Below are 118,536 nucleotides of genomic sequence, written 5' to 3'. Positions count from 1 at the left end.
ATCCTGAAAGCTCTCCAGTATAATTTGAATCACACCAGAGTCCTAAGCAGACCTACTGTTCTCCTGGGTTCACACTGCAGTTGTGCCTTTCGAGGGGTGTTTATGTTGGGATGTGTGTGTAAGGTATCATGCCAGAGAGCCAAGAATAGCAGCAATGACTACAATGTTCTGGGGGTGTGATCAAAATAGAGATGAAGACGATGTTACATTGGTAAAACTGGAAGTGGAACAAGTGAACAGCTGGAGCCTTGTACTGCATGTGTTACAGAAACAAGATTGGCATGTAGTCAGCTGGGTACGGCATTATTGTGTCTGTATGTGAATGCACGTGCATTCACATACAGACACATGTGAATGCACTGTGTCTGTGTCTGTGGTCCTTGTATCTTAAAAGTGCATATGTGCACACTTTAACTGATTTTGGAAAACTCATGTGAATACATGTGACGTGAATTCGCTGTTCATTTGGTTTCGCAAATGATTATGCATGGTGTATGTAGGTGGTTGAGACTGAAATATCTCTAAATCCCATGTACCATGATGTTAGTAATGGCCAAGTGACGATACCTATGATCCCACTATATGTTAATCTACTTAGTGCAATGGCAGAAAATTGCTTTTGAGGATCCCCTGCTTTTATTATTATTTTTTTTCCACTAGCAGCACAGGCCAAATGAGATTATTATCGGAATTAAGTCAAACGTTTTTGATTTACTTCCATGCTGCATGTGATAATCATCAAAGGCCATTATCAGATCAGAATGAAAAAGAACCTATTATACTAGCTTGGTTTTGATTGTTGTTTCTCTTCTGTTAACCTTGCCAAACGACATATTCAACATTATGCTTTGATGTCCTCCAGCAACCATGGTTAACAGCCAACTAATAATGGCCTAAAGGACATTTTCAGTCACGAATGGATTCCAGGATCTGTGCGTGTATTTTTGCAAGGCTTCTTCTTGTGGAGAGATGAAAAACAGATCATGTATTTGGTGTCGAGAGCTTTATGAGTACTTGACATTTTCTTTGTGACATTTTGCTTTGGTGCCTGTTTTTGGGTTAGGTCACAGTGACATCCAGCTGCTACTGCAATGTGGTTACTCTGCTATCTGTTGTTAGCTGCTTCATTAATAAAAAAAAAATCTTTTAGTTTCAGTAAGTGTAATTACATGATTTATGCAAATAGGAAACACAAAATGAATGTTTTCATATTCTGAATGAATGTGGAAATGCAAATGTGATGATTCAGGACTAGCAAGTATTGAAATTTGCAACTTACTGCACTAGTTTACATAAAATATAGGCAATATAAATGGGATTGTTTTTGTTTCCGTGTAAATTGGTCCTTAGCCTTTTGAGGCTTTATGAGTGAAGCCCCATAACATCATATTGTTCCAAAACGTGCAGCTGTGTCTGTGAGCAAGGGAGACACTGCCTTTGCATGCAGCAGTACAGTACGTGAGCTATGTCACCAAGCACCCAGTGAATGGAAACATTCAAAGCCATGGTGTGCCAAGCTTTAAGTACGTGTGGTACTCTGAGAGAGAGAAAGGGGTGGGAGGGGCTGAGGGGCATGGTTACATAATTCAAACAATTATTATATAGGGCAGATTGATTAACTATTAAAATTCTGTTTTTGTTCATACTATGTATATGCTTTCTTTGACGTTCTTTTAAAATTCGGCTTCAGTGAGAGGCAGAAATCATGAGACACAGAGTCATGCATTAAGAGTCACCTGGCTGGAGTTGTACTATTAATCATACAGTGATGTCATGCACCTCAGCCATTGGCCAGCTAAGAGATACAATTTTGTGATATTTTGCCTGTTTATTGTACCTACATTGTACTGTGGCACTCGATGACACAGTGCGCATACTAAAAGTGCTAATGTTAAAGCGGACATTTTTAACACCTGGCAAAATATTCATTTTCCATTTTCTTGTACTTTTATAAACATGTTATAATGAAACTGACTAAAAAAATACAGTATATATATATATATTTTGGTTTATATGCATGGGATACTTTGGAAAACTAATATAATTTGTAGCATATGCAATAACTATGCACTTAATTCTTCATACTTTAAATATTTCATAGCAGCTAAGAATTTTTCAGTCCTCGACATTTCCTGCGACATTAAGGGTTCTGACCCTCTTTTTAGTGCCACTGGACTTATTTTTATTATTTACTTTGTGATGCAGTCGTAGTGCTACTGCACACTTTTTAGGTTAAATGTCCTGCTGCGTTGTGGACGGAGGTGTGGCTGTGACATTAGAGAGCTAAAGAGATTAGAAAGGCGTGACAGGCACATGGTGTGGAAGGGTGGAGAAATGGCTTAGTATGGCGTTGTCAACAAAACGTCAGCTGAGGGGGACTGGCTCGTAGTCCTGACACTGGAGAAGCTTCCCTCTGTAGAATCAAAGCAAATAGAAATACTTAAATACATCCCACTTATCTTTTTTAGTGCTAATCATAATGCTTTTCTCTAACTTTACCATTTCAGCAGAAGACTGGTGGAGACTCAGAGCTAACAGAGTAATTAATGTTTTGATAAGATTAAAATCAGCTGTGCACTCTGAATGTCTATAGTTTACATTCATTGCAGACTATTTTATAACTGTCCATGACCTCTGACCTCTCAACAAAAATAAAAGCTCCTTAAAATAGTTCCTGCTTCTGTTTTATTATGGGTATGAGGGACTTAATAGGAGCTTGCACTGTCTTTTGTCTGATGTGAGTACAAACACTGGTTCTGATTGCTTTAGTTCTGTGGTATCTTGTTGGCTGTCCGTGGGCTGGTCTCAGTCCTCTCTCCAAAAGAGGCTATGGAGATTCTGACGTTAGACGCTAGCACTCCTTATAAGCACCTGTCCATTCATGTCACGCCATGCTCCCAATATGAAAAGCGTGTGATTGTTTTCCGAATGAGACAGTGCGCGTAGATAGTAAAGTGGTACTATTTATCCTGCATATACAGTTCTTTTCTTCATTTCACTGCAAGCAAGACAGCCGAGGTTTGTTGTTTTTCTTCCAACATAATATGGAGGTAAGGGATCATTTTTCCTAATGTACATTTGAAATAGTATGTTTGATCAGTTTAATAGTCAGGTATAAGTTTGGAGTTCAGGGTAGATTTTTAGCATTTTTGTTGTATATTAACAACAAACAAAGACATTTATTGACAGCTGTGTGTATTTAAAATCAGATTTTTTCCTATGTGCTTAAAGTAGTTCTAGAAATTTGGAAAACCTCATAAAGAAATGTCTTATGATTTTAACAGCTTATAAATTTAAGAGAAAGGCAGTCTGCTTTTATATTCTTCGTGTGTGCACATTTTCTTTAATTTGGCAGAAATGGGGACATAAAGCTCTGGAATACATGTCCTTACTAAGTTTTAACATCTGTTGGATGGTGCATTTTAGGACAAAATCTTTAAGCCATCAGAGAAAGCATTAAAATATGCTTTAGATAGTGAAATGTTTAGGAAGCACACCCAGCTTTTTCAGATTTGTTTTGATCACTTTAATTATTCCTTCTGTTCAAAGTAACCTAACCTTGCCACTGTTCAGTGATGGGTGATACAATCCAAATCCAATCAATACAAAAATGTAACCCCGCTTATCTGAAGGCAATAAGGCGCTTTGGCAGTGTGAGCAAAATTATCAGATGTATTTACTCTTTGCAGTGACAAACTGCAAGTAATAAACTGACAAAATGTGATAATTAAGGAAGTGTATTATTGAGATTCGCCGCCCTAGTTTATCACACATGGACAGTGGAATCATCTCATTAGCTTCAATGCACTGATTTTGATTAATTTGATTTTGTCACCTGATTAATGCTGTGTCAAGTGTCTTTATGAACATGTTCGTACTAGTACTTGATTTTAATAAGCGAGAATCTATTTTTACTGACTGCTCTGTACTCTCCAGGTGGCACCTTGTGCTCAGGAAGTTGGTAGACATGCAGCATTACTGTTGGCTTATCTGAACTTGCAGAGAAAACAAGGCCACTTTTGTGACCTTGTGCTCAGACCGGGACAGAATGCAGGTCAACTTTACCCCGCACACAGGTGAGAAAAATAAGCTAATAACAAACAAAAACACCAACATATACATATCATCAAACTGCCCAATGATATCATGATTATAATAACAGTGTATGTCTTACACGATGTTCATGATTTCAGACCTCACCACAAAACTGCTCTTTTTTCCCCCAGATGTGTGCTGGCAGCCTCTAGTCCAGTGTTGGCATCTGTCTTGTCCTCTGCTGGCGCTCTGGTGGAGCTGCAGGCCAAATGTCTCTCTGACTCTGTATTAACACCTCTTTTGGACTATATTTACACAGGGGATTTGCCCTACAGTTACGGCCAGCAACAGTATTATAGTTTGCTCACAGCTGCCTGCTACCTGCAGATGGATGAACTGCAAAAGGCTCTGAGGGCTCAACAGCAGACTGAGGTTTGCACTGCAAATGGCGCAGAGGCTTCTGCTGAAGCTGAAAACAATTCTTATAGGACAACTGTGAATACCTCCCCTCATATGCCATCAACATCCAGCATTTTTACCTTTAGAAAACCTGACGAAACAAACATCTCCAGTGAACAAAGTATGACAACCTCACCAGAGAGAGATATTCAGTATCAGGATTCAGACAATGTGGATCAGTTTAGTGAAAGTCAGATGCTCTCAGCTGCTATGGATTGCAGCACTGATGAAGTAGAAATAGATACAGGAAGAAATAGCAGAGACCACTGCAGTGGAAGGGATGCAAGGACTTTAAGCTATCCAAGTGCACCCTGTGGTATACTTGAAAGAACTGAAAGGAGCACAAATGCAAGACATGCCAGACAAGCAACTTATCTAACGCCACATCATTTGACTCTAAATGTCCCTAGCATTGCTGAAGTGTATCACACGTCTAAAGTGGACAAAGAGGTGGAAAAGGATCGGCTTAATCCAGCTGGCATCTGGCAAAGGTACACAGGTGACACTGTGGTGAGGACAGCTGAAAATAGGAAGAGCTCATCTTCATCCCCACATTCATATTGTGGGGCAGTACCTGTCATCTGTCACAGCAGCAGAGCAGCTATCCCCCAGCTAGCAGATGTGTCTCCTGTGTCTCCCTTCCATTCAGCCCTCCAGGCTTCAAGCAACTCCAGCAGGTCTCCAGTCTCACGTTCAGCGAGCATAGAAAATGACAGCGTTGTTGAAGGTATTACATCTAAATGCAAACGTCAAAGCCAGGAATACGGCCACAATAAAAAACACACTATTACACAAAATCTGAATAACAAGGATAATTTAGATCAATGTGCTTTACAAGATTTATATTACAAATCCAGTGGAGGTAGATCTCATTTTGATAGCAGCGATTCAGATCATTTTACAATGCAGGACAATGAACGTGTTGACAGAGGATCATCTCACTTTACCAACAATAATGATCAGCATGCTTATTGTGATTCCTTTCAGAAAAATACACACAATCTTAGAGAAGATTCAGTGCTGCAGAGTAAGGACTGGAGCCAAGAATTGAAGCATAAAATTGATCTCAGGTTTGATGATTTCTCACCCCAAAAAAAGCAGCTGGGTTTCTTTGAATCCTACAATGTCAGCAAATTGGCAACAGCAACAGCAGAACCAGGAGGTCTGAGAGCTGAAGTTCCACTTATTGCTCATCCTGTGGAGGACTTAAACACAGAACATCTAGGTCCAGAGGAAGAGGTGAAAGAGGAACACAGTTACTCTAATAGAGTTCCAGCTGAAAGTGATATACAGGACAGCCACTGCAACTATGAACCAAAGAAAGGGTACTCAAACATATACAGAACTGACAAAAGTGCAAACAATGCTCTTTCTAACCATGATTCAAACTACAGTCCTACAGCTGTGGAAACCAAAGAATACCATGCTGATAGCTTCCCTAAATCTCTGCAAACTGAAAAGACCACAGGCACTGACATCACAGAATCACATTCGATTTTTACAATGCCTGTGGACAGAAACATGTCTGACACCAGTGTTGACAGTGCTGTGGAACACTCTTATTATGGACATCTTCGTTATCATTGCCTACAGCATGATGATATGCAAGAGGATGTGCACTTATTGCAGGGAGGTTCTGATCACAAACATTCCCACTCAAACCACTTTGATGATTCTGATGGTTCAAGTGAGGAGGAAGACTTTGGTGCCTTTGAGAGTCCCCTAAAGCAGCACTATAGCTCAACAGAGACTACAGACCAGTTTCTTCTTCTGGATATTAGCACAAGACCTGCAGAACTATTAGTATCCTGCAAACACCAATCTGGCACAGAAGAGAAAGGGGATATGTTTGAAACTGGAATCTGGGCACATGATGGAGCAGAAAGGTACGAAAAAACATCTGTAGCATCTGTTGAAATGAAAAGAGTTACGGCTAGAGCTAAATTTGGAACTGGGAGACTTGATATGGGTGGCACACACTGGGCTGCAAAGACAAATGCTGAGGAAAGAAAGACTGTTGTTCAAAGTAATCCAGCTGTTGAGACTATTCAAAATTCTTGCATTGTGTCTGAAGTTTCCAACCTTAAAGAAGGTGAGAACCAAACCATTACCTCGACACACTGTTCACCTCCTGGAGTGTCAGACTCCGTGCAACCCTCTGTGTCTTTTTGCATGGCATCTGGCCTTTCAACCAGCATGTCAACCAATAGATCAGCTCATCTGTCATCTCCTGTTCACCACCCATTCCAATGCTCTCTATGCGACCGTTCCTTTAGCCAACGAGGTTCTCTAAATAGACATGTGCGGAGCCACCTTGGTGTAAGGCCCTTCCCCTGCCCCCGCTGCCCTATGACTTTTTCACGCCAATACCGTGTCACCGAGCACATGCGTGTTCATCAGCGATGTACCCCTGGGAATGATTTTCAAAAGCCCCCTGCTTCATCAACTTGAGAGTTTGAGGAAAATCTAGAAAACTGAAATGCATTTTTCATTATAATATAATGTGTGTTAGGATGACAGTTTCCTTTAGTGTCTTGCAAATATATGTAAGACAGGGAATTTTTTTACATGTTCGATTTTTAAAATCAGAACTTGCAGCTGAAAGTTAGTCACTTTAATGCAATTAATATAGGCTATTCTAAATAAGCAAAAAAGTAGGAGGCCAAGAAAGTAAAGAAAAATAAATGCTGTGGATCTTAATCCTTTTAATATACAGCAGTAGGTAATCCTGTTGATTCACAGCTAGAGCATCCTGGATTCAAACCAGGGCAGGGCCCTCCTGTTTGGAGTCTCTGCATTTCATCCGACCTCTGGGATATCTGGTTTCTGTCACCAGCAAAAACAAGTGTTCTTGCGCCCTTGACAAAGGTAATAAAACTGGTAGGAGTTGTTTCCCATAATGTGTTTAGTATAGAGAATTAGTTTTCCTACAGCCATTACAGTTTTTTCTGATTGCTTAAGCACATTTTTTGTAACTATTGGCTATTTTTGCAAAACTCTACACACAAATAAGAAAACCTGTCAATCAATTATCAAAACATTGTAGTTCTCTTGCAAAAGCGAACACAGCTAGATTAACTCTTCACACCTTCGTAAAAATGGTGTTTTCGTATCAAACAGTACACAAAAGCCATCATCTACTAAACACACAATGCGCCAACTGCACACTGATGGTATGAATACAAAACACATCTGGCTTTTGCTTTCTCTGTGCACAAGCTAGGCCATGTCAGTTTGAGCTCATACTTTTGTCATAGGTCTGTAAACATGGAGGGATCCAAACTTCAAGTACTGGTGTTTATTTACACACATCAAAACAAACACAAGTGTTTATTTCCAAGTATAGGATTATTTGCAATCGCCATATTGACTATATGGGTTTCTTGGTCTGCAGTGAACAGGCTTCCTCTGCCCCCAGCATCTGGTCATCTAGCAATTCTGTAAAGTAACAATTTCAGTATTTTTACATCTATGGTATTGCTGTGTTTCTCATTAGCATATGGCAGTGCTACAAATCTTAGTGCAAAGTGACTGTACTAACCGATTCTCATTTCAAAATGTCCTTATGATGCTTGCTACAGTGTAGCGGCTCGAGTTAGGCTGAACCCGTCGGCCAGCTTCCCTCAGGGTCATTCCACGGTTGATTACATGGCCCACTATTGTAGCTCTGATGTCATCAGCAATTCTATTTCTTACTCTTCTTACCCTTCCTCTGCCCCCTCCTCGTCCTCCTCTTGTTCCTCCTTGTCCTTGTCGTCCTCTTCATCCTACTTCTTCACCTCCACGTCCTCTTCCTCGGCCTCCTCTACTTCTCACTCTTCCTGCTCCCTCCATTGTACTCCACACACAGAGCTTACCTGTATTATAGTGCTTGGGCTGATTGCAAAGTGAACTAATTATCTAAAAAAGTTTTTACATGTGACAGTGTGCCAGACAGTTGGCAAAATAGTGTAAATAATAGCCATAAATGTGTATAGTTTTGCTAGGAGTGTGTTGATCATTTGGAAATTGAGTGTAAAGCAGTGAGTTGTGTTTACAGTTCTGCAAAAGGAGTGCTGTGCAGTGGATTGTAGCTACAGGTTTGCAAAGTGTGTGTTACAAAATGGCAAACTGAGTGCAAAGCAGTGTTTGTGCTTTTAGTTTTGCAAACTCAGTGAGTGGTTTTGCTATAAGTATTAATAGTTTTAGAAATTGTGCTATAAGAATCACAGTTAGGGTTTAAGCATTCAGAAAAAACTGTAAATAAAAGAACCTGTTAACTGAACATAGTGCAAAGGCAACATATCAAATGCATAAACAGAGAATGGATCAAATGAAATGCTTTTTTGAATTTGATGCCAGCAACACATTAAGAACAGAGTGCGAGACAAGGCCATGTTGACAGTGATGCATCATCTCTGATATCAGAAACCCTGTATAAGTATTTGGCAACTGAGGTAACTAAATGCTGAAGTTTTAAAGGCAATATGTTTTCCATTCTTACCTTAGTGGAAGATTTTAGCCTTTAAAGACTCTTTAATTGTTGCAATGTTATTTTGACATTCACTTGTTGAAATGAGCCTTTCCTTACAAGGGTATTCTTTTGGATGAAATGACTTATTCCAAAACCTGTGTACTAATCCACTAATACACCTCTATACCATGCAGTACTTTGAAATGTGCATTGATAACAAACCACATGGCCCCACTTCTCTTTACTGCAGATTTTGTTTTTCATATATACACTTGTGCATGTGAGGATGTTAATTTTTAATCTTTGCATTTTTTTTTTCGCTAACATTTGTGAATGCAACAACAAATCTTGTGCATAAATATTCCTGTGCTTATGCAGTTATTTCCAGTACAGAACAAATTTGGTTTTAAATACAGTTCTGCTTAGCTGCCATGTCACCATTGGCCTTTGTGAATACCTCTGCATACACAGATTTCTCCAGATTTTCTGTATCTTTCAGTGATATTATGTAGCTGTGTCTTAAATTGCAAATATTGTTCTTAAATTGTCTCTTACAGAGTTGTGAATTCCTCCATTCCTCTGAAAGATGTGTCCTCTTTTTTCTGTTCATTTTACAACCAGTCATGTTGTTTAGTCCATGTCATCCTATCCTAGCATTCTCCTGTTACCCCTAAATTTACATATCCTTCATTCTTCACCATTTTTTTTAAATTGCCCCATTATAACATTTGCTTACATCAGATTCAAAAGTATACAATTTTTAACAGTTGATATATTCCCTTTTTATTATTTTAAGCTAAACATATGGTATGACTGATTTGCAAATCAGTGTGAAACCCAGAAGCAATTGGCAGGCAGGCACAGAAGCAACCTGGAAAACAAGGTGGCATTTCCCTGCAAACTAAGTGTAGAACAAATGAATATTTTATGTTTATATATTTGATATTTCACAATAACAATGTGAAAATAATGGCCAAATCTACAGAAAATACCATTCTGAAGCTTCCCTCTACTTTATCTGTTCGGCTTGCAGTTTACTGTACTGGCAGCTATTGCATTCGCATATCAGTGTAAAACACTCTAAAAGATTGCAGTATACTACTGGCACCAAACAACAGACAGATACCAGCTCATGCACAAAGTAGATCATTTATTATCTAAACAGATAGATTTTATTAGAGACCAAACCGAGTAAAACTCAATAATGACTTCACATTCACCAGGTAGCCAGAACCATGACATTTCCTCTGTGTGTGTGATTTAATTTAAAGATATTACCATGTCAACTAACTGGCTGGTACATTATATTCCAAAGTTGCTTTCACGGCCTTTCACATCCACAGGTACCAGAGTTGTCTAGTCTAATGCAGAGAGGGAGACACACACATATTTTATGCTCTTATTAACTTTGCATGTTTAGCCATTAAGTAGTGTAGTAGATCTTTGACATAATGTTGACTTCATTCCATATAGTGTTGTGATTCTGAATCTCTCTATATGTATTAGTTATATGTCTCACATAGTGTTCCCTGTAAGAGAGGACAGCTTGTTGGGTGTCACAGTGTTTGTGCCAATGGTATGAAACATGAGTCAAGGGCAGCTATGAGGTTCTGTGCATGTTCTGTCTGGTCTATTCCAAAATATTTCTGTTAGGGACAGAAGGGTGAAAAAGGATCATATTATTGGGTATCTTACACCTGGTATGAACTATTGGTACCTTTGATAGGTAAATACATATATAAATAAAAGGGCAATGCAATTTATGAGAGGTGCTTTAAGTTCCTAAGACTGTGTTTTCATGTTCTGAAGTTCCCAACTATTTGAATTTTTTTTTTTAAGTTGAGTTATTAACTTGTGATGCTAAAAGAAAAACCTTGTAGGACATTTACTTGTGTACTTATGATTAATAAGGAGTGCTGTTAATATTGTTTTGTTATACTAATGTAATAGTTTGGGCTCTATGGCTTTTGAAACATTAGCTGTGAGATGAGCAGTCTCCAGGTAAAATCAACCAGCTGATCTAAGAACACTGGAACAGTCAAACTGCAAAGTGAGACAAAGACAAACATTTCTGATAAAACAGATGTAATTAATTTTGAGGTCATTTAACTTTAATATTATAAGAATGTAACATTGTACTTTAACTGCATTAAAAGGTTTCATGAAAAATGTTACGATACCTTAAAAATATTTGTGTGTGTGTATATTTCTTGCAAACATCCTTTCTATCTCCTTTCTGTTTCTTTACTAACATACAAACACATATATCAGCACACATTACAAACAAATACAATTAGTAGGGAAATATGAAAAAAGCAATGCAATTAATTAATTGTATTAATTTTATAAGGAACCATCAGAATATCTGCTAAAACTCAGTTGGGGAGGTGCCCCAACAGAATTAAATGGCAGTATCTAATTAATTAAGGTAAATTGGACCAGTAAATACATTTGTACATAAATTTGGTTTATTAAGGATAGTATTAGCATGTGACATGGAATATGAACCATACTTGTATGAAACAGATTATTAATTTGTTCCTTATTGATTTATCAAGTTTATGTTAGGCCATACACCATGCAATTTCAAAACGATGTATTGAGTCTGCCCCTTCAGCAAAACTAAATGGTTTGTTTATACAGTATATATATATATTTCTTCTCTTAATTTTTCACACTTCAGACAGTCCTCTTGTGCTTGCTATTCAACTGACGAATCAGGCGATGCAGCAGTCATCACTACAATGGCCTGAAGGAGGAGAAAAAATCATTAGCGTAACTTGACCTTTTGCAACTTTTTAAAACAAATATTGGGGAATAAGTTCCTTGTGGGACATTCCCAACACTAAGCAATGACTGCAGTGTGTCCTCTTACCTGGCTTTTTGTGGATCGCAGGGCAATGCCAGCCAGAGCTGACATTACAATGAAAATAACTGCTACAACAAAAGTGTAGAACACCAAAACTGCTTCCAAAGCCAATCCCATGAGCTAAAAAAAAGTTTGACATTAAAGAAATGAAATACACTGTTACATAGCATTTAACGCTTTATTATATTTAATTTAATACATTTAAGAATTTAATTAGTTACATTTAAAGCTCCAGTCAAAATACATCATGCTGTCCAAAAGATAAAGGTAAATAACAATAACAATAACAGAGACATAAAACCTGAGGCTGAGAAATATGATAAAACAATCACCTGGCGATTTTCCATTGGTTCAGTAAATGAAAAGGTTCCATTATCATAAATGTAATCTAGGTGGTAGGAATATGCTTCTATGTCAGGCAGGATGTGTATTAAAGTCCAGCATGCGACCAGTATGGAAACAATGCTCAGAGATAACGAAATGGTTACCTGCAGACACCAACAGACAAAGATGGGGGTGATACACAGTCATTTAAAACAAAAAGTTTCCACTGGAGTCTATGCAGTTCTGTGAAAAACTGAGTACACATGAGAGCCACCTTTAGCAGCAATAACTTCAAATAAAATGTGAAAAAGAAATCACAACCTCAAGGCACTTTGTAAGGTAAAGAATCTATAGAATCTTTAGCATAAGGGAGAAATCTCCAACAATCAAATGATACGTTCTGAGCAACTCCTTAAGAAAAAAATCTCATTATATTGAGGTTAGTAAGCATTTGTTTATGCACAGAATTTCAGCTGGACTCAGCTGGACCATTTCAGCACCTCAAGTATTTTTATTCCCAGTTTCTTTCTTGTAGATTTGCTGGTGTCCAATGTTTTTGTTAGGGTCCCTGGGTCGTCGACCCAGTGTTTTTGGTTCTTTGATTTTGTTATTTCATTATATTCTAGCTTTGCTTTATGGGTTTTAGGATTATTCTTAGTTTAGGTTCTCTGGGTGGGGTTTTGTTAGAGTTTTAGTGTTCTGGTTTTCTGTCTGTGTTCCATAATTGCTGTCTCCCCTGTCTGCTGTATCCCCACGTCCAGTCAGTGTCTGTGTCTGCCCTGGTCCCACGTCTCTGTTCCCTTTGTTATAGTGCCTACCTGTGAGTCTGTGTTATGTTTCCTGTTTTACTTTGAAAGTCCATGCCTGATGTTAATGTATCTGGTTTTGCTTCCCCTTGTCTCGTTAGGCCTGATTTGCCCCAGCTGTGGTTCCCTCCTGTTACCTATTCCCTGATTGCTCCCTCTGTGTATTTAAGCCCTGTGTTTCTCTGTGCCCGTGTCGTGATCTACCCTCATTTATGCTGTGTGTTCTGTCTGTCTGTCTGCCTGCCTGTGTAAGTTTATTTTGTATTTTTGGGGTTTTTGTTACCTTTTTCCATCCGGCAATAAAGCTGAGTTTTGGAAGTACACTTTTTGCCTGTCGAGGAGTCTGCACTTTGGGTCCTTTTCCTGCCTTCACACAGCCGGTACATGACAGTTTTGCTGTGAAAAGGCTTTCTAATGGAAACCCTTCCAAACAAACTATTCTCCTTCAGTCTTTTTCCAGTTGTACTGTCATAAAAGTTAACATTTAACATGCTAACAAAGACTATAGTTAGTTTGTCGCATGATCTGACTTTGGTGTGAATTATATGATGTCCACATAGTGAAGATTGTTGTTAACATACATCTGAATGCTCCAGACCAGCAAACTGCCAAAAACATCTAGTTTTACAGAGATGCTCTATTAATAAAGTGCATTTGCAGCACTACATACCCTGTTTATTTCTATGGAAGCAGTAAAGGTGTGATTTATCTTCACAGTTGTTAAGATATTAACAATGTGAAACTATAAATCAAACTACAAATTAAACTATAAATCAGTGTTGATGATTATCCAATATTAAATTCTAAGGCATCCATAAACACTTTTATTTGAAGAAACCTCTTGTTCAATATCTAGTTCTAGTATAATTTTGCTATAATATAACATTCATCATATTTCAGTAGAACTTACTGTTTTCTTGGTGGTGTTGTGTTGTGCCAAAATGTATGTAATTCCACATATGATTAACTATGAGAAGACAGAGAGAAAGACAGATTTATTACATATCCCATGTGTTGGATGGTTGTAAGGTGACAGGAAAGCAAACACTGACACTAAAATGAAGTGCAATATAAATTCTGATTATTTAATACTTCTTAAGTTGTGCTAGGAAAAATATTGAGTCACGTCAAACTTCCCAAGGCACTATTTATTATTCCCTTGTTGAACTACCAACCAGTGTCCCCAGCAGGAAGCCTGGTGGGATGACTGTCCATATATGCATCATCTGGGAGTCTGCCGTGATTGCAATGGATATGATAAAGAAGGATGCACCCAAGATCAGCACAATTGTCTAGGAGAAAACATAAACAACTTTTTTGTTAGCTATGTTTCATTTTCTGTGGCAATATAAGCCTCAAGTTCTTCTCAAATGTGGAAAGATACTGAAATGAAACAAAACAACAAACATTCGTGTGTATTTGTGTATGTGTCAGTGTCTTACACCAATAATTTTGGGTTGTCCCTTTAAGAAGCGGTGTAACGGTTTTGTGCCCCCCACTGAGGTGTCTTGAGGATTTCCATTATTCCCACCTGGATCACTCACAGAGAGGAGCTCAGCAGACATCTAACCCATTAACACACAATGGTTCACAATCATTATTCTCAATCAATTCTTAACAAATGCATGTATCAAATGTCAGATTTATCATCTGAAAAACTAAAATAACAATGTTTAACTTAACACAGGAAAAATAAATCATAGTTCCCATGAAGCTCTGGCAGCATGTGTGTAGCTAATGGGATTTCTTCTTATGCCAGCACAATATTTTTTCACTTTTAACCATAATTATACACTACAGCATTCATTTTTAGTTGTATCTTAGGAGATAAAAGCTCCCGGAGCCCATTTAAGCTTGTTGAGAAGCCCAAAAGCCTGATGCTACTGAAATAGCATGGAGTCTGCAACAGATTAGCTACTAGCAACTGATCAACAATAGTCCAATAGACTGGCTGCCTGGTGCTTCAGCTCGTTGTCTGTAAGTAAACTAAGCAACTGTAGACAGTAAGCACATTCACAACATAAGCAGAAGCACTGTACTATAAACTATTTATTTAAAAAAGGAAAATCTGCTGTTCACCAATCCACCGACACTCAAAAGTGTCTCTGCTTTAAGCTACAACTGTACTTCATTTTGAAGTGACTGACTACAAAATAAAGTTTGGGGTTTTTTTACCAAGCAAAAAGAAAGCTAGTAAACAAGAGAAAAAAACAGACCGTAGGCAGCTGTGCAGTCAGAGCTGTAGTTCGGTGTGGAAGCTCTTCTCATATCAGGTTCACATCTGGAGCAGCTTATGGGTAATCTCTGGACGATCACATCATTTTGAACTCTGAGTTTTTTGGGAGTGTTTTTCTCTTTTTCTCCCCATTCCTTCAAAGTGTTTACTCATTTCTGTGTAACTGAAGGGTTTTACTTTTTACTGTGAATGACTGTGAACTATCCATTACGGTGTTTACTTACTAGTCAGTTTTATGTACTGAACAATCAGGTGGACATTATGATCATTGTTATTTTTTTCCATTTTAAGTACATTAATATTCAAATGTGTAAATAGGTGCACATGCATGAGAACAGACATACATCTTTCAACAAAAATCTTTTTCAACTAATTATAAACACTTTCACTCTGTGGAATGTGCTGAATCGAAATGATCGACTCCTTAAATCGAGTCAAACTTTTCATCACTCCAGCCAAAGCAGCAGAGGGGAGGGATGAACTGTTTCTGTGTGGGGGCTAAAATGGGGCAGGGCTAAAATGAAGAAGTGGACTGTGGCAAAATAGCCTGAGAGTGGAAAACACATAAAGAGCTGATTTCCTGTTTAGCTATATGCTGTTTGGTGTCGTGCTAGATGGAAAAAAAATCAAATTGAACAGCAGAAGTTTGGGAAGGACAAACTGTTAAAGTGATAAACTGGTAAGGAAGAAACGATTGGCTGGACTGAATTTTAAAATATAAAACAGATGTGGTTTAATAATAAAACTACAAAGATTAAACACTTCCTGTCTGTGGTAGAATAACTTTTATTTTACTGCAGCACACTCATGAGCTCTGCCTCTCAAATTTAGTATATTATAATATAGAACCAAAAACAGTTCAATAAAAGCAAAAGTACAAATTTAAAGAAAGCATTATGAGGAGCCTATAGGCAATCTTGGCTGTTTTTTCTATTTCTGAGGTTAAAGGAACAATTAGGAACTTACACAAGAAAACAATCAAGCACTGCATGCAGAGTCAAAAAAGTGTAACACAAAATCAATATTAACTTTAAGTTTATTAAAGATGTGTCCATTGTACAGATTGAATTACAATGTTAACAATGGTTTGCACTGGATACTGGTGGCCTGTTGCTTAGAGCCAAAAACATAACATTTACATGGGAAGCAGCAAAGTAATCATCTAAATCAACACAGAGTCAGAGTGAAAACTAGTCAACAGTTTGAATGAATCTTTCACAGAAAGAAATTAGCAATCACCAAATGGGATTTTCTTTAAAAATGCTGGAAGCAAAATTTGAATTTTGACACAATCATCTCATCTCATCTCCATGCCTCCTCAAAAGATCAGGCGACAACACAACAGTCATTACTTAAGAGCATGCGTTCTGAGCATCTTTTTCCTCTGGCACAAATTACACTGCACTTCCCAAAGACAGTTTTTCGTTAAATAAAAAATAAATTCCTGACTTTCTTTTAAGTTAATCACAATACACAGAGTATCTGTTATATGTAGAAACAGTGACAATATAACCAGGTGAATCACAATCAGTCAGATTTGTTTCTGGCATTCTGGGTTTTCAGTACAAGACACATGAACAAATACTTGTGTACTAAAAATCTACTTGTTAATTTCAAACTAAAAATCTAATGAAGTACTCTGGGAATAAACCTTTATGCGATTTAAAACCAGTTAGGCAGTGGAAACATATCTGTTTTTGTGAACAGTTAAGGTTTTATCTTGGTTGCCATTAACGCCTCAAACCACAGGCAGCACTAAAACAACTGGGTGTTGATTTATTGCTTCAGTGGTTGCGTGATGAAAATGGCACCTCTTAGTTGACTTAAAAAGAGATTTGCCTTGAAGCCTTAAAATGGGTGTGAATATTTGATTGAGCACCAGCAGCAAGGTATTTTACACAATTTACTGATTCACAAGAACTTGTATCATAGTTCATACGGTCACAAAAATTATGTTAACACCATACGCAGTGGTTTTCCCATTTTAAGTAATATAAATTAAAAGAGAGATTTACATTAGGCATAAAAGTTGTTTAGTCTATGTTATTAGATAAGTGATGAAAATACAACATTTTTCATCTGTCCAATAACAGACAAAAGAAACCCGTATGTACAAACTACAAAAAATAGGCATGTTTCATACAAAAACTTTACAGAATCTGAATACTCTTCCTTTACTTCCCTCTACAGGACAGATAAGTGCTTTACATGAAGTACACTAACCTATGCAATATATCATATTGCATTACAAAACTGAAAATATACTTAGTGTTAAATTAGCTTATGAAGCAAGTGCATTGATGGGCATTAGTTATTAGAATGAGTAGAGAGATTTGTATATTACATTCTACGATATCACAGAATTTCCTTTTTTGTACATTTAAAAACAATAGATAGAAACAGACAGAATTTCATTGCATTGTCTTGCACTTGTCTTGAATATAGTCACTGAAGACTATAATATGTGCCATGGCCACATGTTTCACAGTAGCACGGTCAAAAGACCACACGCTTAGCTTTACTTTGCAAAGGAGTTTGGCACAGGAGATTTTTGCATACCCTATTTGTGCTATTTTTGCATGCTCTGGATGGTTTTACCATATATAGTCTGCATTTTCTGGTGCAAAATGTCCACTGTACTTGAGGTCAGAAAACAACCTTTAGCCACATAGCTAGATAGAATCTTATTTAAAGTTGTAGTCTAAGTACAACTAATACTGCATGCTACGAGCAGAACAGAAACCACAGCAAAGGGCCCATCTAGGATTTCAAAAGCTGAACTAAATTGGCAATTTATGTTTTATTGTCTGCTATTTAGGCAATAGCTGAAATAGTTGATTTACTAATTGATATCCTTTGGAATATACATGATGGGTGTAGGTTAAAGGCAAGAATGGTAGCCAGTCGAAGGAATCAGTTAGTTCTGCCTTGGTGCCTTTAGAGAACCAACAAACATGTTTTGAGAAACATTTTGTAGCATAACAAAAAAATCTAAAGAAATATTATACTCATGCTGTTTGCAAGGTTTACTATGTGTATGCATTAGAGTCAGTACACTTGCAAATGTGAGTTAGTTTAATTCCCAACCAGCTGCTGAATTTCATCACAGAATTATTTTGGTTTTGCTTTTTTTGTTTGTTTGTTTTTTAAATGTCTTTTCTTGCCTTGTTTTTCACTCAGCAGTCTCATTAGCAATTGATCCTAAGGTTGTCATTTTTAGTCCTCTGTTTTTATCTCCGTCTCCCTGACTACTTTTGTTATCACTCCTGAATGTTAGCACAGCTTGTTTCTGTGTGTTTACTGTAGAAAAAAAAACATTCATTTCCTTTGAATTGGTACTCAGTTATTTTTTTAAGTATCACCTGTGAGTTAAGGAGCCATCTTGATTTACCATATTAGGAAAAGCTTGATGGCTTCATTCATCTTCACATTTATGCTAAAGCTGCTTCATGCTAGATTCAGCAGTTTCTTCAGCTCATCTTGGCTGGCTGTGGGTCTTCCTCTCCCTGAATAGTGCCTTCAGGAAGTACTTTGTTCCAGTAATTGCATTGGTCAAAAGCATCAGAGTGAGGGAAGTCTGCTTCCTCACCTTGCATGAAGACCGGAAAGACATGATCCACCATATCACACAAACGGCCATAGCTGAGAGAGAAAGACAAGACTTTTGTCATTTTTCCTGTTGGAAGGCAGAATTCAGACATCAAAACATCGCCATGCACATGGCACTGATGAAAATCAAAAAGCAACTAGGCACATAGCTTACGAGGAAATATTAGTTTTGGCATGCTCCTGCACCAGCTCCCCCTTAGGATTGACAGTGAAAATCCTGTTGAGTGGAACGCCCACCTCCTTATAGGAATAGACATCCTGAAATAACACCAACAACCAGCATGCTTTAAAAATCACTGAGGCCAAAATACGAGCGAGTAATCCACACTGCGGATGTCAGCGCACTATTCTCACCGTAGCTCTGTTGCCAAAAGCAGCGTAGAATGGTTCAGTGTTCGGGTAGAAAAGGTGCTTGATGTCTGTGAGACACTCGATCTTAAACTTCTCGGGCTTCTTCTCAATCACCTCCCTAAACACAACATAATGTTGAACATTCTTTTTTTTTTGTCCTCATTGTAAATCTGCCTCAGCTAACTTTTTTCAAAGGGTACATCTAAGTAATAACCACTAACTTGCCAGAGTAAATACTTTTGCCGTAGTTTAAATATGCAAAAACAATAAATGTTACCTATTATTACCTGCAACTAAATATTTTAGGTTTTGTGTTAATGGCCAAAATAATCTAGAGTAGAATTTTTCTACCCCTTGCTGTATATCTGACCTGTGCAAGGCAGAAAAAAGACTGCTTGGGCTGAGCAGCACTGGGCCCATTGGCAGCATGGTTCCCCTTTCATTGACCCAGTGGAGGTAACCTCTTGTCATGTCAGCCATGCCAATGGCCCTTGCAGAACAGTACATGAATTTATATCCATTTCTGTAACAAACAAAATAAAATATGAGAGACAGAAACATAGCATTGTGCTCCACCCAAAAATATTGTATTTTAGCTGGAGGACAATAAGCAGCACTCACAGGCTGACTCTGTGGTAGAGCCGTGCGATGCCCTGGTGTGTCCAGTCTTTACCCAGTGTAGGGAGGATGTGGCCCAGAGTGTCTGATCTACAGCGTAACGTAAGACAGACAACGTCACAGAATAAAGCTGTCCCTCTGAACCCAAAAACTGTGTAAAGTCTGACTCCTGCTGGTAATATGATAGAACTGAACAGGATGTAGGCCACTAAGTGTTATTTCACACCTTGTAATGGTTCCATCTATATCGGAGATGACTATCTTGTCATCCCAGCTCCAAAGATAGATTGTGCCATGACATCGGCACGTGCCTTGATACTGAGTGGTCACGCTGAACACCACTTCATTAGGACCCTCCTTTAGCTGCAGGCTAGCCTGTAAACACACAGATGAGGAAGGTTGAGAAGTTTTCTTGAGGTTTTGGACGTATTTCTATTTTCACTTTGCCTCGACTGCAACAGTAATTTAAACTCTGAGATGGTCTTATTAAAGACAGTGTATTATTGTTTGTTACTGTACAGATTTCTTCTATATGTAGTGAACCACATGAGCAAAATATCTTAAATAAGGTCATTTGTATTCCTGTTTATGTCAATAAAAGCAAGTGTAGAAACAAACACTGTACCAGCTGCTCTGACGTGAGCCGAAGAGTCTTCTTGTAACAAATGCCACCAGAACTCTCAAGGGGCTCTGACTGAAAGACTCCTGATAGCTGACTGGATGATTTGTGGTCTTCATCACTTGAGGATGATTCATCCTTCAGCCTGAATTATACAAGACAAAAATGCTCATATAAGATTAAACAAGTAGGAAAAAATATGTCAATAGGTGTGGAGAGAAAAATACACAGTTTTAAAGTCTAATGTCACCTGTTTACTGGGGCCATTGTTATGGAAGTCTCATCTTGGTCTCCAGCTGCTTCTGTCACTGATTCCTGAGGAACAAAAAGGTCAAAGGTCACATGTATGACCCAAGGAAGAAATTTGACTAATCCTTTTCCCGTTCTTCCTAATGTCCAGTAAATGATACGGTGAATCATAGATAAACAAGTTCACCATCTGCATATCTATCTGTGCACTTACTGACTGATAGTCATTGTTCCTGCTTCTCCACGAGAACCACCAGCGTCCTCCTTTCTTTGGCATCTTGTCCTTCATAATGTTCTCCACCGATGCCTGGAGACAATCATGCACATACAACTCAAAACTGACCGAAAATGTAACTTAAAGCTGACAAAAAAAAGAGAGCACAAGAAAGCACAAAAAGAAAATCTAAAAGGCAAAGTAAAATATGACAAACACCACATTTCAAACCACACTAAACTCCAGCTAACTTGCTTGAAAAACAATTAGAATCGAAAACAATAAGACATGCAAATAGAAAAATAGCAGATGCTAGATTAAATGAAAAGGAAGATGATGTTCATGGTTGGACTCAAGTGAAAATATGGGGAAAAAGAGAGGCTGACGGAAAGGGTAACGATGATAAAGCAACAAAGCAGGCAGATAAAGTCATGCCCCGACCAACACATAAGCAAAGCCAGAAAACATCATACAGGCTGGGAAGGACTGGTGCCAAACAGACCAGGGAGGCAGTATGAGAAGAAGCCAAAAGCAGAAAACACATAACTCAAACACCAACACTTGGTAAATATAAACATCGGGTGGATGGTGAAAGAAAGAATGGGTTTAAATAAAAGGGAAAAATAAGAAGGGGGACAAAGACATGACATTAATCAAGTGTTAGGTCAATGAATTTACCACAACAGTTCACTGTGATATAGGACTGGCAAATATGCTATAAGCTCTCCCATGTGTCGAGTAATTTTAATCGGAAGCATGCAAGTTTTGTTCACTTGGGATAAAGTGAAAACATTTAAATCTTCACTTAGTTTTGAAATATTCATTATTGAAACAAGGAATGAGTGTGAACGCATTTCAGTTGGTGTTATTTTGTTGTATTAATGAGAGGTGGCTGGCAAACAACAATAGTGAACCAGAGTGAAAAAAACAGATTAAGAATAAATTGTGAAATGCCAGAAATGCTCTGGAGTAAAGGTTATCCATAACATTGCAACACAACAAACACACCACATAACAAATAACAATATTGAATACAACAGTAGATAGTAGCCAAAGTAATGTATATTCATCAAAGCAAAATGTGACTTTACACATTGTTTCAGACAAAAAACAAAACTCTTCATTTACACATTTTATTGATTAAATACAACAAAGCGTAATGGTCCGTCTTCACAGTTTTTGAGAGGGCAGAAATTTGTGGCATTCATGTCGAATGGAAAGAATCAGGAGTAAATACTTGTGTATCACTGTGGTGGTCTTACCTGTGGCAGTGGTTTCTGGTAGACTTGCATGGCCAGCATGACAGGAGCAGCTGTGTTCCAGTTGTAGTACCTACAACAGGTGACAGAGGAAGCTATTATGCACCCCTTCATTCTTAAAGACATCTACTGGCAAAGGATGGCTTACATATTAGCAAAAAAAAAAAAAGCTTGTATATGTCAGACACTCAGTTCAAATAAAGAGCAGTAGAAGTACATACTTGCTTCCTATCTTGACCACAAGGTTAGGGTCATCAATAATAGAAGGGTTTTCAGAGAACTGTTGGTAGGAAACAGCCTTCTCCATGAACTGCTCTATAGCAGGAACAGACAGAGGCAAGAACAAATGAGAAAAAAAAAGATCTGATTGATAAGATAGTTTTTTCATATAATAACTTATTTTTGTCTATGTGAAATCTTAAAAATCAACTTATTTCTGCTTAAAATATGTAAAACATGAACAGACCTGCAACATTATTTATGAATATTGTTAAAGTTTTCAAATTTAAAAAATATAATATGTTGTTTTTAATTTCTTTCATATAAGCTTTATCTCGACAACTGCAAATATTTCATGTACATTATTTCACTATTATTATCCAACATCATTCCCTGTCCCACCTTTTGTAATCTCCCTGTTATCAGTGAGTCCTCCACACAAAGAGATGGCGACATGAGGTAGATCACACACTTGATCCACCAAACTGTCCACGCCACTGTCCACCCCGCTGCTGCCCACTGACTGTGGGGATTGGTTAGCGCTCCGCACACCCACCATCATCTCAGTGTCTCCCTTCATCGAGCTGCTGCCTCCGTCACTGTGGAGGGAAAAATACACACACATGGATCACACAGTAATTCTTCATACTATTATGCTATACTATGTAAATAATTGCTAAAATGTATTTAGTACACTTCAAGTTCTTCAAGGCAAAATTCAGTTTTGGAAATTGGAGTTTTCAAAGACCTTGAGAGGAGGAATATCTGTCTTCTCTTAGTTATAAAGAAGTTCAATAGCTGTTACCATGTGGTGACAAAAATACAACTGAAAGAAGGTCTCCTTCTTTCTCGTAACCTAGCTACCTCATTAATCTTCCTCATGCTATCAAGTTAAAATAATCTGCTATTATAAGCACTTACAGTGAAGCAAGTGCTTAGTTATAGAAAAAAACCCCAATGTTATACAAAAATCATCCATAAAGTATTCTGTGCTCTGTGTGTCAGTGGAAAGAAATACTGTGATCCCTAATATGGCCACCAGAGGGTGCTACAACACATGCTGTACATACGTTTTAGGAAAGTAAAGAGCAGCTACTTCAGGCTCCAGTTCTGTAATGTCATCCAGGTAAATACCATCAGCACCCAGGTGTTGACTTCTCTTTTCTAGAAGAGACATTTATCAGTGCATAAAAGAGGAAACAGAAATTTAGACACACTGAGATCAAGATATCCTTTGTTTACGAGCAGAAATCTCAAACAGTACCTTTCCTCTTGGACGGTGAATCAGTCCTTTTGATGGGACTATTCCTGCTATCTTCCAAATGATCAGGAAGAATTCTTTGAGACACTGAGCATGTTGTCAAACTCTCCATCTGTACACATGACGGCCCAACACTTTCCACTTCTCTGTCTAAAGGAAAAAACACAGCATTTCTCAAAGCATTTTAATGTGACACTGTGCATATTTATCCTGCTTTTAGATATTTGTACATTCAGTGCAAAGTTTTATTCTACCTTGTTCTCTGACAATGTGTCCATTTCTGTTTTCCTCTGTGTCTTTGTCCAGTGGTGGCACTGGACTGCACGGAGTTCCCGTTTCACTGATGGCTCGGAAGTGAGTGCTAGAAGACACCGGTATGGAGACAACAGCGGCTGAATCCTGCTTCTGGTGGGCGGTCAGGAAAGATGGCTGTAAAAGAAAAACAGATAGTCAGTTCAGACAATATTTGCTTTCTCACATACATTTTATTAACCCCACCCCTTAGTCATGTTTCCTTTTCTCCACTCATACAGGCTGAAGTCTTAACATTACTTATAAAATAGATATGGCTTTGTTGGTTCTGATCAGCAGGTGGAATCAGTTCATAATCAGTTCAGTTCAGAATCAGCACATTTGTGTCCATTTGTTTGACTTTGGGTGTGCAACCTATGCAGACATACTTTAGTGTAGTCCTCCAAGAAACTAACAGTGTGTAGCCTAATGTTGATGAAGCTGTGTGTCGACTGATACACAAAGTGGATCAGCGTGAGTAGTAAAGGGAGCAACTGTGGAGCACAACCTGAAGGCGAGAAGCATGAAAAAACAAAAAAAGCAGCACGAGAAGTGCTAATAATGGGTGCGGTGGACAGTTTTCATTGTTTGCACACTTTATTTTACCTTGACTCTTTGCATGTTATAACGCAGCAAACAGCTACAACATGCAGTTATATGTATATATTGTATTTTATGACCATGCAGTTGATTTAAATGCTGCCATACCCAAAAGGCAAAGCCAACAGACTCAATTCACTATGTGATGCCATGTGTTGTTATGTACCTGGGCAGCCTGTGGTAACTCCCCCCAGGTCCATAGCATCTCAGGGTTGTCCTTAGATGGATTTGTTAGCTCTGAGTCACTCTTTGGTGTTGATGACTGCGAATCGTCTGGGCTACTGGAAAAGTTAAAGTCAAACATTTGTTTTGAATTGTCTGGTACTTCACAGTTTCAAAGTTACAACGTTACAAAATGTATCATTCTTTATGCAAATTTTGAAAATTAGTGCATTATTTCATATTTAGTGTTCAGAGAGGGTGGAATCTAAGGTGATACCTAGTAGGGGAAGAGAAGTGAGAGGACTGCTGAGGACAGGAGATGGATAGACCACAGGGCTGAGGAATGGACAGAGTCTTCTTAATCAATTTACTATAGAAAGAATAAAGGACAAAAAGAATACAAAAAAAGAGAAGGGAAGAAAAGAGAGAATGAAAGACAGTGAATTGTGAATCCATCTAATTATCATGAGGACAAAAAACATATTAAAATGTGCAATATGCTATGAACAGAATAAATAAGGATTTGATGAGAAGAGTTTATTAAAGAGTTCAAGTGTGTGTCTGTCAGTGTGACAGACACACACTTACATCCAAATACCTCTGTGAATGAGTCCAGTCAGTGCTGGGGAGAATGTGGGCATTGGCAGTCAATCCCTGATCACCATACACAGGTCTGATCACAAATACACACATCCAGTGAGATGTCAGTCATGTGCACAACCATTTTATTTCATCATTAGTGCAGACACTGGTATTTACTATGTAAACAGTGTGTCGATGCAAGTCGTATCACATCATATCAACGTATCACATCCAAGAAACTATGGTATGGTCTTTTTATTTGTTGAAAATTAAAATGTCATGGGCTGTTTGACTGTGACCGCATATCACAAACCAGCCAAGGAAATACACTCATTAAGTACAATTTAGAGAATGACTTGAAGCACACACACTTTTTTTGCTTGTCTTTAAGGGTTTCAGGATCATGTGGCAAACTTCCTAAAAAAGGCTTGGAATGCCTTCAGTAAGGATGACCCCGTGAGCCTTTCTTTCAAAGAGACAGTGCGCGCTGTGGGAAATGGACAAATCCTTGGAGCAAGTCCAACAAGCAGAGCTGGTTCCCAAGAGGGCTTCACACATGAACACAAACATGCACAAACCTGCACACACACATACAATTGCTTCTCTTTAAACACTTAAGAAAATTATTTATTTATTAAACAGAAACTAATCTTAATTCCATTTAACACCGGTTAGAGAGAAAATTGGTCCTGGTTTTCAACATAAACACACCACATTGATTTTTCTGATGCCTTCTCACTGTTTTGAGCTGTGCAGGGCTTGCTGAGACAAATTAAAATCTCGCAATGTTTGAATATGAATCTGTTGAAAGCAGGTGGGCTGTTTGTTATTGCCATTCAAATCTGATCGAACTACACCTAAAGTTTTCAGTGTTATATTCTTCTCTTATTAAGTAATTTTTCAACACATATTTTAATTGGAGATAAAGTATTGGAATTTCAGGAGCGGGACCACACCTCCAAACATGCTCCTTCCGATTCTTATCTATATGTGTTCCTCCAGTTCTACAAGCTGTTCATTCTTGTTTACGTGCCCCACCCTCCATCCCCTCTTCAATTCTTTAACTTCTTCACTTCTATTTAGTACATGGGGATCTGCTTGGCCAGGGAGCCGCCACCAGGCCCCTTCGAGGCCTTCCCCAAATCGCAGTTCAATTCACGTCCAAGCCATTCACCTTTATCTACTAAAACGCTGTAAAACCTAAAATGAGGAATATATATATATATATATACACACAATATAAATACACACCCAGCTTTTAGACAGTTCAAACAGCCACTTAAACACATACCCATGCATGAAAAATGTAAGCACACACACACAAACACACACAGGTTTTCCACTTAACACAGTTAAGGAATTGTTGGCAGTGGTTCATCGGCTTCGCATACAACACTGTGACAACTAACAAATGTTTTTTTCCCCTGTTAAATACCAGGCTGGCAGGTATAATAACCTCTCTTTCTTTCCCCCTCTCTGTTTCATACACGCAAACATATTCAGACTTTCTCTTGCACACACACACCTGCTGCTGTCCCCCTCCATTTCCTCATCTGAGCTCAGGTCAATAGTGAACATGTCCTCATCATCTGAGAACTCGTCTCCACTTTCCTCTCTCCTCAGTCCTGCGCCTCCTCCACCTCCCTCTGGCCGTGCCTTCTTCTTTCTCTTTCTCCTCTTCTTGGTCAACCCTCCTTCACTTTGCTGCAGTCCCAGATTCTGAACAGGAAGCGGGCCGCATGGGATGGAGTCTATATGACGGGAAAGAGTATCATAAAAAACTGTTTAAGAAAATGCAAATTGTCACAAATTCTAACATCGTTGTTTTCAACGGCGCCTACCATGGTGACGAGAGTTGCCCCTGGCCAGATGTGACTTCATTAACTCCTGCCCTGTTGACATGATTGGTGATGTTGCCAGGTAGGATGGAACCACTTCCTGTTTCCAGGGAAAGTGAGATAAGGTCTGAAATTAGCAATACTTGACGCAAGTCTTTTCTGCTGTACCATCTCTTGTGTAGACCACAGAATCTATAATAGCTGCTTATACTGACATGAGAAGTGCTTCTACTTTTGTTTTTTTTTAAATTATTATTATTGCCTTATTGAGAACTCGTTGTTCATACATTTAATGATGCAGTTGTCTTCTTTGGTTTAAGCCATTTGCTTTGGTTCTGTGACATTTATATCTGGAGTTGGTAAGAATTATTACACAACAACAAGTGAAAATTGCCCTCAGAACAGTTGTAATATAAAATAGATTGAGAATCCAATCATGTAGGATAAGATGCATGAATAAAGTGGAGCATTTTAAGGTCCCATCACCCTCTCTACAGCTGGGGGCAGTGTTGGGAAGGTTACTTTTAAAATGTATTCCATTACAGAATACAGAATACATGCCCCAAAATGTATTCTGTAACGTATTCCGTTACGTTACTCAATGAGAGTAACGTATTCTGAATACTTTGGATTACTTAATATATTATCATGCTGTTTACAACTACGTGAATGTACTATTGCTGTGATTTATTACTGTTACTGAAGGTCCGCGGCTCCGAACCGTAGTAAAGGGACCTCTGACTAATACGGTGGGTTCTGTGTCGGCTGTGTTTTTTGGAGGAAAACACGAACACGGTGTACAGTCGAGTCTTAATAGCTTACTTACAACTGGGCTCGTCAGGCACTCTTCTTGGCTGCAGTGGTTATTATTATATTTACATGCTTCCAGCTCCCGTTTTTGCTCGATGACAGCTCGTACTTTTCCTTTTTCTCCCTCCCTCGCTCACAGACACATAACGTGTATGGCAGTCCATTCTCCCTGCAGCACGGACTACACTGCCTATGATGCTACATTCTTTAGAGCTATACCGGTAGCATTCTGCCTATTAGCTTAGCACAACAACAACAACAGGCGCTCTCTCACCCAGGAAACACGCAGAGAGAGAGCGTCACCCTGTAACCATGGCAACCGTAACGCTGCCGCCTGGAACAACAGAACGTAGCTGTCAAACAAAACCCAAACAGGCCTGACCCGCCACAATATGAAACAGGGAAGTACCGCCGTGTAATCCATTTATTTCAACAAAGTAACTGTATTCTAAATACCACCTTTTCAAACGATAACTGTAACGGAAAACAGTTACTCATATTTTGTATTTTAAATACGTAACGGCGGTACATGTATTCCGTTACTCCCCAACACTGGCTGGGGGTGATGAAAAAGCCTTGAGTATAGCAGGTAATGACCAGGCCAAATATGTTTGTTCTCTGTGAAAATGTCAAAGCGGTCCATATTGCAGATTGCTGATTTTTCTATTCTAAAGGAAAATGAAATATTGCAACAACAGATATGGTCATTCCTACTGCCAAACAGCCAGCTAAATAATCTGGTGAAAATTTGAGCTCAGATTAGCAAAATCACAGAGATTTGCTCATCAGGGTTGCACTGCCAAGAGGCTGCCAGAAGAATAAAGAGAGACACAGAGAGAGAGAGAGTGGGGGAGGCAGAGGCATGATAAAGGGATGATCCAAACAGAGCAGACTCACACATGCCTTGCAGTTCACGTGTCATAGCACAGTCCAACACAGCACAATTCATTTAGACTGGAGAGGAAAAGGGATAGTACTGAGTACAGATCTACTCTGAGCTCTATACTCAGAGGGAAATATCAGCTCTAAAGCCAGTTTTAATTCCAGTATTTAAATTGTTTTTGTTTTTTTACTCCAAACTGTTGATATTTCAGTTTCTCACTGAACTATAAGTGTTATTCCCACAATTTCCTTAGAAAAAGAGCATTTGTGCACAAATATAGAGTTCTTAAACCACACAAGATCAACTATAAAGTGATTTGTTTATATGCTGCAAAATGCAATGTAATAAATAAGATTACTTCAATTACTGAATAAAAATCTTTCCAACACTTTGGTTTTACATCTGTGATATTTGCATTAAAGGGTTGTTAAATGCACATGTCATGAAGATAAAGAGAGTAATAATTCTCTTTATGTGTCACCCTTTAGGGCACAAAATCATTAAGTGACATCATCGGAGATGTTTCTTTTGCACTGGTATTGAAAGAAGTGCATTTATTTGATCATGCACAAACCCCTGCAAACTTTGCACCTTGAGAAACAGAGATGAAGAGTGTACAGAGTGTCCATTTGGACTTGAGATGTGACAACTTAGACTGACACAATCTGCAAGCTCCCATGATTCTTGTTCTTTTACCTCTTCATGTGAGTGGCAAACACACCGTGCTGTGCTACCATTGTGCTATTACCAGCTAGAGGTTTTATGTCCTCGTACTGCTCCTCTTTCATGACATGTACAGTATGTCTCAGTAATTTCCGAGGGCAGTCTGTGTGTAACAGACTATACCGTGTGTGAAATGGCAGACCTATAAATAGGTCTCCGGTGGTTTTCCACTCTCTGGAGAGAGAGTTATGTTAAGGGAAAGGATTCAAGTCGAGACCAAAACTATAAGACAAACATGGTCAAACCGAATTTGCAAATAACTCTATGTGGGACTGAAACTAAAAGCCATTATTTTCTTGTCTATTGTGGAAAGAGGTATTATAGTATTGATTTATTAATAGCGTCTTCTCTATAAGATGGACAGTAAGTAATGGATGCAGCATTAGATGGACGTAATCCTTCGGAAAAGGAATTAGAACCTCTCAGATTGCAACATATTCCTTTTCATTCTTGGCCAGGGGAAAGCGTGAGCTCTTGGTTACTCACCACTTCACGAGTAACATTGTGACTGCTGACAGATGTTGTTTACCACAATAGATCATCCTTGAAGTACCTCTCAACCTCAAATACTCCCATACTCCCTCCTACCTCCCATGAGACGTTACCTATTGCATTACAGAATCAGGTTTCAAAACAGAAGGGAATGTTCTCAGATTATGCTGTTACCTGTGACGTGTATGTGCATGTGCGCTGCAAATACTTCTGTGTAATACGGCGTATTACAGATACATGAAAAGTTAAAATCTGACAGATTAATTCAGCTTCAGGGGATTGAGGCAAACCAGTGGGTAAAGTCTATGGTTGAATAATGTGAGCCGTTTCTATTACAGATGGCCCAATTTATCAGTTGAACATTGTATCTGTTGCCATTTGCCTGGAAGCAAATAAACTGGTGTCTGGCACTGGCAATAGTCAATGTCTGTCTGTCCTCGCATGACACTTTTGTACTGCGTAAATGTTCATAAGAGCTTTTAGACTTTAAAAACAAATGTCTTTGTTTCCCTGGCTGAAATGGGAAGAAAATGACAAAGTGTTGCCTGCTCCTGGCTAATTGTTGGAAGTAAGAAAACACCCTGTATAACATAGTTACAGGTCCAAAACAACACAAAACACATTTAGGCAAATGTTGCTATGAATTGACACTATATGAATCAGTCATTCATTTCGATCAAATTTGTTTTTCTCCACCCACATATCAAAGTTAGACAATGACAGACTGTCGACTGTGTGTTTAGTGTCTGACTGACCAGTGTTTGTCTCTGCTTTCTGCTTGTCATGATGGTTTATTTCTGGGAAGCTAAACTCGTGTTTGCCAAGAAGATGCCACAGGAGGACAGAAGCACTTGTTGTGCCTTGTTATTGAGCCTAGTGTTTTGCTAAAATGTTTATCTGCTTATCTAAAAACAAGTTGATAAGGTCTATGCTTGGATTTTTTTCCCCCAAGTATGACAACACTAGGATATTTTATATACACGTGTAAATAAAAAAGGTACTCAATTCATAGAAAACCTCATAATATTAAGACATTTTGAAGTATATTTTACACTCCTTAAAGCTGTGTGGTAAAACCGACGGCGCGAGTGAGTCAAGGTACATCTTTTTTCTTACTCTGGGCTTGTCAGGGCAGGACGAGAAGATATTTAAGTTTGGCAATTAAAGTAACAACAACGTGTAGTTGCAGATTAATCAGTGAGTGGTAAAACCAGTGAGGATTGCTACTACCTAAGAGGGCAAATAATAATTTAGCTCTTTTGGAGCACAGTGACAAATCAAGCACTTCTTGTATATTAGTTCAGGCTTTATGACCTTCATATCTGCGAGTAATGTTCTGTGCTATTCTCGTGTGTGTTTACTGATTCAGGAGTAATATCTCTGTCAATCACTACTCACCATTTTGTTCTCAGTCTCTTTAACAAAGAAAGCCTCTCCATTTTCTCCCAGCTTCATGTGTAAGCTCACTGGCTCTCCATTAATTTCTATGTCCACCTGCAGAACAGAACAGAAAAAGAACTGATTAAGACTAATGCCTTAGACTTCATTAGCATTTCCTGACAACCTCCAGACTGGAAGGTTGAGAAGACCAATGCAGTACCTTTAGGCTATAAAAAATAAATAATAATCTGTTATAACCTATTGTTATCATTAAGATACTGACTCATGAGTTTTAGTGATTGAAATCCTGTTTTAAATATACTGTTATAATGCACTGTTTTAGTTTCTTTTTTCAAAAAAATATACTATAGCGCCACACAAATGAATGCAGATTAAATTTACATACATTAAAATTTACATTTAGCTGTCGTGAAATATAAAATAGATTTTGAACAAGTGCAGGTTAGAGAGCGCTCTATGATCTCACCACTTTCTCACGTGACCGCAGCACACCCATCTTGCCAAAGCGGACGTGAAACGGAGAGCACTGTAAAGAGCCATCTGGCTGCCGGACCACAATGACATCTATACACCCAGACAGTGTTGCAGGGTTGAGCCCTCTGTACAGCTCCTTGACCTGTACAAACACCTGCCCCGCCAGCTGACCCACATAATTCATGGTTTGCAACTGGGAGAGAGAGAGTGAGAGAAGAAATATAGGAGATTATTCATCTGTTTTAGTCACGTTTCATGTCTTTAACGTCAAAACACAATGCAAGGCCATCTTGTTACATAATTACACATTAAGACACATTATTGATATACTGAGTCCAGTTTGTGCCCACTCATGCCAGCTAACTGCATAATCTCAAGTGGTTTCTGGCAGGTTGCTGATACCTCAAGCAAAGACAGCTTCATCATTGTTTTCTCTACTCTTGTGGTGCTTCTGAGTGCGGGGTATGTTTGTGGGTGTGACCAAAGTTGGTATATAAGAGCATTCTGCTTTTCAAAAAAGACAGAATGAGGGGGTGGGTTTGCCCCCCACCAAAAAAGACAGCATTATAAACTCTGAAGCGCATTTTCCTTTCTGTAGTGCAAATATACAGTCCTTCAGGGATGTCTGGCATTACTCTAGTACGGCAAACATGCTCTTGTGAGCGCGTCACAGACAGGGAAATGCCTTCAGTGTCCTCCAAGATTTATGGTTGTGAGTAATGGAGAAATGAACAGCAACCCATCTGTTATGAACTGAACAGCCTTATTAATTTTTTATGAATAAACAAGTTGATATTTCATAAGCCTTCTTCTGTTGTACTGTTGTACTGTGTAACGGCGGATATGTAAAGCTATCTCATATTCACGTAATATAACGTCTGTGCTTTTATTTTGGTGACTTCCCGTGTGACCGGAAGTGAACGATGTAACGGAAACCAACTCGATGTACAAAAAAGACAGAAGAAAATGGTAAACTAATGCTAACGGAGAAAAGGGAGAGAAAAACATAGTTAAATTGTACAAAAGCGAATGGTTCTAGCTACAGTCGACAGGGGAACAAGGTTTGTAATGTATATGATTTAATTTGAGCAATCTGAAATGCATAATATGTATTATATAGTTTAATAGAAAACGGTTAGACCAGCGTAATGAGCGGTTAAAATGGTGTTACATAAATAACATGGTAATTGTTTTATTTGTTTGTCTAGCTCTTACGTTGGTTCGTTGTCTGATACAAGGCAAGGAATAATAAAGGTCATTCAACAACCATCAGTTCTGGCCTTCTCAGTTCGACTGGATGCTACAGTAAGAGCTTGACCGCCGCCATTTTGCTACACCACGAGGGCTCAAGGTTTAACGGCAATTCCCACAACGTCCAGCAGATGGCAGAAGCAGGTCAGAGAATAAAACGGCGAAAGGCACAAGGAAAATAAAGTTAAAATGGAGGATTCAGAAGAAGACATTAATGAACAGTTTGCAAACAAAGAACAAATATTAAATGAGCCACAAAATAAGGCTCAAGGTGACTCCGTGATTCCAAGGCGTTCAGAAAGAGCCAAGGTGCCAACCGAAAAAATGCTAACTTATCAGAAGGAAGAGATAAGTAAAAAAGAAAAAAGATTATTAACTCTCTATGAACAATGGAAAATACGAGTGCGAGAAACAAGAGAAAGATTAAAGTTGGACATTTCAGAGAAAGAAATGGCAGATCTTGCAGATGATGTAGAGCAAAGAAAAGATGAACTGCTAAAGTTGTACACTGAAATGAGAAGTCACATTGCACCTTCATCAGACATACGAAGAAAAACTGATGCATGTGAAGCAGTTACTCATGACATTGTGAAAGTCATCCTGGAAAGAATAAGCGGTGTAGATGGAGATTTTGATGGAGAATATGAAAGAAAACATCTACGCAGACTATTAGAACATGATTATGCCCAATCCATCTATGGTTCAACTGCAGCATCAAAACGTAGCCAACTGTCTTCAGCCTCACATCTTGCTTCAAAACGAGCAGATGCAGCAGCAGAACTAGCAGCAAAGGAGGCAGAGTACAAGATTGTACAAGAGGAACAAAGACAGAAGGAAAAGATAAAGGCTCTAGAAGAGGAGCATAAGAAACAAATGGCAGTTCAAACATCAGAGTTGGAACGCCTGAAAGCCGAAAAGGAGGTGGAAGCCGCTCGCGCCAGGTTGGACGCCTACAACAGAGAGTTATCACAACTTGATGATGCATATTCAGTTAAGATGGAAAAGGTGAACCCAGAGCATACACCCAAACACACTGTACCATCATACTCCATACCGGCGCCAACGGCCCCTCCTAGTGTCAGCCAGCTTGCACAGGCGGTACAAGACAGCATAAGAATAAATAGACTCCCCACGCCAGAACCAACGATGTTTAGTGGTGAGCCAATAAAATTTATTGAATGGAAATCCACTTTCATGTCACTTATTGAACAAACTGGCATGTCAGCAGCAGATAAACTGTACTATCTAAAAAGGTATGTAACTGGCTCAGCTCGTAAGTGCCTTGAAGGGACTTTCTTCAGAAATGATGAAGAAGCGTATAACGACGCTTGGGCAAAGTTAAACCAAAGGTACGGCCAGCCATTCGTGCTACAAAGGGCATTTAGAGAGAAGTTATCTAGTTGGCCTAAAATACAGTCGAGAGATGCTGACGGGCTAAGGAACTTTGCTGATTTTGTGAATGCATGCACACTTGCTATGCCTCACGTGAAAGGACTGCAAATACTCAATGACTGTGAAGAAAATCAGAAACTGTTGCATAAACTGCCAGACTGGATAAACACAAGATGGAACAGGCATGTAACAAAGACACTCATGGGCGGTGGTGAATTCCCCAGCTTCAGTGAATTTGCCTCCTTTCTCTCGCTTGAAGCAGAAGTAGCATGCAACCCAGTCACTTCCATACATGCACTTCGCTCCACGGAAACAAATGATGACAAAAGAAACACAAGAGAAGTCAAAAGAAACAAGGCAAGTGTATTCAACATTAACACAACTGAACGAGATGCAAAGACTAAAATATACAACAGTTCTTCATGCACACTGTGCCAAGAGTCGCATCCACTTATAAAGTGCCCAAACTTTCTGCAAATGACCCTGGAAATGAAAAAGAAACATGTAAAGGATAATAAACATTGTTATGGTTGTTTAAGGCAAGGTCATAGTGCTAAGGACTGCAAACGGCGCCTCACTTGTGAAACCTGCTCTAAGAGACACCCGACCTGTCTTCACGATGAGAACTACAGCATTAGTCTGCAAAGAGAAAAGCAAGCTCAAGTGAGTATAGACAACGCAACACAAGGGAACTCACCTGAAAGTGCAACAGCCATGGCGTTAAATATCGCTAGAGCAGAACACACAGTCAGCACCTCCATGATAGTCCCAGTATGGGTCTCAACGGCTGCTAATCCACAAAGAGAAAAACTAGTCTATGCGCTACTAGACACGCAGAGTGACACTGTTTTTATAGATCACGATGTAACACAGAAACTGCAAGCAAATGTGTGCCCTGTAAAACTCAGACTAACCACAATGATGGGTAAAAACGCAGTAGTAAGCAGCGGAAAGGTGTGTGATCTTCTAGTGAGAGGTTACAATTCAGCAACAGTGCTAAGGCTCCCAACTGCTTACACAAAGGACTACATACCCGCAAATAGAGAACACATACCAACATGTGACACGGCAAAACTGTGGAGCCATTTGTCGTCCATTGTAGATGAGATCCCACCGCTCCTCAGTTGTGAGGTGAGTCTCCTGATTGGTTATACTTGTCCCCAAGCTCTGGCGCCCAGACAAGTACTCTTAGGTAAAGCCAATGAGCCATATGCCATCCAAACTGATTTAGGATGGAGCATAGTTGGCAACTCAGTGCCATGTAATGCATCAGAGACAACAAGGAGTCTCTGTCACAGAATAACTGTTAAAGAAATGCCCCCATGTACTCCCGCAGATGCAATACGTGCACTAGAAAAGGACTTTAAAGAAAACGAAATAAACGAAAAGATGGTGTCTCAAGACGACCTTAGGTTTCTTGAGAAACTTGAACAAGGCATAACACAAACAGAAAAAGGACATTATGAAATGCCATTGCCATTTAAAGAAAGGCCACAAATGCCAGATAACAGACAACTTGCCGAGAGCAGACTCAATCAGCTCAAACGTAAACTAATGCGCGATGAAAAATACAAGAGGGACTATGTCACATATATGAATGACATTATACAAAGGGGTGATGCCGAAGAGACTGATGATAATGGACCTGAAGGTGAGACATGGTACATACCGCACCATGGCATCTATCACCCAAAGAAACCAGAACGGTTACGTGTGGTGTTCGATTGTTCAGCCAGACACAAGGGTACCTGTCTTAACGACCATTTATTAAATGGCCCTGACATGATAAACAACTTGACTGGCGTGCTTGTCCGCTTCCGACAACATCAGGTAGCGCTAATGTGCGACATTGAAAAAATGTTCCACCAATTCAAAGTCAATAGAAACGATCGCGACTACCTACGCTTTTTATGGTGGAAAGGAGGAGACATGAGCAAACCACCTCAAGCTTATCGAATGGCTGTACATCTCTTTGGCGCTGTTTCGTCACCTGGTTGTGCAAATTATGGATTTAAACGTTTAGCCAAAGAGAACAGCTCCAAGTACCCCGTAGCGGCACGGTTTATAACCAGAGACTTCTATGTCGATGATGGAGTAACAAGCGTTGAGACAGTGAAAGATGCTGTACAACTCACAAGAGAAGCACGTGAACTATGTGCGAAGGGTGGACTAAGGTTACATAAGTTTGTGTCTAACAACAGTGTTGCACTCAAAGACATTCCTACTTCAGAACATGCAATAGACACCAAAACAAAGGACTTGACATTCAGTGAATCACAAACGGAAAGAGCACTCGGGATGTATTGGAACATAGAAAAGGATTGTTTTACATTCAACAGAGCTGTAAAGGACCAACCCCCAACCAGACGCTGCATCTTGTCCACAGTTGCAGCAATATTTGACCCCTTGGGTTTCATTGCTCCGTATGTTCTCAACGGCAAAAGAATCCTACAGGAAATGTGCCGCCAAGGTACAGACTGGGATGATCCACTCCCTGAACATCTCAACTCGCAATGGCAGTGCTGGAAAGAAGATCTGCACAACCTGAAAAGGTTGCAAATAAACAGATGTTATGTTCCTGCATCGTTTGGAGATGTGGTAAAAAGAGAATTGCACCACTTTTCTGATGCAAGTACGACAGGATATGGACAATGCACTTACCTAAGACTGATAAACAAAAACAAAGAGGTACACTGTAGTTTTGTAATGGGCAAAGCTCGAGTCTCTCCAACAAAGGTTACCACAATTCCGAGGCTAGAGTTGACCGCAGCTGCAGTATCAATCACAGTAAGCAGCATGCTAAAGGAAGAGTTGCTCTATGACAATGTGGAAGAGTTCTTTTGGACAGATTCAAAGGTCACGCTGGGGTACATTAGCAATGAAGCAAGACGCTTCCACACATTCGTTGCCAATAGAGTGCAAAAAATACGTAACAATACTGCACCATAGCAATGGTTCTATGTACCGACGAGTGAAAACCCCGCTGACATAGCATCAAGGGGCACATCAGTAGCGGAACTGCTATCATCAAACTGGCTCACAGGCCCTCAGTTCTTATGGGAAAGGAAGTTAAATCTTCCAACTAAAGAGTCTATTGAACTTTTGGTGGGAGATCCGGAGGTGAGAAAAGTGCAAACACTCAACAGCCAAACTACAGAACACAGAAGTCTCTGTGACCGTCTCACAAGGTTCTCATCCTGGTCACACGCTGTCAGTGCCATAGCACGTCTCAAACGTTTCCTACTCAGAGACAAATCAAAGTCACTCAGCACTGTAACTGAAAGACAAAACGCTGAAATGGTGATTATCAAAAACTTACAAGGACTAACATTTTCAGATGAAATAAAGACATTAAGCAAAGGAAAGGCACTACACGAGAGCAACAAAATGTACAACTTGGATCCTTTCTTGGACGAAGACAATGTGCTCAAGGTGGGAGGAAGGCTACAACACTCATCGCTTCCTAACACATTCAAACACCCAACTGTCATTCCAAGAGACCATTATATTACAAAACTCATAATCGCTCACTGTCACGAAAGAATAAATCATCAAGGAAAGAGCTTCACAATGAACGAAATACGGTCCAGCGGTTATTGGATTTCCAAGCTAAGTCAAACAGTATCGGACTACATCCGTCAGTGTGTGACATGTCGCAGACTAAGGAGAGCTGTGGAAGGACAAAAAATGAAAGATCTCCCCACAGAAAGAGTTGAACACTCTCCGCCTTTCACATACTGTGGTATGGATGTTTTCGGCCCGTTCCTAACCAAACAAGCAAGAAAAGAAAACAAAAGGTACGCTCTCCTTTTCACTTGTTTCTACTTACGAACAGTACACGTAGAAATGTTAGAAGACCTGACTACGGACGCTTTCATTAATGGACTAAGGTGCTTTATAGCTCTTAGAGGCTCTGTCAGACAAATGAAATGTGATCGAGGTACTAACTTTGTAGGTGCCAAAAATGAACTGTGTGCAGCACTGAATGAAATAGACACTGAAAAACTGACAACCTTTCTATCTGAAAAACAATGTGATTTTGTGTTTAACACACCCCATGCTAGCCACGCAGGTGGAGTATGGGAACGACAAATTCGGACCGTGAGAAACGTCCTCAACGCCACACTTGCTCTCGCAAAGAGACGACTCACCGATTCATCGCTCAGAACCTTTCTCTATGAAGCAGCTGCAATAGTAAACAGCCGCCCGTTGACGACAGACAATCTCAATGATCCAAACAGTTTGAAACCAATAACTCCAAATCATCTCCTAACTATGAAAACCACAACAGCTTTGCCTCCTCCAGGACAGTTTGTTAAAGAGGATCTGTACACTCGGAAGCAGTGGCGTCAGGTACAATACCTAACAGAGCAATTTTGGAGCAGATGGAAGAGAGAATATCTTCACAACATCAGGGTTCGACAGAGATGGCATGCTGCTAAAAGGAATATGCAAGTAGGTGACATAGTGATGGACAAGGAAGAAATACTGCCACGATCCCAATGGAGACTTGGTAGAGTTGTGGACACCATAACAGATGAAGACGGACTTGTGAGAAAGGTCAAAATAACCTTTGCAGACAGTAACCTTAGTAAAAAGGGTGAACGTTTGCATAAGATGTCTACAGTGGAACGCCCAGTTCATAAGTTGGTTCTACTGTTAGAAAGTTGTGAAAGGCAAGATGCATTAAGAAGTTAAAATGCAATGAAAATTAGTTGTTGCATATACAAAGGTATTATCATTGTTAACTTACCTGTTTAGAAATTATTTGTGTTTTATTTTGTTTGAAACAGCAAATAATTTGGTGGGAGTGTAACGGCGGATATGTAAAGCTATCTCATATTCACGTAATATAACGTCTGTGCTTTTATTTTTGTGACTTCCCGTGTGACCGGAAGTGAACGATGTAACGGAAACCAACTCGATGTACAAAAAAGACAGAAGAAAACGGTAAACTAATGCTAACGGAGAAAAGGGAGAGAAAAACATAGTTAAATTGTACAAAAGCGAATGGTTCTAGCTACAGTCGACAGGGGAACAAGGTTTGTAATGTATATGATTTAATTTGAGCAATCTGAAATGCATAATATGTATTATATAGTTTAATAGAAAACGGTTAGACCAGCGTAATGAGCGGTTAAAATGGTGTTACATAAATAACATGGTAATTGTTTTATTTGTTTGTCTAGCTCTTACGTTGGTTCGTTGTCTGATACAAGGCAAGGAATAATAAAGGTCATTCAACAACCATCAGTTCTGGCCTTCTCAGTTCGACTGGATGCTACATACTGTCTTTGCAATGTACAACCTAATGGCCCTACAGCTATGATGGCTTATTAATAGTAGCCACTATGTAATAGTCAATGGTAATTGTAACCAGATATTTTTAGAGAGAATGTTTAAAAATATATAAATCCCCTTTCGGTGAGAGGCATACAGAAACAAGAGGGAGAGCGGGAAAAGGTTATGAAAGGGTGGTGAGGCCACGTGCAACATGGGTTTCAACACATTCAAGAAAATTGTAACCACCTGTCACCTGCTTGTTGCTGCTGCTGACTAAGATAGTGTCACATACACAAACATTACAGCACGCCCAGTCGGCAGATGGCTTCGTGCTTCAGCAAACTGTGCAAGAACGCTGATGATGAGGATGATTCATTAACACGCATCAATTATTGAACATCCCCCAGATTGGGGATCTTTTCTTCTAATGGCCTAGCTTTATTCCACTGCTCATCAAAGCCACATAAGTCAATCATCACACCCTTGGTCTAACCAGGCCACAACAATAATAACACAACACACCACAACACTGTTATTAGAATAACGACTACACGCTGTGCACCTTTCCTTCTTTTTTCTGCTTCTGCAGAGGTGTGGTAGAAAGCGGCTTAACTTCAGTGATATCTGTATATCAAAGGAGCTTGCAAAGAAAAGCGTCTGGACTTCTTTAAGTTAAGTCCAGACGCTTTTCTTTGCAAGCTCCTTTGACTATAATGACCTGGATGACTGAGAACCTTCACAGACATATCTGTATATCATACAAAGTAACCCATAATGCTGTTCATGGAAATCAAAATAATTAATATGTGTTCTAAATGTTTATTCAACATTCTTTCTTTTAACATGGAAAGAAAATAATAGGGTGGAATAGAAACTGTAGTGATAGCTATCGAACATACTTTGCAAATGAACAAATTTGCATATAACCTCATGGGAGAAAATATGTTCTTTTTCCTTTGGTAGTTTGTTTCAACATGTCAGTTTCTATGGTGCAATTTCGAGCATTACAAATGGGATAGGCAATAATTATTTGATCCCTTGACCCAACTCTGACTCCCTGGACCTCTTGTCCATTTATTTCAACACCATGAATATGAGTCCATCAATGTTCATGCCACAGACCTGACATCACGGTAAACAGAAATCTCCCGCAAACACATCTCTCTCTCCGTTAATCTCTCTCTCTTTCTCTCCCTCACACACACACAGCCAAAGCCATGCCCAGTCCTCCAGGACGTTTCTGTTAAAGAGCCAATCACACTGCTCCTCAATTACGTAATAACCTATCACGAGTCCACCCAAGGGGTCATTATGTGTCATTAAATGGACATGCAGCACAAGAAACAAAACAGTTAGGCTACAAGAACCTGATCTCAGTCACTGCTGTTCTTTTTCGGACAAGTGAGCAGCAACGCTGAGTTGCATTCACAGTGTGTGACATAGTGTGCTGAGGCTTATTTATAAACATAAAACATCAGTGGCCTCTCACCACAGGAAAGACAGTGTGGCCACCAAACACGGACAGGATAGCTGAGAGGTAATTGAGAGATTGAGGGATTTACAGACAGATGATAATGTGAAGGATTATCCAATTAAATCAATTTAATGTGACTGGAGCAGCCAGACACACCGGGATTATTGTCTGTGACAAATGATAGCTAAATAAAACAAAAAAGGGAGGGGGAGGGAAGAGGGGTTCTAGACAGCACTTTACTAAATCACTATACCGTCTGAAAACGCACACCACGAAATAAAACCATAGATGCATATATTATACCTATATACAAATATATAAACAAATACTGTCACAAATATTGTGGATATTTCTCTTATGCAGGATGTGAAGAGAAGCTGCATCAGTACGGGATTGATAATTACGTCGTAGTGTGGCTCTGTGGCGACATGTAAACATCTGCACACGGGGTGAGGCTCTGCAGTCTGCATCAGGACTCTGTCTTCATTCAAACAGCCCAAGCAATATATAACACCTGTACTTCAAAAATACCTAAACCCCATGACATGTCTCTCACAGCATGCTACAGAAGCAATGTAGTCTTTGCTTACATTATTTATGGACGTCGCTCTTCCCTCCGGAATATTTCTTCCTTCCGAATTTTCCACTAAGGGTCCTCTACTGTTTTACAGCGTTAAGTGTCAGTGCTCAGTACAAACATCATCGGTAATATTCACACTCTTACAGCTTTGTTGACATCTGATCGTGGCTTCTGTGCTCGAGGCTGATATGCGTTTTAAATCGTATGCTGCGTTCACGTTACCTTGGAAATCGGACGCATGAATCGGGAGTGACGTCACTCCAGTGTTAAAGTCTGGAAAACACGAAAAACAGGATTTGTTTTTACTTCTTAGCAAGGTACAGTCATTTATGCACCACTAATAATACTGGAAAATACTTTTACTGTTTTTAACACACATTTGTGCACAGAAACTGCTCAGTGCTCCGCCTATGGCTTATTTAGCGAGCACGACAGTGCAGATTACAAGTTTTACAGTTTAATTTATGACACTTCGGATTGTTAACTCGATATTAATGGGGTTGTTCCGACTTCTCCGGTTGGAAGTCAGAGCTGGTCGTTCCAGACGAAAAATAAGACTGCAAACTCGGAAATTGACACTTCCAAATTACTCTGGAACGCACCACGTGGATTAAATATTCCTTCCTCCACCACAGAGCTGCAACCTCGGACTGATCGATTGGCTGAGCACCGATGACGCCACACAATGTTTGCTGAACAGTTCCCTGAAAAAATCAGTTATGACTATATTATTGTTTTATATCTGCTTGTGTTTACTGTTCACACTTTCTAATTCCTGCATTATACTTTAATACTTCTTAAAAAAAAAAAAAGAAATTACATGCAACAACTTTATTAATAAAGTAATTTTAAATCTTATCATAAGCCCCTATAAAGGTAATTAATTATGTTGAAAAGGGACCATTTGACCTCAAAACTCGTTGAAAATATTTCACAAATGCACAACCGAATTATACATTTCAATATTATATTCTAATGTAATTAAATAATACCTCTAATGATTATATATAGATAGCGTACTATATCAATTACTATATCTATATATATTTAATGAATATATAAAATATGTAAATGCTATATGTTAGTGTAAATTCACTTCTTGTTTCAGTGAGAAAAGGATTGTCTAAGAGCAATGCATACATAGCTTACAGTTTTTAACAACTTTATTTTAATAACTGACTAAATATCCTTAGAGTAAAATACAGGTTAAAAAGTTTGAAAATCATTACGTTTTATTAAAATTACATTAATTACATATTACATGTGATATAGCGTCCTTCTTTGGAAACAGGGAGGATTATCCGAGACATTTTCTGAGGACACATTGGGGTTAAATAAGAATTAAGTTCTTCAGCAGTGATGACATATTAATGTCTTTCATGTTTTAGTTGATTGAAACGTCACATTCTACATATAATACAGTACATAGCAGAGTATTGACTGTAACATCATGGGAAAACTCAAATTACTTAGCTATGGCATCATTAAATCACACTGTATTCATTTCTACTGAAATCTACCCAAGAGAAAAGGAAAAGAACCTTGTTCTAATTCTGAAGACATGCAAGCCTGGTATGAGAAGCCAAGGAGACAAGAATAGCACTGACATTCAGGGAGCTTGAAGGCATCAGCATTGTGCAATGTACTGACTGTATCTCAGTGGTCAAAAGTCTACCCATCTGTCCGGAGAAACTAAACCTGTAACTGCAGTTGGTAGTTTATCTATCTAATACATTGCTATAAAAAAAATTAAAATGAAGGAACACTTCATCGACTGAATTCAAAAATCAAAGTGAAAAATTGATGCAGCAGTAGGCTAATCGATTTTGCCCAAATTTCTTAGCATCTATTTAAAATAGTCCTCAGGTTGTATGGCCTCCGCATGCCTGACAGCGTTGGGGCTTTTAGCAAGACAATGGCTGGACCAGGTTATCACTGAGCTCATAGAAAGTCTGAGGTGCAACCTAGCAGTGTAAGATGGACTGAAACAGCTCCCAGAGGTGTTTTATTGGATTTAGGTTGGGTGAGCGTGGGGGCCAACCAATGGCTTCAATTCCTTCATCCTCCAGGAACTGCCTACATACTCACCGCACATGAGGTAGGACATTGTCGTGCACCAGGAGGAACAGAGGAGCCACTTTACCACTGTAGGGTCTGACAATAACGCTTGTCAGGGTGCTGTTGCCTAGCCTGTAGAGATCTGTGTGTCTCTCTATGGGAATGCCATCCTGGTCATGCTGAGTGATTTTGCATGCAGCATGATATTCTCTACATCATCTCCAGACCCTCCAGACGTTTGTCACATGTGTTCAGGACACACCTGCTCTTATCTGGGAAAAGCACAAGGTGCCAGTGGTGGACCTGCCATTTCTAGTATTCTATGGCAAACACCAGTCAGGCCTCATGGTCCTGGCAGTGAGCACAGGGCCCACTGGAGAATGTTGGGCCCTCAGGCCACTCACATTAAGTCTGTGTCTGATTGTTTGTTCACACCAGTGGCCTGCTGGAGGTAATTTTGTAGCTCTGGTGGTGTTCATCTTGTTCCTCCTTGCACAAAGGTGCAAATACTGGTCCTGTTGATGGGTTAAGTATCTTCTACAGCCCTACACAGCTGACCTTACTGCCTGCCTCCTGGATTTTCCTGCATTCTCTTGACTAAGTTTGGAGGCACAGCAAACCTCCTGGCAATGGCACATATTGGTGCACCATCCTAGAGGAGTTGGACTACCTATGCAAACTCTGTAGGGTCCAGGTATCACCTCATGCTACCGATAGTTACACTGACCCTAGCCAAATGCAAAACTATTCAAAAAACATTCAGAAAAGATATACAAGGCACCATACATCACAAACGTGTTGCACTGTGTAATCTGACACATTTCTATCAGAACCAGCATTAATGATGATGATGAGATAATCAGTGTTATTTGCTTTACCTGTCAGTGGCCATAATGTTATGCTTGACTGGTGTATATACTTTATAGATGTATATACTTCAACAACTGCAACCTTAAGCAAAATCATATCCTACGAGGAGGGTAATATAATCCTTTATTCCAACAATATAAAGCAGCAGATTTTAAATTGTAAATGAATGCTTGTAATGTTTTGTTTTTTTTTCCCATTTCATAATTTTGGCGAAATGCTCTTATTCACTTTGTTGACTTGACTTGATGAGAAAACTGATAACTCCCATATCTATAGTCCTCTGTCAGATGTTTCTAACTATAATCCATAATCTGATAAAGTTACATTTATATATGGCGCCCTGAGTTGAGTCTGTACTCAGAGTTCTCATTTTAGAAAAACAAACACAAAAGTTTCGACATAAAGTCTCCTCGAACTGGGTCTCATGGCTTTTTCCTGTTACTCAGTGTTTCTAAGAACCAGATCAACTCCCATCCAACTGCCCCCACGCCTGCTTGTTCTAAACCTCTGTGTGTGTTTGTGTGTGTATGTGGTCCGCATGAAACTGCAATCCCACGTGATACAGTTCATGACTCTGTGGATCAAATTCTGCTGTCATTACAAATATACTTTGCACCGCCTTGCTGTGGAGCACTTTATCATGGTGTCACACACACATACATTGCGCCAGGCAGGGGGGGAGAAAGGAAACACGTGTTGGGTTTTCTAAGAACTGGAGCATTCAACATGCAGGAAAACATAGCCAACTAGAGTGGGAGAGGGAGAGGAGAGAAAGAGACAGGAAGAATACAGAGCAGACAATACAGCGAATCTGGAGAATGCTAATATTTGTTACTGCTGTGTGTGAATATATGACAGAAAGAAATAATTGTAGAGATGTGATGGTTTATTTACTGCAGTGTGTGAGGTCATCAGCGGGTCAGGTGCTCAACAAGGTTAAATGTATAATAATAATGATTTGCAATAAAAATAAGTACCATAATATCTTGTGTGAAAGATACACATTTGCATTTTTATGTGTGAAGGGAATAAAAGTGAAAGCTGAGGCAGGTTTTAGTGTAATCTCAGGAATTTCATTAATTAGACTGTGGCCATGTGGTTTTCGTGCATATGTGTGCAGGTTAATATTTGCCTTGTTCAGCCTCAAACTATATGTGACTGTGCATGTATGTACATGCTAAGTGTTTCATCTCAGTGTGTTTACAGTGCATGTGTGTATGTGTGGGGGTGGGTGGTTGCTGGCCGATAAGCTTTCAATTGCTCCAGTGATTGCCTTGCAGTGTTACTACATATCAGACATGTGAGAGTGCTTGCAAATGACTGGAGGGAGGTGGGTCGTTTCCTGAGGCAGGGGTTGCCTGATCTCTCACAGGCACTCTCCCTTTGGGCCACAATGCAATCTTTTCATCACCACGGAGATGGGGGTGGTGTTTGGGGGGGTTGGCCTGCTTGAGCCAATGGTAAAGCTGCCTGGGCCACACACCATAGACCTGCTGAGTCTGTCCCCACTGCAGTACAGTGCATGCTACAGGGCTTTAGAGAAATCTGATTAGAGTGGATTCCAAGGCCAGACATGAATGGTTAAAGCCACTGCTGCCAATCCTGTATAAACAACACTAATGTACAACATGTTGGAGCAGCATGAGCATGAAACACTGACTGCTTTTGAAATTCTATATTCCAAACTGCGTCTATATTTGAATTAATCTTGCCCTTGCCTTGCAAACCACCGTAGAGAGTTTCTGGGTAATCAATAACAATCAATACCAATAACAACTAACTATAGATTAAGTTCAGCAAGATGTTAATGGTGCAAAAGAAAAATGTGGGGTTAAAGCACTGCTGTGGAACAGCATCACTGACTGATGTGTTATATACCTTTATAACACATGTGGGCTTGAGGTAATGTGTGGAGATATCAGCTGCTAATCCAACACGTGATTTGACTGCACACACAGATAAGAGTTCATCAACTCTATCTACAAAACCAGCAGACATGCAGAAAATGCTGTGTAAAGTATACACATCCTACACTTCCTCCATCTGCACACAGTGCTCCTCTTTTAGCAATTTTCTTCTTTAGTCCCTCTGAAATCTTTCCGTCTTTACATTTGATTATATTAGCAATTTCTGTCCCATATGTGGGCACTCCAGACCTATTTCCTCACTGCTTGTAGTGTTTTGGGTTCCTTTTTTTTTTATTGATTTAATGTCAATTAAGTTTATAGTACAAGCCTGAACTTATGTTATTCTGCCTGCCTCATGCATCCGTGCAGTATATATTTAGTTTTGTTACCCAGGACCAGCTGCCATTGGGGCTTTCATCCTCACTGTGGCTGGTGAAGTCTTCCTCTTCCATGTCATAAATGGCTGCTTGTTAATGAAATGTTCTTCAAGGCGTCTCCAAAAATCTGGCAGGAAATATTCCTTACATGTAACAGACAAAACAAAAAATCAACAAAGAAGCAGTTCAGTCCTTTTAGATGGTTGATATGTCAAAAAGCTGTGTAGTAGTTACGGATTTATTTAAAGCTATATTTTATGAAAACTGTCTTCTGGTATGAAAAAAACTATCTTCATGACAGTAAAAAAGCAGTTCTTAGTGTATCTGGACGAGTCCTTAGACTGTAATGTGTACTGTTGTTTTGACTGAGCTGCTAATGCTTGGGCAGCAAATGTTTTGGACTAAATTTATCAACAAGCGTTTTCTGGGAATGGAGTACTTGGGAGGAAATCTGAGAGCATCCACTGCTGCTGTACTATCCTGCTGCTTCAGGTGCTGATCTGACACCACATGACAGCAAAATTATATAGGACTGAAATGTTACATGGATAGGCTATAAAATCTTTGTACTTGAAGTATGCACTGGACCAGAGATAGACATATAATGTAGCTATTAAAGTTTGCTTTTTGTATAGAGTGAGCCTTTATGATGTCTCAGGTTTTACATTTAAACAAACACAAGTTATTTAAAATGTCTGTACATTTATACAGTTAAAAGCATACAAAATTGTACATACAAAATACAGTCAATTAATGTTTCTTATACATGTACAAACAAAATAATCACACAGCCTTCTGGAGCACAAAAAATGCCCTGCATCCGATATAAACAGCTCAGGATTCTTATTCTTGCACACACTGAAACAAATGTATTTTTTACATGATAACAATCTGATGAAATATAATTGAAAATATTTGATATGTAAGAACATACAAGCAAAACAAGCATCTACAAAAATAACCCTACAAAAATATCGACAGAAGCCAGCTACCATGTCACACAAACGATTGCCTCCACGTTCCTTAAAGCTCTCCGTGTTGCCTGCACCTGCAAAGAAATCTAAACACTGAGTAATTCTAAACAACTGAATCTGCAAACAGATATCACAAAAATCAAAAGAAGTACTGTGAGTTACGGAGCCTAGCAACTTTGTTTCAAGGATAAAAATGCCTCTTTCCTGTGCACATACATTCCCCAGACATCTCAGACAATCAGTATATCTTGCTGAGAACATAAATGTATTTCCAAAACATGAATATTAACCGATTTCATGGAGCAGCACATAAAGCTGAAAAAAAAACCCAGAACAAAAAAAAAAACAAAACCCTTTCCTGTTTTTGTTTTGTTTGACAATTAGTAATTTCAGTCCTGTCTACGACAAGCCAAAAGTGCACATCTGCTTCAGTTATATGTGTTTTCCAGTCAGGAAGAAGAGCGGCCGGTCCTCTTTGGCATTGGCAGTCTGGAACTCATCACTGAGCCTAAACCTCCACTCTTCTTCCAGCTCCAACCTGCCCACTGTCTCCCTCAGCGAGCTACGATCTGCGCTGATGACACACAGAGTTGCACCTAAAGCAAGCAGAGAGGAGGGAGAGCGACACTCTTTAACAACAGTGACACAGAGCAAGAAATAATTATCAGATACAACAACGAGAGCATGGCTTCACCTTTTTGAAGTACTTGCCTGATCTTGATTCCCTTTTTTTCTGTGATCAATATAAAGTGATAACTACTGACTAATTTGCTCTTATTTTGTGAGACTTAATGTAAATTATAACTGTTCTACCTTTACTGGTATTTGTTTACTTAAGTAGAAGTGAAGAAGATTGCTGGTCTGATATTCACAATGATATCAATCTGCTCCGAATTCTACACTGCACACTGCTTTGACTTCTTCTTAAATGAGTCACCTGTAACAGACACATGCTTATTGTTTATATTTGGTCTGCTGCTGCACCTTTAAGGAAGGTGAACTTCTTGAGGAACCCGGGAGTCACAAAGGAGTCTGCAAAACAAAGGAGGAGGCCGCTGAACAGCAACCCTGCTGTACTGATGTTCACAGAATGAGGTCTGGAACTCACAAAACACACAGTCACCTACAGGAAGCAAGAAGATTAGAGTCTTTATGAAGTGTGTGTTGAAATATAATATTAGATATTATGATATGATATTAGAATTTCTTATTTGTGTAATTTCTTTTTAAAACCATGTCTACATGTATGTGTAGATGTGGAGTGTGTGTATCTGTATACCTCAGGTCCCAGGTTAAGGTAGCAGTCCACAGACAGTACAGGGTGTGTGTAGTTCTTGGTGCTGAGTGGAAACAGTTTATGGCTGTTGTGCTGGAGATATTTTTCCAGAAGGAGCTGAGCTGGTGTAGCCAAGAAAAGGTGCTTACTGTCTGGGGCACAGATGTACTGTGAGGGGCTCACAGAGGTGGGAACATCTGTCATCTGGAGACAACATTTTTTGCTTATTAACAATAGCTTGTGAAATTAATACGTTTTTTTTATGTAATTGCAGAATGACAAGGAAAAAAATATCAATCACTATCTGTTGCCCAGTTTATGATTGCTAGTTTATGTTTTGATTTTGCTGACTGTGGACGATACCTTTGTCTTGATAATAAATGTTCTGTATCCTCCAATGGCAATCTGCTTCTTCATGACACTGAAGTTGTTGAACCTGCAGACAAGCAGCCCGGCACTGTGCAGCCTCAGAGTGAAATCGACGTCATGACAGGTGAAGCGGTTCTGGTCATACTGGATATTCTGACTCCGGTCAACATTTAGGAGGAAGAAGTCATGAAGATGACCTCGAGAGAAGGGTTCCCGCAGTACATTACCTGGTTTAATACAAAGGGAAAAAAGTTACCATAAATATTATTTTAAAGCACAAACAACTTATTTTAAATAGTTGCTTTTTTATGTGAAAAAAATAATCTGATCAGTAAGTTTGTTTGCCGGATTAAGTTAGAAAAATGCTGGAAAATAATGGAAGCAACTGTGATTTGTTTTCTTATATACAATCTGCTAAACCTGCTTTTGGTGAGGTAAAATACATCAAGTAAAGTTGGGTGCACCCATTGACCTTTTTACCTCTTCAATATCTCTTTTTACTTTATTTTCAGTTGTTTAAGAGAGACCAAGAACCTGTAATGTACTGCAATTTGGTAGATATTATAAAGTTTAATAATTTATTATGAAAATAATATTTTTCAATGAAGAAAAATTGATTTTTGCATGAATATAATATTAGTTATAGCGCTTAGAAAAAAAAAAGAAATTGCCAAAAATCAGTATCAGCTGGTCACAGGAAAAAAATCTGAAAAAAAAAAAATATTGCAGTCAGTGCATCTCTACTGCTATGGTCACCACTGACCTGTGAGCGCACGGCTGCTCCACTTCCTGATGCCACATAGACCATAGTGGGATAGGTCTGGACAGGCCTCCATGTGCTGTAGCACCTGTTTCAGTGACACAACGTGCTCTAGTGGGCCACTAAGGAAAACAGAAATCAAACACTGGTTGTGTTAAATCAAACCAGAAAATAAAACAACAAACAACAAGTCCTTTAACTCATACAATGAATTATGTTGTAAATAATCTGTCACTATGTACTTGCGTGCTTCTAGGTCTACTGTGTTCCACATAACACAGGAGTCATCAGCCAGGATGATGAAAGGCCAGACATCACCTGCTGGACCCCCTCCCTCCAAACGTCGGCTGCGTTCCAGCTCCAAGTTGTGATAGGAAAGCTCTTTAATCAGGAAGTGAGCAGCACCTGCGAGTTGGTTAAAAAACTTTAAAACTTGGGTTGACTGTAGCTGAGAAGAGCAGGTCATCTAATACTTGGAGGGTTGGTGGTTCAATCCCTGGCTGCTCCAGTCTGCATGCTAAGGTATTCTTGGGTAAGATAGCAACCCCAAGTTGCTCGCCATGCATCCATATGAATGCTAGATTAAGAGCACTTAGGCCTAGAAAAAAGGGCTCGTGTGAAGCTGTGTCAATGGGTGAATAAATAATAAAGTGCTTTAAGTGCTCAAGCTGAGTAGAAAACAGCTATATAAGAATAAGTCCACCAAAATGGTGATGAAGAAGATACTTTTGACTACTGCCTTATTCCATAAGAAGTCCCCACAGTTGATTGATCTGCATCATAGATTTTACACAGCATGGGCTTCATCATCCAGGGTAAAATCCTCCCATTTATTGGAGGTAAACTAACTGTCGACCCTCCAGACTATGGATAACAGTTTACTTATTACTAACATGAGTAAAATACCTATTCCAGCACCATTGAAGACAGTGGGCAGCACCAGCATGATGTGGTTGGGCCAGTACTTTTTGTAGACGGCCATCTCATATTCTTTGACCACCAGGATATGTAGATGAGAGGCTCCATCCATGGCGTGGTACAGGTTAAACAGACCGTGCTCGTGACGGCCAGTGGTTGGGGTGAAGATTGGACTCTTGATGCAGTCTGGGCTCTGGGAAAGAAGGGGGAAAATAAATTAAATAAAAATAATGCTAATAAAAAGAAAATTGTTATTTTTAAAATGTGGAATGTGGAAAAATAAATTAAAATAATGCATGCAGGCTATACTAACAGCGTCCTCAGGATACCCCAGGATTTTATTAAAAAAATATATAGATTATGTTGAATTTAAACTCTATTTAAAGTCCAGGTAATAGTCAGAGATCAGAGCATTTCTGACTGGTGCAAGAAAAAAATCTTGTAATTTCAAACAATACTTTCTCAAACCAGAATCTTTTGTTTGCATAATTTTGTGAAAACAAATAAGAACTGCTGGGCTAGTGGGACAATTTTAGCAATTGCTAAGCTATTTGCACCACCTAGTGGAACCACCTGGGTGTTGCACTGTGGCAAACCCCACAAATCGCTTGTCTGTTCACAGAAATAGTCAACAAAAACAGCGGATGAAAATGTTCATGGAAGCAGACAAGGCAAAGAATTCCTTTTAAATCTTGACACACAAAACTTCAACTAAATTCTACGTCTCTATTATAATTGCCGCCTTTTTCTGATGTGAGGTGAACAGAAAGGGGAACATTTATTTTCAATGATCAAGTTAAATGATCAAGAACACACCCAGTCAGAAGTGAGCGGCAGCCGCATGCTCTCCAGTTGGCCTCCGGGTTGGCTGAAGCTGAAGTAGTGCTCTTTAGACTTTGGGATGATGAAGTAGAGCTGGATCTCTTCCCCAAGCAGTAGATGAGTGAACGTGAAAGCATGCAGTGTTGACTCGCACATCTAAATTATGATTAGAGACAACTGTCATGTTCACATGTCAAAGATAGTTTGAGTGAGATTTTTTTAACTCTGTCTGCTTGCATGTACTGTCCTGACCTGGTATCTAGAGTTGAAGCCCAAGTATTGATGACACTGTTCGCAGTGATGATATGTGTTGTAGGCTGCATACTTAGACAACTTTATCCTAGCTGTCCGCCGACGTAGGTACACATCTTCCTGTCGCACAGGATTTCCTGGAGAACAAACAACCAAAGGCAGATAAGGACCAAAAGGCAGATAAGGACTGTGCTACCTGTTACAAAAGTAACAGGTAGCACAGCTACAGGCAATAATTTATACTATGGCACATATAGTTTTGGCTTTATGTTAATATATTGATAAATAGATCAAGTTTTTTCCAGCTTTACTTACCTTCAGAGTTCGGTTTATATCCAGGGCAGTATATGGTGCTGATGTCATCATATTTGGAGTCGTGGATGGTGTAGTCGAAAGACATCGTCCTCACAATCTCTGGGTTGGGCCAGGGAGCACTGGCTGGATGGTACTGCACTCCCTCTGTCTGGGAATCTGAAGATACAAAACATTTACAAATGAATACATTGAAAACAGGTTTATGTAGAATCTATACTGATTACTTAATAAATACTGACAGATATGATTTTATGATCCAAGCAGCAGCAAAAACAGTAACATAAGAATCTAAAAACTGGTGAATGCTACAGCAAATGCACTGACTGCAGTTGATGTCTTCTTCATCGTAGATATCCACCTCCATCAGCCTGATCAGCATGCGCGACAGAATGCCCAGGAAGTGCAGGTATGCTCCTGTCTTACCCACCTGATGTCGGAAAACAACAAAGGTAAAATAATGTAAATATAAAGTACAACATATGCTCGAGTTTGAATAAAACGAATGAAAACAGAAATCACCTGTGGGGGGCCACTGAGCAGCAACCTGCGAGGGTGGAAGTTGTCACTTCGGCCTTCTGTGCGATTGCTGCTGTCCATGTGGTACGAGCGAGGGACCGTCCACTGACGATAATAAAGTGACTGCTCTGTACATGTCATCATTTTACTCAGTAAAGGCCTGCACACAAAATACAAGATCGGTCACTAATTTGACCCACAAAATATTACTGTGGAATATTTTTTAGACTCTTTCAGTATCGCTGTTCTATATGCTCAATGTTCATATGAAAAACATGGAAATATACGCGCATATGTGTTATAAATTGTTGTATATGTCCCCTACCTGAAACTGCTTGCCCATGCAACAGACATGTGTGGCAGGAATGAAGTACATCGTGGAAGCCCGCTGCTGTCACTTGCAGTGATGACGTTGTAGAGGGCACGAGGCAGAAGCACAGAGGGTGGCCGACTCGCTCCTCGTGCCCAGGAGCAGCTCGGATCAGGCGAGGAGGCTCGCGGAGAGGACGAGCCTGATGATGTTGATTTAGAGCGTATTTGCATCTGGGAAAGTAACGGTTGTTGAGGGGGTATTTGAAGGTAAGGTTGAGAATTTGTTTGAGATAACAGCTGAATTTGAGTCTGGGACTGCAGCTGGGAGATCTGCTGAGACTGCGAATAACATGGAGCATAAGGTTGCGTTTGGGACTCTGGTGCAGTTTGGGGACATGGAAAAGACTGAGAGGAGCACTGTGGCTGAAGTTGAGTCTGTGACTGTGAGGAAGACTGTGGGGCATCCAAGGCCACTTTCTCAACATTTGGAGAGGTGGCGCTTGAGCAGGGTTAGGATCCAGAGCTCCACTATCTGGGCATGCCTGGAGTGGCTGGCTGGGCTCCCCTGAAAATAGAAGAATAGAATAGAAGCAGAAGAAAATATATAGCACGTTTGCTTTAAAAAAAAAGAAAAAAAAAAGAAGCATTTATCATTTTCTCAAACAAAATGAGTTTATCTATCTCTTTAGATATGAAATATAGATTTAGTGAAATCTTACCATTATCTTGTCCTTCCTCCTCTTCATTGTCAGTACTACTGAGTTTTTCAGCATCGCTTTCGAGCAGGTCACTTCCTGATCCAAGGTTTTGTGGTGGTCGTGACTCTTTCTTCACTAGATAAGCAGCCAGTCCCAACTCTTGTTCAAGAGTGGTACGCTGCAGGTATGAGCAGCTTATCACTCGAAGGTCACAGTACTTTAGCGATCTGTTGAAAGAATGACCCCTTTATTTAAGCTCAAAATTACAACTATGACAGCTTTTTTGGCTGTGATGCAAGAAAATGTGGGGTTATACCATTTTAATCTGTTAAGGCCAAAACAGAAAGTAACACTAACACTAATACTAGAACAAAGGTAAATACTGTCAGGGAGAGATGAATGAAATTCAAGTAAGCAAACCTGGGAAGTGACTCTCCTAATGGCTCAGCCCCTGAAAGGATCAGGATGCAAGGAAGGGCTTCCAGCTCCAAGTAGGTACGAGGAATCCAGTCAGCATCTTGGATCTTCAACCATTTCTACATGAAACAGAAGGACAAATCAGGCTACATGCAGCTTTCAAAGTATCTGAGAATTTTTTGTAGTTCTCTGCAGGTGAAATCATATATAACATATTTCTGAAGAATTACTACCCCACCTTGATCTGATCTGTAAAGGACTGTCCAATACTCAGAGCTTGCTTGGGATTCCCCAGTATGATTTCGAAATTCTCCTCCAAACCCAGCTGCTTCCTCACTCTGGACAGCCGTTGGTGGGCCCACGCTGCCAAAGCCAAAGAGGGGATTCGCACAAGTACCATGTGACCATGATGGGCTGGACACTGCTGTGCAGCATTGACCAGTGACTGTACAATTTCCATGGTCTCCACTGAAGTGTGTTTTTGGAGATTGTGGGAACGGTTGAACCTCCCAGACACAGCCATCAGAGCAACACAGTAGTGCTGGATCAAAACTGTGGTCCGGATCACAGCACTGTGCAGCTTTGGAAACCTGGAAATCACAGACAGAAATATCATAAAGCCTTCTTGCTGTATTCTTGATATCATTTTAAACTCCTTTTTTAATCATACAGTGTTTATGTGGATTTAACACATGTGAGTGCACAACCTTTCTTCCAAGGTAGCTGCCATGCTTTCAAATGAGGAATCATAACGCATCAGAGGCAGGCTGCTCCCTGAATGAGTCGACTCCAAAAGCTCTGACACACCAAAGTACCGTGTCCTCTCATGATACAGGTCCACATCCTGTATACACACAGCCAACAGATTTAGCCACTTGTGTGAACATATAGGCGTTGCTAGTCTAAAAATGTTACGCTAAAAGAGAGTACCAATCACATAGAAAAGTAAATCTTACATTACTAAAGGCAGACGGCCAGTGGATCTCGTTGTAGGGACTGATGCGGGTGCATTGTGTCTGAAGAGCAAAGGGAAACGAAGTGACGTGTAGAATCAGGATGTTTGTAGCATCTCTGACTTGTCGGGAGTTTAACAGTTGGTCCACAAGACCCAAACCACTATCTGAGCTGCTGTAGGTTGCACTGAGAGTGTTAAAGAGGGACAAAAGGGAAGAGATCCAAAGAGACTGAGTAAACACACTCGATTTGCTCTTGTTGTACCAGTTTTGATACTGTTAAAACAATGACAACTGAAAAACAATAATCATTACATTTTCTTTTTACTTTGCACACAAACCTGCTAATATCCCCAGTGGGCATGGTCGTGGACCAGGATGTAAAGTGTGTACGAGTTACTGTATGCTTCCCCGGATCAGGCTGTCATACGTGCCTGAGCACTGTGGTCCATCTTGACCACATAACGTTCAGCCTCTCTGTGAGAAACACATGCCTGGTCTAAACTGCCAAGCTCCTGCAGAACACCTGACAAATACAGAGCAACATCAAAACACAATATGTATAGGAATAAACACGTTCATTCAGATTCTTTTGATTGCTTTTTTTTTTTTTTTTTTGAAATAAAAGAAGAACCATGAACACGATTGCTGGCAAAAGACTTATATGACTAACCAGAGCTCCAGAGGTGGAGAATAGTCTGCTGAAATGTAACCTCAGAGGGCGGGACAAGGATGAGGAAGCTGACCCTGTCAAAGGAGCCAAGGTCCAGGTTCTGTGTGCTGGAGTCGGCTATAGCACAAACATGGGACAACAGCTTTCTAGCCACTGCCAGCTGGATGGGACGCACCTCTCGCCAATCAACAGAGTATTCTACACAAATACAAAAACACATTATAGGCCATGTCACTTGACTCTGATGTATCCACTTACTGTATCCACTAAGTCATGTGTGCTTTACCTGAACAGGTGTCTTTGGGACCTGAAGCTGTGTCTTTTGGGCTGTCTTTTGAAAGGTGTGTATGTGAGTCCTTTGGACTGTGTGTGACTCTGGGACTTTTATTACTCCTCTCCTCAGCTGATTCTTGGCTGCTGGATAAAGGAGAAGGCTCATTGCTGTCCAGAATGGCATTGTCCAGAAGGGAATCTATATCACCATCTGCAAAACATAAAGTCACACAACAAGTTAGGAAACAATCACTAAAACAGAGCAACAGGTCACAGATAGAGAGACACACCTTGTCCCAGGGAATTGCAGTAGTGGATGAGTTCTTGTGCAACACCAGTGGAGAGCTGATGGGCAATTTCTTTCAGACCCTGACTGGGAGAGAACATACTCTCTGCCAAGGCACGACACTGGTGCTTACCTACAATACAATACAGTACAATACACAAAGACGATAAAGACCACATTTTTCACATACAGTATAAAGGCATATACTAAAAATACAGATCCCACCTGTAACTACCACACAGGACTGCGTTTCCTGTCCTGGAGCAGTGACAATGATGACCACATAGTTGGTGTTTTCAAGCCGTCCTTCCATTAACCTGCTGAAAGTTAGATGGAGGCCTTGAGTCAAAGATCCTACATTCTTCCCCAACACTACCACGCCCTCACCATAAGATGATGCAGCCAGCTGGGCAAGCCAGGGAAGCTGGCTTGGGGTCAAGGGTTGTGGGCTTTGTGAGGGCAAAGACAGATACTGGGGGATCCCAGGCAATACAGGGGGGATCTGGAGACAGAGTAAGGCGAAAACTTTGTTAATTTATTGTCATTATGTTTTCTGTAATCTTTTTTCGCAAATATTTTGCATGAAAAGGTTATTAATATTTGCTTCACTGTACTAAACAACTGAAAAGAAAGCTGTGGTGTTATGAAGTGTTTAAAAAGCCCTGTAGATATGGACCTTAAAGTCTCCTAAATTCAAATACAGAAGTATAAAATTATTTATTTATTTTTATTTCTTGCAGCGTCTGACCTCTATGCCGTAGTGCCTCCCTGGGGTTCCAGTTGTTTGAGGTTGCTGGTACTGTCTGATCTCACTGAGGTGGGACTCCCTCCAGGATCTCATGAATATTTGTTCCAAGTCCTCAACCAGAGGCACCTGGTCAGACCCTTGAAAATAGAGGTGAGAAACAAAACTTAACATTTATTCATTTAAAACAGTTTAGCAAGTAAAAAAGCCACAGTTTTGATGAACTATTTACTACAACAGTGTGTTTCTGAAATAAAGATTGTATACTTACCAAGCTGAACAAGGTAATAGACAGTGAGCAGAATCTGCATCTCAGTGGACAGCGGTTGAATGGGTGATGGCCCATAGTGCTGGTAGACTCTGGGTAGTGTTTGTGAGCTCAGATAACAGCTCTGAAGTAGAGAACTGACAAGTACATCACTTACATTGCCAGTCAGCTGAGGAAGAGGGCCATGACCTGCATACATAAAAAACAGTGCAGAGATAAAATAAAGGAAAATATAGACATAACGGGGAATGAGGGAGAATGAAACTCAGCTGGAAATAGGATGGAAAAAAATGTAATTCAGTTTTATTTAGATACAATTCACAACAGTTGTCTCAGGTTGCTTGATATTGTAGTGAAAACCCAACAATATTAGAAAGAAACTTCAAGAACAAATCCCCATATGAGCAATTACAGTAGGATGGAAAAACTTATTTTTAACAGGAAGTAACCTCCAGCAGAAAAAGTCTCAGGGAGGGGCAGCTGTCCAGAGAAGAGCTCAGACAGAGACAGGACAAAAGAGAGAGCCAGAGTATAATCTCTGAATGGTTTAATAGAGTAGTGGTGTATAAACACTGTGATGACTGAAGTGCTGGGAAGTCCCCCAGCACCCAAAGCTTATTGCAGCATAACTAAGGGATGGTTCAGGGTCACTTGATCCAGCCCGAACTATAAGTTTTATCAAAAAGGAAAGTTTTAAGACACATCTTAAAAGTAGAGAGGGTATCTGGATCAACTGAAGACGTTTCAGGGTGTTTTTAGAGCAACCTGATAATCATGAATTACAATGAATGCATGAAGAAAGATTTTTAGGGTCAAGTACAATAACCTCAGTTTTGTAATAATTTATAATTAGTAAAATAAAGGTCATATGGGTCTTTATGTCTTAAAGGCTTGTATATATGTAAAATAGTAAGCATTTTCTGAAGTAATACATTAACAGACAAATGCAAATGAATAAAGTTGTTGGTGCAGAAAAGGCAAAAACTGAATGCAAGAAAAAAGGAAAAAAGAGACATAGGTGACCTATGTATTTGTATTTTTCTTCAGTTAACACAATGAAGTCTGTAAGCTGGTTTAGGCAGGACCTCGTACTCTTTGGCCTCACACAGACTAAACTGGACCAATTTATCTATTTACGTAGCAGACTTTCTCACCTTTACCTCGGGCATGTCAATACTGGTGCTGTCCTGCATCACCGCCTGTTATTTCAACTAATCTACTGCTCCAGCACCCACAAGAAGGCTCCAGCTGTTGATTTGTCCTACATAACTCACAACCTCAGTCTTACTTTTTGGCAGACTGGAAGACTTGAATGGAAATACTGTGACGGAATGAACCAAATATTTAAAAAACACAACAGGTGGTAAGATGTTGGCTGGCGTGGTGAAGGGCAGATAGGTTAGGAAATTTAGTGAAAACACAAAGTTAAGTTTACAGAAAACAAAAAGGGGCTAAAAGGGTGGAGGGTGACCAACACCATCAGGTGTTGGCTGGGCTCTGATCCATGAGGAGGGGCAAGCTAAACTAACTTTTGACTAAAAATCTCACACGTAGGAAAAGCTGAGTTCAGCTGAATGGAAAATGATGATGAAATACAAGCTGGATGTGGACTGTCACAAATCCAAATAATCTTGTGAAACCTAACAGCATGTTCTCTTACTCAAGTGCAACACATTCCTAATCCATGAGTCCGCGAGGACCTGCTTGGGTCTGAGTGACATTGATTACATCATCAGAGGCAAGCTCCTTGCAGACATCTGCATGTCCTCCAGTTTATTGCAGTACCTACACTACAAGGACACCAGCAGATCATTTTATCCAGGCAGACTAAAATAAATAATATAGGAACTACCACACATTCATGGCATCCACAGTTGACCAAGTGTGAGCACAATTCCAGCCCTAGTAAGGTAGAGTAGCTCTCACTCGAATTTCTAACCTTTGAAAATGACAGGTTGCAGTCTGCAGGTTTGCAGCAGCTGATCCGGAACTATTACTGGCACCTCTGGGGGAGAAAGCGGTGTTGAGATCCACTGTGATGAACCCTGTTGGGCTGTAGTCTCTGCATACAGAAGGAAAATATAAATATTTAGACAGTATAACACACAAGAAGATCATACAACACACAACTGTCTTGTTGATACATTTATCATAGTAAAAGTCATAGTAAAAGTAAAATATAGCCTTTTTTTCCTGATTGTACCTGCTCTGGAGCCGTTGGTGGCGACAGAGGACACTGATAATGTTGATGAGGCCAATGAAGATGGTGGCGTTTTCGCTGTGCTCTCAGGCAGACTGCTGGTAGATGATTCAGGTGACCAGCCCTTGTGCCTCTTTTTGGGAGGCCCAGTATTTACATGTACCCCTGAAAGATGAAGAAAAAGAAAAAGAAAAAGCTTATTAATATTAGATTTAAATCTTTAAATTGCACCACTTTCTTATTTTTTCCAGATGCACAAACTCTACTTCTCCTACATGTTTTGACAGTTAATTTGTTAAATTAGATTTTTTTTCTACAACTCAGGTTGTTTTAGGATTGATTTTCTGTAAAACATGGAGTAATCTTGGTCAGTGCCACGTGAAACAAACCAACAGAACATCTGCTCTGCGATTTTTGAAAAAAAATCGCAGAGCAGAGAAAAAGAAAAGAGAAAAAAGAAAAGAAAAAAGAATTGCATCTTAGTCATGCATCAACCTGTCTTTTCCTCTACAGTTTCTGTTGTAATACTGTAATATAGGGGACACATAAAAGGCCCACTTGTTAAAAGGACCATGAAAAAACAACACTGACAGGAAGGAAGCTTTTCAATAAGAGAGAAAGCAGGAAAAAGAAGATGAGACGGGGTATTTTACAACCTTTGTTTATAGAGGTGACAGACTGAAGCAGAGGGAGGGAGAAAGACAGAAAGACAGACAGAAGAAAAAGGGGATGTAGAAGTTTAGTGCCTGAAGTGCTGGCAAATGAAAGCAGGGAAAACAAAAGACATCCCTCTGCAGACAATGCAGCTGGCTGGCGTCTGTAAAGCAGGGGTGTTATAACACACACACACACACTCACACACAGTGTTTTGACTGATGGAGGCAGGAGCTCTGCTTTGAGAGGTGAGAGGAAACCCTTGGGAGGGGGTCAATGACAATAGGCACAACACTCAATGTGTTTACATGCACACAGAAGCCAAGAGATCAGGTTAAAACAGCAAATTAAAAAATTCTGCAACACATTACATAAGCTGTGTATGCAACTACTTTATGAGATATTAGATTTGTAGCATAACCAAAACCCCTTTAAACAAAATATCATCTGTAAGCCTTTAAACCAACATGGAATAAACTGCAGAAGTCACCGGAGTGCACAGTGTACCTGTAGCTGAGGGTCTTCCAGGCCCTGACTGATTTAAAGATGGCTGAGTATTGGAGGGAACAGCCTGGTTGTCATTTATCAGAGTGTGGGAGACGTCAGCTGTTTGTGTCTCCGTGTGTGAAGCTGCCATTAGCAGAGACAAACAACAAAGTTGAATCAAAATAATCAACAGTAATGAATGAAACTTTTCATTGAAACTATTTCTGTAATAATTGCATTCACTCTTCACTTTAGCTTATTTAAGCAAAATACAGATTGTCTGTTTACAAATTTTTGACGTGCCAATAACCCTGAGCAGTCTTGTGTTTAAAGAAGACTTGCACCCTGAAAATGATTAAATTAAATCTTTTTTAATACAAACAAAAAATGATGACAAAAAAACAAAAAGGAACCCAAGAATCATCTTGTCTTTCCTGGAGCTTATCTCTGTATTGTTTGTTACCTGATGGCTGGCTCAATGCTTGATTTGGCGGCTGTTCATCTGGTGTCGATTGGCCTTCTGAGAGGGTGGGTCCCAACTGTCTCATCCTGCCATCTGATATAGAAAAAAATATCACCACTGAGACAGAAACGCAGCAACAAGCTTCTGTAATGGCTAGCTTTAAATGTGTGTATGCATCAGTGTGCAGGTGTGCGAGGTTCATGGGAAGACAAAGTGTTCCAATCATGGTCTGAAAGTTCAGCAAAGTTATCCAGACGGCATAATAATAATGGCATCCTTCTTTAAACTGGGCTCAGGGAGGAAGGCATACTAATAAGCAGTCAGTGAGAGTTACAAGCGCATCAGAAAACCATGTAGCAGAAGAGATTAAAAACAGTATCGAGTAAAAACGCAACGGTCCTGGAGACGTTTGTGGGGAACGATGACGATAACTTACTTAACCAGCCAAACACATGAACTTCCGTCACTGGGTTTAACCTAGGTTGGTTTATTATTAAACAATAAGCAAATAGGAAAAGAGCTTAATCCATGAGCACAACATATATATTCCACACTTCTTAATATCAACACTCCTTCGTGGTTTGAAAACGAGCATTAAGAGATTTCTTGACTGGTAATATTGCAGCAATACATACCCCGAGCTCCGATTTTTGTTTTTAAAAAAAGTCTCACATTTTACTCCTAAACTTCGGGATTAACAAATCATGAAAAAAAACACAAGCGCTTTCACTTCATAAAAGTTCATCAGTAAACTATTATGCCTCTGTCTACAGTCTACACTCTCCATTATGACCTCTCACTTGCCCTTATGGCTTTACTACTTATTCACTTGGTTGGGAACACATGAGCCAAAGATTCTACACAATGGATAATTATTTTGAATATGATTTGTTTGTAGATGTTAAATGAATAAAAAAAACCCCAATGCTGTATATGTATATGACTAAGCTATAGCATTAGCTGTGAGAGTTTGGTCATTGTTTACACTAAAACAAGCATTGGGTGTTTTGTTTTTTTTGTCCTAACAATGCTAACTGAAATATACAGAGAAAGATTTTCAAAATAAAATCAGACCTTGAGACCTTCTCATAAAGTTAATTAATCTGTCAATGAAACCATCATTTAGTGGCAATGTTTTTCATTCCCTGTCTTTAATTTGAGCGAAGCAGTAAAAAAAAAATTATCAAGATTCATTTATTTTATTCAATGGACTACTACCTGTTTAAAAATAAATACAAAAGACCACAAATTAAAACAGCAGAGAGCACCTTTTATTTTTACTGCATCATGATGCTTTTAACAGTCCACTTTTTATTCTGAGCACTTGTTATCTTTAAGAGGGGATAGGGCTCATCTATAAACTGGTGGAAAATGGTAAACTGTATTTCAAGGCAGATCGAGGTTCTGCCCCGTGCTTTTTGTGAATCCTATTTAATGCAGATGTTAGAGTTATGCAGAAGATGGACACCAGTAATTGCTGAATCTAAATCTGATCAAAGACAAATGTTTCTTGAAAAAAGACAACGTTCATGCACATCTGTGACCTACAGTGTTTAGTCACTACAATTGAATAAATCGGTGTTTGTGCTACAATCAGGAAGTCAACTTAACTGTCTGACTACATTAACATGTGTGCACCTCTTACCATTTCCCCTCCAACAGATGGGAGCTCCTCTGACGAGCAAGCCCTGGCTGTTTCGGTACAGATAGTACTTCAAGTGCTTCTGTTTCTTGGGCTGGGTGTTGAGCTTCAGGTTAATGTGATTGGAGAACTCTGTGAAATAGCGGAAACCTTTCTCTCCACAGCCCATACAGTTTCCTGAGAAACCTGTTGGGGGTACCAAAATAAAAAAAAAAAAATATTACAATAAAAAGTATATAAAATAAAAAGTATTTTTTGCGTATCCCTACATTCACACAGACCGAATGGCACAAATGCACTCTTTATTTTCCTCTTTCAGCTGATTTTTTGTTAACAGCACCAATTTCCTGTTTCAGTCTTCTCCCTCACCCAACAGTGCATAACGACCCCGTTCGTCTGGCAGGAAGCGGCGGTCCACAGCGCAGACCAGCAGGTTCTCAGGAAGAGAAGGAGACTTTACTCCAACCAACATGAACCCAGGGGGTACATCCAAGGGATCAGAAGCAAGGGAGGACAAGCGAAGGTCCTTGCCCGCTTGACAAAAGCCTGTGGAGTGGAAAATCAGGACAGAAAAGTGATTTTCAGTAAATGAAAGGGCAGTGTGGCTTGTGATTGACAGTCCAGGGTGTAACCTGCGCTTCATCCGATGACAGCTGGAGCAGATTCTGCACCCACACATCCCTTAATTGGATAAGTGGTCAAGAAAATTAATAAATGAGTAGTAGATTTTTATCGTATTTATTTTTATTAAAGAGTGAATACAAAATGAGACACAGAAGACAGCTCAACTCAAGAGTAGGTACAAATCCTGATTTTTTCTCCATTACTTCACCCATCATGTACAACGCATTCACAGAGGAGGTAACGCCTAAAAGGTACATCTCCTTGTCACTGTTCCAGCTCCGAATCCTATTTATAGTCACTATCTTGCACATGTATTCCTGAGAGTGTATGTTTATTGGTTTTATATGGTGTTTATGTGTATGTATACAAACCGTCAGTGGTGCAGCATCCCTCAGGTGGGGGCTTCATCTGGTAGGGTATCGGAGGACTATTAGACTCTGAGCCATCTTCATCTGTTTAGCATGTTTGAAGCACAACCAAAATCTTTACATTTTCAGCATAAAAAACGTGACAGGAAAATAAAAACTAAAGAAACTGAGATTCAGCTGAACATCAGAAAGTCATCAAACCCTTGTGTTGTTCAAAATATCATTTCTCATGACCATCCATAAAACCCACCGTCACGTGCCAGTGGCTGCTCTGTTTCAAGGTATAACTGTGAGAAGACAGGTCGGGGTATTATGGTGTTCGACCTCAGCGATGCCTCAATGGAGTTATGGAGGACCTCCTCAAAACGTGTGGTCCGCAGCTGGCCTGCATAAGAGTTCCCCATTGGTGTCCTGTAAAAACAAAGTGACCTTATCTTGTGATGAACAGCACAGGACAATTTGTCCATGCTAATGGTATTTTTTTTTAGTTACTTTAGAAAAAGAAACTGCAAGATGGGAAAAAGACCACATAGAAGTTCTGTGATGTTTGTGGTTTCTATGGAAGATGATTTCAGAGGAAGAGGATTTCAAGACTTCTTAAAAAAATAGCTATGTTATATTTTTTTTCTTTGGTCCAGGTGCATGTTTCAAGCACACACTTCAAGTCTTATTTATCATAAATAGTTAAAAGGCCTCCTTTTAAGGTAGAATTGATTTTGAAGCCCTATGATATCATGATTACATTTATTCTTTAACACTGTTGAGTAACACACACAACCACATACACACTAAAAATAATCAGAAACACATCTAGTCACAGAGAAACACACACACACACACACACACACACACACACACACACACACACACACACACACACACACACACACACACACACACACACACGTCTAAACAGTGGTTACTGGTGGATGGAATCTGTCCAGACAGCATGACATAAAATCAGCTGCACTGACAGTGTCAGGGCACCCTGACCTAGACACTACCCCCTCCCTCTGTTTTTCTCCTTTCTGCTCTAGTGCATCTCTCTCTCTCTCTCTCTCTCTCTCTCTCTCTCTCTCCGCTCTCTCCCTGCTTCGTTTCGCTTCTCTACTCTAAAACAGATGAGACTGTTTTTCTTTTCTTTTTTAAAGTCAATTACACAATAATACAAAATGTATTAAAACACTGAGTATTTTCATAAAAGACTTCTGTCAGAACTAAATGTGCTGCAGAGAGAACAAACTGATTCAACACAGGGGAGAAAAAAAACAACAAGGCTGAACAGTAAACACCAACTTAATCTCCCTCCTCCAAACCTCTGAGTGCTCATATACTAGCTGCTACAAGCACAGACCCACACAAGCTGCACATTACTGACTGGCAAACCTGGGTACACGAGCCAGCAAATAGTAAGAAACCCGAAGGGTAGATTCATTTCTTTTTTAATGGCTTGCATGTCAGATTACAGCCTTAAAGCTGAGTAAGTACCTTACACTATGGTTCTCTAAACCATGAGGCTTATGTACAAAATCTTTAAAAGCCAAAATATGACATCCAGTTTTAAATATCATGGTATATGAATTAATGAGTAACAGATGTTAGTTTTCTGTCTCAGTTTTCTGTAATTTCAGCTTAAACAAATAGTCTTTAACTTAAACTGACATGAACTACCATTTATAATAAAAACTGCTGTATTCATTTACTTAACTGACCTTTAAAGAGTTTAACATCTTCACAAAAATTAAACCTGGTTAAACTTTTCCCTAAACATCTATCTATCTGTTACTGGGACAAGTCTTCTCTTGATTTCAGCTTTATTTTCTCATCTTGAAACACTTCTTGGAAAGAGACACACACATCCTCTCTCTAACATTTCCCATACACATACCTTACCAGTCAACCTTCTGCTTCCACACTTTCATATGTAAAGAAGCAGAGCTGGCTTTTAATGCCTTGCACCGTCTTGTAGAGAGCAGAAAGACAAAAAGCCCTGTCATAACACAGTCGGGACTGAGAGGAAGTAATCACACCTTCTACCAAAGTGCAGTCTGATCTTTTTACAACCACAGAAAGAGACTGTGGGGAGGGAAATGGAAGGGAAAGCAGATTAAAGCAAAGAGGTGTACTCCACCTTTTACTGAATCTTAACCAAAATCCTAAACTTCAAATAGGCAAATGCTGTCAGTCTAAGGAAACAGAATTGGCTTTCCCTTGAGCTGTGTGGTGTGGTTTTGTAGCTACTTGTTAATAAAAAGTGGCTCCTTGTGCTATCACTTCAAAGACAGATTTTCTTCACATATTGTTATGGGACAGTCCGATTTAAAAAGGCTCAAAGCATACAAAGCACTGACAGCAATCTTCTTCTGGGACTTGTATTGTTCAATAAAAATGCCCTCATCTTTAATTTCTAGCTGCACATCTAAGGAGCAAGACATGATGCAGATTCTTTACTTAAGTAAAAGTGCCAACACAATGCAAAAACTTGCTAAGAATTAGCAGGAACACTACTGTAGCATTAATGCATTTTACTGTTGTAGATGCTTTTGTTTCAGCCACTTTTGATCAAGCTGCATATTTTTCAGTATAGCAATGCATCACATGCTAGAAGATCATTGTATGTTTGTAAAAAGAGAACCAAATATCTCTAAACAGTCCCCTTTTTATTAGCTCAGAAACATTTTTTGTCACGATTTTGTGACAATGCAGTTTACAGTTAATGCAAAAGGGGGTTTAACGTAGTTTTTATATAAAAAGGAATAAAAACTTTTCTTAATGGGATGAGTAAACCTCATCTTCGAAGCTGTTTCTGAAATGTACTCGAGTAGGAGTGTAAAATACCTAGGTAAAGGACAAATAGTCTAGTGCTATTGATTCAGTTACATTCTATTATATTACTTCTGTACTCTTACTGTTATAGGTCCTAAATGAATTCTTTTTACTACATGTTCCAAGCAAAACAGAGATCACTTACACATGAAGGAAGACATGCAGCCGAGATGACAGAAATTATCTCTAAACGAAAACTTTTAAGGAAGCTTTGTTGATCTTTTCTCCTCCCATCTCCCCCACCTTCCTCTCTCCTTGGCATGGAAGTGGGAGATCCTTTCAAGTCACCACCACCCCCCACCACCCTTCCCTTCTTCTCTTTCTGCCTCTGTTTCACCCTGGGGAGAGAGGCACTATTGTGGTGGTTTATGACCTCTTGGACCCTGTTCCCACTGCTGGCTTCAAACACAGCACCTCACACATACAAACCTGCAGTTAGGATCCTCCCAAAGCTCTGAGCACCACGCAATCCACACACTGCACTTTGCCACCAGTACATTTATATTGAGAACTTCAACACTTTTAAATAAATGGATGTAGCTGCCTTTAAATAACAAATGAAGAAGATGAGCTCTATTTGTTTATTTTCTTTTTTTAAATGAAAAAAACAACAACAACAACACACAACGCACATCTCGTGAGTCCCTACTTGCTAATATATGCAAACTTTCATGCACATGCTGACTTTTGAGGGCATGGATGAATTTGATTCGGAGACGTCTCATGACCGTGAGGTCAAAGGGGGGTTTAGATAACAATGTTTAGCTAAGGCTTTGATGTGGCTTATACTTCTTATACACATGTGCACATGCAGGCACTCGCGCATGCTCTCTCATAGGCTCTAGCTCAGCTGACACAAAAGGCTTGTCTTGAGGGGTGAAAGGTCATCCCGGGGAGGTCAGATAAGAACCCCAGGCTCTTTCTCCGTTGGCCAGGCACACATACCAGCCACACACAAACACATGCAGTAGCTTTTCTTTCTTTATGTTCAGTCAGACATGAAGGGTTGCAGTCTCCACACACCGCAAATATACAGCCATAAATCTTTGACTTCAGAGGACATTATATTAATTTACATTACCTTTCTGAAGACTAACTCTAAATTCAACTTTTAATTGCCTAACCGGAACCTAACCTTGAAACATGTCCTCAGCTTTATATTTAATTATTTACCTCATGGATTTTAAAAAAATTGTTCCTAGAAGTAAGACATAGCCAAACACATACGATACCATTACATAACATTTCCTGTTAATGATCCTGTTAACACTGTTGGTCATATGCATATATTCAGCTAATTGTGCATGTGACTGTGTGAGAGAGATAAGACGATAAGGCAAAGGAATGTCGAACACTGTCAGCTGGTCAGTACTGCATGTCTTTCGGCACCGAACAGCAGAAATGGAAAAGAAAAAAAAGCCTCCAGCTTTGCAGATGCTCTGTGAGCACTGAGCCAAAGCCTGCCACATATGTAAGGGGAAGCCAATAATACACACACAAAAACACACAAGCGGACCTTTTGATAGGTCCATAACTGACCACTGACCCACAGTAAATGCTTTCATTCACACTTTGCTCAGCTGACACAGAATCGATGGTGAGGGAGCCAACTGGCCAACTGGTCAGGCAACTCTTCAGCGAGCCATTCAAGCAGCCATCCACACATTGCACTGGGAAGCCACTCAGCCAACCACTTGCCTTTGCCAACACAAAGATATCCAATCACTGAAACTCAGCGATTTTTCACTGATGTTTCTTTCTGAGCATGCCTACATGTACATCAATTTTATAATAAAACAACATTGCATCTGACAACATACAGTACACAATACATCTGTTGGTGTTTGTGCACAAAAATAAATAGCTGGAAGGGACTACAAAGCTCCAACTCCCTGAATTTTCAGTGTCTGCTACGCCTGCTGCTTCGCTATCTCACTCAGCGTCCTTGAGCAGCTTTTGTTTCTTCTGTTCTCTCTATCATGCATGACTCCAGGGAAACTTGTGTTGTCTACATGCATGCAAAATCAGTATGAACCTGCACCTTACGATTTAAAAGAGTTTAGCTGCAGGATGACTTACAAAGTGACTAAAAAGGGTCCCATTACCCAAATATTATTTGTGTTATTTACTCTGTATCAAAATTGAGTTTAGCTACACATTACACCTAACATGTAATACATTTTCATGACACAAAAATATTGATGTACAGGCTGTAACCACTGTGTTTAAGGACCTAATAGAAGAGAAAAAAAATAGGCAATTTCCAAGACAACACATGGTCTGTTGACACATCTACATAGATAATAAACAAAGTAACATAACAGGAGTATAAATGTCTCAACAAGTAGACATCATTATTAGTTCATCTGACAACCTGCAGCCCAAATTAAACTTTATTTAATAAGTCAAACTGACATTTTGAAGATATAAAATTAAGACGTGAGTTTGGAAAATGAGGTCAGACCTTATGAGAAACTTTTTCATTACGTTGGTACAGTAGGAGATGGGGACAAACTATATGCACTAGCAAACATAACTAAATCCTAAAATTTGCTGCCCCAGCTTTTACAGGATGCAGCCTTGAATACGAAAGCAAATAAGATATGGATCTATGATTAAGCTGCCAACCTAAATCCTATATTACACAGACAGCCGTCCCTCACTATTAAATAAATACAAACGTAAAAGGTTAAAGGCACATACACCACGAGGGTTTCAAGCAAACAGTGAAGACACAGCGCCACAGCTCATACCCACTCTGTTCGCAGTGATCACTACAACATCATCTACAACCGAACTGGCAGAGAATGTTTTTCATCAGCAAGAAACCCAAAATGATAATGTGTCATGCCTACAGAAATAACACCAAAAAATAAACTGGCTACTGAGCGCACTTACCTCTACGATTCAGCGAGAAAAATCGAGCAACTACTCTTCAAGAAAAGCCTGCAAGCTAATCTGGTGTGTCACCATGTCTCCAGTGCGAGACCTACAGCGGGACTGGGGATCGCGCGTGTCATCACCTCTGATCCTCCGCATGGAAAGGTCCCCCCTCCCCTTCCCCCTCCCTCCTCAACAATGGTACAGTCCGACTGCGAGCGCTTGCTTTTTTTTCCTTTTTTTAAAAAACCCTAATTCATGTATCTTTTTCTTCAAAAGCAACAAGATACCATTGCTCTGTTACTGTATTATTATTATTATTATTATTATAAGGAGCGGACAACAGTAAAGCTGTGGGAATTTTTTTTTGCAAAAGTTATTTGTCACACAATGAGCTCCCCTGAAAAAAAAGAAAATGGTTCAAAAATGTTTAGATGGGAATTTTCCCCCTCGTTCTCTCTTTCTCCTAGCTAGCAATTAAATAATTAGTCAGCCTTTCGACAACCATTTCGACAACCAATGAATCCTCTCTGAAGTTTCAAAGAAAAAAACAAACAACCCAAATTTACACTTAAAAAAAAAATAGAATCGTGGTGATAAAGAAAATACTCCAATGGTACAGCCATGCAAAGTGAACAAGGAATAGACTGAATGGTTTTACCTAAATTAACCTCCTTTCGCCTCTATGTTTTCACCCGCTTTTGAGAGAATCAGGTCTCAAGGGAAATAAAATTATGAAACAGGAGAAAACGGTTGTGAAAACGGATTCAGTTGAACACGAAAAATCGTCTCTCCTGTATTAGGAAGAATTTAGTGGACCAATGACTGTGCCAACGAAAACACAAAAAGCAAGTAGGTGCATATCTATTATAGGTACTGCTATTTATTTGATGCTTCAAGACTCTTTAATTCACCAACAATATCAACGTTTGACATCTTAATGAATCACGTTACTTTGATTATTAACGTCAGTTTTCACGACATGGTGCTGCAATTGGTCACTGGGACATAGTCAAAATGACATTTTCTCAAGAATATGTATGCTGGTTTTAGAGGTTAGGATACAAAACGACATTAGGCTCCAAAAAATGACTGCATTTATATCGTTTTTTGAGATTCACTGTCATTCGCTTAGAATTTTACACTAAACACTCCGCAAAACCCTTAACTGTGTCTCAGATAAATTCACTAAAAGAAGTCTACCTTTTAGGGGTTCAGAATCTTGCTCATCAAAACTTTAATGTGGAGGCCTGGGGATCGAACCACCTACCTTCTGATTAGTAATTTAACCGCTCCTGAGCTATTGCAAAAAATAAGCTTCCCCGATAAATAACGTTCCATTAATAGTTTAAAAAAAAATGCACAAATGCAAAAGTGTACTACTTACACCTAACTTTCTTTTCTTACAGTTCAGCTATTGAACGCTAACGTTTGAGGCTCACACAGCAGTCATTTGATAGATCTCTGTCGCCCTCTAGTGGACTAAAAATGAGCTTATAGTGTGAAGCATGAGAGGACCCAGGAATACTGCTAATAATCAAAGATGATTGGAACTGTGTTTTTTAAACATACTCATATTTATCTCAAAAATAAAAAATAAAATAAAACCACATCGTACAGCCAGTGAATGAAACAAATGCTGCAGATTTTAAATTCCTGCAGTTGAATATTGCTTGTTTTCTTTAAACAAGCAATATTAAACAAGTGAAGTTTAAGTGAGTATGATGTGCAGAAAAAAAAAATAAAAATGAACTCTCTTCTGAGAGTAAAAAAAGAAAGCTGCGCATCAGGTGACCACTCTCTTTGCTTTCATCAACATGGGTAGTAGTGTCCATGTGGGAAAAGAGCATGCCAAACAAGAAAAAACCCACCTACACAGCAGCACAAATACTCATTTCTCATTCATCATTATTCCCCACCATATTCCCCTATGACACATTAAGCCTCAGCGCTTAAGAAGTAAAACTTCATGTGACAGAAGTAATATTTTTATTTGTCTCATAAGGTTAGCTTTGTTAGTCCCATAGAACCCATTTAGGGAGCACAGTTGCAGCAAATGCAGCTGTGGCTGTGTTATGCTGTAGATAGGAGCTTGAATCAGTCCTTTGGGTGCTGCTGCATTGGGGAGTCATTTTTGTTTCTAAGTTTTGCACAGAATTTCTATCAGTAACAGCTTAGAGGCAGGTCCTATGTAAATAATTCTAAAAACAATATAAAATCTAAAAATGTACAAATATTTGTATATCTCAGGTGCAAATGCAAACGTTATGCATTCTTCATGTGACAAATAAATCTAGATCATATCATACCTCAATCACTTTTGTGAAATATTAATTTATCATTTATAACAGATGAAATAAATGCCATATTACACACCAACCTCAAAATCAAAGTCAGTGGTGTGATTCATTTACTAAAACAATGTGCAGGGATACTTAAAAAAAAATCCAGATATTTGTAAAAAACATAAACATTTTCCCATGTTATCCTCCCTGCTGATTACAGTTTATATTTTGTCACAGGGATTCTCATACTTCATCGTTCTACTACCCCAACTGGGCAGTGCCAATCTGTACAGTGGCATAACCATGCCACGCCAACACAACATCCCCTGATGGGAGAACAGGTGTTGGACAGGGTCCAGTGGAGCAGAGCGAAGTGGGCTGCCATGATATATCAGATGAACTGGCCAGCACCGACTCCTCTGGCCCCAGGGAGGGGGACCCGGCCATTTATTAAGTGTGTGTCTGTGTGTTTGTGTGTGTAGAGGTCCTGTGAGGGCAGCGGCGGTACAACAATGAAACCCAACAAAAATGATTGGGACCCAAAGCTGCTACAGGGAACCAGGCTGAGCTGGGAAAGCCCTTAAGAAAAACTATAAAGGCTTCCTTGAAGCAATTAATAATTTTATAAGACAAAAAGGAGACATTTTATTGATAGTAAAAGAGAAGAAGTCACATTAAAAGGCTGCAGACTTTCTGTCAGCACTGTCTGACAGATACACAACAAATTATGCTTTAACATTAACTCAGTGAATGAAACATCCAAATTTAGTTGATTTTGTTTTCTTTTTAAATTTTGGGTGGCCTTAAAACAGACTCCCCACTAACTTGTACTTTGTGACTCAGACCTTAAGAAACTGGTTTATTGGGTTTTTGAGATGAGTTTCTCAAGTCCCTTTACTGCTAATTTTACAGCCAAAATGACACTAGGTATGATGATTTGCTAAGTCGCTGTGGAGCCATATTGGCCTAGGCAAGGCTTGTAGTTCCTGTTAATGGGTTGAATATAATATTTTATGTCCCGTTGCTATAGCCACGGTGCTTAACTTGTGATGTAAAAATAGTCAGGCCCATTCATTTTAGTATAAATACTTCACTTCGCTTCACAGACTGAGCTGTATGTAAAACATGTCTATTTGAATGTGCCCTAGCAGAGGGAAAAGGTATTGCTACTTTACACATAATGACGGCCCAGGTCGTTTGGTTGAGAATAATGGTGGTTTCGCTGTAAAGCATATCACTCTCATTAGGTTTTTACACACTGGTCGTGCCTAACTGGAGATGCACTTGTCTGGATACACACACACACACACATACATGCTTTCATGCACACATAGACTACACCCTCACAAACACACACACACACACTCATATCCATCTCTAAAGTCATTAAATCCCTTTGAAAAGAGGCCTCATTTGAGAGAAGCAATAAAATTTTTAATCATTTTATTACCAAAAGAGTATTTAACAAGTGGGTAATGAAACGCCAAAGGCAGGTTAGCTGAGTTTAACCTTCATAGAGGAAGCCATGTATCACATGCTGCCCCCAGGCATGGTGGGACAGAAATGTCATCCTCCATTATCCACCATACCTGAAGTGTGGCTTTGCGCGGCTGGCAGGCAGGCGTCTCGCTCTGCAAGGCAAGGCTGACGGGAAATTAGGGGGAATTCAATTAATGGACGTTTTTTACGCACCAGGGAGAGGGCACAGCTGCACACACACCTTAATGCGTGATGCACACACAGTGTAAGAAAGGTAACACACTTGCGAATGCACATACACATATCTCCAAGCATATCCTACATGTCCCGCACAGTGAGGGGCAGCTGATGGGACAGGAGGAGCAGGTGAAAAGCATGTTCTTTCCCCAGTTACCGGTCACCATCTCTCTTTGGAGCTCTCCTCACTTTGTCACATCTACTTTCTTAACTTTTTGTCTTCTTTTTTCTGCATGTATGAAGTCAGCTGTGTTGAGTCTTGCATTCTCTCAGTCTTCTTCAGGATAGTATAGCAGGGTCGCTCCATCGCTTTCCCTCAGTGGGTCAGTTAAGGAGAAAATGAGGCAGAGGGGGACACTTACTGTCTGTCACCATAAAAGAACCATACCTACTTACCTGCTCCCAGTAGCTCATATAAAACACTGTTAAACTGCGGTGCAAGGTAAATTGTGGCTTTGTGTGCACGCCCACTTCCAAGAGTGCATGTGAAAGAGGATGAGAGTATGGCAGGAGAACAAAAAAGGGAGGGACACATCATTCAGTAAATGCACCTGTTCAAGAATCTTAGTTATTTATTTATTATTTTCCTGAAAAGCAATCATCAAACAAGTTTTTAAGGGAGGGGAAACACACCAGCCACCTCTGGAAGAACCAAATATAGCTCCTTACATTACATCTTCCAATTCATTTGACATGCAGGAATAATTTATGGTTGATAACAAAAATACTCTATTTTCAATAACAAGCTTCTGTGGTACTTAGAGGGACTGGCCCCCAAAGTTAATTGAAAAGTGTCCTGGCCCTCATTTGCATAAGAAACACATTTAAAGGTGAAAAATTATAAATAAATATGCGGCCACCTGTGAAATATGGCTTTTGGCCTGCTGGTCATTTATAACTTTGCCTTTAATTATGTGACAGGCTGGGGTTCTGCAGCTGTAATGAGAGGCTGGAGTGATGGAGAGGAGTGTGGGAGAGACAGAGGGCTATAGGTCATTTAGTGTATGAACAGACAAACACGCATGCAGAAGCACACAGATGGACAGACAAGCATGCATGTTGAAAGATAGAAATATATAGACACACTCTCACATGGCTTTCGATACACATAGGTAAACAAAGAATATACATAGCAATGGAGTCTAAATGCAATTTTAATAATATCGGGATTCCCATGCATTATATTTTGAAGACTTGTAATCAAAATCAGTATGTAGCACAACTTACACCTTTTGATGACTAGTCAGCCGATGCAGTATAGCATCCCGATCAGTGGAGATGCTATCCATCCCAGTAATCAGGATGCACCAGCTCCTTAATGCTCCCTAATGCTTGATATTTTGACATTTGCCATCCTGGGAAACAAAGTTGAAACTGGCTGCTGATCATTTTCCTCACACCTCCACAGTAAGGGCGGCATTACGGTACAGTGTTTGGCACTGTTGCCTCATAGGAAGAAGGTCCTGGGTTCAAATTCACCAGCCATCTGGCTCCTGCTTATGTGAAGTGCGCATATTCTCATGTTTTTGTGTGGAGTTTGCTTGCGGTCTCTCTGCCTGTGTCTCCGTATATCAACACAGTAAGACACACAAAAACAAAACCCGTGACAAATACCTGTGGCATTTCTGCATACTCAACAAAAAGCAAAAAAGACCAAATACATGAAATCAAAGTAAGAAACACATCTGTACACAAGTAATGCTAAAATTCCTTTTTTTGAAAATGTAATACATTCTTTTTTATTTTTTCTTTAATATGTATTTATATTTGGGTTTTTCTTTCCTTTCTTGGAATGTAGTGCAGTAAGTGTAATGATTTTCTAATTCACTACCTGGTGAAGGCCCTTTAACAAAGCGTTAGAATTCTGGACAGGCTGTATTTGCAGACTCTAGCAAATTTCAGACAAACATATTAAATGACCAGTTAAAACTAGCTATGACAGACGTGAGGCAGGGAGAGACAGACATGCATTACAGATCATCATTCGATATGTAGACAAAAGACTGGGTGGTGGCTATGCAGTGTGTGGCACTTCTGTCAGTCTCTCCTCACTCCCTCACCTCCTCTCTCCCTCCCTCCTTCTCCTTTATGCATAAAGAAAACAGCTTGCATTGCCCTGCAGGTACTACCAGAGCGTCGCGCCGCCGCGCACTGCCTTCACTTTCACCTTCACTCCTTCTCTGCGGTCACTTCCCGGTAGAGCTTGTGCTGCAGCAGCAGCACTTCCTGGGGTGTTCTTTCTCTCGCTCCCCTTATCTCATTTTTTTTTATACCCCCCAATCTCTGAATAGCAGTAGAGAGAGGAGGGATGAGGGAGGGAGTCATAAGCATGCCCCGCCCCAGCCCAGTAAGTCCTATTATAAGTAGAAGAAGGCGATATTTCACCATTTCACCCTCCAGAAATATTACAAGATAGACAAGCAAGCAGGGGCTAATCCCTGGGATGAAATTAGCGGTGGAGGGGTTAGCAGCAGGATGGACGGATGATAGAGGAGGGGGGAGGGTTCTGGGGTGGGTAGCTGAGCCCAGCTAGAGGCAACTCGTCCATAGGGATAATTACAAGATGCTCCTGGGGTCGGTCTGTCTGTCTGTGGGCTCTATTGGGCTGGCCTTCATTTTTGATGGCTCTATTTTCAACACAGGGGGTGCGGGGGACTCGCTCTCTCTCCCTCACTCTGTGCGCGTGGGTTGCCCTTTCTTTCTGTGTCTCCAGTGCTTCAAATACATAGTAAAAGCTATTAAGATTGAAATTGTTCTAGGGGCAGTGAGCGAAAGAGGGAGAGAGGGGACACACTCAAACCCCACAATGGACTGTTTAATAATGGTGTGTATATATGTGTGTGTGTGTGTGTGTGTGTGTAGAGATGGCAGGTCCTGTGGTATTTTCTTTTATTCCAAGCTACATTTCTCTTACATTTAAAATAGCAAGCTTGAAATTGTGACCATAACGCCTCATTTTAAACTCAGATTTATTCCTCAACTTCAGTTTATCTGACTTTTCTAGTTTTTATTTAGTTATCAACCAGTCTAGTGGAAGAATACCTTGTATTTTTTAAACCTTTATTTATTACTGATCTTTTTTTTCCAATCATAGTTCTAAATAGAATTTAGAACAGAAATGAGAAAAAAAAGTGATGACAATTTTCCTACATTGCAGGTAAAAGTGAGCAGATCTCCCTCGCTCCCTCTTTGGTCAGTGGTTGGGAGGTGAGTGTGGCAGCAGAAAGCTTTGACCAGCACACTGACCTCTCTCTAGGGAAACAATGACTTTGAAAATGCTGGAACACACATGTATGCTTTCTCTCTCTTTCTCTCTCTCACACACACATACACACAGTCACGCACACACACAATGAAGAATGGAATGGGCAAACTCATTCATCACTTTCGCAAATATAACAGGCTATTGTAAGAGCTTGCAAAACAGGAGACAAAAGCCAAAACAATTGCACTTTAGTCTGACACATTACCCACCTACCGCACACACATTTGCAGGCACATTTCTGCATGGACATACATTTCAGTGCATTTAGTAAAAATTAAAAAGTTTTATCTGTATTTTTGTCATAATACAGCTCAGCAACTTTAAAATAAATACAATTTTATCACTTTCACATGTACTTAATGTACCACTACTTTACCAACACCTCATAAAAAACACTTTCAGTACTTTCTTCTCCTATAGCAACCCAACCTGGGACTGACTGACTGACTGGAAAACTTTATGTCTTATTTGAGTATAATTCTCTGAAGAAAAATGGCCTTTTATTGTATTCATTTTAAAAATATTAATAAATGCTGGCTGTCATTTCTCAGCGGATAGTCCTCTCAAGCATGTTGCTGAGTCTAAAAAAATGTTTGTCTCTAAAAAACTGGTGACTGAGACTTGCGCAGCAGCTGAGGTGTATAGTGTTGGACCTGTAGATGGAGCTCTGCACCAGGAAATGATACAGAACTGTGGTGGAATGTGGACCATAGCGCAGAATAAGAGTGTGTGTGCGCGTGTGTGTGAGGGGGAGAGAGGGAGAGCTGGAGAAAAGGGAAAATAGAACAAGAAAGATGGAAAGCGTGTATGTATCTGGGTGTGTGTGTTATAAAAAGAAGAAGAAGGAGGGAGTAGAAAGAGAGAAGTGTACAGTACCTGATGTTACAGAATAGTCTAATGACCGTCCTTCTTTGTCTTTGAGCCCGCAGACAGAGTCATCCAGCACATTCAGCACCAGAATAGCTACAGAACAACCACACATAAAGTGAAGTTATAAACAAAAAAGAGCACACTAGATCATCGAGAGAGACAGGGCCAGGATGACATTTCCTTCTGATAACTGCATCCTCTCACATAATTCACAGAATCGCCTGCATGCCTGGACTGGAAACTCCTCTGGGTTCAATTAGTTATGAAAACTATTGTTTCGTGCCTAAACTTCTATTAAGAAAATGGAAAAAGCTGATTATTTAATGCTTGAACAGGTTTACATCTTAAATGACAGAAAACGGGCTTACAAATAAAAGCATAACAGCAAAAAAAAAAAAGAAGAAATATACATTCCATCACACATGTAAATTATAATTGAGGGTAAATGTATTTGTAATTACAATTAGGGTTTTGTTTTACCTTTCTAGCAGAGATTGTTATTTCTCAAACAATAAGAATTTTTTTTATTTTATTTAAACAACAACATAATGGGATTTTTTCCTCTCAGTGATCAGAGTGTAATAAAATAGAGTGAAATAAAATGATTAGTGATATGTCGCAGTAAGGAAGACATACAGAATAGACTGTGCCTATTTGTTATATTATCATCGCATCTATGTGAAGAGAAACATTTATTCAAGGTCAGGTGAATAACTGACCCAGTGGTTAAGCAGCTGCCACATTTTGTTACATACAGTTACACAGTAATTACACTGTAATTACAGAATCTAAGCAGCAACAAACACAGACATAGAGCATTTTGATTCTTTGTCGAGTTGAGACACGAGCAGTAAGTGCAATTTTTTTTCCAGATCACCTGCAAAAAAAAATTACATATCTTAAGCTAGTTCCTCTTTATAATAACGCGCACCTTGTGGATAAGAGCTTGAATAATTCCTGCCTCAATCTAAGAGCCACTGAGTGACACATATGTCATATTGTTTCCATCCACCTTTTGCATGAAGGCGTTTCAGGGTAAAATCTGTTTATTCGGTGTTAGTGGGAATGACATTAATCTGACAGGGATTCCAGTCTAAAAATAGAAAGACAGATGTGACCAAAAGACAAATTCAGTGCTGCGGTCTTCACTGCGCGTTGCAAAAGTGTGTATGTATAGCCAAGTGAAAAGTGGTGATTTACAACAAAGTGACAAAAAGAGAAAGCAGACAGCAGATTTTTTTTTTCAGGTCAAATACATATTATTATTATTAACTGGAGAAGTATTTAATAAATCAATTTAAAATAGTAAAAATATATTCAAGTAAATTTAAAATAAGTTTGCCTAGTTTTTAGATTTTGTGTTTTTTAATCCTCTATTTTGTTTGTTGGTTTGTTGTTTAAACAATTATTATTACTACTATTATTATTAGTAGTGCTTTACCTTGCATTTTTCTTCAAATGATTTGAAGGCTCAGATGTCAGGCTGACTATCCATGTGCAAATCGCAGGGAAAAAAAAAAAATTAAATGCTAACTCTAAATCAAACTGACTTTTAAAATATTCTTCAGAATTTGGTTTCAATAAAATATCCTGGAAATGATCAATGTCACATATTTTGCCTTTTCAGCATTTAGTCACTGATTAAATATTGCAGAAGACTTTTGGGCCATATGCTGTGATTTACCAGAAACTGCAGATGCACGTTTACATATGTTGGATCCTGCTCTGAATATAAAAAAGGTGTCCTTGACAGTGACTCAGCCCCTCTGTATTGATGCTTTCTATCATTATTTAATTGAACCTTTCTAAGATATAGTGTTGCGGTAACCCAGATGAGGTTTCAGATAGGGAGAGAGGTAAAAGTCAAACTCTTGTTTTCTATCGCAGCTTTTCATAAGCTGTTGATTAAACGCGGGACAATATTCCAGCTTTTCTTTAGACCATCCAGATTGTTTTTAATATATTTCTTAGACTTTATATGATGTGGATAATAGCATTTCATTTTGTGATGTTGTGTGCGTTGACCAAACAGACATGTACCTTTTAAGGGAATCGGGGAACTTTTGCATTTTAATCTCTCTTGTAGTGTTACTTCTTTTATTTGCAGCCACAGGGGAGGTCAGAGAGAAAGGGTAACTATATACTGACATGTATGGGAACCACTCAGCGTCCAGTATACTGCATATGCTATCAATTTAGCTTTAATCATTTTTCCTAAACAGTGTTTTCCCTAAACATACACACTTTATATATAACAAAGTGCGATGGCTTTTTGGAGTGCAATGAAAAGGTCACAAAGGTGTTGATGTCATTCATTAATAAAGCATTCGATTTAGACATGCCAACAAAAATGTGCTGTAATTTGTTTCATCGTTTTTTTATAGTTCAGACAGGCTTTGACTTAGCCATCATCACCTTTATACACCCTCAAGGTGTCTCTCACATATAAGGACACGCACGCACACACACACTAGTGCCTCTTTAGCGCTCACCATTTCACTGTTCCGCATGTCCCACTCAGCAGTGTATGAAAATAAAGACAGCGCCCTTGCCAAAGACACACCAGCGTTGCGAGTCAGCCTTGTTTTTTCTTTCAAGTTTCCTGATTGGATTTTTGTCACTGCATGAGGAGTTTGTCAAATGAGTTGTGACAGAACTTGCAAAAACAATTCATAAGCGTACATTTTTAAAACCACATTTAATGCTAAACTGTCAATATTAAAAATATTCTGAAATTATTATTAGTTTCTAGTGTTAGTATCAACGTAGCTACTTTAAATGCTGATATATACATTTAAAAGAAAAAAGAAAATTACAAATAATAATAAAGGAGACATTATACAATTTTTTTTAAAATTGCCCAACATTATTTTTATGCTACATTTATTTCTATCAAGTGTCTTATAATTATTGTCTTAAATAAAACACATAACGTATTTCACCACAAATGCCAGTTTTGTTTATATTTCCATGCTTCTAAATTCAGTGTTCCCATAAACAATGCTATAAATGACATGTCTCAAGAATACAATAGGGCAGGGGAGGGACACACTCTTTCTCGCTCTTCCTGTCTGTCCAAGTGCACTGACTTTGGTTTTTTGCATGATAGTTCCTAACGGTTAAAACTAATGAATTGACCAGCCTCGGGGAGGTATATATAAACCTATTAGCTTTAATAAAGTCCGAAGGTATAAAATTACTCTCTGAGGTATTTCACTATACACTTAGTACTCTCTTCAACCTAATAATATCAGCTTCTCTTTCAAGTACATTGTCGTGGTCTTTGATTGCATTCTGGGGGTCTGTCTGCACAATTATTTTCAATTTAACCACTTAGATGACAGAGACGTGAGCACAAAAGTGTGTGGGGAGATGTGTTGTCTATATTTAACCTCAGAGACAAACTCCAGAGTGTTGAGAGACAGAGGTGGATATGAGAGATTGAAAAGCAGAAATTAGAAGGAAATGGAGAATAACAGAGTATAACACGATCAATGAAGAGAGACGACGACAAAAACAGAAGCAGAGAGAAAGACATAGACATTAGTTGAGTATGTGCACGTGTGCTCATTTGGCACCTAATCCCTGATTCAATTTCTACCCTTTACACATGACGAATTACACTCCTGTCCTTACCTAATGCTTTTAACACATCCCTATAAGAGGTCTTAATCATGTGAGATGGGCCCCAATGTTACTGGCTGTACATACGCACATGCATAAACGTCAAATACACATTCACAGACATGCAAAGTGTGTTGGCTGCACATACATACAGCACATAAACAGGAACACACACGCACACCTTCAAATACACACAGATAGGCTGATTAGCCTAGCCCTAGTGCTAGCCACCCCGGATAAGCCACCAGGTGGATAATGTGCTGCTTTAGCGCCTTAATTACGCTATAATCTGTTCAGCGCCTCAACCCCCTGCACAGAAGGACAGAGACATAGTGGGGGAGGTGGGGGTGACTGAGGTGTGGGTTGGTGGGAGGTAGAGGGGGACTAAAAGACAGGACAAGAGAAGAGTGGGTGGAGGGAGAGAGGGAGCAGTGGGAGAGAATGAAAGGAAAAGGAGCCCTAAGGCACTCCTCTTCTTAACCTATACCCCCCCCCCCCCCCCGCACCTCATCTCTAAACTCTCTGCGGTCCTCCTGTGTTCACCCTGCATGTTTCTCTCAATCCTTCCTTTCCTTTTTTCCCCCCTTATATGCTTACTTGTGTCCTAAATTCCTTAAAACACCCCCTCGACACACCCGTTTTGTTGCCTAAAACACTTCAGCTCTCAGATTTAGTCTCTCTGGCTACCAACACTCATGCTGTTCTCCGTGCATCTTGAGCCTCTAGTTTCTCCTCACCTTCCTCAACCACTCACCCTTCCCTCTTCTGGCTGTTCTCCCTCCATCCACCTCTCTCCTTTGGTTTGTGTGTTTCAGTATTTCAGGTCCTCCTGTACCCTGTACCTGTCACTGTGCACGGCCCTTTGACAAATCACGTGAAGGGCAGACTGAGTTTTGTAGGACGAGACAAAGCTTAAACATATGGCTGCAGTGTCCCCAGGTGCTATGCTGTGTGCTCTAGCAAGTCCCTGTGAGTCCTTATATATAACATTAGCTACCTGTATGTCTACCAGAATAGTACCCTTTCTGTCTGTCCACTTCAGAGTGTTTATCTGCCTCAAAAGTTCTGACTGGCTCTCCAAGATGCACACATGATATTAGTAATGTAACTAAATACTAATGGACCACAACCCCCCCCCCCCCCCCCCCCCCCCCCTTCAATATATACAACAACAGGAAGCAATAAATCTCCATATTGAGTTAAACAACTCACCATAAAGCTTTGGGCCTGTCTTTACATGTAGTTCGTCACAGTGGAATGATTGATATCAGAAAAAAATGACTTTTACATAAAGTCTATTCTGCATTTTACTTTTGCGGTGGAGTATTCAGTATGTGAAACTGACGCATACCTTATCCAACCACTTATGTCACATATGTTATACCCTGAATTTATTCATAAGTTATGGTCAGTTGCACATACTACATAAATTTAAAACTACTGATCTTATTTTTCTTTAGCCAATGGAAAATCAGCATGAAGACTAAAAGCATTGCAAACCAATGCAATGTAAATGTATTACTGTTGTATGTCATATGCTGAAAAAAAAGAGTGATTCAAAATCACTGGGTCATATGCATTTGACCTCGTAATATTGTTTTTTTTTTTTATCATTGCCGGCTGGTTACTGTTCCTTTTGAAGTGTACACACACACACACACACACACACACACACACACACACACACACACACACACACACAAATCACATCAGTTTTGCTAATGAAGATGAAGTGAGATATGAGTGTTTTCTCACCGCTCTCGATGCCAATTAAGTGCCCCATTTAATGCTAATTGGCCACTGAACCTCAATTTGCAGAGTTATTTATTCTTTTGAGCTTTTCTTTCTTCTCATAATGTAAGTCAACACAGGAGAATTACTATCTTTCCTCTGCTCAACCACTGTAAAGTTTGCTAAACCTAAATACATAGGATACGCATTCAAGTTTACAGCAGCACTTCACACTTCAGCACACGCTTTAAAGCTGTGCAGCTTTTTCAGAGGTGTGCTGCATGAGTGGTTTAAAAAGTTATAAGGATCCTTTACTACATTTTAATGCTGTAAAAGCATGTCAAGACTGAAATTCAAGCTTAAAGCCGAAACAATTTTTCACAGTCTATTTAATGCATAGTCTGAAATGTCCACCCACTATGCACTGGTACCAAATATATGAAAGTACAGACACTATGGTAGAGGGCTGTTATTTGTATTTGCTGATGCTTACATTTTAGACATGTGAGACTGTCAGCTAATTTTACAGTTTATAATAATTGCTTATGAGTGAGCTCTAATATTCTGAATATGCATACTTTCTTTGCCAAGATGAAATAAAGTCAGTGGATCTTACGACGAATGCCATCACTATCACAGTATAACAGCATATCTTTATTTATTAAATGAGAAGAGAGGAAATGTTTGGGCATGTCCTACAAAGTTTTGAAGTTCTTTCCTTTTTAAACTTTACATGCATTTGCTGGCATGCAGAATAATTTTGGGCTTTGCTCGTCTCTGGGGCAATGGCCTCAGGAGCAGGCAGACCCCCACGGGGTACAGGTGTCAGGCAGGTGTGCACTGTATGTGTGTGAGTTTTAAATGTGTGTGTGTGTCAGTGAGTAATGGTGCTATCAACTGGCCTCCACGATCCATCATGCACGTCCCTGGCCTAGCACCTTTAGGCCCACAGTACACATGCGCACTCTGATTTAAATGAGCACACACACACACACGCACACTCACAAACCTAAACAAGCAGATGTATTTAAGCATGAAAATATTTTATTTAACAAACAATTCTTTTGCTCTGAATCCCCCCCCCCCCCCCCATGGGCAAGCATAGACACTGTAAAAAACACTGAGTACACAGTTGCTCTCAAATCAAGATTACCTTTTGAGACTACTGTTAAATGAGAAAGTTGTGAAATCGTATCACAACTGTTTTACAAAGGGTTTGTGGGCCTTTTGCTTTGCAGTTCCTCGCATAAAGCTAATGCAAAAAGGCAAACAAGATGTTATAGATTTAAATCAGACACTTGCTGCTTTAAAAGGAACTGCTATTAAAAACTCAATTATACTCCAATCATGAAATACATCGTATTGTTTGAGTATGAAAAAGGGGCCCTTTTTAAATTCTAACAACCCTCCACTTTCTATTATTTATTTTCTGCCTCTTTGGTGTTCTGTCTTTCCATCTAGTTTCTTCTCTTTGTCCAAGCAGTTCATCTGTCGTCTTTCTTCATGTAGCAGAAAATCCTTCTGAACAAATTGCTCTGTTCAGTTATTATCTCAACAGGGGAGGTTGATATTATAATTAACAAAACAATAAAAGTTTATTAATGAACATTAAAATGCAAAATAGCAGGAAGGGAAGACAGTGGGTGCTATCAATCAAAAAGAAGTGACTCCCTCGCTTTTTTGAGTCTTAATTAGACGTCCATACCTTAATGGGTTGAGTGTGTTTGTGCGTGTGTTCGGGGGAGGTTACAAAATGACTTTAATTGATCAGTGACCTCAAAGTGGGCTATCATCAAGTTGGAGCCTGAAAAATAATTTATAAAAAAGGTGTCAGATTTTCTTTTCACAACAACTAATTATGAAACCAAATGAATGCAGCTTTTACTTGGTTAAAAGCTTCATCTTGTCAAATGACCACTTTACAATATGATACTCCAAGTAACCATGGAAACGATACTAATGCTTTATTTTGTTGGTTAAACCAAGTAGCCTGCCTAGTAAGTGGTGGTGATCAGGATTACACATGATGGATAACATTTTTTTCAGTAATCCCAAAAGGTTGATTCTGTTCATCTGGACGTAGCGTTTTCAGTGGGAGAAACATTTCGTCACTTCTTCAATCACTTTATATAAATCACTTGAATGAGTGACAAAACGTTTCTTCTTCCCTTCTCTCACAGTTAGTATCCTCTGTGTTGTCTGTGAAGGTTCTCAGTCATCCAGGTCATCGTAGTCAAAGGAGCTTGCAAAGAAAAGCGTCTGGACTTCTTTAAGTTACTTGAAGACGTTTCACCTCTCATCCGAGAAGCTTCTTCAGTTCTAAGGTCAAATGGTGGAGAGTCCCAGATATAAACCTAGTGGGAGTGTCCCCCCACAGAGGGACAAAAGGACCCCGTGATGATCCTCTAATCGCCTGAGCCAAGGTGTGGAACTGGGTGTGGGTCCCAATCAGCCAGAGTTTCGGGTGAGTTCATTGTGAAACCTGGCCCCACCTTATCATGCGAATTCCTGAGGTCAGATGGCCCAGGGTGTGAGTGGGCGTTAAGGCGTCTGGGAAGGGATCTCAAAACTGGATTATAGATGGCAGAGAGTTGGTGTCGTAAACCACCGCCTCTGCCACAACACTATCCTCTGTGTTGTGTCTGTGAAGGTTCTCAGTCATCCAGGTCATCGTAGTCAAAGGAGCTTGCAAAGAAAAGCGTCTGGACTTCTTTAAGTTACTTGAAGACGTTTCACCTCTCATCCGAGAGGCTTCTTCAGTTCTAAGGTCAAATGGTGGAGAGTCCCAGATATAAACCTGGTGGGAGTATCCCCCCACAGAGGGACAAAAGGACCCCCTGATGATCCTCTAATCGCCTGAGCCAAGGTGTGGAACTGGGTGTGGGTCCCAATCAGCCAGAGTTTTGGGTGAGTTCATTGTGAAACCTGGCCCCACCTTATCATGCGAATTCCTGAGGTCAGATGGCCCAAGGTGTGAGTGGGTGTTAAGGCGTCTGGGAAGGGCTCTCAAAACTGGATTATAGATGGCAGAGAGTTGGTGTCGTAAACCACCGCCTCTGTTCAAAGATGGTCGCTCACAGTGGACATAGATGGCTTCTTTCACTCCTCTTTCAAACCATCTGTCCTCTCTGTCCAAAATGTGAACATTGGCATCCTCGAAAGAGTGTCCTTTATCCTTAAGATGCAGATGGACAGCTGAATCTTGTCCAGTGGAGGTGGCTCTTCTGTGTTGTGCCATGCGCTTGTGAAGTGGCTGTTTGGTCTCTCCAATGTAGAGGTCTGGGCATTCCTCGCTGCACTGTACGGCATACACCACATTGTTAAGTCTGTGTTTTGGCGTTTTGTCTTTCGGGTGAACCAGTTTTTGTCTGAGTGTGTTGCTGGGTCTGAAGTACACCGGGATGTCATGCTTGGAGAAAACCCTCCTGAGTTTCTCTGATACACCGGCTACATAGGGGATGACAATGTTGTTGCGTCTGTCCTTCTTATCCTCCCTCGCTGGTGTCTGATCTTCTTTTCTGTGCCTCTTTGCTGACTTTAAGAATGCCCATTTAGGATAGCCGCACGTTTTGAGTGCTTCCTTTACATGTGTGTGTTCCTTCTTTTTCCCTTCAGGCTTAGAGGGAACATGTTCTGCCTGGTGGTGTAGGGTCCTAATTACTCCAAGTTTGTGTTCCAGAGGGTGATGGGAGTCAAACAGGAGGTACTGGTCCGTGTGTGTGGGCTTCCGGTAAACTTCGATGTTGAGGTTGCCATTCTCTTCGATGTGCACAGCGCAGTCCAGGAAAGGCAAACAGTCGTCCTTTGTGTCTTCCCTGGTGAACTTGATGTTTTTATCCACAGCGTTGATGTGCGCAGTGAAGGATTCCACTTCTTGTGTCTTGATTTTGACCCAGGTGTCGTCTACATATCTGTACCAGTGGCTGGGTACTCTTCCTTTGAAAGAGCCAAGAGCCTTCCTTTCCACTTCCTCCATGTAAAGGTTGACTACAATAGGTGACACGGGGGAGCCCATGGCACAGCCATGTTTTTGTCTGTAATAGCCTTCGTTGTATTTGAAATATGTAGTGGTGAGGCAGAGGTCTAACAGTGTGCAAATCTGATCGGGTGTGAAGTTGGTCCACCCGATCAGATTTGCACACTGTTTACCGGAAGCCCACACACACGGACCAGTACCTCCTGTTTGACTCCCATCACCCTCTGGAACACAAACTTGGAGTAATTAGGACCCTACACCACCGGGCAGAACATGTTCCCTCTAAGCCTGAAGGGAAAAAGAAGGAACACACACATGTAAAGGAAGCACTCAAAACGTGCGGCTATCCTAAATGGGCATTCTTAAAGTCAGCAAAGAGGCACAGAAAAGAAGATCAGACACCAGCGAGGGAGGATAAGAAGGACAGACGCAACAACATTGTCATCCCCTATGTAGCCGGTGTATCAGAGAAACTCAGGAGGGTTTTCTCCAAGCATGACATCCCGGTGTACTTCAGACCCAGCAACACACTCAGACAAAAACTGGTTCACCCGAAAGACAAAACGCCAAAACACAGACTTAACAATGTGGTGTATGCCGTACAGTGCAGCGAGGAATGCCCAGACCTCTACATTGGAGAGACCAAACAGCCACTTCACAAGCGCATGGCACAACACAGAAGAGCCACCTCTACTGGACAAGATTCAGCTGTCCATCTGCATCTTAAGGATAAAGGACACTCTTTCGAGGATGCCAATGTTCACATTTTGGACAGAGAGGACAGATGGTTTGAAAGAGGAGTGAAAGAAGCCATCTATGTCCACTGTGAGCGACCATCTTTGAACAGAGGCGGTGGTTTACGACACCAACTCTCTGCCATCTATAATCCAGTTTTGAGATCCCTTCCCAGACGCCTTAACGCCCACTCACACCTTGGGCCATCTGACCTCAGGAATTCGCATGATAAGGTGGGGCCAGGTTTCACAATGAACTCACAATGAAACTCTGGCTGATTGGGACCCACACCCAGTTCCACACCTTGGCTCAGGCGATTAGAGGATCATCAGGGGGTCCTTTTGTCCCTCTGTGGGGGGATACTCCCACCAGGTTTATATCTGGGACTCTCCACCATTTGACCTTAGAACTGAAGAAGCCTCTCGGATGAGAGGTGAAACGTCTTCAAGTAACTTAAAGAAGTCCAGACGCTTTTCTTTGCAAGATCCTCTGTGTTAGTCTTTCATTTCAGCCTGTTGTCGATGCGGACACTACTTCTATTCTGCTACTTCTAAGTACTTCTACTCCTCCTGTCACTAGATCATCAACTAATCCTCCTGCTCAACACTAACACATCAACCACTGCAGAGTATTTCTAAAGGCAAGATAACATGGAATTATACTGATGTTACAAGATGGAAAAGAAAAGAAAAATCTGTTGATAGAGTAATATTTAGCCACAGTAGGAGAAGTATTTTGAAAAAAATGTGATGTAGCAAAAAAAAAAATGCAATAAAATTGTACATAAACACAGAATAAATGTTGAAGTACACTGGCTGGAAAATTTTCCAGGCTGTATCCCAACTCTCAACTGATGAAAGCTGGAACTGGCTTCATATAATCCATCCATGGAAATAAGTCAAATTTAGAGTTTTCAGTAACACTCAACAGTAAGACCATATGAAAAAATATGAATTCATGTAAACTTTATGAACAACCAGTGAACCACTAACTAATGTGTGTGAAAATGTCACCTGTTAGCACTCAAATATAGTATAACCATATCTCCATCCAGACTTCATCTCATCTTATGACTTAGTGACATACATCTACCACCTAGAATTCCAGCTTACTAATAAGAATTATTTCATTTGAACAGAAAGCAATATAAACTAAAGATTCTGAGACCGCCACGGAGTCGATCGTAGGAATTCAAACTTCCCTCCTAAACCTAAACTAATAAAAAAATATTAAAAAAAAGAAACAACCAAAAACAAAATTAAACCAAAGAAAAAAAAACCCAAAACAGATGACCAAGGCCTAAATCCAAAAAGGAAAGAAAACACATCCCCACAGAGAAGCAGGTATCATTGGATGCTGAAGAGGTTCTTGGTCTGGAGAAAGAGCCTCATTTAAATAGGTGCAGGTCAATCATTAATTACATCAACCTGAGAAAGAGAGATGAGAGAGTGGAGCAGAAAAGAGGACGCAAACACAAGGGAAGGTGTGTAACATGCTCCTTCAGGTAACATGGTTATTGAAGTAATATTAGAAGAAAAGTAAATGCATGGATGGAATGGCTGAGAATACTAAATACAGAGTATTTACACATGTTAAACAACAACATTATACAGTATTTTGTCTTCACAAAAAACAAAAATAAACAAACATTAAGAAAGTCCAGAAGTATTATTTAGTTTACATTATTAGCACATAAATGTCTGTAGACCTGAAATTGCTTGTTAAAAATATATCGTGACACATGATATGTGACACTTCTCAGCTTGTGCATAATGTTTCCATGCATATGATATTTTGAAATAAAATCCACGGCAAATACAGTTAGAGTTATTCAATACTTCTTAACATTACTGAGCACATGCAAATTTAAGTTTTTGCCGGTGGTCCCCAGGATGCCATTACATTCATATAAACTGAAACAGGACATAATGAAGTCGTAAAGTACAAATTGATTGATAAAATCACAAAAAGCATTTATATAATAATGCATCTTTGAAATATGACAAAACACATACCTCATCTGTACCACACTGGTAGGATGACGGGTGAAGAAACATTTGTATGGACACAGTATTATTAATATTTTGGGGCTTTACTGACTCGTGACATTGCCATTTGGTTTAAAGAAGTCTTTTTTTTTTTTAAAAAAAAGCTGTGAGGGTGTAGTTTAACATCACACATCAGTTCGGAGTTGAATTTACAGTATTAAAAAGCCAACCAACTTAAACCAGTGACAAATTAGGTTGCCCTCCTGAAGCTATATTTAACATACTTTCAACCAATCAGAAGCCATCTCTTTTCTTCCTCCTATATCTTTCATGCATACACATACAGAAATTACTGAGGCACACACTACTACACCCACGTGAACACATACAGTATACAACCCAGCTCGATTTATAATAGTTGGCATGACCATGTGCCCCCTCTCAGGGAGGAACTAAGAGAGTTCAAATCGTGGCCTAATTACACCCCGCTCCGCTTCGCTCCCTCCGCCCTGTGCTCTCAGAAAGTAGAGCGCACGGCTACAGCGCACACAAAAGCCCAAACACGCACACATGCTCTGCTTTCAGAACAGACAGCGTGTTCCACACCAAGCTCCCCTGTTTCAACAATATGTGTACATTTCTGCACACAGTACTGAAACTATTCCTTTGCTACCTCTGACAAATCTTGCCACATGTGTATAGTCAACCTACATTTTTCTTTTAGTGAGACTCAGTCACTGTACTGGGAGTCCATAAAGTGGAAAGTCAGGTGGTTCAGACCTGGATACCCCCAACCCTGCCAAAAAAAAAAGGAAAAAAATGGTGCAAGTAACTCTATATATGTATATACTTCAAATATATATAAGAAAACACAAGATAGATAAGGAAGTTATCCTCAGTTTAATAATAAATAATTTAATAATAAATGTTGAGCCGCTGGGGTAGTGACACTTTAATCTGACTTTTTGATAGTTCAGTAATCAGGGTATGGGGGACAACATACAGAATATGCAAATCAAATGAAGAGGGCCATGTACATTACACATAAACTCACAGCTCTGCTTGCTATGATGACACACTGATTAATCATAGTTAATAATGGTGAAGGTCACACAAATACCTGACGACCAGAGATCGTATGTAATACCTGGTTATACATCACACAAATGTGGAGAAGGTCAAGATGTAATACCAACAAAGTCACACACTGATAAAAGCCTGGCATCTAGCAGTCATCTCTATATCCTCTTCTCACCTAAACACATAGACCTACTGTTGACTGAACCTAGTGCCAGTTTATGCAAACTGCTTCATTATGTTATTGGATGGAGGAATAGTTTATCTTCAACATAGCCACATGTCCTGGAGGAGTTCTGCTGAAACTCTGACTCCGAAGCTTGGTTCAAGATAAATAGCCGCTTATTTTTCTTCAGTAGTGCTCTTCAGCAGTGCTCTCCAAACTCCTCTGAGAAATGCGGGTTAGTGATCTAGGAATGACCACTAAGCAGGGAACATCATGATGGTGACAATGATCTGGTGGAGGGCAGCCAGTCTTTAAATACCAAGTGCTGATTAGCCAGGGTGCAGGAGAGACAGAATGGGAAAAAACAAACCCGCAGGCAGACCCCCAAGGAAATCTCCCTGGATATGTTGTCCCACATGTCCAGGAATATGAGCGGCAAACACTTAATGGAAAAAGTTACTGAATTTAAAGTAACGTAAGGAATTGCAATCAATTCAAACATTATTGTCAAGTGAATCCTCTTTGAGTTTGACCATAAATTCAAATAAAACACAGTAGAGACTCACACATTGAGCTGAAATTCAACCAGTGCCCTAAGATTGTCATCTCTCACCGGTTACAGACCACTGATTGAGAGAAAGCTGCAGCTAGTATATAGAAACAGATGTCACACAGTCATCACTCAGTGGAAAAGTCTTCATGACAACCAAGAAGTGGAGATGTTTCCATTTGTGGACCTCTGTGGGCTGGGTTTATGTTCTATGTTCCTTCATGAGTATCCATAGATCTATATATAGCATATTATGAACCCAGTCCACATTAGGTGATGCAATTAATATTTTCATTGGAAAATAAATGCTTCTAAGTAGGGCATTTTGATGAAAGGGGATGAGTATCAGAGTTTTAATTGATGCCCAAAGAGGAATTCATACAGTATATATATCAAAATTCTAAACATTAGCAAATTTTAGTTGATAAACTTCCACCAGCAGCTTAAGGAAATGGAAATCTACACTGATATACTTTTTAAGGTTTGCTTTTTTTTTTTAAGTCTTCTGAAAACATTTAAAAATAATTATTTAGTTTTTAATACTGATTGTACCACAGATGTCTGAATTGCCTTCCTACCTTCCAGCTTTCTGACAAGCGCCCAAGTAAAAAAAAAGAATCTGGTTCTGACTAATGTTCTTAACCAAAGAAAAAGTCGTCAAAAAAATGGAATCACTTGAAGCGTAAAATGTTCCAGACCTCTTTTAAGACGCAAAGCTTTAGTTCAGATCAACTGACTGAAGATTGACAACTTGAAAGTTGTGAAATCTGCCAGCAGGTCTCTAATAACACACACACACACACACACACACACACACACACACACACACACACACACACACACACACAGGTAATGTCTGACAAAGAACAGACTTTCTGAAAAGAAATGGAAATAAATTGGATGGTTACAATTTAATAACTAACATTTCTTTCTGCATTTCTGCCATATGCTCAGTCTTTCTACACCCAGGTTGCCCAGTAATATTCTGCATTTCTTACCACGAGTCTTAGTTCAGACAAAGATTACCAAAATAATTTGCTTCATTAGCAAAACTGATGTGATTTGTGTGTGTGTTTATCTTTTGAGATCAATATTTTGTGTACTTACAAGTAAAGTCTAAAACATAATAATATTATTATTTTTTCTAAAAAAGCCCTTCTCATTTTTTATCTCAGTGACTTTCTGTAACTCTTTGTAAACAGTTCACTAGATAGTTTTCAGAACAATGCCCCTTTATCAGTGTGGCGTTAACAAGGGCCTGCAGTGCAATATGTCCCTGTCCTGTTTCACTGCTCTATACGGCTTCATTATGTGGTAGTTGTTTCAGTAGCACACGCTTGCACATACTGTACATACAAAAGTGTTGTATATACACACACACACATTTTGTACATAAACAGGGTCACAACAATCTCTTTGATGAGAATATGACAGGACAGGTAAATGTGATTTGATTCTCTTTACCAGGCTGCCTGCGAAGACAAATGCAACAATGACTGCAAGCAGAGCTGGTAATATGGCATATGACTCCCACAGACATGACACGCAGGTCTGCTCAGTGTGGACACCTCAAATCAACGGGCAAAAACAGTGAGACTGAGATTAATGAACAGAAGACAAACACATATATGGAGAAAATGGGAGTTAAAGAGAGGAGGGAAAAAAATAATTTGTAGCAGTTAAGCAGGGAGTTTGATATTACACTACCCCAATCAAAGGTTCTAGAAAAAAATCAACATTTTTCTTTACAACTTTTTCTAGTTTTCACTTCTTGATTGCTCCTCCGTGAATCGCAACCTTATCGTGGTGGAGGGGTTTGTGTGTCCCAGGGATCCCAGGGGCTATGTTGTCTGGGGGCTTTTGCCCCCTGGTAGGGTCTCCCATGGCAAATTGGTCCTGGGTGAGGGACCAGACAAAGAGCGATTCAGAAGACCCCTATGAAAAAAAACACAGAGGGAACAGTGTACCCTGCCCGGGATAGGGTTACCGGGGCCCCGCCCTGGAGCCAGGCCCGGGGAGGGTGCCCGAGGGCGAGCGTCTGGTGGCCGGGCCTTAGTCCATGGGGCCCGGCCAGGCACAGCCCGAAGAGGAGACATGGGCCCATCCTCCCGCAGGCCCACCACCCGCAGGAGGCGCCATAGGGGTCGGGTGCATTGTGTGCCGGGTGGCGGCCAGGAGCGGAGGCCCTGGCGGACTGACCCCCGGCTGCCAAGACTGGCAATAGGGACATGGAATGTCACCTCTCTGGTGGGGAAGGAGCCTGAGTTAGTGCGTGAGGTTGAGAGGTACCGGCTAGATATAGTCGGGCTCACCTCTACGCACGGCTTGGGCTCTGGAACCAGTCTCCTGGAGAGGGGCTGGACTCTGTCTCAGTCTGGAGTTGCCCCTGGTGAGAGGCGGCGGGCTGGGGTGGGTATTCTAATATCCCCTCGGCTTGCTGCCGGTACGTTGGGGTTTTTCCCGGTGGACGAGAGGGTTTGTTCCCTGCGCCTTAGGGTCGGGGAACGGGTCCTGACTGTCATCTGCGCTTATGCGCCGAGTGGCAGTTCGGAGTACCCAGCCTTCTTAGAGTCCCTGGGGGGGGTGCTGGAAGGTGCTCCACCTGGAGACTCTGTTGTCCTGCTGGGAGACTTCAATGCTCACGTGGGTAACGACAGCGAGACCTGGAGGGGCGTGATTGGGAGGAACGGCCTCCCTGATCTGAACCCGAGCGGTGCTTTGTTATTGGACTTCTGTGCTAATCACAGTTTGGCCATAACGAACACCTTGTTCGAACATAAGAGTGTCCATAAGTGCACGTGGCACCAGGACGCTCTAGGCCGTAGGTCGATGATCGATTTTGTAATCGTATCACCAGACCTGCGACCATATGTTCTGGACACTCGGGTAAAGAGAGGGGCTGAGCTGTCAACTGATCACCACCTGGTGGTGAGTTGGATCAGGTGGCGGGGGAGGACGCTGGACAGACCTGGTGCACCTAAACGCGTAGTGAGGGTGTGCTGGGAACGACTAGCAGAGGCCCCAGTCCGCGAGATCTTCAACGCACACCTCCGGCAGAGCTTCAACAGCATTCCGAGGGAGGCGGGGGACATTGAGTCCGAATGGACCATGTTCAGCGCCTCCATTGCCGAAGCTGCTGCATTGAGCTGCGGCCGCAAGGTGGTTGGTGCCTGCCGTGGTGGTAATCCCCGAACCAAATGGTGGACACCAGAGGTGAAGGGAGCCACCAGGCTGAAGAAGGAGTCCTATCGGGCTTGGTTAGCCTGTGGGACTCCGGAGGCAGCCGACAGGTATCGACAGGCCAAGCGGAATGCGGCTCGGGCAGTGGCTGAAGCAAAAACTCGGGTGTGGGAGGAGTTCGGAGAGGCCATGGAAAAAGACTTTCGGACTGCCTCGAAGAGGTTCTGGTAAACCGTCAGGCGTCTCAGGAGGGGAAAGCGGTGCTCTACCTGCACTGTGTATAGTGCTGGCGCAGCGCTGCTGACGTCGACTGAGAAAATTGTCAGGCGGTGGAAGGAATACTTCGAGGACCTCCTTAATCCCACTGACGCGTCTTCCAAGGAGGAAGCAGAGTCTGGGGATGAGGGGAATGACCCGCCAATTTCTGGGGGCGAGGTCACTGAGGCAGTTAAACAACTCCTTGGTGGCAGAGCCACTGGTGTTGATGAGGTCCGCCCCGAGTTCCTGAAGGCTCTGGACGTTGTAGGGCTGTCCTGGCTGACACGCCTCTGCAATGTTGCGTGGAGATCAGGGGCAGTACCCGTGGATTGGCAGACCGGGGTGGTGGTCCCCATCTTTAAGAAGGGGGACCGGAGGGTGTGTTCCAACTACAGGGGGATCACACTCCTCAGCCTCCCCGGGAAAGTCTATGCCAGGGTGCTGGAAAGGAGAGTTCGTCCGCTAGTCGAACCTCTGATGCAGGAGGAACAATGCGGTTTTCGTCCTGGTCGCGGAACACTGGACCAGCTCTTCATCCTCTCGAGGATACTTGAGGGTGCATGGGAGTTTGCCCAACCAGTCTACATGTGTTTTGTGGACTTGGAGAAGGCATTCGACCGTGTCCCTCGGGGTGTCCTGTGGGAGGTGTTGCGGGAGTATGGGGTGTCTGGCCCATTGCTACGGGCCATTCGATCCCTATACAACCGTTGCAAGAGCTTGGTTCGCATTGCCGGCAATAAGTCGGACTCGTTCCCGGTGGGTGATGGGCTCTGCCAGGGCTGCCCTTTGTCACCGGTTCTGTTCATAATTTTTATGGACAGGATTTCTAGGCGCAGCCAAGTGGCGGAGGGCTTTCGCTTTGGTGGCCTCAGGATCTCATCTCTGATTTTTGCGGATGATGTGGTTCTGTTGGCTTCATCGGGTGAGGGCCTCCAGCTCGCACTGGAGCGGTTCGCAGCCGAGTGTGAAGCAGCGGGAATGAGGATCAGCACCTCCAAATCTGAGGCCATGGTTCTCAGCCGGAAAAGGGTGGAGTGCCCACTCCGGGTCGGGGTTGAGGTCCTGCCCCAAGTGGAGGAGTTCAAGTATCTCGGGGTCTTGTTCGCGAGTGATGGGAGAAGGGAGCCGGAGGTCGACAGACGGATTGGGGCTGCAGCTGCAGTAATGCAGACGCTGCACCGGTCCGTCGTGGTGAAGAGGGAGCTGAGTGTAAAAGCGAAGCTCTCAATTTACCGGTCGATCTACGTCCCTACCCTCACCTATGGCCACGAGCTGTGGGTAGTGACCGAAAGGACGAGATCGCGGATACAAGCGGCGGAAATGAGCTTCCTCCGAAGGGTGGCTGGCATCTCCCTTAGAGATAGGGTGAGAAGTTCGGCCATCCGGGAGGGGCTCAGAGTAGAGCCGCTGCTTCTCCACATCGAAAGGAGCCAGCTGAGGTGGTTTGGGCATCTGGTAAGGATGCCCCCTGGGCGCCTCCTGGGTGAGGTGTTCCAGGCATGTCCCACCGGGAGGAGGCCCCGGGGCAGACCCAGGACATGCTGGAGAGATTATATCTCTCGGCTGGCCTGGGAACGCCTTGGTGTTCCCCCGGATGAGCTGGAGGAGGTGGCTGGGGAGAGGGAGGTCTGGGCCTCTTTGCTTAGGCTGCTGCCCCCGCGACCCGGCCCCGGATAAAGCGGATGAAGATGGATGGATGGATGGACTTCTTGATTGATATTTCTTTTTATTAGAAATACCAGGTAAATTCCACTTAAATTTATGGACTATTAAAACCAGACACTATTTATACCCTTCCTACATTTTTCATCATTGTTATTATTATTATTGGTAAACTTCAATTAATATTATTGTTTTTAAAATATATATGCAAAATGTGATCTTTAAAAGACCTTAAAGATGCAAAAAAGCAGTTATGTGAATTCTGTATGATATCAGTTCAAGCATTTTTAAAGATATATTTGTATTTAAGATATGTCTTTTAAATGTTCTCTTTGGGGTGTAACTTCAGTAATCCAGTAACCACAGGATGTTTTACATTTTTCAACATCAGACACCCTCATCAAAGTTACCTAATGGAAGTTGATCAAGCTCAGATTTGAGTCCCAGGAGACACCACCAATGGATCTCCACTTTTAATCTAAAGCCGCCTAGTGGCTTGCGCTGAAGCTGCACTCACAAATGTAATGGCTGTTTAAACGAATACTGATTTGTTTCTTTGTGTATCAGTTTAGCGTTAAGGATATAGCTTTGCATAAATTTACAGAATTTGCATTAACGTATCAGTGTAATGTAGAATGATCTATCACCATTACGTAGCAACTGGAATCTTCTGGTGTGACTTCAGCTGTGAAGACTAACGCATATAACATGGCAATTATTAACTTTTGCACACAGGTGTGCACATGGGTGTTCACTATTCGTAGACTTAAATCACACCTTTCTTGGCTGCTACTTCAAAGCACATTGTGCGCTGTCTGTCCTGCGTGCTGCACAACAACATTCAATATTTAGTATTTACTGCTGTTTACACTTAGCTAGATTAATGCGATGGTGTTGTGTATAGTATGTTGCATTGTTTTGTTTTGTTTTTTTGCTTGTTTTCTATTCTTTTTCTCTCAACAGGTGATCCCGGAGATATTTTTTCTTCCCCCCTTTCTCACTGTCCCTCTCCCCTTCTGTTTTTCTTTTCCTTCCTCTTTCTTTCTCCCTTTCCTATCCCTCACTCATGTCTGTCCCGTCTGTAACAACTGAAAATAAAATAAATAATAAAAACAAAGGTCGATCAAATGGACCAATACGGCAATGCCATGATGATCCATTTGGCAAAATAAATCCATTGGGTATCCTTGTTGGTCTTCAGACAACAATTCTGACGGCTAAAGAACCAAATGGGACAGGCGGAAAAAAAAAAAAAAAAAAAAAAAAAAAAAAAATTATTAACTTTTGCCTGAACACTTTATTAGTGACTATCCTAATAACAGCTCACTAACATCAATCAACAAACAAAGAATTGAAATACTGCACGAGATAGTAAAATGCACAAAATGCACGCTTAGCTACAACCCGTTTAGTCTAAAACTAAATGGAAGTGACAAAAATTGGCATACCACACACAGTCCAAATACATTTCCTTTACGGTTGGATTGCATAGCATGCTTTTTCTTTTCTTTCTAGGCTATGTCCTTGCAAGTATTTATTCTTTTGTATATAATGAGCTATTCACTTGCAAGTTCTGTTAAAAAAACATAGCATACCGGATTAAAAAATTCTTAAATTACTTCAATAACTTTATTTATACACCCTTTAAGTTGTCAAATAAAATCAAGTGCAACACATTTTATCAGCAATCACACACACATGCATATATACTCATACACGCACGCACACATATATACCTGTGTGTATAAAAGGGGCATCTATAATGGACGCACCTCAAATATCTTTTTTAGATGTCAGGAGTAATTACTGTGTGTCAACCTCCAGAAGGATAAGGTAACATGTGTGTATGGTAAGGCCTGTGTGTATATGTGTGTGTCTTTCAAAGAGAAGTTCTTATCCTGAGAATCAAAATCTCTGCAGTAACCTGCCAATATTTTATTTTATCTTGTATAATTAATAATTTCTTTAATATACCGTGTGTGTGTATGCAGGTGTGTATCCAGAAAGGGAATGTCTCATGCCGTTATTGTATGATGTGCTTCAGCCTTAATGCTTCTCTCTGTCCCTTTGAGACACAAAATGTACCTGAAGCAAACGTGTAATGGAACACACACACACACACACACACACACCTAGCTTCAGGTGGCTTCTTCTTTGCATCATGTCAACCTTTGTTTTCACTCATGACAATGGTTTCTTTTTTCCCCTTGATGGAATATGATCAAACATGATGGTTTCAATATGACACCAGTGCTGATGGGCTGGAATTGAGGAGCTCAATTTCCAGATGCCATGTAAACAGATATCACATAAATAGTAAACTATAGTTATCTAAGCTCCTTGAGGCGACTGTTGTTGTGATTTGGTGCTGTGTAAATAAATATGTACATAAATATATATATAACTTCAGAGCTTACTTTGAGTCTATACATATTGTCAGAGTTATAAAAGCAAGAAAAGCACAAGTGTAAAGCACAAGAATATAAGTTGGTGCATTAGCGTAATGAGCAAGCGGGACACGGTTCTAGCTTATTATGAACATGTTATTATGAACACATAAATATTCCGAACTCCAATCTTACTCTTTGTTCAATGTAATTAAATTAATATACCAGAATATATGAGAAACTATGTGTAAATTTGTAGAATATATAATATATGTAGGATGATAAAGGCCATACACTGTGCACTTGTTCTTGTATTTTGATAAAACTGTAGCATCTGTGTAGAGTTATTTACACATTTATGTGATGTGATCTGATGTTATTCTACCATATTTCCCAACTACAAAAAAACTAAACACAGACACAAAAACACACAAAAAAACAGGTGATTAACTTTTTTCCACCATTGGTTTCCCTTTTTTCCTGTTTGTTTCATTTGTGCAGGAGAGGTGCACAAATCTGTCTCTGATAGTGTTTGTGATGAGTCACTTCCAATGTAAGTGGAGCATGTGCTCTAAACCACCGACCCAATGTAGCAAATACCTCAACACTCAGTTGTATATTATGGGAGAGACATGATTTGAAAAAAGGAATGAAAATAGTTTGGCCTGGTAAGAGTATTTTTTGGTGTTTGTGTGTGTTAGGGGAGGCAGATGTAGCTCACTACATGAGGTCTGCTGAGAAGAGAACATCTGATCTCAACTGCCACAAAAGTGACATGTCTGTCTATGTGAGTGTCTGTGTGTGTGTGTGCAAGTTAAGATGAGGCCCTGAATCACACTGCTGATGATCTGTCTAGTCTAGTCAGACCCCTGCGAGTATGTGGTTGTGATTGGGGGTGGGTTGGGGTTGAGAGGGACTCTTAAAATGTCACTTGGCACTCTCGCCTACAGCTGCATTTTTAACTTGACAGTGACCTCAGCGCACACACCTAAACACACATTAATACTATAGTTTTTCTTGCTTTCCTGTTTTCTAAATAGTAGAAAATTGATAAATAAAAAACACTGAAAAAAGTAAAGACTGTAATTTTTACTGTTGTGATATCAGGGTTAGAGTGTTGTGTAAACAATAAGAGGTATGTGTTTTCACAGTCATTGTTACATTATTGATACAGGTTTAAAGTCTGGGTATTGATCTTGTAAGGGTAGTAGTGGCCTAATTGATTAACCACTTGCTTAATGCTGACAACATTAAGAACATGTTGGAACTCCATCACCAGGGCACTTCAAGGAGCTCAGTAGAAAACATGCATGCGTACACACACAAGGCCCTACCTTTGTCATATGTTAGCTAAATCAGCTTACCAAAAGAATTCCACCGAGGAATGATAGCGAGAACATGCTTTGGTAAGACTTCACACATCTCCAAACGTTCCTCTTTGCTTTCATGTTAAAAGTGTAGCATCTCTCTGTTACCACTCTCCTCCTTATCTCTAGTTCTCTTTCTCTCTCTCACTCTCTCTTATAGATGCCAGCCATAATGGCAGTGCCAGGCAGGTGATGGTGATGCCAAGCTGGAATGACACACACATACACATACACAAGTATACACAAACGTCTCCCTACAGACGTTCTTAATTAGACTCCACCCGTCCCCCATGGTCCCTGTGGCAGGCGAGACAAAGGGAGGTTCACTCGTTTGGACGTGTGAGTGTGTCTGCTTTTGCCTGTGTGTGTCTGTGGTGTGTGTGGGTGTATACTGTGTGTTTGTGTCAGAGGGGCCTATCTTTAGCAGATGCTCATACCTCTCCCGTCTCTCTGTGTGCTGAGCAGCGGTGCTATCATTAAAGTGTCATTGAGAAGTGGCACCACTTAATTTTAGCTGCTCTCACTGGGGGCACTGCTGGGAGATGCTGGAGACTGAGAGGGAGAGAGGGAGGAGGAAAAGGAGAGAGGGACAAGAGATGGAGACAGAGAGGCGAGCTAGAAGAAAGACACAAATATTCAGTGGAAAGAGTTAGGAGGGAAAAGGCATGTAAGATTTGAAAGAAAAGCAAAAGAACTTTAATAAGGCAAGTTACTGCAGTCACAGGCTCAACTTTCTCCACATGTGCAAGAAAGCGAGAAGTGCTGCTTACCTTGATCAAATGTGATAAGATTTGCTAAAGCAGCAGTCCCTCAAAAAAACATCTTGTATAAATTTGTGTTTTTTTATTTTAAACTACTACAATTCAGAACAGAATTCATCTTTCTGATCCAAGTCCGTCTTAATTTCTCAGATTTTCAAATAAAGACAGTGGTCATGGAACTCATACCTCAGGGTTATGAGTCTAGATTTGAGGGCACGCACTTGGTACAGTAGTTAGCCTCACAGCAACAAGGTCCTGGGCTTGAGCCATTTGGGATGCTGTGGAGTTCATGGTTTTCCCTGTGTCTGTGTGTCTTCTCTCTGGGTAATCTGGCTTCATCCTATAGTTCAAAAGCATGTGTGTTAGGTTACTGGGGAATGTAAATTGGCCATAGGTATGAATGTCAGCATGAACTCTGCAGTAACCCTGTGAGAGGACTGACAACCTGTCCAGGCATTTTGCCTGTGACCGTTAGGAAAAGCTCCAGCACCCCCACAACTGTGAATAGAGAAGAAAGGATGGATGGCGATAGGGTTCAATGCGCTGCATCTCAACAGAAAAAGAAAATGGACACAAGCACTTTACAACTTTGTACTTAGGAAAAATTCCTGTAGCTGCTTCACAGCAAATACCCCTCAGTTAATTCAGAAGATGTCAACTAGGTATCCAAAACTGGCTACTCCATGAAAGAAGCTGTACTTTATTGATTCTACACTTTGGATAACAAAACAGAACAAAAACAAAAACAAAACAAAAACACAAAAAAACAGGAACAGTAGGAATAGGAGGAAACAGATGAAAATTTAGAGGGAGGGAGTATATTACACTGCTCTCAGCAATTTCCCAAACAACTTAATTGCTCTGAGATGAGTTCCATGAGACACACACATGCACACACAGAGAATCCCATTGGCGTCGGGCTCAGTAATGAATCCATGTCTCAGGGACGTCAGGTGAGAAGCAGCACTTCCTATGGAGAACCCAAAATAACCAAGTGTTCAAGTGTTTGAAAGAGAGAGCAGACAGACGGATGAACAGACAGGCAGACAGATAGAGTACGTGTAGAGTGATAGATAAGTGAGTGCACTGTCAGCCATAAGAGAATGCCAAGCAGAGGTGGCAAGAGTACAGACATTCTTCACCTAAGCAGAAGTACATATGTAAGTGTGAAAAAGTTGAAAAAGTGAAAAAGTACGGGGCCTAAAATTTAATCCAAGCATAGAAATAAAAAGTAACTATTTGGAGGGCACGTCTTCTAGTTATTTTCTTGCAAATGAAACTGAAACTTGTGCCATATTAACATAATAAAATATTATTAATGCACGTGAATGAAATCTTTATTTCAATTTTAATTCTAATACAAAGAATGAACTCAGGTTGAACATGTGTTGTATAGAACACATGCATAGAAAAGGGTAAAAAGGAACTTTTTCCAACTACTATACAGTATAAAGCTAGCATAAAGGTGGGATTTAGTGAGTGGATATAACCAGCATCATCACCTTAAATTTAATTTGCTGTCTGCAAATCTTAATGTAACCTAACAGTGACCATGAACACCACAACTGCTCTGCACCAGTCCAACACAGTGCTTTACTGTAAATTCACAACAGTACAACAAACTAACCTGTTTAACCTGCACTTAACTGCTCAGTATTTTCATTCAACCTTTGAATACAACAAAGTATATTTCAGGTTTTTTTTTGTATGATTTGTTTTACACAACATGAAAAAACAGAACTTCAGCAACACATCACGTATAAATACAAAATTTACTAAAAAATACAACAAGCTTTCAGTTTAAAGTTCAAATGTCACTGAGCAATACCTAAAAATAACCACCTTTCTTTCTCTCCTGTTCTGTCTGTACTGTTACTGGATACACTAATAAAATTATTTTTATGTGATATTTTTCTCTCCATTTGGTTTCAAATCAGTTTAATGTTGGGAAGTTGTGCAGTGAAGGGAAATAACTAAACCTAAAGCAACAAGTTTTAAAATGTAAAAGCTATAAAGTAGAGATATGCTAAAATGTAGGAAGTAAAAGTAAATAGTTTTCAGAAAAATAAATACTCAAGTTTAGATACCTGAAAATTCTACTTAAGTACAGTAGCAAAGTACTTGTACTTGCCACCTCTGATGCAATGTCAAGAACATGCAGAAGTTTGTGGCAAGGCTGGAAATGTATATCTGATTAATATAGGTCTTCCAGACTTTTTCTATTTATTTATTGACCTTGACCTTGATATCATCACTCTTTCGCTCCCTCCTTCCCATTTGTCTGCCCAATGTGTCAGTAAAATGTTAGCACATTGTCGTTGTCTTCAAGAGCAGGTATAGACTTGTTAATCTTGCCCCCACTGCTTTCTGCTATTTAGATTTTGTCTTCAAGGCTAATGCATTTTCATAAGGCAGTTGCCAACACATACAGAACATTTTCCACAGTCTCGCCAAACTGTTACTTTTACTGGAGGGACTTTAAAAACTTTTTTTTGTAGACTTTCCATTATTATCCACATATTATTTTCTTTCTCACCTCTCCAGCCTACCATCACCACTCAAGGTCTTTCAGCTTTTCAGGCTTTGTACTTTTGTAAAGTTTTACACAGTTGCTGTGACATATCAGTGTGAGTTATTTTAAAAAATGTTTTAGTGGTGGATTTTCTTAATATTTAGCAATCAAAAATCAAAGCGGCAGTCACCATATGAAGAAATCATTTCTGACAGGGATCTTAACAGAGATATGAAAAACACAAACTCCCTAATATTCTCTTTGGTTGCATTCTATATAATTTCAAGCAGAATTGCAGAAAAGGTTATTGTGTTTGTATGTCATAGTCAATGCAACAGTGTTACAATCCCCAAAATTATCAGCACAATTCTTGAGTGGGTTGGAGGTGGGGGAAGCAGTCAAACTAATTTGGTGTTTCAACTAACCTTAAGCGTTACAAGTCCTAATGGGACACTGTAACTCTTCAGTAAGTTGTATAAAATGTGAAATAAAATATAGATGTGACTTCCCAGAAAAACAAAGCCAATACAGAAGTGCCCGAAAACCTGCATTCTATTACAAGGCCACCAGATGGCGATAGCTGAGGTCGCAAAAAGATTTTCAGTCCTATAGAAGTCTATGGGAAAAAGGTTTTCTTTCTTGACCTCTGTACTTATTCTCGCTCATACAAAATAAAACTTTAAATTGATTTTTTCAGTCATGGTAATACCATGTTTCAAAAAGGATTATTAGCAGTGTTGTTTTCCCACTGATTCACAAGCCATTAGCCAATGAGCAGGTAGTTTCACCCTCAGACTCACAACTCCTTATTACATCTTGTTTCTTGCATCCAAGATGTTGATGGTGGAAAGACACATCTTAGACTTAAGAAAAAAGTGGGCAATAACACAGTAGTTACGTCCATCTTTTTATACTGTCTATGCTTAGGAAGCTACAAAATTTACAAGAAGTAAATTCTGTGTAAAACAATATCAGCATCTGTGACACATCCTTTAGGGTCAGAATCAGATTAAGCATACAACGCTATGAATGCAAAGCAGTGCCTTCTCAATAGAACGTTGTCCTTCTATCTTTTTTTAATATACGCTTCTCATAGTCTCCTCTCTCTAACCTTACCTTACAGCCACCTACTGCTCCCTCCACCCTCACTCTCTTCTTGTTTAACACTCACTGTCATACGTTCTTGGCATCTGCTCCCTGCTTACTTCCCACATGTGCTCCTACCTTGTCCTACCCAAGACACTCCATATATCCTTTTACTCAGCTTTCATCTCTGTCCTTCTCCCTTTTCTGTTCTCCGTCTACATGCTGTGTCTCTGTCTCGTCTCATACCATGTGGTGTACCTGATAGGGCAGCTCACTCCTCATGGATCTTTTTGCGTTGTTGGCTGGGAATTGATTGTGGCACTTTTAGTGTTGGAGCCCATCATTGCATTTTCGTCTCACAGCATGGTATCCCTCTCTGTCTGTAACCCTCTCTTTTAACTTTTCTCAGTCCTGCAACCGCCTGCATCTAGCCCTACTTTTAATGCTGGGATCTTTGTAGTTTCATCTTTTTCTGTAATATAGCATGTTTGGTATAGTTGACATCAAAATAGAAATGCTTTACTTACAGACTGAAAAACATAGTTATTGCTGTCGTCTTTGCAATAAAATTAAGCATGCTGTGGTTTGAATCCGCTTTGAAACATCCAATTTTCAAGCTGGTTACTGTAATGACAAGAACATATGATGATGATATTATAGAAATGTGATGTTAGTTGGTATCTGCTCTGTTGGGACTCCACATTAATTGTCCAAAGTGTTCCAACTGTACTGAGAACAAAGTAGCTTTTAATCACAAAGAGTGATTTGTCTTGACTGCAACATTACAAGTATTACTATAGCCCACATCGGCTACGTGTGTGTCATTTGCAAAGTGGGGGATGGTAAACAGGTTTGCATTATGCATAGATCATGATGGTCTACCAGAAGATATGGCAGGAAAAGGACTGAAAACTCAAACATGAGATTTATATACTACAAGGGGATGATTAAAAATGAGGCCAAAATTGTTAAAATTCACAAAAAGGACAAACAGTGAGTCCGGATATGAGAAAGCAGGATAACGGTGAGGAAAAAAGAACCGGAGAAGAATGTGGTGGGAGGTGAGAAAGTAGGCGAGCGTGGGGACCTGAAGAAGGGATGAGAAAGGAGAGGATGAGGAGGAAAAAGGAGTGAGGCCCTCTTCATTTATTGCTCCAGTGGAGAAGAACGTAGAGCTCTCTAATGGTGCTGCCATGGTAATAACAATAAAAACCAGGAGAACAAGAGAAAACGAGACGCAGCGAAAGAAAGGGAAGAAGACAGAGGTTAGGACAGAACGGGAAACATAAAGTATGACTGTTTTCTTTCTACATTTCCATATTTTCCCATTTAACTCTCCCTCTCTCTCCCTCTCTCTGTATCCTCCACCCAGCACAACGGCACTTTCCCTCTCTTCTTCTTTTCTGTCTTTCCACTGTTGGCACTGTGTGTCCTTGCTCTATGCTTTGTTAGGCAGGGCAGTGGTACTGCTGTAGCTGCTGTGTCAGGGCTTTCTATTGGTGGTGATTAATGTATGGAGATGGACTGATCGTCACCAGCTACCAACAATATTCTCACCGCCGGCACAGTGGAAGTGCACGCAGGGGGTAGGGGACACAGAGACGGGCTGCACATTGGTGTCAGTAGCAGTGAATCATAAATGCTTGTTATATTTGGACACATAAGAGACTACGGCACAAATATGTAGGAGAAAAAACTTTTTTGCTAAGTAATAATAAATAAAGCCAATATTTGCATAACACCGCATTTAATATATCACAGAATTATAAACTAATGGTCTTTGACATTCATATGTGGTAATGACAAAAGTCATGAACTAAAGTGATTAATCAATAAATAATAATATGGAACAATTTTGATTACCATTTGAGCATTTGACCCTAAAATAGTAAAATCTGTGCATATGGTCTTCTTTAAAAAACAAACAAACAAAAAACTTCACCTTTGGTTCACTGTAACTGAGATAAGCACTTTACAGACAAAACCAGTGCACTAACAGAAGAACATTTTTAAAACGTTGGGCCTCATATTCATATTTCTAAATCCTGAAGTCTTTAACTGATGATTGCGATAAATCATCAGTAAATTATGATTATTGTACAGCCCAATCTTGGTTTTGGTGAATTCAATACATTTGAATACGAACACATTCAGAGATTGCTGTGCACTGCTTCCCGATCACTTTGGTTCACTGAGCATTCAGTTCAGAGTCGGACAAGTTGCTTCAATGAAAAACTGAAAAACTTCTGTCTGTCTAGTAGTAATCCTGTTGGATGAAGCAAGACACCAAATTAAAACATGATAAATTTCCAAAATCTTTTTCAAAATCAGTGGAAGTAGCATTGAGCTTCTTATCCTTCTTGAGATATACGTGTTGATAGCACAGTTCACTCTAAACTAACAGAAATTACCAGGCCAAGGTGTAATCATTACATGAGAATACATAGATCTCTACCAAGAATTTCAATATCTCTGTAGTGGTGAAGAACAGAGCTAAGATGAAACATCCAACACTGTTGTTATTTAATGAGCATAATTAACAAGCAAAATTTGTGCAGTATATGAGTACCAAATGGTGAGCCAGCCTGGCATTTCTGCCCACACTGCATATGTGTGTGTTATGATTAGGCCAAGGAGACAGTAGATAAATTAGCTTTGGGTAGAAAATGAAAGTGGAAGATATACTGGATGGCCCTGCGAGAGTTCATGTAGTAAGTAGTGATACAAGCACGCGCGCGCACACACACACACACACACACACACACACACACACACACACACACACACACACACTAAACCTTTCCTCTGTCTCTTCCTCCCTATCCACCTTCCCATCCATCAGGCCATCTCAGGGAGCTGCCCGCAGTTCCACTGGCTGGTTTAATTGTTAATGCTAATTGCTATTTATTGGCTCAGATGCAAATGATAGGCTGGCCAAAGTGAAATTTTATGAGGAGTGAACTCCCCCTCTCACACAAATTGAAAAAGTGAAACAAGAGGAAGAGGGAAATGAGGCGAGAAGAGAAGAGCTTAATGGCGGCTCTTTAATAGCAGAGAGCAAAAATTAAGACTGATTTAAGACACGGAGCTAAATCCCCCCAAAATCCTCTGTGATCCCCACTCAGGGAGACACCCATTTGGCACAGCGAGGAGAGGAGAGGAGAGGAGAGGAAGGAAGAGGAGAGGATATTAAGGAAAAATCTGAAATTCATTTAGTCTTGAAAGCTAGTCAGTATTACATGAAATGTAACGTTGTGCCTGGCTATAAACCTTGAAACTTATTTAGAATAAAAACAGAAAAAAAAACAGATAGATAGATAGATAGATAGATAGATAGATAGATAGATAGATAGATAGATAGATAGATAGATAGATAGATAGATACACCTTCTCAGTGGAATAATTGTATTAGTGGAAAGCATATGGAGAATGACAGTCGACTGAGGTCAAACTTAGCCAGCGGCAGCCTCTCATTGACTCCCTATATACCAACTGAGCGCGCACTTGAACATCTTCCACTTTCTAATACACTCTAAAAGGCAAAGCAGTATTTGGACGGCACATTATCTTAATGTAAGCCTGACAATATGTGTGTATGTGTGTGTGCGCTTTGCCAGAGTCCAGGCACAGGACGAGCTTTGCGGCATTGTTTGACACAACAGTGTCCTCTTTTTAGGTTCACTCATTTGCTTTTCTGTCCATCCATTACTGCCTTCCTCACTCCTGTCTATCCCTCGCTCCATCACTCCATCTGATTGAAGGATCTTCTATCCATCCTCAAGGTGTGATCGCCCTGCCAATTAAAGACCAATCCAATCACATCTGAGCTTCTGTGTGTGTTTGCGTGTGAGGGTGCAGTGTGTCTGCATGTATACACATATGTATGAGAATGGATGTGTGTGCATGTGTGTGTGCATCTATGTGTGTGTTAGATGTGAGATCTGGCAGGTTAATGCAGTTAGGGTTATTTCACAGTCCATTAAGAAGCTTATGTTGACCTCCTGACCCTAAAGCCAACAACACAGAATCCATTATCATGACAATAGGACTCTGTGTGCACATTTGTGAGTGTGTGTGACTGTGGACTCTATTTGACATGATCATGCTTTGTGGAAAATCTAAATGCTTGGACTTCTGCTTTCCTGAGACTTAAGGTTTGGTCAAAAGATTTTGTGTTGTAGAATTTGTATGATTATAGTTAACAGAGTAGCAGAAAAAGGACAAATAAAAATAAAAATGCAAATAAAAGAGAAGAGAAGATGCTGATGTTAGCACTTTTTGGGGGGTGCTGTAAAATTTGATTGAATTACGTAATAAGCAAAACCTGGTAGCCTCCGTAGGTGCTGGACCACATGTGTATTTGTAGGTTTACGTGGGAAGTTTATGTCGATCAAAGTCCATCTTTTTTTTAACATTTATTATGATTATTTTTTTTCTTTTTCTCTCGTTGTCTCTTCTAATATTCATTTATCTCAATCTCTGTTGCTTGCTTTCTCATCTGTTTATCCACTTTTTTCCCTAACACCGGGCGGCTAACCCTGACCCTCACCTTGCCGCTCTGTATCCAAACCTCTAGGATGGCTATTGATCCGCACCTCCTCAGACTCGCACAAAGACCCGGCTGCTGTGTTCATGGTTAATGAGACAGACACGGCCAGTCTAGGTCTGGATGGGTTACAGTGCGAGGACCTATAAATAAACTTACAATGCCTGAGGGAACCACAAGATTGAATTTATTACATTTTTGTTCAAAGCCTGAAAAAACTGTGTAAAGAACAGGACTGACATTTAGCAGAAGGAAAGCTAGACAAATGTTTGTATACACTAGAGTAAGGACCAAAACTTAAACGAAGGATATAATATAAAAAAATGTACAAAGTAAAATAAATAAATAAAATAAAGCATCTTTTTTATTCTTTAATCAAACACCACTGTAGATATGTGCAACACTACAGAACGACAAAAAAAACTTCATTTCTGTGATCACAAACAAACACACGCACACACACTCCTATCTACCTTCACCTCTGTTCTGTACACAGTGTTTGTGCTGAAATGTACCTGTAATAATAGTATGTGTTTAACTAGCCAGTGTTTGCCCACTATGTGCACCTGACAATAGTACTGTAGATCTGTGAAACAGCTCAAATCTGATAACTCTGGCCATGTCCCCAGCAATATGTTGCCTGTTTGGGGACTTTTCAAACTGATGGATTGGTGTGTGTGTGTGTGTGTGTGTGTGTGTGTGTGTGTGTGTGTGTGTGTGGAGGGGGTTTTGGTGGATGATCCCATGGGAGCCCTGCCTTAATCAACCACACTTGTACACAAACACACTCACGCGCTTCAACAATATGGCCAACTTAAGACAGCGCGATACTGCATTAATTAACAGTCACAGAACTCTGTGTGAATTTGATCTTTACACACACATCAAACACACTGTACACACACATCCTTAGACAGAAACAGAGGTTTGTGAATTATAAAGCAAGCTAGTGCGGGTTGTCTTTGACAAAAATAAATGTTTTCTTTCCCCTTTTTTGCAAGTGCTGTCACTTTAAATTAAAGGTGAAAAATGCATATTGAAACTTAAAAAAAGCTTCTTCTTCTTTTTTTTTTTTTTTTTTTTAGCTCTATCAACAATATAATTATCAATATTTAATATTGTTCAAATTAACAGCAGCATTACTGGTAAAGAATTTAACAGTTAAAAAGTTAGCTAAGTGAGGTTACTTCTCTTAAAATGGAGACTAAATACTGAGTGGTCCATTTCACATCCATTCGCAAACATAAGGTATTTAATAATATACAGTTAGTACTTTCATTATTTCACTATTATTGTACAATCTGAGTAAATCCATCCCTCAATTTAACTTGACATAAAAAATTGAATTTCAGCTGTACATTAAGGTGTGATTAATGTTGCTTTTGAAATATTTGTCTTTGGTGTCCTGTAGTTTCACCGCATATGTGTGTGTGTGCGTGCAAGGCTGTGCCTGCACACACTAAATGTGTTTTAACGATTCCGAGAGCTGTTTATCAGTGAAGAGTATACAATGCTCTATTGTCAGTACTGTCCAAAAACACAGCAGGACAAAGAACACACACACTCATACGTTCCCATATAGATGATGGCGCTCTCTAAATTGTCCTTCACACAGCTCTCCCTGTATATTGACCGTGTGTCTTTTTTCTCAAGCTGACATTATTGTCAAATTGTTTCTCAAACAGGACACAATTGAAAAGGCGGACAGTTGTTCAATGGCTCGAGTTTTACCATTGATTCCCAATAGGGCCGTCTATTCATCTGTCGACAGGAGGAGCGGAGAGAAACTCTGCTCTGCACTCGTACCATGACCGTTCTTTTAAAAAAAAAAAAATCTACACCGGTACACATACATACATACGCACAAGCACAAGTGGATGTTGACATCTATTCATGTACACACACACACGCACTTTCATTTAAATATTGCTCCTGTCCCAATGCATTCTGTTACTTGATACAGTGCGATACCCACAGATCAATGGAAGCCAAGGAGACACCACACACACTTGTGTAACCACACACACACTAGGCTGTGTGTTGCCCGCAGGCAGATGGTATCTGCAGTAGACGCTTGTTATTCTCAACAACTCTGATATGGACATCATTAGCACAAGGAAAACACTAAAATACGTAGAAACACCTGAAGCTGTACACAAGATAAAACTTTTTACTTTACCGATCACCATATTAAAGCAGCAGTGTGAGCGGTTTATCTCTCTAATACACTGCTGTTAAATCACTAAGTAGTCATACAACAGCCAAAAAACAACAGATATGGAGATTATTAGGAAGTAAGAAACGTGGATCGAATACAGACGGCACCTACGCCGTTATACAAAGAAATGGGAATCTGAGTTAAAACAGGGAATAATTAATTATAGCTAGGGTGTACTATATGCCTTTCAGGATGAAGGATCGCTACAGAGCAGGAACCAGCTGAAGAGGTGCCCTTGTAAAAGAAATTTGAAGACTTTTCCATAACTGATATTACACTTTAGTTTCGGGACTGCAAAAATGCTAAACAAGTCCGAGTCAATTTATTAAAACATTTTTTTAAATTTATTGTGTTTTTTGGCTGCCTTACAACAAAATTAATTCCCTCTTGTGTGATGTCAAAGATATACATTGAAAAAAAACAAACATGCAACGGACAGACACAATCAGAGTAGTGTGCATCTATAAAAATGTAACTAATAGTTTTGAATGAATATTTAACAATCATGGCATACATTTTCATAAACACATTGTAGAAGTTGGATTTGAGCAAGTAAAACTGTAGAAGAGAAGAGAAGAGAAGAGAAGAAGAGAAGAGAAGAGAAGAGACTGATAGAAAAAAGAAAGCATTGACAAGAACAATGAGGATGAAAAGGATGAGCATAATTTTTCTCCTTCTCTGTCCCTTTCTCCTTGGCAACACTTTTCAACAGTAAATAAATTAGAAAAAGTGTGTGTGTGTGTTTGTGTGACTGAGTGACAGAGAAGGAAACACAGACCGAGGGAGATAGTGCAGATACATTACTAGGCCCATGGTGTATGTGGGTATATGTTTGTACTTGTACAAAAACCCTTACTGCTCTGCGCTGCTCCTTCCTCTCGCTGTTTGTGTGTATGTGTGTGTGTATGTGTGTGTGAGAGAGAGAGAATGAGAGAGAGAGAAAGAGACAGTATCTGAGGGAGCGTGCGGCACGAGATTGATGTGTACCGCCAGCGTGGCCGTTTCTGCTGAGAACGGCCACACTCCTCTGCCTAATGATGCCACATCCATCCTGCAGCGCCAAGTGCTACGCGATTAGGAGTGTGTGTGCTGCGTGTGTCCACAAGGCGTCTATCCTGGGGGCTACAACGCAGAACCTTACACAGCCTCTGATCACTCTTTATTTGGCACTGAGCATGTGTGTCCATTTGTGTGTGTGAGTGTAAGAGTGAAGGGTCCTATGTGCCCATTAATATTAAATATAGATACCCTTGTCAGCGAATTACATCCACTGATCCCGTATTCTCCTCTCAGGGAGGAGAGGTGAGCAGGGAGGAGTCATGGGAGGTGAAAGAAGGGAGAGATAAAGCGAAAAGAAGAAAGGAAGCATACAGGCGATGAAATGGGGAGAGAGTGGAAGGTAGCAAGGGTCGAGAAGTGACGAAGGGTGAGCATGGAGAATGCGGTGTTGAAAGCGAAGGGAAAAAGGGTCCAATAGGGGAAAAGGAGTTTAAGTAGGAGGAGGAGAGTTAGAGGAGAGCATACTGGTGGAAAGGAAAGGATAGGTATAGAAGACTAGAGAAGACTAGAGAGAACTTCTTGTTAACAGTTCATAATAAATGTTTAACATGATCAGAAAAAGAGACATAAAGGAAGACTGAGAAAGGGCAGAGATGAGGAGAGAAGGAGACAAAGAAAAGAAAAGAGTTTAATATTATGCAGGAAGCATCACATTAGAAAGGGAGGAAGTAGATAGGAATGTAGAGAGTGGGAGAGAGAGAGAGAAAGGTGAATAAATCTGTGGAAAGAGGAACCACCACAGAGGGGACTAAGGGGTTTAGGGATGGATAGATTGAGGGAGGAGGGGCCAGCTGATTGATTGTGCAGAGTGTTGGAGACTTGAGAAAAGAGGGACGACAAGAGGTGGAAAGGGAAAAGGAAAGGAGAGGACTGAATCCATCACTTCGAGGGAGAAGACAGAGGAAGGCGCAGGCACGCTTAGACAGAAAAAGAAAAAGAGACACAAGAATAAACATTAAAATGTGGAGGAGTTACAGGATAGAAAGCCAACATAAAGAAAAATAGATCAGACTGAAAGAGATTAAGAAAGACTTTGAGAGAAACAGATTTACCGGATGCTGATGTTAGAAAACAAGCAGAGATTGAGTGATGAAGGGTGGAGAAAAAACAACAGAGTGAATAGTAGCAGCTTTGACCTGTCATCTGTCTGTAATGAAAGAGAAAAGGGAGGAAGAGAGGAAAGGAGGAGTGACAGTTTGATTTTCCCAGCCTGGCGTTCATTCCCATATTCCCTGGCAAGCTCTCACCTGATGGAAAGATGGCAGAAAATCAATAGTCCATGTGCGTAATGGAGTAATGACTCTGAGTGTATGTGTATGTGTGGATAATGATAAGTGTGTGTGTGTCCGATCCCTAAGCAATCACACACAGCTTAAGCCAGTCCCATGGGGTGGGGGCCACTTTAACTAACAACTTCATTACTGCAGCCACACACACGCAAGCTCACGCACACACACAAACCATGCCTTCATACAAACACTGTTGATAACGGACATCTTAAGAGTTTTAGAGAAAATTTTTACAGAGCAGCTTTAATTTTCATTTTGAAATAGCTTATATGTTTACTTAATTTGAACCCACACATGCCAAAATTCACCCATGAATACGGTCATGTGACACCACTGCTGTCAGTAACTTCCACATTTTCAACAGCTCTACCTATCTGCCAGTGTGATTTGGATATGCCTGAGCAGTTTGGTGGTATAAAAACTACTTTAACTTAGTTTAGTTTTCTTCAAAGGGTTAAACCAGGGTCCAAGTGTATCAGCATGGCGTCCTTAAGTGTGTTTATCCAAGCAGCTCTCAAAGTATTTTCAGCCTCTGCCAAGTTGTTCTGAAGCTGTGAAAACATTCCCAGCTCTGGGAATACTGAGGCCCTGCCCTGGCACGCACACACACACAAACAGAAACACACAGAGATGCACCTCAATCAACCAATTAGGTCATCAAGGGGCTCTCTCATCACAATAACAGGCTCACTGCCATGTCCAAATGATGGGGTGCTGACGTGCAAATGCACGCGTGCAGACACAAACCATTCTCACACTGACAATACTGACACCGACACACAGAATAAACACATGCGCACACAGTTACATACACACCGCTCCCATGTAAACACCAAGCGCACACATGCACTACTCAAACTCACACGTGGCCCCGACTCATTATGGGTCCACTGATCAAAAAGAATGATGCTCCCTGTAACTATCTACCAGAGGAGGATGGGACAAGAGGAATTTGGACTAAAGGCGGCCCATTGCGGCTTAGCGTCGGCACAGACCAGCAGCTCATGGCGGCAGCCCCCTCTGTTTACTAGTGGCTAATTAATTCGCCACATATGCTGAGAACATCTGTCGCTAGTGACCTGCCGGGAGAGCAGAGGACGCACTGCTGCGACAGCCCGCTCCCCCCAACTCTCATTAGCACACACATACAACTTCACATACACACACACACAATCATACAGCCACACCAAGAGGGAAACACACACACTCAAAGACGTGTATGAATGTATGCACATGTATGTGAAGACACATCGAGTGTAACTAGGGGTATTTTGAAACAAACATAAACTTCGATCTATTTATAGTTTGGGACTAATAGTTTTTCTGCAACATATTAAAGCTCCAACGAGCTTCAAACAGATGCCAGACACATCTCTAAGAGTCTGCACTGCAGTTACTACAATCAAAAGCTCAATTACTTAACTCAACAGGCTTTTTTTTCTTATAGATATTCACCAGAAATGGCATGCTGATACTGAACACAAAATATGAACTTATTGTACTACAATAAATTATGTTGTACTTGAATAATGCAATTCTGCATTTGTATGCAACAGCTGAAAGGTGGTCATCTTTTCAAAGATCTGATTTGTGTAGCAAGCACCTTTCTGAAATATTTTGGTTGTAGCTAAATAACTAATAAAGTATTAATTCATCAAGCAAAGAAAAAAATTTTTGGTCAAAATTATCATCAGTTTTTCTTTTTGCCATTATTTGATAGTAAGTTTCTGTTTTTCTGTGTGTAATTAAAAGGTTGTATCATCACAGCAGGATGCAAACAGTGATTATTAGGAATGAGACACTCATATGAGCTATGTGAGTGTTTTGTCGTACTACTGTGTTTAATGGGTTTAGTGGTTTCAATACTTTAAATCTACATTTAATATACAATGAAAATATCATGAAAGAGAATTCTACATGGGAAATTATCACTAAAAATGCCATTGGGATTTCTTTTTGAAACTGCAGTATTTCATTAATAAAAAAAATTTGTTGTGTTTGGTTTTTTTGCCTTTTACCTGTGCCATAATTTTGGGCTTACTACTACCCAGGTGTGCATGCATTTTAAAATGTAAATATGAGCATCTTTAATTTTGTGCCTCAGCGATGTTAAACACAAGTTTCATCATATTCTACTGATTCAGTAATATTTAGCACTTTTTGTTTGCCACACTGTCCTTCATGCTGCACTGTGTCTAAGACAAACTTGGCGAAATAAAAAAGTGAAGCGAGTGTGCAAACCGCAGCACCAGCAGAAAAACTCCCACCAGCCAATCAGATTCATTAACCTCCACTATCCCACAATACCCCAGGGGGACCTACAGAGACAAAGACAAACTCTCTTCCCCTTGTGTCCTGTGTTCTCCCTCTTTCTCCCCCTCATCCCTCCACCTACACCCCATTACACCGATCCAGTCTTCCTACCCTCCCTCACATGCCACACAATTAACAAAGTGCAGGGATCTGACTTCTTGCTGCAATGAAAAAAGACAAGCTCAATTTTTTTTGAGGTGTTTATTGCCACTAAAGACTGTCATTACTGCAAGGTTCACTTGCACCTACAATTTTAAAGCTTTAATTAATGATTTCAACCAATGATTTTTAGTGGCTCCTGTGATTATGAAGCAAATGAAGCATATTGAGTTGTTTGTTTTTGCAGGAGTCTTCAAAACTGCACTTTTTATCTTCATGAAATTCAAGTTTTTGATAAAAAACTAAAGATAAATGTATAGACTGATTAGGCTAATTGGCTTTTCCAAAAAATTGTAGCTGTAAGCCAGACTATCGTTGTTGTTATTGTTTTTAAATAAACTTACTACTAAACACTTACAATCAAGTGACCCAGTGAGCCATTTAACAATCACTCAGTCAGGCAGGCAGTGGATCACTTGGGGTCTCCCCTCAACTGTCCCTGAAAATCTACTGACGGATCAATTAAAACATTAAACAGTTTGATAAGTTCTCCTCACCTTCAGCTCAACAAAATTCACCTGGTAAACTCAGTTAGTCAGTCAACTCCTCTCGTTGCAACTCAGTCAATCGACCGCCAAACAAGTCAACAAGTCAGCCACTCAGTGAAGCAGCCAACCAAGCATCCAGTCAGTCAAGCAGCCACCCAGCCAGTGAGCCCCCCACCTGTCCCCGCTAATTTGGTGAGGAATCAATTAAGGCTGTGTTTGCTGAGTTCTCCTTGCCTTCAGCTCATCTGCTCCTCTCTAATGCAATTGTCCTGTGTGCTGCGTGCAGAGCGGCATAATAAAGTGATAAGGCTAATCAGGTTGGCTGCTTCTCTCCTCTCCCCATACGCACACTACACTTATTCTATTAGATGTGTAATGAGATTCTGCACTCCATCAACACGATGCCGCTATGTGTGTGCATTTGAAAAAGCGTGTCTTTAGGAGTGTGTGTCTGTGTTCGCGTGTGTGTGAAAGTATGAAGGTGTGTGTGGTTGTGTGTCTGAGCGAGAGAGCTTCTGTTCTTGCAGAGGAAATTTGCTCCATTTACATTCTATCATTAGCTTGAAACAAATGTGCCCTTGAGCTTAGCACCCCTGTCTCTCTCAGCTGCAAACACTTTACTTTGGCTAGTGATCACAGCAACATACACACACTGACACACTCTTGAGTAAGCGACTCGGGCATGCAATCGTATGCACACATGCACAAACACACGCTTAAATGAAACTCCCAGCAAAAAAGTATTGAAACCGATGTGTAACGCTGCACGTGTGGATGAGATCATTAGCTGACGACTCATCTAACTTTTCATTATGTATAACACCCAGTAAGAAAATACACACACACTCTCACACACATTTCTACTTATACCCATCCACTTATCTCTTCATATATCCACCCATCCAACAATCACGTCTCACCTCTCATATACACACAAACCTTCAACCAACCACCAACTGACACACGCAAGCACAAATGTATTACACCCCCACCCAGACAAGAGAATGATGGTCGAATAGATGTAGAGGACACGGGGCTCTATGATGTGTAGAACAGTTCTGGTCAATGGGCCAGATAATGAGTTGCCATAAACAGCAGCAGTCTTCCACTGTCCAGCTCAGCTCATTACCATAGCTAGCATATGTAATCAGTGTGTTGCTGGGGCGTGTCTTAATGTACTCTACTCTGCTGTTTCTCAAAGACAGGGTTGGGCCCACAGGGTGGGTCACGAGAAGGTAAGAATGGATCAGTGCATCATCCTCAGGAAAC

At 40.2% G+C, this 118,536-nt stretch overlaps 4 protein-coding genes across 7 annotated transcripts; 1 reads left to right on the top strand and 3 right to left on the bottom strand.

Annotated features, from left to right (window-relative positions):
* The first annotated feature begins 2,041 nt into the window (after window positions 1–2,041).
* On the top strand, window positions 2,042–7,433 carry LOC146525867 (uncharacterized). 2 transcript variants are annotated; one of them, XM_085173520.1, is made up of 4 exons: window positions 2,042–3,050; window positions 3,937–4,076; window positions 4,227–5,221; window positions 5,482–5,610. In XM_085173520.1, exons 1-4 carry the CDS (start codon window positions 3,045–3,047, stop codon window positions 5,499–5,501), a joined length of 1,161 nt encoding a protein of 386 aa, XP_085029646.1. In that variant the 5' UTR covers window positions 2,042–3,044; the 3' UTR covers window positions 5,502–5,610. The 2 variants fall into 2 exon arrangements, with proteins under 2 accessions (XP_085029646.1, XP_085029566.1); XM_085173440.1 differs by having other exon boundaries at window positions 4,227–7,433.
* Window positions 7,434–8,990: 1,557 nt separating this feature from the next.
* Window positions 8,991–16,080, bottom strand: LOC146525866 (uncharacterized). The gene is made up of 7 exons (XM_085174470.1): window positions 15,163–16,080; window positions 14,389–14,511; window positions 14,122–14,238; window positions 13,857–13,913; window positions 12,149–12,304; window positions 11,823–11,936; window positions 8,991–11,696 (listed from the first exon to the last, which is right to left on the bottom strand). The coding sequence occupies exons 2-7, from the start codon at window positions 14,509–14,511 to the stop codon at window positions 11,649–11,651; spliced, it is 615 nt and encodes a 204-aa protein (XP_085030596.1). The 5' UTR covers window positions 15,163–16,080; the 3' UTR covers window positions 8,991–11,648.
* A 120-nt stretch (window positions 16,081–16,200) lies between these two features.
* Window positions 16,201–42,035, bottom strand: lpin1a (lipin 1a). Of its 3 annotated transcripts, XM_085173609.1 has the most exons (24): window positions 41,828–42,034; window positions 31,830–32,030; window positions 31,361–31,456; window positions 27,058–27,154; window positions 26,742–26,967; window positions 25,233–25,307; window positions 24,912–25,004; window positions 24,639–24,753; window positions 23,836–24,010; window positions 23,585–23,731; window positions 23,391–23,484; window positions 22,723–22,919; window positions 22,323–22,416; window positions 22,105–22,174; window positions 21,316–21,402; window positions 20,843–20,935; window positions 20,630–20,694; window positions 20,386–20,524; window positions 19,987–20,135; window positions 19,764–19,850; window positions 19,513–19,665; window positions 19,146–19,260; window positions 18,946–19,049; window positions 16,201–18,824 (listed from the first exon to the last, which is right to left on the bottom strand). In XM_085173609.1, exons 2-24 carry the CDS (start codon window positions 32,019–32,021, stop codon window positions 18,653–18,655), a joined length of 2,835 nt encoding a protein of 944 aa, XP_085029735.1. In that variant the 5' UTR covers window positions 32,022–32,030; window positions 41,828–42,034; the 3' UTR covers window positions 16,201–18,652. The 3 variants fall into 3 exon arrangements, with proteins under 3 accessions (XP_085029735.1, XP_085029787.1, XP_085029758.1); XM_085173661.1 differs by lacking the exon at window positions 24,912–25,004 and having other exon boundaries at window positions 41,828–42,035; XM_085173632.1 differs by lacking the exon at window positions 21,316–21,402.
* Window positions 42,036–47,016: 4,981 nt separating this feature from the next.
* On the bottom strand, window positions 47,017–70,180 carry greb1 (growth regulating estrogen receptor binding 1). The gene is given in 35 exon segments (XM_085174696.1): window positions 47,017–48,599; window positions 48,988–49,126; window positions 49,283–49,483; window positions 49,643–49,875; window positions 50,412–50,530; window positions 50,651–50,813; window positions 51,315–51,519; window positions 52,143–52,304; window positions 52,401–52,537; window positions 52,716–52,871; window positions 53,040–53,142; window positions 53,235–53,391; window positions 53,557–54,034; window positions 54,037–54,108; window positions 54,263–54,468; window positions 54,662–54,777; window positions 54,897–55,248; window positions 55,366–55,502; window positions 55,615–55,808; window positions 55,964–56,137; window positions 56,285–56,482; window positions 56,571–56,768; window positions 56,848–56,976; window positions 57,069–57,345; window positions 57,592–57,728; window positions 57,860–58,045; window positions 59,796–59,918; window positions 60,060–60,221; window positions 61,218–61,340; window positions 61,660–61,752; window positions 63,305–63,487; window positions 63,671–63,847; window positions 64,297–64,377; window positions 64,544–64,704; window positions 70,018–70,180. Coding segments are annotated over 34 exon segments (5,889 nt in total). The 5' UTR covers window positions 64,698–64,704; window positions 70,018–70,180; the 3' UTR covers window positions 47,017–48,435.
* Between the last annotated feature and the right edge of the window lie 48,356 nt (window positions 70,181–118,536).

Source organism: Neolamprologus multifasciatus, chromosome 1 (genome assembly GCF_963576455.1).
Source record: "Neolamprologus multifasciatus chromosome 1, fNeoMul1.2, whole genome shotgun sequence".
NCBI classification, from domain to species: Eukaryota; Metazoa; Chordata; class Actinopteri; order Cichliformes; family Cichlidae; genus Neolamprologus; species Neolamprologus multifasciatus.
Note: the sequence above shows the minus strand (reverse complement) of the source record. Positions and strands in the feature narration are given on the sequence as shown.

What these genes read in the sequence shown, in the direction of transcription:
- LOC146525866 (XM_085174470.1), bottom strand. Translation starts at nt 14,511, where the DNA reads ATGTCTGCTGAGCTCCTCTCTGTGAGTGATCCAGGTGGGAATAATGGA. An exon ending in GACAACCCAAAATTATTGGT is followed by an intron (nt 14,239 to 14,388) that starts GTAAGACACTGA and finishes GTTTTCTCCTAG; the next exon opens with ACAATTGTGCTGATCTTGGG. An exon ending in AACCAATGGAAAATCGCCAG is followed by an intron (nt 11,937 to 12,148) that starts GTGATTGTTTTA and finishes ACTTTTTTTTAG; the next exon opens with CTCATGGGATTGGCTTTGGA.
- lpin1a (XM_085173609.1), bottom strand. Translation starts at nt 32,021, where the DNA reads ATGAATTATGTGGGTCAGCTGGCGGGGCAGGTGTTTGTACAGGTCAAG. An exon ending in GGCTCACGTCAGAGCAGCTG is followed by an intron (nt 20,136 to 20,385) that starts GTACAGTGTTTG and finishes GTGTGTTTACAG; the next exon opens with GCTAGCCTGCAGCTAAAGGA. An exon ending in CTTTTTTCTGCCTTGCACAG is followed by an intron (nt 19,261 to 19,512) that starts GTCAGATATACA and finishes TGTTGTGTTTAG; the next exon opens with GGAGGTGATTGAGAAGAAGC.
- LOC146525867 (XM_085173440.1), top strand. An exon ending in CAACTTTACCCCGCACACAG is followed by an intron (nt 4,077 to 4,226) that starts GTGAGAAAAATA and finishes TTTTTCCCCCAG; the next exon opens with ATGTGTGCTGGCAGCCTCTA.